The sequence below is a fragment of the Haliotis rufescens genome, unplaced genomic scaffold (genome assembly GCF_023055435.1).
Source record: "Haliotis rufescens isolate VD_foot unplaced genomic scaffold, xgHalRufe1.0.p SCAF_1, whole genome shotgun sequence".
Classification (NCBI taxonomy): Eukaryota; Metazoa; Mollusca; class Gastropoda; order Lepetellida; family Haliotidae; genus Haliotis; species Haliotis rufescens.
Window position 1 is genome coordinate 26,317,600 of NW_025963779.1, and position 142,658 is coordinate 26,460,257.

The 142,658-nt window shown below is 40.0% G+C and overlaps 2 protein-coding genes and 2 long non-coding RNA genes across 6 annotated transcripts in view; all 4 read left to right on the forward strand.

Moving 5' to 3' along the window:
• LOC124131727 (peptidylglycine alpha-hydroxylating monooxygenase-like) overlaps nucleotides 1-14,942 on the forward strand; it is a 24,440-nt gene extending 9,498 nt beyond the window's left edge. The window contains exons 2-12 of the mRNA XM_046495196.2: nucleotides 8,662-8,716; nucleotides 8,858-8,945; nucleotides 9,735-9,826; nucleotides 10,114-10,194; nucleotides 10,914-10,974; nucleotides 12,402-12,466; nucleotides 12,708-12,791; nucleotides 13,214-13,290; nucleotides 13,516-13,566; nucleotides 13,998-14,047; nucleotides 14,448-14,942. Of these exons, the coding sequence (XP_046351152.2) occupies nucleotides 8,662-8,716; nucleotides 8,858-8,945; nucleotides 9,735-9,826; nucleotides 10,114-10,194; nucleotides 10,914-10,974; nucleotides 12,402-12,466; nucleotides 12,708-12,791; nucleotides 13,214-13,290; nucleotides 13,516-13,566; nucleotides 13,998-14,047; nucleotides 14,448-14,637 (894 nt within the window). The 3' untranslated portion in view covers nucleotides 14,638-14,942. The remainder of the gene's footprint in view (nucleotides 1-8,661; nucleotides 8,717-8,857; nucleotides 8,946-9,734; nucleotides 9,827-10,113; nucleotides 10,195-10,913; nucleotides 10,975-12,401; nucleotides 12,467-12,707; nucleotides 12,792-13,213; nucleotides 13,291-13,515; nucleotides 13,567-13,997; nucleotides 14,048-14,447) is intronic.
• A 13,621-nt stretch (nucleotides 14,943-28,563) lies between these two features.
• LOC125378462 lies at nucleotides 28,564-38,643 on the forward strand. The gene is made up of 2 exons (XR_007220245.1): nucleotides 28,564-28,722; nucleotides 37,571-38,643. It is a non-coding gene; the product is annotated as an uncharacterized LOC125378462 (long non-coding RNA).
• A 467-nt stretch (nucleotides 38,644-39,110) lies between these two features.
• LOC124131699 (potassium channel subfamily T member 2-like) lies at nucleotides 39,111-106,927 on the forward strand. 3 transcript variants are annotated; one of them, XM_046495150.2, is made up of 29 exons: nucleotides 39,111-42,241; nucleotides 56,103-56,208; nucleotides 56,897-56,979; nucleotides 57,748-57,844; nucleotides 59,406-59,492; nucleotides 60,977-61,085; nucleotides 62,073-62,147; nucleotides 63,248-63,334; nucleotides 67,655-67,758; nucleotides 68,398-68,584; nucleotides 69,716-69,880; nucleotides 70,836-70,844; nucleotides 78,908-79,044; nucleotides 79,589-79,652; nucleotides 81,092-81,200; nucleotides 83,403-83,511; nucleotides 84,588-84,737; nucleotides 87,035-87,234; nucleotides 87,873-88,164; nucleotides 90,166-90,271; nucleotides 91,505-91,677; nucleotides 92,770-92,841; nucleotides 93,697-93,831; nucleotides 96,559-96,670; nucleotides 97,176-97,280; nucleotides 98,998-99,081; nucleotides 99,579-99,716; nucleotides 100,188-100,420; nucleotides 103,566-106,927. In XM_046495150.2, exons 1-29 carry the CDS (start codon nucleotides 41,062-41,064, stop codon nucleotides 103,981-103,983), a joined length of 4,926 nt encoding a protein of 1,641 aa, XP_046351106.2. In that variant the 5' UTR covers nucleotides 39,111-41,061; the 3' UTR covers nucleotides 103,984-106,927. The 3 variants fall into 3 exon arrangements, with proteins under 3 accessions (XP_046351106.2, XP_048249843.1, XP_046351109.2); XM_048393886.1 differs by lacking the exon at nucleotides 70,836-70,844 and adding an exon at nucleotides 76,282-76,308; XM_046495153.2 differs by lacking the exon at nucleotides 70,836-70,844 and having other exon boundaries at nucleotides 39,112-42,241.
• A 6,642-nt stretch (nucleotides 106,928-113,569) lies between these two features.
• LOC124131728 lies at nucleotides 113,570-117,246 on the forward strand. The gene is made up of 4 exons (XR_007218071.1): nucleotides 113,570-113,689; nucleotides 115,879-115,933; nucleotides 116,245-116,316; nucleotides 116,803-117,246. It is a non-coding gene; the product is annotated as an uncharacterized LOC124131728 (long non-coding RNA).
• The last annotated feature ends 25,412 nt before the right edge of the window (nucleotides 117,247-142,658 follow it).

Here is a 142,658-nt window from a genome sequence, read left to right on the forward strand (position 1 = left end):
TCTCTGGCATTGAGGGGCGGTGAGGCAGCCTAGTGATAAACGCGTGAGCGCGTCACGCCAAAGACCCGGGGTCGATTCCCGACATGGGTACAATGTGTGAAGCCAATTTCTGGTGTCCCCCGCCGTGATATTGCTGTGAAAAGCGGTGTAAAACCATACTCACTCACTCACTCACTCTGGCGTTGATGTTTTATATATTTGATCCACGCTTCTCAGATGTAGATGATACTCGTAAAGATCCGGGTTAGAATAGGCCTTCAGCAACCCAGGCTTGTTGTATGAGGCGACTCCCGGGATCGGGTGGTCAGGCTCGCTGATTTGGTTGATGCATGTCATCGTATCCCAATTGCGCGGATCGATGGTCATGATGTCAATCGCTGAATTGTCTTGCCGTCATATACAACCTTTCGCGAACTATGACCGACCAATGAAATGACTGACAGGAAGTCAACGTTAGCCACTTAGAAAGCACCTTTCTTAAGCTTTGCGGTACCAGTTTCAAACTTGTGACTTCCATTCCAGACTATGCCTTTTAAAGTATTTTGAATAAGTCATACAGTCCGTAACATTTGTTTTGTGTTGAGCTTTAGAGGTTGCATGATTAGAAAATATATTCCGCTAACAATGTAAAATAACAACATGAATATTTCATTTTAATTTTTTTATTACGTGTATTTATCGTTATCTATCGTGTAGTTGTCCGATTTTCGATCACGAATGTTGATACTACTTAATTTCGTTTATCCGACATACCCGTTAATCCGACATAATCATATGCAACCAACAATGTCGGATTAACGGGACTTCACTGTAGTTGGAATAGTGCTGAGTGCGGCATTAAACAACAAACAAAAGATGGAGATGAAGACATTATCAATGCATTCTGTAAATAAAACCATTTTTGGCACAGATTTGCTCTTGAAGATCGAGAAAAGGTTCGGTTTCGACAGAGTTAGTCATACATGACTTGATCGTGACACGAGTTGTTCGAAACTTATCCGATAACATACATCCATAACGATACTATTGTTAGCAAACCTACCTCATCATTTTGTCATGAATCCGGAATATACTTCAAGCCGTGTTCTGTATGTAAGGATACAACCACACTCTTCAGATTAAGTTTACAACGCAGCATAATAACGCAGAGTAATATGTTCGAAGAAATGAAAATTAGTTATGATTATGTGAAATCATAAACCTTTCATCCACGGGCCAACGGTTTACGAATGTCTTTAGTTCGTTCATTTATGCATTTTATATGATTTGGCCAAGTTTCAAACTTATTTTTGTATTCCTTCATAATCGGATAATGATATAAAAACATTTATAGAAATGGATTATTCCATCATAATAGAATATCCATAGCTCTTGTAAATACACAAAAAGATGGAGCCTTGGGCAAGTTGAGGTTTCATTTCCGTTTCCTGTGCAAGAAGAATCTTTTTCTGTCAATAATAGTAGGGTACTCCATACAGACGAGTCATAACTGTTCCAAACAGCCCGCGGATAGGATGCGATAGGGTAATTAACGAAATAGCGTTCAATCTTCTCTTTTTAAACTTCCATGTACAATTTATTGCAATTATCAGCTGAAAAGCCGCAAGTCATTATGTTGGTTAAGGCCTTTGAGATTAGCATCCTCCCCGAATAAGATACTGAAATTACCTGAATTTGATTCTCAAAGATTTTTATGATGATTGACGAACACAAATCGGAAAACACGTCAATTTTGTTTTTCTTGGTGTGTGTGTAATTTGCCAAAACCAGTTACCTTGGTATGACAGAAAAAAACAGAAGTCTGCTTCATTGCTAAGTCCAGTCGTATTACCACTGGGCATAACACTGCCAGATTTCATACATTGGCCTCATGTTGGGGAAAGAATATGGTACTTTTACAAAATGAACGCACTATCCACTGTGCTTGTCTCCTGCTGGATATTTTCAATCCACCCACCATTAAGATAAGAAACACAATAATGAGACAACATAATACACTTGAAGGTAAAATATCGAGGTTCTTTGCCATATCGATCATAGGGATTCGTTTCATGTAATCGACAGGTGGTATTTAATATCAAGAACTCATCACACTGCCCTTTTTGTAATGTGAGGAGTGCGTGGGTAAATCCACTTTTGTCTACATCTGGAACAGCGATTGATGTAATCATTGTATTCGGATGATGGATAAGCTTCTCCGAGCTAAAATGTTCCGCCTTTCATGTTGCATCAGGGACATGCTATATTAAAACAATGTCCCTAGATCATCGTTAAGTTAAAATTGTCACCCAGCATCTCCTATCTACACAAACACAAAACTTGCAAAGTCTCAGCGGGAGAGAGGCCTTCGTTTATGGACGAGGGGTTCGAAAATAGAATTTTATGTTGTTTTCTAAAATCAGTTCAGTTGATCCCTTTCGCGTCAGATCTCATTTGTAGATAATGGGATATCAGTAAAACAAAGAGAAATGGCATTCAGCTCCGTCAGTATCCAATTAATCCGGCGCTTCCCATTTTGAACCGCTGGCATCCTGTTTTTTTGGCATCAACAAGGAAATGCTTTTTTCTCTTAGCAAACCCTCGACAGATAGACGATGTGGGGCTTAAAAGGACATTTGTTTCGTCCGTCTACTCTGCTTCTATACATATGGTCTTTTGGACATTACATTAATGTTTCATCATTTTCATCTTACCGGATTCGACGTAATAAGCGCCCAGGGCGCTCTCAAAATTGGAAATAGGCGGTTCTTATTAGAATATTCTTTTTGTGAAAAAAACCAGAGTTGAAAGATCGTAAATTTCCAGGTTTATGTACCTGAAATGATACAAAAGAAAAGTCTGTGCGTATTATGCACGATAGATATATTTTTCCAGAATTTAATTGCCCATAATTAAGGGTGCATATAACACACGAGTGCGTATTATACACGAATAAATGTCTTGTGTACATTGATGTATCGGAAGAGGTGCTAATTGGGATTGTTCACTAGCAATTATATTAGCAAATATCACCGTGGGCGCTTATAAGAGTGGGGCGCTTATTACGTCGAATACGGTATCATGTCCGTCCATCCCATATATGTGTCCTCATCCTAAACCCAAATTACATAAGCTTTGTTTGTCTTTACGAAAATAGCCTACAGACAAACAACTGTGGTGTTTCTGGGCAAGAGAGGCGTTGTTTTTTTTGCGCTTTAATTCAGTTGAACATAGTTCTTTCTGCACAACATAAAAGGGGAAACAATACATCTGGAAACTGACTAACGTGACCTTCACCGGGACGTAAAGGTAGCGATTACCGTCTCCGCCAGTTCCTGTTATTGTCGTTAACGCCATGTCATGCTGAAGACCGATCACACTGTTTAGTGAAATCTATAACTGTGACTCCTCAGCAATGAGTACAGGATACACGATGATATATGAGTCAGTATTTTATAGTTATCAGTCAGCTATTATCAGCAATATGTCAGCAACACGTCCAGAAATAGATTACCACCATCGCTACACGTACAATGAACCTAAATTCGATGGTATTGTCGCGTCAAAATGACGTTTGGTGAAACTTTCATTTCGAGACAAGAGAAGGTTCGATGTGCAACCTGGAGTCAGTTCGGATTCTAACGTTAGCATAGAGTCTCTTCGTCTTGAATGGGTTGTTATAGTTCGAGGTTCGGATTCTAACGTTAGCATAGGGTCTCTTCGTCTTGAATGGGTTGTTATAGTTCGAGGTTCGGATTCTAACGTTAGCATAGGGTCTCTTCGTCTTGAATGGGTTGTTATAGTTCGAGGTTCGGATTCTAACGTTAGCATAGGGTCTCTTCGTCTTGAATCGGTTGTTATAGTTCGAGGTTCGGATTCTAACGTTAGCATAGGGTCTCTTCGTCTTGAATCGGTTGTTATAGTTCGAGCTAACGTGCCTTCATTTTACATATTACTACTAGAGATATTCGAGAGGTACACGACCCGTGCCGTTACTACACTAGACACACAACTACAGTATACCTTTGTTGTAAATCTGCAATTAGCCAAAAACTGATGTTTGCTAACATCGTTTGTATTTCCAAAGATATATGGATTAGTTGCTTTGCGTATAGTACTTAGGACATTCATCACAAGCTAGGAATACACGTGCCCCCCCCCCCCCCCCCCCTACACACACACACGCACACACGCGATTGCATGCTTTTAAACTGGCGAAGCAGGTGCTACCGACTAAAACACACACACACACACACACACACACACACACACACACACACACTTATATATATATATATATATATATATATATATATATATATATATATATATATAGTTTAATGTAATAAGCGTTGTTAAATTATACTTACTCACACAGCCAGAAACGTATACATGGCCAATATGACGTGCAAACAACAGGTGTTCATTTCAGATACTAGGTAATTTAATTATCGACTATAATATAGCATATCCAATTTGTGTCTTAACGATGCCCGTCTTCTGTATTCCCCTAACTGATTGCGTTGGCAGGCGAGGCTGATAAGCTTCATTTGAAACTCCCACATGCACATCTTTAAGCTTCCAGGCAGCCCCCCCCCCCCCCCCCCCTCTTTGTCATGAGATGTGTCGTGTGTCAGCTGTATCGTTATCTTGTCGTGCCTACTCTGGTCGTGATGGATGGTGGCCAGGAGAAGTCAACAGGAGTTGTAAAGCAGTATTTAAGCTTTAATGTGAACATTGGATTGCAGTATCATTTTCCGGTACATAGACATGTTTATAACACAATGAAAGTGTCATTTACATATACATGTTAATAACACAACAGTATCATTTACATATATATGATCTTTACACAATGACAGTATCCTTTACATATACATGTTCATAACACAATGACAATATTATTTACATATACATGTTCATAGCACAATGAAAGTGTCATTTACATATACATGTTCATAACACAATGACGATATTATTTACATATACATGTTCATAACACAATGACAGAAGCATTAATTTTACATATACATGTTCATAACACAATGACAATATCATTTACATATACATTTTCATAACAAAATGACAGTATCATTTACATATACATGTTCATAACAAAATGACAGTATCATTTAAATATATGTGTTCATAACACAATGACAGAAGCATTTACATATACATGTTCCTAACACAATGACAATATTATTTACATACACATGTTCATAGCACAATGACAGTATTATTTACATATACATGTTCATAACACAATGACGATATTATTTACATATACATGTTCATAACACAATGACAGAAGCATTAATTTTACATATACATGTTCATAACACAATGACAATATCATTTACATATACATGTTCATAACAAAATGACAGTATCATTTACATATACATGTTCACAACATAACAGTATCATTAAATGTACATGTTCACAACACAATTAAAGCACCAATTAGGTATACATGTTCATAACACAATGGCAATATTATTTACATATACATTTTCATAACACAACAGTATCATTAAATATACATGTTCATAACACAACAATATCATGTACATATACATGTTCATAGAACAATGAGGTCGGCCGGGTAGCCTAGTGGTTAAAGCGTCCGCTCGTCACGCCAAAGACCCGGGTTCGATTCCCGACATGGGTACAATGTGTGAAGCACATTTCTGGTGTCCCCCGCCGTGATATTACTTGAATATTGCTAAAAGCGGGGTTAAACCACACTCACTCATAAAACTATGAAATGGCAGAACTATACATGTATTACACAATAACATATTAAGCATTACATGCCTATACATGTACCACAAGGACAGTACATGTTGCATTTATACATATGTTACTGTATATAATCAATCTAGCCGGTCGTCTAAACCGATAACCACCATTTCCACCATACTCTGGAAGAGGTCCTGGGAGTTATGTTCAATAGAAGCCAGAGAAGATATATGGTTAACAATGACATATCCCCCACTTCCCGTGACACTTATTTCTAGCATCACTGTTCCTCCGTACTGCCAACATCCCGCGTTCACATACCAAGTATTGACGCGGATGCCTTGTGGACAAGCTTTAACGTCTTTATTGGAAATCAAAGCACTATGGACAGCATCCATGAACAGGAAGCCACCAGAGGATGATTGACAGTAGTATTAATCTCTTCCGTCCCCCACGGATCATTGTGGTAAACCTTGTCCAAAAATGATTCCCCGTTCTATTCTAGTTCTTGCTGTTGACACACGTTTTGTTTGTGAGTGATTGAGATGAACGGTTGTGGGCACCACTGCTAGTGTCCGCACTCTGACATGCAGTTTCAGAACTTTGGAGTTATTCCTGGAGTTCCAACCCAAAATAATCGGATTTGACTTTTTCCTTTACCGTGCAATTGTGGATATATGCGAAAAACGTGGATATCCTGATAACATGGTTCTTTCGTTAAACGGACAGAAGACGAGGACAGAAGGGCTATCGGGTTACAATAAAGATACACAGACCTTGATGTATCAAAATGCTTTGTGACGTAACACTTATAGTGTTTAAAACGGCCACAGCTCTATATATATTCTGTAATTGGGAAAATACCTTGGCAGTGTTACTTGGTTGTGCTTATTTATCCCGGTTTGTTCTTAGTTTGACATGAACGCCTCATTCCGTATTTGTTTGTTTGTTTGTTTGTTTGTCAGCAGGCCTGACCACCCGATCCCGTTTGTCGCTTCTTACGACAAGCATGGGTTGCTGAAGACCAATTCTAACCCGGAATCTTCACGGGGATTGTGTATTGGTTATTTGAGTCCCTGTGCTCATTCATATAGGACACCGCTCTTAGGACAGGGAAGGTGTTTCTTTACAGTGCATCACTTCATCACGTAGCACCCATCACAAACACTTGCAGGTCAAACTACGGGAACAGATGGTACAAGTCAAACTAGGGAAATCATCAGACATCATGTTTTATCACTGATGCGTCAAATTTGAAAATGTCTGAAACTTCAACTGTAACTGAAATACTGATCTCTGACGATTACATCATACCATCAGAAACAAATGAATCTAGTTGCGCTATGTAAACTGAAGAGGATCACTTATGATAAGAACTCAACTGGCCCCACTAGATCCAAGATAGTTGAGACGATTTCTGTCTTCGCAACAGGTGCATGTTTTGATCTTGCAACAAATCCGAGAAGAAATGGGGCGAACGAATGACTTAGTTGAGGTTTTTCATTAATTGTTTCTAATATTTGCGCATAAGCATAATGAAGGAAGAAACTAAACATTGAAAGTGGAAAAAAACATAGTTACTCATTTTATTCATACTTAATCATGTTATAAATTCAAAATAAAAACCGACAAGCGATATGATGAACATGTCTACTCTCTTATTTATGTTGACAGTAAAATGTTCCCTAACCATTTCCAGTAGGAAAGTCTTTTACAAACGGTTGAAATTATACACCGATAATTATTTCAGAACCTGAGAGAAAAAAAATGAAATGAACTTTTACGCTCAAGGTGACTTTGCTTGAGATCTCCAAGTGATTTAGTAAACTGATTTGACAAGCTTCTGTCAGTTACCTTCCGCGCATTATTTATCTGTGACAATCCACCTAGATGTCGCTGACATAATGAGACCTCCGGGAGAATCCTGACACTCCACAACATCCCAATTATAACACTCTCAGTAGACTACGCTCACCAGCAGACAGGTAATGTGTAGGTAGGAGACGCGATAGTAGGCTTTAACCGCATGTCTTCAGCCAATAAGTAACAGGTGTAGAATGCCTTCCTCTATTAGTCCTTTCTAAGGATCCTGTTTCGCTGATTTTGCCTTTGTTCTTGAAACTAACCACAATGACCTTTAATCGACCATGTTTTGTTCGTACACTTTGCCCGTGGCACAAACAAATGTAAAGAAAAGGAAAAGACAAAGGAAACGGAAGTCATATTGGTTATTGTACACTCATAGTCATTATCATATGCCAATGTTCGTTTTTACGTTTTACGACCCTGGATTGCCCGGTCCAGGCTCAATTACATACAGGTCGCTTCCATTTAGAGGAAATAATGCTGAGTGCGGTGTGAAGCAACAAGCAAACAAAAGTTCATGGAAATCAGTAATAGAAAAATATTCATGAACACATGAATGCCATTTAGAAAGTGGTCAAATGTAACTAATGTTTTATCTGGGATAACACTTTCTTAGTAGAGTACAGATTCTGGTACTTTTGGGGATGAGTCCCATCCGGCATTTGAACCCACACTGTCAGAGTGAGGCACCTAATCGCCAGCACACTCTGACAGTGTGGGTTTGAATCCCAGATGGGACTCAACCCCAAAAGTACCAGAATCTGTTCTTTACTGAGAAAGCGTTAACCCCAAAGAAAACATGTTACAAAATATAGTCACTTAAAGTTGTGAAAATAATAATAATAATGATGATGATGATGATGATGATGATGATGATGATGATGATGTGCACTCGAATTTCATTTTCAGCTCCCAAGTGTTTATATAACCCACGTAAGAAGGTTAACAGTCGCATTACCCTTTCATCCTATCGGTTACCACTTCACTGCTCGGTGAATCCGAGCAAAGTACCTTACTCATTCTGCCTGTCTTTTGAAATTATGATAATGTTTGACTATTGTTATTTTTTAGGAAGAACACACATGTACTGCACTACCACTCGACAAGGACAATGAAGAGTACATAGGTAAGAATCGTAAAAAGTAAAGAAATAATCTTACAGATTCTGGTACGGATTTCCCTTAAGTACATATGAGCTTAAGAACAACCTGTTTCAAACTTATTGCTATTGATAAGTCTATATTTATACATTCTATATTTATAACAGTAACATTTGACCCGAAGGCTGACCCGTCCCGCGTCCTTCACCTTAGCGTCCAAGTGTGCGATGATATTCCAAGTCATGAACTTTTGTGGTAAGGGGATTATATTTCACGCTATGCTTCTCTCGGGATAATGTACATCTTCCCGAGGCTAGGGCGTTAACTGACTATAAAAGTCAAGTTTCCACCCTTGCTGATCTGGGCGGAAAGTCCGGAGTTGCATAATAAAGGGATTATGCTGAAACAATATATTGCTTTATTTATCACGTTAATTATACTTATTATTTTTAAAATTTTATTTTTAAATTTTGTGTCATGATACGTGAAGGAATGCATCAAAATCTATTTGCGAAACAAACACATAAGTTTTGTATAATGGAAAATATTCTCGCCCATGGGCCAAACCTGTTTCTCGCCCATGGGCGAAATATTTCAATATCGCTATAAAATCGTTGAATTAAGTTAAAATGAGTTAAATTTTGTGTATGATACTTGATGGAATACAAGTTAAATATTTGCGAAACAAAAACATGAGTTTTGAGTAAAGGAAAATATTCTCGCCCAGGCCCATGGGCGAGATGGTGTAAATATTGAGTTTTTTTACTTCTTTTTTTTCCTTTTTTCTTCGTTAGTATGTTCCCATGAAAACAGCATGCTTATTTTTGTAAATACCTTTGACCGAGACTGGGAAAAGACCGTAGAGTTTCTGGACTTTTGTGTTTCCAGAATTAAAATGGGACGTGTTATAGTAACAGCTATTTGGTACTTGCTTTGCGCATCGTGGCATTACGTCATCCTTGCAATAAGAAATGTCATGCTATATTGAGATTTAAGTGTACTGTGCTTGATTTATATACAACTATACACGGTTGTCTCCCCTAGGTCATGCGGTGATGGCGTCCCCGGATGTATAGGAGACATTAGACCTGTCTATGTGTGGGGCTTGAACTCTACAACATGGCGGCTGCCACCAGGTACGTTCCAAAACAAAGTTAACCTATCACCAAAAGTACCAGATTGAATCACGTCTGTGTATATATAAATATTCAAATACCTTGACAACGATTAATTATACACAAAGGCACGTTTTAATGCATAATGTATTTATATTGATGCAACTTTTGTGGTATTAAAATTAAAGCGACCAACCCCTTTCCATAATCATAAGAAATATCTACTAAAAGCAGAGTCCTTTGTACGATACGACGTTGTTGTCTGCATTACCCTAATTCTAAGGTCGGCTTATTTCCATCCCTCACAGACACGGCAATTCCAGTGGGCGGGGCTTCTGGCGGACGCTTCATCGTGCTACAGGCACATATACATAAACAGCGTCATTCAGGTAAGTTCGCTTCACAGCAAAGAAGCTCCAATGGCACTGGCTCAAGCATATTGCTCAATCTATGATTAAACCGTGATTTTATTTTCACATGTGATATTCACAACTTAAACAGTATGTCTAAGTGAAATGTTAGAGGCATTGTATGGTTGATAGCGTCGTACCATCGATAGCTTTAAATGCATGTACATGTATGGAAGATGGGTTGTTCCACAACACGTATATGCGTAGTCTTAATTGTACTTACAATTGTATCTACAGTTATATTCAACTTGGTTAATAGAAATTCTAAAATTTGATGCTAGTAATTTCAGACAAAAATACCTCGACAACTTCTTAAGCTTATGTGTAAAAAAATACTTTTCATTCATAGTAACCCGTGAAGATAGGATAGAATGGGTCTTCAGCAATTCATGTTTGCCCTGTGTTTGTCGGGATCGGGAGATCAGGCTCGCTGACCTGGTTGATGCATGTCATCGTATCCTAACTGCAATGATGTTAGGCATTGGATTGCCTGGCCAGACTCGATTATTTACCGACCGCCGTCATATAGCTGGAATATTGCTGAGTACGGCATTTAACAACTAACAAACAAATCATTCCTGGTATGTTGTATGATTCATTACTGACTTCCATTGAAAGGCATATATAGTTTCGCCACCCCTTGCTGATAGCTGTTAGATGTATTGAGTATCGTGATAAGTTAGATGTATGTATTACAGATAGAATGATGTCGTCCCACCCACACTACGCTGAAGTCAAGCTCCATGTCACCACTCGCAGGTAAAGTCTCCATGTGAGATTCAAGAAATACGAGGGTTGATTGATAACTTCTGGGTCTCAAATGACGGATTTGCGAAGTTATATCATTTGTTGTGGATATTGTATGGTGCCAAAAACTTGATTCAATTAAACAAATTATTTCGCTATGAAAAGTTAGTAAAATTAGCAGGAAAATGGAAAATAATTGGATAATTGACAAACTTGAGGAATTTGCAGTGATCAAGTACTTGCATTAAAGGGGCTTAACACCAAAGGTAAACCATGCATATATTATTATGCCCCTTCCTATGCCACCGTAAAGCGCTGGGCAGCAGAGTGTTAGCGTGGCAATGAGAGCCTTGAAGAAATTAAAGCGGCAAAACCCTTTCCAATTGTAATCTCTGCATAAAGCAGAGTCGATTGTACAATTCCGACTAAACTCACGTCTTGGAAGGCCTGTGACGTCAGCAACACCAGAACTGATCCAGCGACTCTCCGACACGGAAATGGCCGACCGAAAAATGGCTGAGCGTCATATTGCTAGTTCAGTGGACATTATCCAGGAAAGAGTACATTTTATTATCACAGAACCATTGACGAAAGTATCAGTTCGTTGGGTTCCAAAGCGTCTGCGTCTGAACCACAATACACAACATGTTTCGTAATATTCTAGCTCTGTTTGAAGCTGATCCAAAAAGGTTCTTGCAACGATTTGTCACTGTGGATGGAAGCTGGGTTCAGCAGGTCTAAACAACAATGAAAACAGTGGTGGCATTTGACACCACCAACGCCAAAGAAGGCAAAGACGCTCCCATTAGTAGGAAAGATTAGATCATCCTTGTCCTGGGATGCCGAGTGTGTCATCATGTTTGTCTATCTTCAGAAAGGCCAGACAATAAATGGAGCATAGTATGCTGCATCTTTTTGCAAGTACGTGATGAAATTATGACAAAGAGATGTGGGAAGGTGAGAAAAGGTTTGCTGATCAGGACAATGCGGTAGCCATTGCCATGCATGTGGCTTCAATCTATCATTCATCCAGCATCATTCATTCAGCACCCACCTTAATTCTCCTGATGTCACACCATCAGACTACCAAATGAAGAAATCACAAGCCGGTAACCGATTCGACTCGAACAATGATGTCATAGCAGCTGTGGGGGACGTTTGGGACAACCAAGATAAAAACGAAACTGTGATAAAAATCCCTCTAACACAGTTGACGACAGTGTACGCATGTGGAACGGGAGTAAGTTGAAATGTTTATGTCTTCAGTTCAAGTCTATCAATGTGAGGCTCGGAAGATATCAATCGCCCCTCGTAACTAAACCACATAATGATTTACATGACATTATGAACACTGTTCTCGATTATGAAAGTAATATGGTTATGTACAAACGATTGACAATTCGAGGTAAAATTATCATATCCTGGTGTTTTACTTTCAGGCCTCGGTTTGAGGTTGGTCTGATGATTCTCGGTAACACAGGCTTCATCCCTCCACAGCAACCACGTGAGTCTGCCTCCCGTACGGCGAAAGCCTCTTCACCCAGAAGCTCGGTATCCATGATCCGTTAACGGAAATGTGTTAATCAGGACGCTTTCCTAAAGACCTGTTCAGTTCTGATCAACGGGGTTCCCTGTAATTGTTCGTGTATGCATTCTTTACTTTTGAAGTCATCTTAGTGTTGCAAAAACCACACTCTTCAATTTATGACATCAAGGAAGTTTTCATTTACTCAAATATATTTCAGGTTTTGTTTCTGAGAGTGCATGTCCATGGAATTCTGTCCAATCAGCGTTTGTCCTTGGTTACCGCCTCCACACCCACAGGCTAGGTGAGTACCAAAATGTCCAAATTAATCGTTCATCTTCTTAAAGTGGAACATCCATCTGTGCAAACATACATCAGTGGTCTGCATGTAATATATATGCATGTGATCTCAAACACCATAAACACCATGCAACACTGGGTGCACTGGGTCATCATATCAAATACGTACATGTGTGAACTTAACGTCTCGGCATTGTACTGAGACATTTACTGTTTGAGTCATTAATACAGCGAGCCTTTGGTTGCTGCAGACTAGCTCCGTGGTCACACGCACGTACGTCGATTTTAAAGTTAAATAATCTTGAACGCAACATTAAACCCCATTTCACCACACCACCATCGATGCGTATGACATAGGTGACAAATGAATGGTGTTCTTGAATAATGACGTTTCATGTTACCATCAAATCTTATTAAATTTTTCAGGCCGCTGGATAGAAGGTTTTGCAGTTTCTGAAGAAGGTTGGAAACTTATTGGGGAGGGGAGACCACTCTCTCCAGAGGTATGCTACATATGAAATGACGCTATGTTAATGGTGGTGTTGATGTCCCCAGAAATAATGCAAGGTTCATAATCATATTTGGTGAAACAGTTATCATCTTTACATTGGACAAATACACTGAAATCAATCTGAATATATTGATTTATATTATCATTTATATAAAAATCATTACCTACAGTGAATAATCCATCAGTTATTATTAATACTATTTTGTCACAATTTCAGAATGTCCATCGTAGTTTTACGAAACAACTTTTAAGGAATGGAGACTTTTTGGTGAGTCATATCTGTATTACTTGTTTATGTTGTGTGGGACAAGTTCAAATGGATGACAACAACCTTTACATTTTTCTTACATTTGAAACTTTTGACTTCTGGCATACTCAAGAACAATCGAGTGGGTTAAATGAGTGAAAAGGGCATGTTTTCCAACTTCAAGTGAAAATCTAACCAGAAGCCAGTCATTTACACAACTTGATTTTTTTTTTACTTTGTGTTCTACCTACAGCTCCAGCTCCTAAGACAATCTACTTGTAACGCACACTTATTCATAAACAAATATTTCAAAAATGCTTCCTGAAAACTTCTAAAGTAAGCCTTTTCAACACATTTCTGCCTTACCTACACATGTAGTGTTATCCAACATGTGCAAGCCTTGAAGTATTCTTGTTATCCCACGTCCGAAATTATTATGCTATCTGTTTCAGGCTTCGAGGTGTTACTATGAAAATCTTCAGTCAAAACCTGTGAACTTCGGGTGGGTATTTCATAGTTAGGTTCATGCAGCATATGTGATAAATACTGCATCAAATCACCACACTTCACTGAGTTGGCTCAGCTAGAACCGCTGATCGTGGGTTCGAATCCCTGGTTCTGATTCTTGGTTATCAGCACCATATCAGCGCTCATGGTTCACACTGCATACGTCTACAAACCGTGTCTCTGTTGGCTTTCCACAAACATTAAGCATGTATCTGGAATATTACCGAAGTACTGTTCAAATTTGCGTTAAACAATCTCGTTTCTCATATTGCCATATAACGTATACGGTTAAAAGTAGATAGTGTGTGTTTGTTGTAAATTATACATAAAAATATAAGCATAAATGACAATCGTGTTCTATTTCAACAATTATCATGTTTATAATCTCTTTTCAGATCTGATTTTCATGATGAAATGTGCAATTTCCACCTGCTGTACGTTTTCCCATATGGCTCTGCGCCCTCTCTACGCTTCCGAACATGCGCACAAGACGCCCAGGTTTTTCATCTAAAAGATGCGTTCTTCTCCGTTCCTGAAGGAAAAATGCATACGGGCGGAAAATCTGATACACAATATGGATATTAACAATATATGTGTCTCACGCGAGTTAGAATAATGTTATTTATCAGAAATGAGGGCCGCAATCAGCTGACAATTTTGACCTGCTATATAGATATGTTGTTGACACGTGCCAACTTTGTTAACTGACGGAAGCAAAAGACATGCTGAATATGTTAAGGTTGCAAAACGTCGTTCAGAAAACGTTTTATCAAATCTGTTGTCCTAGGACTGAATATCAATATTTCATCTCAGACATATCGAAAATTAATAACGAAAAATGTAACGTAATTTCACAATAAAGATTCACATTTTGCAAAAAAGATGTCCTTGCCTTTCTTGACTTGAACCCCATTACCCTATGTTTCTCGCAAGAGCCGACTAAGTGAGGATACGGGTACAGTGTCTCACCTGGCTGATTGAGCGTCATCCTACCTCGACAGTGCTCATAATTTCCCACTCACCATTGATTTGTGGATATTACAGGAAGCCCTGGTATAACCAACTCTGCCATTTTAGACGGCCACAGAAATCAGTACATACAAACATGCATGTCCATTACCTTCCAATCAGATACGTGTCTCACACAAGGTCCATCACAACCTTTTCAAATCGCGGGTATGTACCGAGTTTGAGTGACATACCGTAAATGATTATTGACTTCTCAGTTAAAGCTCTTAAAAAGCATACGATCCACGCCATCGACATAGCAACCAAGTCTGACCACCCGATCCGTTAAATCGCTTCTAACGACCAGTACAGGTTGCTGGGGGCATATATTCCAACCCGGAGTATCTTCAGGTGTACAAAATATACCAAAGTATTTCGAGTATATCATTATTACATAAAATATTAAAATATGATTATGTACGTAACATACCAATGGGACAATCAATCCCCGTGAAACAACCACGTTTTCATTTGTTCAGTCCTTATATTTCTAACATTGGCTATTGAGGCAAACAGTTTCGATACATAATATACATGAAAAAAACTGTCCAAGAGCAGGACCCGAAAGTGAGAGTGTCCAGAGTGTGATGCCTTGCCTGGTACATGAACGGTGTAATTGACGAACCTAATCAATAACCCTCGGCGTACTTCTAGAATGTGCAGAGTTGTGTCCCTTGAGCGTGCCATAAACCACTGTTCGTTGGCTGGAATCCCGGTTCACCCGTTTGTGTTTCAAGGTTTGTCAGCCATAGCCCTCGTCGGGCTCTCACCAAAGTGGTAAACGTCAATGACCTGCATTACAAAGGGCTTCCCATATGAAGCTGACACACCGTAACATAACTGAAATATTAAAGTCACGACAAACCAAACTCTCACACGCTAAACATGCCGGACATACGAGGGGTAGCTGGAACGTTCTTAAGCTAACTACCGAGGTTGTGAAGTACACCCTTAACAGTGTGCATGTATTAAGTAGAATACTTTCATTGCTTACAAGTTGCAGCTGAATCAAATACACAACCAGGCAGCATGTTTGTGGAGGCATCACACGACTACGAATTTTCTGTTGATGAAAATGGACACTGTTGACTACAGCTGTCATCAAGTATCTCCAACTGAAAGGGCTAACTCCAGCTGCCGTCCATGTGGACGTGGTGTCAACTTTGGGGGAAGACGCTTCTTCCTTTACCACTGTTACGAGAACAGAAGAGTTCAAGAAGGGAAGAGAGAGCTTCAAAACTTATCAAAGATCAGAAATACCTTCAACTGCTACCACTGAGGAAAATGTTGATAAAATACATGATATGATGATCGACCACACACCACACGCCACACAGCCAATGCAGATGGCATCTTTCATGAGAGAGTTGCGAACATTGTGAGGAATGAACAGGGCATGACAAGGGTTTGTCACGCTGGTTTCCGAGGCTTCTGACTCCTGATCAGAAACGCTCCAGGTTCGGCATCTCTCGTGGGAATTTGCGTCGTTTTGGGATGATTTTCTGAGCGATTAGTCATCATGGGTGAGTCTAGGGTTGACCACTATCAGCCAGAGACTAAATGACAGTCAAAGCAGTGGAAACGTCCCACGTCTCCTCCTCCAAATACGGCGAAGTGTGGTCTCATTGCAGATGTGTTGTTCCGCCATGACAAGTCTGTTGTCGACATGATTTCAATGCATGACTTTGTCTTTAAATTCATTGACCATCCTCCGTATTCACCAGATTTGGCGTCGTCAGACCTGTCTGGCAAGCACTAAGCAAATGATGATGAATGACATTTTTGTCCATGAAGGACCTTTTACATCACGAGGAGGAAGCCTTCCACACCAGTGGGATCCAGGACGAGCCACGTGCGTGGACCTCACAGAGTATTGTGTTGAAGCTAAAAATAGCAACATTCAGTTAACTTGTACATGTATTAATGCTTGCAACATACCCACTTTTCGATCATGGGTAAACGTCGCATTTGGTATCAGCAAAATATTTGTGTTTTCACTAAGGAAAAACATTACCTCTGAACATTTATAGTTAGATAACTCTGTTACAATCACAATGGAGAAGACGTCGCACCTTGCAGGTGGGGTTTACTTATTGGGATGGGGTTTGGTTGCAGGTGGGGTTTACTTATTGGGATTGGGAACCCCAGTAATTAACCGATCAGTTGTCATGCCCACGATAGGGGGTCGATTCTCAACATTATGTGAGACATAGTCTTCATGCATCTATATTCACTCAGTTTTTGTTGACGGTTGTATTATAATAATCCTATAGTTGGGAGTTTTTCGGAGTCATAGATACCCAATACTATATTTACAGCTTCTTTACTATTATTTCTGTTTGTAAACATGACATTGTAAGGATTTGCAAATTAGATAAAAGAGGCAATTGACCCCTTAACGGCTCTGCTCTCTGTAACTTACCACAAGTGTTCATAACTATCAGGGTGAATGTAGGGGATTCGAACCCACGACCAGTTGATCCTGGCGCGGAGCCCTTCCGGACGCAAGTTTTCACAAAATGCGGCGCCTTGCTCCACTCGGCCTCATGTGTTCGGGTATACCGATATAAAGATCATGCTGTCTTACTGAAGTCGGTTCGTGCTATGCTCTTGACAGACTTCGACTGTCTGAGTGCATGTGTTGGCCTTATCCAAAGAAGAGTGTGTTGTCACATACATAAGGTATAGGGTCCCATAAAAAGCACGTGTTGAACTAAATTTCTCCTTATGGTTGATAGAAAGGAGCTGTTGCCACCGGTGAGCTCATGGATCTGATTAACTTGTGTGTATGTGTGTGTGCGTGCGTGCGTGCGTGCGTGTGTTTAAAGTATGCAGGTATAGCCTTCAGGTATATTGTCCAGTTAAAGTACGTAGGTATAAGGTGTTGGCATAGCGTGTATGGGTATAGTGTCTGCAGGTACAGTTTGTGGGTAAAGTGTGTAGGTATAGCGTGATGGTTTTGTGTGTAGATATATATAGTGTGGGGGTATGGTGGCTGTAAGTACAGTCTGTAGGCATAGTGTGTGTAAGTACACCAGGGTAGTACATAAAGTGTTTGTATAGAGTGTATGTATAGTATGTAGGTATAATGTGAAGATAGATTGGTATCGATGATATTGTTTGTTGATGTTGGGTAAGAAGCAACAGCAAAAATAACTACCTGAGTGTATCAATGCTTCACAAATGTCACGCACTGTAGTAAGTCCTAGAACTTTTCATTAGACACATAAAACTGACGACATGTGTTTGTTTTTCAAATGCATAGACAAATATAGCAAATATTGACAGTACGTAAGAAATATGGAAGCGCCGGAACCGTTCAAATGAGAACCAAGTTGTACACGTCAAGCGATGTGTCAGTAACACCTCATTGTGTAGCCAGGAAACCAGTTATTGTGTCTTTCTTGTAGTAGTCTTAACTATCATGTTCAAGTAGTAAGTGATAGGCCCCCTGTTCCGCTCGACACGGGCTCCTAAAATAAATCACAATCAGGCAGGCTGTTATTTATTGCTATTCAATTTATGCCAGGAAGCAATGTGTCTTCTTGACTGTAATGACGTGCACAGAGATTGTAGGTACACGCATGAGTGAATGAGTTGTGTTTAACGTCGCTTTAAGCCACATTTAAGTTATACCAATGCATCAAGTGTTAGTTTTATTAGAGGAGGGGTTTGGGATCGGGGTGTTGGGGGAAAGGGGGAGGGGGGGGGGGGGTGAATTTCAAATGAGGCAGGTCGTAGACGTTTACTGTGTTTAAAACCCAACAGCACGGGTATGCTGCTGACATTCATGAGCTCATACTCCAGGCCAAAATGGTATTCGAAGCCCTAAACATCGGATCCTTGTGTGACTAAGGGGCGCAACTGTGCAACTGTCCAGACTTGACATTCGATGATGCTGTGTTGTACTTTTATGGCGCTTCATTTATATGTAACTAAATATACGTCAAAGCCAGAGTACCTGACAAGAACGTTTAAAAGTGAGAACTTATAATTTCGTTTTAATGTTTTGGCGTAATTCGATTGCAAAACTCCATGGAAAAGTTTGAAAAAAAGAAAGAAAAATAATATATTGATTGATTGAAAAGGGGAAATTCCGCGATTTTTCTGCAATTCTGCGGTAAGTCTGTGGTAAGATGTTTTCTTGCACTGTTGCATTTAGGTAACCAAGGATTATATTAACACCCTGTTCATAGAGATCACCATACATGTCTATGAGCTCGTATAGAGCGTCCCGATACACATAATGCAACACATCAGTCGACGGTAGGTGACATGCTATTAGATAAACATCGCTGAGTTAGTTTAACAGCTATCGTACAGTCTGTGTTTACAGTGAAAGAGTGAAATTTCCACCCACTGTTGACTGTGATTGCTAAGCCACCCGATCCCCGACATCATAGCGTCAGTAGAAAGGGGATTATACCAAGTATAGGTCATTAAACATGTTTAAAAGAAATATTCTTTTTGCCGGGAGCCAATACTCCAGTTATAACGCGCAAGAATCCACACCAAGCGCATGATTTCCCCCGCATTACATGCTCAACTCCCTCAGAGGTATTCAACCCAGGCAGCCTTTTAGGCGCCATAGAAACACGAATACATCTCAACATAGTCCTCGGAGACCTAACCATTGTCACGGTTGAGATTGCATACAGTAAACTACGGTTATAGCGAACACGCTTATAACGAACTGACGGATATAACGAACAAACTTACTTGGACCCGACTATTTACTGTAGTTATTCTGTATATATGCTTATAACGAACTACGGTTACAACGAACTTAAATTAGTAATCCCCATGAGTTCGTTATAACCGTAGTTTACTGTACTTGCAGCTGATATTTGAACCATGCGCTCTCCAAAATGACCACGTCACATCACATTCCTGGTAATACATTATGACTGGTTTGTTTGTTTGTTGTTTAACGCCGCACTCAGCAATATTCCAGCTATATGTCGATGCTCTGAAAATAATCAAGTCTGGACCGGACAATCCAGTGAGACCCATTTAGTAATAGCTTCGAGCCAAAATACAATCATTTGTATGATTATATATTTGCTGCGTGCTAATATACAATGCACATAATAATATCTATTTAGCTTGTCTCGCCACTTAAACTTTAGAAAGAAATAAGGTTATGTTAATTAATACTTCTTTTTCTTTGGTCTATAGCAGCTTTTTACATTTGTCCAGTGTTTGAGTTTCATAATCAAATTATGTGATATTTTTTGTTATGGAGCAGACTGTAGTCAAAAAGAATTTAAACATAAGTAATTTTATATTTATATAACACAGAAAACAAAGATTTCGTTTGTACATGTTTACTGGTGTTCTACATAAACTGTTTACAAGCAAGCTACTCTGCTACATTGAATTAACTGTTCGTTATCGTTAAGATTGTCTATGCAGCTAATGAATCCATGTAACGTGACACTAATTACTATAGCTAGACTTACGCTTTAAATACACATCAGCCTTAGAAACAAGACCTCCTTTATGCGGTGCTGATTGCATTCTAAAACTCCACTTGATTCGGTTTAACAAAAATAGGATTATTTTACTTTAATAGTACAATGTATGCGTCTACTGGTGGCAGATACAACAAAACAATCCGTGGTATTAACTCGTCAACAAGGCTCGCGTATCTCCAATTTGAGGCCATACAACAGACCCAATGGCGCTTGTAGGAAATCAGTCAACCTTGATTCAATCACGCTGGTCTGGTTCTCGGATTGTTGAGGTATTAGTGGCGGTATAGACCAGATCGTCACTGCATAGCGATTCACGTTGATTTGTTTACCGTTCAACTGAACTACGAAGCGTGTTGGATAACGGTATATATGTGTATAACGGTATACCGCTGATCTCTAAAGGTTCAGTGTATTGTGTTGTTATGCTCGCACATTGCTGGAATAGTTATTGTGGAATGAACGTTGTCAACAGGAATATGTGATAAATGTGAGTGGGCAATGACGACGGAGTACAATTGCAGTATTCAAAAGGGTAATTAAAAGCTATATATTATTCGAAGTCAGTACCTACTATAGAGTTATCACACAGTAACTGTTAACGAACGTAATATCAGACTGAAACGTACTGTGTTATAAACGTACAGCATAGCGTTTAAACATTTACATCCTCCTACCTTACACATGTAAACTATCGTATGCATAACAGTTTTTGCAACGATTACTCAAAGGCAAAATATATATCATAAATATGACACTGATATCATATATATTTCAACTAAAAACAGACAAGAATGTGAAAGAAAAATGTATGGATGTCAACTTCTTTATTATGAGGAACAAAACCACAAACCTGATGAAGGAGTAAGTATATACTCCGAAACGTTGTGTTCCTCATTATAAAGAAACTGAAATCCATAAATTTTCTTCCTTATGTGTATTACTTCTAAATGCCATTCAAGACCAGGGCTTTACAGACTGATCAATGTTAAATGTATACATGTTGTCATAATATTATCACAATCTCCTTCCCTTTCAGACCGCTAGACATTTCTAATGAGGAATATATTTTATTACCAGACAATTCACTGTAACTTTTGTGCCAGGCAGTATTCGAATGTATAATTAAACACCAGTACAGTTACATTTTTCAAAATTAAGAAGTTTGAGTTTGCTTTTAAAAATCAGAATATTGTAAATGAGAAACATGTCTACAGTATGACTTTGAGAATGTACTTTTGCCATTTATAACTACATGACGAAATAAGATAGTTTGTGTGTCACATTTGTCGATACACTTTAATTAAGCATGTTTTAATGCCCTTCTGTCGTACAGAAGCAGTCATTTTCAAATAAGCATATTTTGATGCCGGTGGCTATAAACACGTCGTGAAGTGTAACATAACTTACCTGCATGACATTGTGTCTACATGAGAGCTGTATGACTGAAAAATCAATACTTTATGGTATATCGATACTTTAAACTTCCATACTTTAACTGTTCACACGAGTGGAGAGCTTGCCTTTTAGCACACGACTGTGAGAATACCCAGACCCACATAGTGGTCGTTGGACATGTGTACACATGTTGGTGTTTTGAAATCTTTTGAATTCAGCTACTAGTATATATACCAGCCATCTACAAATGTGTATACACACACGTCTACTCCACAGCCACCTGTCGAAAACCGTTCTGTTGTGTGATCTGTGGATAATTTAAATGTCGTGGAAAATGTGTCTTTGATATTAAGGTAAAACGGACAATGGAATTTTACTACAGATCTGCGAATTCCCGTGTTCAGAGTGCAGGAAGAGGGGATACTTGTCACTATGAAATGAAGAAGGAATCTCCAACCCATAATCGAAGGAAGCGTTTGTACTCGTGTTCCCGGGACGAGGACAGCGAACAGGACAGTGACGCGGACAGTAGTTGTCATGTTGATGATGCAAATACTGAAATGGATGAGAGCCAAATTAAAAGAGTGTCTCGAAAGTTTCTTGAAGAATTTGATCGAAGGTTTCGAGGTAAATCAGAGGACTTTGACAACGGAGATTCTAGAGCTGCAAGTGGGAACTCATCCGATGAGGATGACGACAGTGATGTTGGTAAACGTGAACATGAGAACGATGAGGAAGACGGAAAGTCCCAGAAGAAAGGCGCCCGATCCAAGACAACCAGCGATGAAGGGAACACCTTAAGCAAGGAGGCGTGGTTGCTCCGGGAAAGGATGTGGAACGTTATAGAGAGGTAAGCACGTGCACAACTATTGCTCATATCAATGGCTAGCTAGAGTTATTATCAATGGCGACGGGTTAGCCCAGTGGGGTATTCGTTTAGTTACCATGCATATAGTCTATGTTCAATTTCTCACACACATGCAGCTGCGCAGAATGACTTGTTTGTTGTTTGACGCCGCACTCAGTAATAGTCCAGTTATACGATGGTCCTCTGTAAATAATCGAGTCTGGACCAGATAATCCAATGATTGATACCATGAGAATCGATCCACGCAACTGGGATACGATGACATGGATCAACCAAGTCAGCGAGCCTGACCACCCGATCCCGTTAGTCGTTTCTTACGACACGCATGGGTTGCTAAAAACCTGTTCTAATATAACCCGGATCTTCACGGGTGTTAAGAGAGAAGTTCGCAGTAATGGCCGGGCGATTGCCGGGCGATTGCCTGGCGATCAAAGCGTTCTCTCGTCTCGCCGTAGACCGGGGTTCTATTGTCTCCAGCATTAGTACTCACTCACTCACTCAAAAGAAACTATATACTTGAATTGGATTGGACCAAAACATTTCACACATGATCAAAACGTCATCAGCCCGAAAGGACCACCTCCGTGGTACAGCGTCCGCCCGGGGAGCGGAAGGTCCGGGGTTCGATCCCCGGCCGCGTCATACCAAAAGACGTTAAAAGATGGTACTTGTTGTTACCCAGTGCGGTGCTCGACATTAAGGGGCTAAAACAAGGACTGGTCGGCTCGGAGTCAGTAAACTGTGTCTGAGTGGGGTATTCATGTTGAACTGCGGCATGGTATCTCAGTGAGCTGGCACTATAAATCGGCATCAGTCCGGACGAGTGAAAGCACACACACACACACACACACACACACACACACACACACACACACACACACACACACACTGAAAACAGCGCCCGAAACTATGACACCCGTATCAAATACATCACCATCGAATTACCTCTTTTTGTTTGTGTCATTTTAGCCACCATCAAACGTGCGTGTATACTTTCTTTTGCCCCTCTGTTTATATCATTATTTTAGTTAGAAACCTAGCGCTCTTATCAGTACATCTCAATACATTATCACATATTTCCGATTGATTATATAACAGTATACCAAAAGGAAATTAGAGCATATCGACAAATGGTTGTATGGTGCATCGTTGCATACCTTATCCACTACAATCCTTGACCCCAAGTCAAATATGGGATATTATATGATATGATGACGTGATATTTTTAAGTAAGGAGTGGTTTAAGATTATCGAATTCTCTTTTAGAAACACAAAACGACACTAGCACAAATGTATATAAGGAGACTTGTCTTCGGGGAAGGTAACGTACAGTTCACTGTCGAGCAGATTACGGTATAGTGGGGTCTGGGGTCTCATATTAGAACACGACAACATGGCTGTCAGACTTGACTCTCAAATGAATTTCACTTTCTATTAGTATGTCCAAGACTAAATGACCTTCGAAAACAATACCTTCCGGCCCACCATACTAAATATCCCTCCACTCTAAAATACAATCAATTAATGAAATGTTCATACAAACCCATTCTAGTAAAACTGGCTCAGTTCTGTAAAAAAGGTTTAACATTATTTACATAATTAAATATCATAGGATCGTCGATCTATGGCTGGAAAATTGCCCTCGCGACGTTAAAATTTGTGAATTTCACTCTACAATATAATATATGTGTATATTTTATGTGTTCACGTGTGTAGTTATGCAGATCATATATGTATTATAGAAATGCATTATGGGTGCATGTATGTATATATTATTAGATATTATTGTTGGTGTGGTTGTGTATATATTCAACCTCATGTATGCTCTGTAATCACTCTGTGTGATTTTCTTACGAGCAATAAACTTCTGTCCTGTTCAAATGTCCTGAAATAGCCAAACAGACTCAGTGGAGCATGGTAGTGTGTGGATGACTATAAATCAACCCCCCCCCCCCCCCCCCCCCCTCGATCACAGACCTGTGTGGACTTAGATAAGACGCATTTGTACAAGCGCTCTTGTAATAAAGAACTCTGCGCCGATAGTTTATGCACTAGCACCGATTTAGATAGCTGGAATAGTATATGAGATTATGAAGCTCTCGTTCCGTTTAATCTCTGAAAGGGAAACAGCTTATGTGGGGTTATGACGTAGTATTTCCCAGCATGCAATAAGGCGAAAAGACAGGATCTGACAAGCAATTGAGAGGGGTTATCAAAACACGGACATTCACTGATGCAGTTATTTGTTTGTTTCAGCCGTTTGTCAATATGGCCGCGGCCTGTAAATAATCGAGTCTGGGCCAGACAATGCAGTGATAGATATCATTTGCAAAGCACCACGTCATCGGTGTATGGTGACACGTTATCATCCAAGGCCATCCGTAGCTATTAATTCATTCATTCAGGGCCATAACTATATAACGCAGGTTGAAAAAAACTAGCAGTCCCTCCACGCCAAAATAGCACTTGACTATTCGGTGCGTTGGTCTATCACAAAACCATATCTCCTGTTGCATCCGCTACGGGTTGATACGGTAATGGTAAAACGCGTGCGCTTAAACCCTGGGTTCGATTCCACACATGGTATAATTTGTGTAATAAGTTCTTGATGTCCCCACCGTGATATTGCAAAACGCAGGGTAAAGATTTGCTCTCTCACTAATATCTACCACACTGTAATATAGTTATCAGATGATTTGTATTAGATTTGATTTCCAGCGTCAGATTTTAAACTGGTATGGGTAATCTAGCCGCAAGACCCAATCCTCAATTGCACTGATGACACACGGGGGCACGGATGGCCCAGTCGTCTAAGGCGCCGCGATTTGCTGTGCAGAGTTGCGTCCCTTGGGCACGCCAGAAACCTATGATTGTGAATTCGAATCCTGGTTCGCCCCGATTATGTTTCTAGGTTTGTCAGCACCATACCCGTGCTCGTGGGTTTGACCGAAGCGGTAAACGTCTGAGACCTGCATCACTTTGGGCTTTCCTCCCACATTAAGCTGACACGCCGTGATATAACTGGAATACTGTTTAAAGCGGCGTTAAACCCAACTCACTCACTCACTCACTGATGACACACAAATAAGGTATAGATTAAGTCAGGAGGGCAATATCGCTTCATGACATGCAGTTATCTGTTAAAGTGCCTATAGGATAACAAGCCCGTCGCTGTCTTTAACCATATATATGCTGTGATGTGTTTCAGTTATAACTTAATTGGCAGTGTGACAATGAAGGACTTTTGTATGCTTGAACTTATAGGTATAAGGTTCTCACAAAGGCACATCGTGTTAATTTACTCGTACCATATTAGTTGTAAAACAAATTTGATATAAAGGAATATCAACAAAAGATAAAGAGTTAATCACTATCTAAAATGATTCGGATAGTTGTGTAATATCCTACCGCAACAAAATATGTCATCAAATGTCTAACTTTAAATATTGACGTCTCACTGTTTAACAATGGCGTGGGTATGGCGGTCTTCTCTGAAATCATTTGGACACAAACGGTAAGAAAACGATGGGGTGATACTGAATATCTCCTGAATTAGGTTTGGCTTGGTTTGTTTGTTGTTTAACGCCGCACTCAGCAATATTCCAGCTTTATGACGGTGGTCTGCAAATAATCGAGTCTGGACCAGACAATCCAGTGATTGACATCATGACCATCGATCCACACAATTATGATCGATGACATGCATCAACCAAGTCAGTGAGCCTGACCACCCGATCCCGTGAGTCGCCTCTTACGACAAGCATAGTCACCTTTTACAGCAAGCACGGGTTGCTGAAGACCTTTTCTATCCCGGATCTTCACGGGTCCCTGAATTGAGTAGGATGTGATAGTTTTTTTTATGCTAGATCGAACATTTTGTGTCATAGAAATTTGTAGTTGCATGATGACCATAACATGGACAAGTACGTTTTGTAATGTACACACGATATGTGCATCCATATGCATGTGCAGGTGCACTTGGTAAGGATAAGAATTTATGAAAGAAAAACTTCTTTATTACAATTAAGAGCGACGTTTTGGTGCAGGTTCTAACACCGTTATCAAGCAAGTGATGAGCGCCGTTTCGGTGCAGGTTCTAACACCGTTATCAAACAAGTGTTAGAACCTACACCAAAACGTCGCTCTTCATTGTTATAAAGAAGTTGTTCATCCATAAATTCTTACCCTTACTTAGTACTCAAACTTCTAAATGGCTGCACTTATTCTGTCTTTTTGTAGGGACCAGTTATCGCCATCGGAGACGGAGCGACTGTTGACGGGGTCCCGTACAAGCCTAAATGACGGGTAGGGACCTTACATTCAGTTCTACATTTTTTTCTTTTAATGTTTATGATAGAAGTACCTGTTACATAAAATGGGCTTTCCCCCAGGGTAGCAGAAAGCTCATGACTTATATCACAACTTACCAGTACATCTTAGATTTTTTTACCGAAAATAACATACGTCTTACTCACACATTCACTCTAGTATTACAAATGTACTGCATATATCCAGTATGCATAAATTATTAATGCTTATATATCATATCGCAGTGCAGGAAAGTACATGGGCTCAAACATTAAAGTCTTAAGTATAAAACTAAAATTTAAATGAAAGCTGCTACTCAGTTTCGAAAAGTTTATGATACAGCATCCAAGCCCCATCGAATTTCTCCTGATTACCTGTCTTGAAAAAAATATCACTTTTCAATTTTGTATCGTGAAAATGCTTCCTTTTTATAAACATGAAAATAAGGTTTTGTATTTTGGAATTTGCATCTAAAAATATAGAATTTTGCAATAAGTAAAAAAAGTAATAAAGTGTTTTTATGTTCTCTTTAACTCCAAAAAGTATCAATTCTGCACAAAATGCCATATTATAGACATGAACACACTATTCTATCCACACTGACACTTCCTCCCAAAATTGTTTCCTTTCTCCACAGTCCTAAAACAAGTGAGTACTTGTTTCCTTTTCATTGTGACAGAAGGGGCACGGGTCATTTTGAACATAATTCAGTATATACAGAAAAGAATAAGTGGTGAGGTTTCTGTGGGTAATTTTGTATTGAAACCAACGCAGTTTTACATCCTGTGTTGTATTGAATATTTTATTACTGATATTGTTCCAATTTAAGTTTTTAAATTGTAATTCAATCTTTTCCCGCCCTTTAGTTTTTAGCTTTGTATAAACCAATGAAAAGAAAGTTCCTGACTTGGAACTACGAATAGTATTAACCACACAGCGCTGGTCCTCCACGGAAACTGTACAGGAACCTTATAACCAAGAGATTTAAGGTGTTGTTTAATGTTTCTGATAACACCATAAAATTCTAGATAGGATGAACATATATTACATTTCATAAAATTCCTAAGATCAATTTCAGTATCTCAATGTATATATGTGCCACAATTCAATGAGGTACATGTAATTCCTACCTGTAGAATAAATGTGTATTTTTTTCCTATCATATTACCATTCTATTTTTAAATATGAGATATCTAAAGATCTGGCCAAAGACGTATATATATATATATACGTCCTTGATCTGGCAGATCTAGCAAAGAACAATGAAGAACGAGGCGTGGTATATGTAATGATAAACGACTCCCCTCGTCGTTTACTTCGTAAATAGAATAATTTCCCATCAAAACTTTTCTTTTTGAATATTTTCAAGTTTTGAGAGGAGCGTTGTTTTCTGATAATGTCTGCCTTTTCGCACATGATACAAAGAGTTACCTCCCTTATTACACTGAAGGCGGGCGAAATAAACATAAGACCACTTTGCGACGAGGTCAGGCCCGGGCACTCCCTTTGTTTCCGGACATTTTCAACAAATGACTAGTTCATCCGTCCGGTCGTATCAACACTTGATGAAGAACATGCAATCACATCGTCTGACATTTTGATAGATATTAAAAGGTAAGTCGTTTTCTTTCCGAGAAGAACAATATAAAGAGTTACAGGCCTATGTGACAAAAGGTCTTTGAGTTGACATTCAACAAGTCAACCACAAATGCTTTGTTGACATCGTTTATTTCGTTTTATTCACGGTTGGTCTATCGTGGATTCGTATATGATGCCTAGTCTACAAAATAAGACCCTGTTTGATGACGTAGATTGAGCCTATAAACCTCACAGTCACAAAGATCAACATCTGATCAAGTTTATTTGAATCAAATTCATCGTTTCATCTTCAGATGATCTTGAAATAATAATACAAAAATATGATTGAAACGTCTCCGAAGTGCTCATAAAAGAATTTGAAGTGTCATTCTAAGTCTTAAGGAGGAAATGAAGGGAGGGTCAAGTCAGCGAGCTCGACAATCTCTCTGAAGCCTATTGTAAATTTTAATGCAGCTGTCAAAGCAGTTGCCAAGACCCGCCGGGAAAGGGAGGGCGTGAAATTTGCTTACAGCAGGATATTCAAATTTGGTCGAGGTGTATAAGTGTAAATCCGACTCCACTCGGTAAATTTCAGACCCCATCAACAGTTTCATCCCGACTAATTTTGGGGTAATTCCGACCCCTTGTGCATCCAAGTGTTTTTAAAAAATAGTTATGCCACATGTAAAATGCACGTACAAACAGTTTTAATGTAATATTTTTGTGTTATTTGCTTTTCTCATATATATACCGTATTTGACGTAATAAGCGCCCAGGGCCCTCTCAAAATTAGAAATAGGGGGCTCTTATTAGAATATTATTTTGGAGTTGAAAGATAAATTTCGTGGTTTATGCTGACAGCCTGAAATGTTTATGTACGACAAATATATCTTTCCAGAATTTAATTGCCAATAATAAAGGGTGCATATAACACAGGAGTGTGTATTATAGGCGAATAGGGGAAGGAAGGAGTGCTAATTGGGATTGTTCACTAGCCAATATATTAGCAAATCTCAACGTAGGCACTTATTAGAGCGGGGCGCTTATTACGTCAAATACGGTATATATATATTATGGTTATACTGCTTTATCGAAAATACACTTGTTCAAAACTAATCAGACTAGTATAACTAGTAAAACTAGTATTCAGGATCCTCAGAAATAAATAATAACAATTCCCAAACATTACCATGATTACAGATGGAAGTTTTTGTGGACCATCATAATATCAACTGCATTAGTAGACACAATTTTATGAATAAGAACGTCTTTAATACTGTAAAAACTGAAACTATTAATTACTTTAGTTGCAAGTTGCATATTTAAATTTATTAAAAACTTTCTCCAGGAAAGACATCAGGATACATGAAATTAATCCGGTCGGAATTAAATTAAGTTCTGAAAAACGTCCGCAAAAATGTCAATAAGATCATAACTAGCAACAGCTTTTAATTCAAGTAAATAAAGTTTATTAGTTAATGGTGTCAAACAATGGTTTTCCAATGGGATTATGTGGGTGAGAAGTGGATAGGACCCAGATGTCTGATGTGGTCCTTACCTGAAAGTTTTTCATAGCAGACGTGTGAAGCAGAGGATGTGCTTAGACCACATGGTTGCCCTATCTGATTTGTTGTGAGTTCCATGCAATTTTATTGAAAGGGCTTTACCCTTCGGAACAAATAACATTCAGCAAGACAATTGGAGACAATATAACCCCCGGGGTCATTCCAATGCTAGTATTGGAATGACCCCGGGGGTTGGACTATCACCGACCTACCCTAAGTATTGTTTTGTTTTTCGGTAAGAGTCTCTTTTCTTCCCCCCACATGTTTTTTCTTTCATTATATTACCTATGCACTCACCAGTTTTATAATGAAAAAAAAAACATGTGGGGGAACACTTTCTCCTAAGTATTTACAAATTAACACCTAAAATATACAGGCCTATTTAGTAGCTGCTGCCCTTAACAGTGAATTCTCTAGGCTAGACCTGCCTTGATTCAGTCCCATGTGTGAGCAAATGTCAATATAATATTCCCAATTTGAAATTAATAAATCTAAATTCATGTTAATATATACATAATAATTACTTTTATGGCTTTGTAGAGGTAACCTGTATTTCACCGTAAACAGGGTTTGTACTTTACTAAGAAAATGTAATCCCAACTGTAACATTTGTTACATGAGACCACTTTCTAAAAGGTATTGTGTATTCGTTAACAGGAACAATAAAGAGGAAGAGGTATTAATTAATGCTTATAGTTTTTGTAAAGTTGAATACAACTATAACATGTTTTTCCCAATTTGCCTGACATGGGCACCTGGTTTAGAATCCACGTAAATTCCTTCTGTAGCTCACCAGGTTAACAGCATTTATGTTTACAATATGGATGTTTTCAGTTATTCTGGATTAAGTTCAAGGTTGATGATTGATTACCAAAAATTTACTGTTTTCAATGGTTTTTCTTTATTCACATGACAAGAAGTGAATTTGACTTACGGGATCACAAACGTTTGCCGACTTCACAAAAATTGTGGTTCGTCTCGTGATAAATAAATTGTCTTGAACCAATAACCTCTTATAACGTTTCTTCCTCTGAGTATATATTTATCAGTGGAGTAAGATATGGAGCTATATATTACACTGCACTGTACGCGGAGAGGTCGTTGTATTTTGTGATACCTGTGGTTGCGTGACTAAAAGGTTGAGAGGACATTGATAATATATTGTGGGTATGAAGTACAGATGGAAGCATGGTGTCACACTGGAATGTGTTTTCTTGTTGAATCCATCTTCCCGAGGCACGGGAGTTAACTGACTTAAAAAGTCCAGTTTCCACCCTTGCCGAACTAGGCTGGAATTACTGGGCTCGATCGTATTACAAGCTATGTCCTGTCTAAGCCTCTCCTGTCGACCAATTATATTCCACATCTCGTATCACTTGCATTTGTTTCAAACAAAATGGCGTCGCCCGGTCAAGACGATCCGATCGATAATCAAGATCTATATTATGATACAACTGGTCTTGCATCGCGAAGTGCATCAACCCAGGTGAGCACCTTAATTAAAAACATGAAAAGATTTGGAAAATATCTGTTGACAAAGAGTTGGCGGTGCACGTTTTGCAAATCCTGCAATAGACCAAAACCTGCATGACAGTTTACGAACCGGATTTCGATTTCGTTGTGAGATTTTGATTGGACTATGCATAGACTCGTTAGTCCAGCCAAAATAACTCCATTATACCCGCCTAGTTCCGCAAGGGTGGAAACTGGACTCAGTTAACTCTCTTGCCACGGGAAGATGTGTTGAATCATGCTGCACTCATCTCCAACACACTGTGACAGATTTTATGTTCGTACATGTCATTTACAGTCTGCTAGCAATGTCAACCAGTATTATGTTTCAGTACCGTAAATCCTTGAATAGACACCAAGTGGTTCATTTATGTCAGAGCTGTCTTTCATGCATCTATTCAAAGCAGGCATCTATTTTTTAATGATAGTAGTCATTATAATTTCCATGAAGATTGGATGTGCAATTTGAATAAAACGTGTGGTTTGAATTTTATATGATAGCGGTTTTCATTTCAGTGTCAATATATTGAGTACTTAAATGAATATCTATGTTTAGAGTAGGGTTAAATCCAGACTATTACAAGCAACCACACACATACATGCATACACATAGCTATAAAAGGGGCAATAATCTAGAGCATGACATTAAACCCCCCTTTCATCTCACCTTAATGTTCACTCAAAGCATGAGATTTAATCATTAATCACAACAAATACTATTCATTGCTTCACTAACAGTATCTGGCTTTGCTTCCATGTAAACACTGAATCACTAAACTGCAAAATGAAAAAAAGTGTATTTGATTTTGTTTCTTCTTTTACCAACCCTACTTGTTTGAAAACAAATAAAGATTAAACATAAAAACTGACACTTTCTCAAAACATATTTGTGCATTTAATACCAAAATTGGTGGATACCTTTTCCATGATATAACCTTGTTTTGGTCAAAATGGGTCAATATTTCAGCCATTTGGTCAAAGTCACTTTTCTGGTTCTCCTTGATTGTGTAGACCCGTGAAAATTCTTGGGTAGACTAGGTCTTCAGCAACCCATGCTTGCCGTAAAAGGTGACTATGCTTGTCGTAAAAGGCGACTAACAGGATCGGGTGGTCAGACTCGCTGACTTTGTTCATGCATGTCATCAATCCCAATTGCTTGGATCGATGCTCATAATATTAATCACTGGATTGTCTGGCCCAGACTCGATTATTTACAGACCGCCATCATATAGCTGGATTATTGCTGAGTGCGGCAACCAACCAACCAACCTTGTTAGTGTAAAACATGGTCAATCAGTGTCAGTTTGTAACGCTGTTCACTCCTTGTATATATGGACAAGTTTTACAACATCAAAGGACAAGCTTAGTCAGTGGCAAGGTCAAGGCTGCTGTAAGGGCTCTCGAGGAAAGAGGTTGCATCATTCATTGAAAGTTATTTGTCAGGATTATGCACTTTGTCTGAGTCTTAGTCATTTATGCTGTCTTAAGTTCTGCTGTGTCAAATGTCAAGGTCACAGCAAGATCTGGGTCACAGAAGCATTTATGTGAGGTCATAGATTAATCTTCATATACTTTTAGTGGTTAGATCTAATTAGCATCATGAAATGGGAAAGGCTTGCCATTCCTATGGATTTTTAGTGCTGACAAATTCTGCACACCGTTAGTAGTACACTGTATCATCTGTCCTATTTTTACATGATATTTGGGGTAAACTTATCACTGTATCAAAATATATATACCTAATTTCCTGAAACCAACACAATGGCATGATGACATTGCAAACCAAACCAAGACATGGCAAACCAAACCAAGACATGGCACCCCAGGGGTAGAAACTAACATGTTTAGTCTACCAGTCCTAACAATGATAACATTTAGCAAAACCCTTAAGAAGGGCAAATTTCTACTCAGCCTTATGATACCAAGATACAACATAACTATTGGGCAGTTTGGCAAGGACTACATGACTAGTGCCAATTTCTAATGCTGCACCCATGTTTGAAGGTGAAACTGTGACACGATGTCCTAAGTGTTGAATGTCAACACCTGATGTCCCCAGTGAATAAACTGTCAAAATGCTAGTGCAGTAACTGGGGATCATGCATGCAGGTATGCTCCATGACCCTGTCTGATGTGTTACCGTGGTTACGGGTGTTAAAGATCTGTGTCATTTCTGAAATGCTTTTGGCAGTCACACTGGTTTAAAGAATGTAACAAATTAAATGGAGGACAAGTAGCACCCCTTGATTCTGCACATTCTGCTCCTTGTTTGTTGTATAGAGGAGAAGTCATCATGAACTACAAGTACAACTTTAGAGTCAATGTACACAAAGGGAATAATGCTTCAGAGTACAATACACTCAAAGGGACTAATGCTTTAGAGTACAATGTAAACAAAGGGAATAATGCTTCAGAGTACAATACACTCAAAGGGACTAATGCTTTAGAGTACAATACACACAAAGGGAATAATGATTTAGAGTACAATACACACAAAGGGACTAATGCTTTAGAGTACAATACACACCAAGGGAATAATGCTTTAGAGTACAATACACACAAAGGAATAATGCTTCAGAGTACAATACACTCAAAGGGAATAATGTTTTAGAGTACAATATACACAAAGGGAATAATGCTTCAGAGTACAATACACACAAAGGGAATAATGCTTCAGAGTACAATACACTCAAAGGGACTAATGCTTTATAGCACAATACACAAAAAGGGAATAATGCTTTAGAGTACAATACACACAAAGGAATAATGCTTTAGAGAACAATACACACAAAGGCAATAATGCTTTATAGTACAATTCCCTCAAAGGGAATAATGCTTCATAGTACAATACACACAAAGGAATAATGCTTTAGAGTACAATGCACACAAAGGAATAATGCTTTAGAGTACAATACACACAAGGGGAATAATGCTTTAGAGTACAATGTACACAAAGGGAATAATGCTTAAGAGTACCGTATTTTCTTGAGTATAGTGCACACTTTTTTCCCACAGGTGTGTAGAAGGGGGTCTGCATTATACACGCCATAACAAGTTTTGATGTTTTTTCCCCCCAATGCAAAGACATTACCGTGAGCACGTAACACGGCAATACCATGTCAACAAATCCGTACTTGAGTACACAATGTAATCTTGTACTTACAGTGTCTGGTTATACAAAAAGTGTTCTTTGTGTATCTGGACTTGTGTTTGTAACTTATTTCATTAACTTCAAAATTCCTTTTAATATTGTTTTAATTAATTTTGGTGAAATCGAGTGTAAGCGATTGGAAGATTGAACAACTCAGAGAATGGATACTTATATCATAAATGCCATACTTTGACTCATTAAAAGTCATATTTGTTGTAGTTTGACGATTCTATATCAACATGTAGTTCTCGTGATCCCGTGCACGGGAGCCTCAACGGTGACTGGTCAAATTGTTCCATGTGAAAGAAAATAACCGACAATAGTAACGGGATCGGGTGGTCAGGCTCCCTGACTTGGTTGATACGTGTCATCGATCCCAATTGCGTGGATCGATGCTCATGATATTAATCACTTGATTCTATTATTTACAGACCGCCGTCATATAGCTGTAATATTGCTCAGCGCGGCTTTAAACAACAAACCAACCAACCAAGTAATTCAAAAGCCTTATGTACATTGTGTTGTATACATTTCAAAGTCATATCAAGGAGTTTTTTTATTATTAATCATACAGGAGTAACCTTGGACTTAGCAGATGAGTTTGACTTTGTCATTGATAAACGCTATGAGTGAGTGAGTAAGTTGGGTTTATCACCACTTTGAACAGTATTCCAGTCATATCACTGTGTATCAGCTTAATGTGGGAGGAAAACCCTCAGTGATACAGGTCCCTCAGTGATACATTTGCTGCTTTGGTGAAGCCCACGAGCAGGGCTAATGTGCTGACAAAACCTAGAAACTTAATCAGCGCCAACCAGGATTTGAACTAAATGCTATGATTGTAAGAGGTATTTGTCAAACTATCGCATGATTATTACCATTATCAGTGTTAGAAACTAACAGTTTTAGTCCACTAGTTCTTATAATGATGATATAGCAAAACCCTTAATAATGGCAATTTTCTACTAGTCCTTATAATACCTTAACTATTGGGCAGTTTGGCAAGTACTAAAGGACTAGTGCCAATTTCTATCGCTGCATTATTACAATTATATCACAATAGTGTTTTCAAATATTACAATTCAGTTGCAAAATATCGATACCTTCGATAATTGCTCTAGTATCTCCACAGGGGGCATGTAAGAGGTGCACTCTCAAAAGTCAAAAACGCTCTAACACCTTTGGTGTGGTTTAGAAACAGGACAGAACTCAAAATGATTAGTCAACTACTTTCTCAGAAGTAATCTTGAAAATAATTTATATGGGTATACTTGACAGGTTTCCTGTGAAGAAGGTGAACTGTATATATTATAATGATATTGCCGTAAGACACACGACCATAAAGCATGTCATGTCCCAATGTTTGTGGAACATGTTTGAGGTACTACAACTGTTTGTTTGTACTGGAAGGTTGAGCCGTTAATACAAACATGATGGAGTGATAGTTGACCTAGCACTTAACACTATAAACCCTACACCATATCCCACTGTAGGAGGGGTACATTATAAGGAACACTGTAATCCCCACACCATGTCACACTATAGGAGTGTAGATTAGGAACTAGATGTGAAACGATACGTCGGTGCACTGGTGCATAATGAGTGTTCCTGCGACGATATGATACATTATAAGTTTTTTTCTGTATCAATACAAGAGGATACACTTGCTTAAAGAAATTACCTACTACTTGTTTAATGACACCCTGCATTTTTATCTGTCAAATATCATGAAGTGTGATGTTATTAGGGTTTCAAGTTGCTGCTACGAACATGTCTACAGCTAGATTTACCTTTTGAACCCCTACTGAAATATTTCCAGTCAAGAAGTTTCCACGTGATTTGACGTAAATATGTGTATTACAATACGTATCGTGACCTATGTATCATGATACGTATCGTGTCATGACTTTGCTGTATCGTTTCACCCCTAATAGAAACACTGTAATCCCAACTCCATATCACACAATAGGAGGGAAGATACGGACACTATACTCCCCACACCATATCACACATAGGAGGGGTAGATAGGAACACTGTAATCCCCACACCATGCCACACTATAGGAGGGAAGATACAAACACTTTAATCCCCACACCATGTTACACTATAGGAGGGAAGATACGAACACTTTAATCCCCACACCATGCCACACTATAGGAGGGGTAGATACGAACAACTTAGTGGATTATGATTACATCTCAAGGCCTCACCTTCTCAAGAACCTTCTCTTAGGTACGGGGTATTTGAGAAGCGGAGGGTCTGAGAAGTGTTTTCAGTACTAGCTAATACATGTACTACTCAGATGTACTTGAAGTTAAAAGCATAGTTAGGCTCTGTGAAGGGACATTCTTGAAATGACATCTTAGTATTTTTAGAAGCTGTAGTTTGAATGAAAACAGAGTTAACTCATGGATTTCAACTTCTGTTCTTTAAATATGAAGTTGCATATTTACAGGTCATCCACAATGAAAGTAACTTTGGAGCTTTTGTGACAAAGTAGTGTCACCAGAAATTTGTTTGTCAGCAGTGATAAAATGTGGTTATGGTGATGTCATTTTACATTTACATCTGCGATGTCTGTATTACGTCATCCGTGTCATCAGTGTGGTGTGTAGGTCATTACTGAATAACATTGTCTGTATTGTGTGCATTGCAGCAGTAAATGATGTCAGCATGTCCACGATGACGTCAACAATGGTGTCTGCAGTGTTTTACAACAACAATGGTGTCTGCAATGTCAACAATGCCACAGAACGAGTGTGTCAGGTCTTATTACATGTGTGCCTCATATGTGCTTTTTCAGCTGGCTTATCTTTATATTGAAGTCTCTGCTGTATCACCCCATGGCTTGTTTGAAAAGAGGACTAAATTTGTCAAAAGTATTATTACAGTTAAATGGTCCTGGGGACAAATTTGCTTTGTCCCATTTATCCTGTTTCGACGATGAAAAATGAATGAAGCGATTTAGATGCCCTGTCAGTCACGAGTGCCTTGGTACACATTCTTGACACGATCACCAGCCATTATATACCATTTCCTACTTACGATCACTGAAGAGAGGTTTATCCCTGAGTTTGAATATGAATTTTGTTTTACACTGTAAGCAATTTGCCGCAATATCCTGACAATAAATAATCCAGTCAGGTCAAGCCAACTTGTAGTTGAAAGTGTGATCCATGCCATTGGGGAATGATGACATGTACCAGGTGGCACTTTGTAGCCATCCCATCCTCATTAGACAGTTCCTCACTAGACAAGCTACCCATGAAGATCCGGGGTAGAATAGGTCTTCAGCTTGCCGTAAAAGGCGACTATGCTTGTCCCTAAAGGCAACTAACAGGATCCAGCATGTAATCGTATCCCAACTGCGTTGATCAATGCTCATGATATCAATCACTGGACTGTCTGGTCCACACTCAAGAGATCAAGGCTACTACATCCCGCCTGCTTACCATCACCTTATTGCTAAATCCCTATGTCCAACCAATTAATCCACTGGCTTCAAATCTCTATCAGTCTGCTTGCTGACTCTGTGTCCATTAGAAAATTCACTGGCTTCCATTCACTGGCTTCCAATCATCCCATGTCAGCTTCCGTGGTTGTTTACCCTGTCCCATTAGTCATTCACTGGCTTCCAATCATCTTAATCAGCTCTCTGTGTCCATCAATCAATTTACTGTATAAACATTGATGTTAATAAGTATATATACCTATGTTGTTCAGCACTATCCTGAACCACTACAAACCACCCTCAATCTAAATAAGGCTCCTACTCTAGATGAAATACTAAACCCTCAAAATAAACTAGAAAACTTCAAGGCCCTAGGCGTATACCTAATCAAAACAGATCTAATTAAGCGCATCTAAAAACTTATTAATCTACCAATCCAAAATCCAATAAACATACAAACACCCACCTCACCCGGCTCCCTTAGTTCCCTCCTCCACCCACTTCGGCATTTATTCCAAATTTAAAATTCCAAAAATTCAATATAAGCAACCCCTAAAAGCCCCCTCTTGGGTTGCACACACCACTTTCACCCTTTTCGCAATACACTAAATGGCCCGTGTGCGAAATATGCTACAGTCGGAAAGCGCACGTTAAATCTCCTATATCAGTCAGTCAGTCAGCACTATCCATCACTTGCTTGATAAAGGTGTTAGGATCTGAAACATCGCACTAATTGTAATAAAGAAGTTGTTCATCCATAGAACTTGTCTTTATCATCACACCAACTTCTAAATGCCACTGAAAGAAGTTACTGTTTTGTCTGGTCCAGACTCAAATGTGTACAGTCCTCCATAATAAAGCTGAAATGTTACTCACTGAGGCCTTAAAGGGCATGAAAATTAATTCTGCAATTAAGGGGTCCTTGTCATGATCAGGTTACCCGAGTGTTTAGACTTCTAGAGTTACACGATCAGGGTTTTGTCTGGGAATTTAAACTAAGTGGGCAGGCAAACTAAGGGGGAAATTGTAACTTTGTTTTTTAAGTTTTATTGAATTAAGAGATATTTTATTATTATAATTTGTGATTGCATTCAATGCAATATTATAAAGCTAAACAATAAAATCTCTTACTATTTATTGTCCTGTTATCAGTGAAATATAAGTTAGAAGTATTATGAAAAGGATTTTTTTTTGGATTTTTTTGGTTATTCCAATTTTGGAATTCTTAATGATATTTGCTGTAGTCTTAGGGCTGAATATCAGCCTCTTAGCCGGTCTAGATAAATCTTTGGATGATTAAGGGGATCCCAGTTTCAAGCTCTGTTACTCCAGGACTAGGCTGACATTTAGTCCCAGAAATAAGTTACATCTACAAAATATATATATATTCAAAAGAATAAATAAACTCTTAATAGAGAGCAGAACAATGCTTAATTTAGAGCTGCTTCAATCTAGACTTGCCAGAGCATTCTAGACTTGAGTTTTCATTTTTGCCAAAGCTTTCTAGACTTGAGTATTTTATTTGAATTTATTCTCTTGGGTCTGAGCGACAGACTAAACCGGGCCTCTAGGACCCAATCGCAGGTTCTATTATAGTCTGTGCAAGTATTCACATCCGTGCATGCAAATATGTTTGTGTGTGCAACTACCGAATGTCCCTGACGTGGCAGAGTTGCTTTAACATGTTTAAGGTGTGCATCTTTTTAAGGAAATGCTACTATTGCCAGACAATTGCAGAATGCACAAGCTGACTATCCACCGTTACAGATAAGCAACATTAATAGTTCCTGGTGATTAGTATATTTTACCTTGCATGTCCTTCTTCCTTGACATAAACGATTATGTAACCACCACCTCACAGGTCACGCAACAGTCATGACCTTTCCTCACTATAACACCAAGTATGGGAGACACTCACAAATACATCATAGAAAACATATTATGATTATTATCTCAGGATGATTGTTTGAATTTGTTAAAGTGTATCATTATAGTTGGCCTAGATCGCTGGTCAGATGATAAACTCAAACATGCCTTATAATGAGGTCTTTTCTTTAACTGAGCGATGACAAGTGCTGCATAAGTTTCAGTTTAATGCTATTAAGTTGGATAACCGGTGAAAGTTATAAATCATATTGTGATGTTTACAATTGCAGTATGGTCATTGTTATGACCTCAGTTTTGTAGAAATGGTGTTGAGGTAGGCACACGAACATAGATAACAGCCACATTTGGTTTATTGTCTGTTGACGTGTTTTGGGGATTATTTGTTTTTTCTGATTTGGATATATGAGGTGAGAGCCGGTTCATGAAAGTCATTTGTTGACTTGACAGTGTGGGAGACAGGACAGTGTTATATTGGCAAGCATTGCTACTGGACACACCTGCATTGGTCAACAAGCTGCCCGATGTCCACTTGATTCCAGAGTAAGAGTACTAAGTACCAATGTGGTAAGCTGGTTCCTCTTGTAGAGAAAAGCCTGATTGTTGTCACACCAGCTGCACTGTTCCATTCACAAAACATGTTACAGTCTGCAGATTATTGTTGTTAGGTGACAGTGATTAAGGTAGACTTGACTTCAGCATCAGCACTTCCATCACAGCAGTGTAGAGTGTGGTGGCCATCCTTGATAGCAAGTCCAGCAGTGCAGTTACTGCAGTACCATACTCCATGTGTCCAGTGTGAATCCAGAGTGATGAGTGCATACAAAGTCAGTCATATTGGTCCTGATTTGTCCGAAGTTGAGGTCGTAATAAGTGAAATTGATGGAGAGAGTGTAGAAGATGAAGCGGGCACCTCTTCAGGAAACTGTATGACTGGATTATTTGGAAATAATTCCTGTGAAAACCTTTCCAGTTTTGGTGACCACATTTGTAGTGATTGTGGTGAAGGTGGTAGTGATATTGAACACTTCTCCATGCCCAGTGAAAACATGGCAAAAGATGATGAAAACCTTCATGAGGATGGTGAAAACATTCTGAAGACTGATGAAAACTTGCCAGAGGATGAGGAAGATAACTACAAGGATGGTGAAGACTTTCAAAATGATGGTGAAAATGTGCCAATAGATAGTGAAAATGTACTATTAGATGGTGCAATCGCTCCAATGGATTGTGAAAATGTACTAAATGATTGTAAAATTGATCCAGTAGATGGTGAAATGTGTCCAATGGGTGGTGAAAATGTACCTACGGATAGTGAAATTTGTCCAGTAGATGGTGAAATGTGTCCCATAGATGATGAAATCTGTCCAGTAGATGGTGAAATCTGTCCAGTTGATGGTGAAATCTGTCCAAAAGATGGTGAAGACTCTCCAATAGATGGTGAAATTTGTCCAATACATGGTGAAAATGTGCCAACAGATGGTGAAAACATTTCCAGTGAAGTTGAACATGTTTCCACAGATGTTGTGAACAATGAGTGTGAGGCAGACGATGAGTGTGAGGCAGACGATGAGTGTGAGACACATAAAGTTGGTGATGCCAGGCATGAAGATGAGCAGACACACCACTGTCATGACAACTGTACTTCAACATCAGCTGACAAGCAAGAACCTTCTTTGAAAAACTTCACAAATGAAAGCACTTCAGCCAATACATATTGTGAAAATATGACTAAGAAATCCACAGACATGGACGTAGAGAGTGCAAGCATCAAAATGAAAAGGAAATTTAAGGCCTGTGTCGACGACAGGCCTAATTCTGTCCAATGTGACGTTAGTAAGAAGAGGCGAATGGAGAATGTGGAAACTCCAGGAACTTGCACTCGCACCGGGAAGGAAAGTGGCAAAGATGTTAAAAGTTCTGAGAGAAAAACTAAAAAGATGAAAGTTCTGTTTGCATCTTTCAGGGGGAAGAACAAGATGTCCGATAACGGTAAGAAAGTTGTTCAGTACACTGTGGGTTGTAAACAGGATGAACATGTTCAGCCATGGTTTGCTTCTTTCATAAGATGTACTTGAAACTTGCAGCTATGTACAGGGATCAAAAGTCTGCTTTTCCCAGACCAGTAAAATTGCAGAAAGACTTTTAAAAGTGACCCTTCCTTGTGGAAAACAACTATTACTGTTAGGTTATGGTGGCAGCTCTGTAGCAAATTGTTTATGCAAACTAGTAGTCTGTCATACAGACCCTGATACAAATATATCCAATGCAGCCCATGCAAGTCTATAATGTTTGGCAAGTCTAGAATACTGCAGTATCAGGCTGAAAATGAAGAGAGTCTCTGGGCTCCTTTTTATTATATTTTTATTAAGATACTTTAACAACTGTTGTTTTTTGTAAGGTATGTTAATTTCAGAGACTAGATGTTAGTCTAGCAAACTAATGAACGTAATGAGTGAGTGATTGTTGTTTTACGTTGCCTTCAGCAATTAATTCCAGCAATATCATGGCAGTGGATGCCAGAAATGTACTTCACATATTGTTCCCATGTGGGGAGTCGAACCTGTGTCTCTGGCATGACGAGCAAACACTTTAACCACTAGGCTACAGTAAATATTAATTGCTAGCCGTGTGGTAAGGGGGTTCTTTAGTAACATATGGTAGTGCTGTTCAGTAAAACCAGCAAATTTCTGGAAACTGCTTCTGAAAACAAATAATTGAATCTGGGTGCAGCACGTTAAGAACACAGACACATCCTGCACATTATGTAACTGCTGTTTACAGAAGCAGTGATAGCTCACTTGTCAGATAAGCAAGGTTGGTTGGTTGGGTTGTTGTTTTACGCCGCACTCAGCAATATTCCAGCTATATGACAGCGGTCTGTAAATAATCCAGTCTGGACCAGACAATCCAGGGATTGATATCATCCGCATCAATCCACACATTTCGGATTGATGACATGCTTCAACCAAGTCAGCGAGCCTGACCACCCGATCCCGTTAGTCGCCTCTTACGACAAGCATAGTCGCCTTTTACGGCAAGCATGGGTTGCTGAAGACCTATTCTACCCTGGATCTTCATGGGTCCAGTTAAGCAAGGCCTAAACAGACACTGTTAAAGTCAAACAGCTGAACAAGTTGTTTACTGTTGTTTATCTGTCAGTTATATGTTACAACAAAAGCGAACTAACATAAACTGGACTGATCTTATATATACACCCCAGCATGTATTGGAAACAGAGGCTGCTCTTTACATCATTACTGGAACAAGTGACGAGTGATTAACAACACTCAGCTATATCTATGTGGTTTAAATATAGCATAAATTATAAGCGCAAAGTCTCACTTCAAGCTTAACTCACAGTAGAATACATTTCAAGATGCTTGAGTCATGATACAGTTGAGGTAATATAAGTCCCTCTTTAGCTTCATAATAGGTACCCGTGAAGATTCCGGGGTAGAATAGGTCTTCAGCAACCCATGCTTGCCGTAGAAGGTGACTACCATGATCGGGTGGTCAGGCTCGCTGACTTGGTTGATGCATGTCATCGATCCCAATTGCGTGGATCGATGCTCATGATATCAATCAATGGATTGTCTGGCCCAGACTCGATTATTTACAGACCGCCGTCATATAGCTGAAATATTGCTGAGTGTGGTGTTAAACAACAAACAAACATACAATCCTCCCTGATCAAACTGACAAGCCATGATCAAACTGAAATACTGTTCAAAGTGTTGATAAGAACAACTCACTCCATCACTATTGTTTTTTCGCCATAATCCGTGATCATCACATTATGATGTCCAATTTATCTGTTCCTTCGAGTAGCTGTAATATTTTCCTTCAGAAGTTTCTATTTCCAGCTTGAAAGCAATTACAATTTATAATCGGGGCTGGCTTATTGCAAACTTCATGAATATTACTTTTTGAATCATATTCATATCATGTTCTGTGCCAAAACGTTTGCATAGCCCAAACAAACTTGGCTTTTAGCATGATGTTTAGTACATTTTAGTGTTATCATATGAATATTATTAGCTGAGCTCACTAGACCGAACAGAATTTTACTAGACTCGGGCTTTGGACTAGTGTCTATAGTTGCAGACTGAAATCAATACAGATTAAGATGTGAATCTGTACTTGTTCATGATGTGTAGACGTGTTGGGTCATGTGTCATGCAATGTCTGAAATAACTGCCAGCCCGTGGCTAGGAACTTTTCTGTCGTGATGCTTGAAATTTTCCTGAACCTGCCCGACTGTCTTGCAGATAATTTTAAGACTGCTTACATATTTAGTTTTATTATGACTCATAGATTCCCAAGTAATTTTTGCAGTATTTCTTCTGAATCAAGACATAATTTGTCTCTTATTTTTCATGACTTTTAAACATTTATGGTGTCTGATAGGGAGAGGTATCTTTGAACATGTTGAAGATGGGCAGACGAAATTTATGGGTTTTAAAATTATTTCAAACACTGATGTCATCGTGTAATGTATCAAGTAAATTCATGACCAATACATTTGTGAATCATCAACACCCCATAAGTGAAAAGTACTTTTAGCCCTGTTGTCTTCTGTCATAACGACAGTTTTTATTTACTGCTGACAGTTTTTATTTACTGCTGTTACTCAGGTCCACTGGGGTCCCACTTGAAAACCTCCTCCGTCAACACTTATCAATGCAAGATGACAGTTTCTGCTGCATAGCCAGATAGCTTTGTGAATTACTTCTTTCGTAACTGTGTATCCAGGGTTTTACATTGACTTACAAAGCTGGGGGTCGAGGGAACTCCCACTAATTCATTTTGAGGGTTCTTGGAGGATATATGAGGATCTTTTAAAGTAATAAATTGGTGTAGTGTACTGTAAGATTTGATAATTACTTTAATTACAGGACCTGCATATTTCTTGTCAAGAATTAAGTGCAATAAATATGGATGTGCATCCCTCGGGGTATTTGTCAGCATCAATTCTAAACATTTCTGTGTACTGGACAGACTTTTCTGTGTCGTGTAAAACCCTCTATGTAAATGGCCTCTATGTAATCACTGCTGTGGGAGACATGGCCTCTATGTAATCAGTGCTGTGTGAGACATTGGCCTCTATGTAATCACTGCTGTGTGAGACATGGCCTCTATGTAATCAGTGCTGTGTGAGACATTGGCCTCTATGTTATCAGTGCTGTGTGAGACATTGGCCTCTATGTAATCACTGCTGTGTGAGACATGGCCTCTATGTAATCAGTGCTGTGTGAGACATTGGCCTCTATGTAATCACTGCTGTGTGAGACATGTCCTCTTTGTAATCACTGCTGCGTGAGACATTGGCCTCTATGTAATCACTGCTGTGTGAGACATGGCCTCTATGTAATCACTGCTGTGTGAGACATTGGCCTCTATGTAATCAGTGCTGTGTGAGACATTGGCCTCTATGTAATCAGTGCTGTGTGAGACATGGCCTCTTTGTAATCACTGCTGTGTGAGGCATTGGCCTCTATGTAATCACTGCTGTGTGAGACATGGCCTCTATGTAATCAGTGCTGTGTGAGACATTGGCCTCTATGTAATCACTGCTGTGTGAGACATGGCCTCTATGTAATCAGTGCTGTGTGAGACATGGTCTCCATGTAAACAGTGCTGTAAAAATTCTTTTTGTTCCGTAATTGTAAGCAAGTTGATTCTTTCTTATCAAAGTTCTTTGATATCTGTCATCATTTGATAAGAATCCACCTGCATTTGTGTATTTTTCAGAAACATGACAACCAAATTCAGAGGTTGTTATGAAAAGAATATAAATCTTCAAAAGGATGCATAACCAGTTTGGATGTTGTGATAAATGATGTGAAAGTATGATAATGCAGTGATAAGGTAATAACAGGCCTCCCAGATAATAGCATGGTGTGTCCTATTAGTTTAGCTGTGGCCATTACCTTGAATGGTAGGAGTAGGACATATGCAGCCAACATGAATTGATAACAGAGCACAGTCAGTATCCTGAAAAAAATACCCATTTGCTGTTACAGGGAGCAGTTAAAAAATATACTGAAAGATGAAATAGATTCAGTCTTAAACTTCATGTGCTATCAGTAATTTGATCTTGTCCCACAAAGATTTATCTGCTCAGAGGACCCCTGGTTATGCATGCAGCAATAACATTGAAGCGGTTAGATTTATGTCTGTGTCTGATGGAATTATTGCATGAACTTTCTGATTTAGTTGACAAATGCTGCTATCATTTGTGACTGTTTTTATGACTAGCATCCCATGACTCAGTGAGTATATATCATATATGCTGTTATGAATCTGCCAATAAAGAGGAGTTTATGGCTATTGCCTAGAGGCAGTTACTTAGCAGCCTTAGGATGTTTTTGTGATTTTTTATTTGGGATGGGTGTTGGAGGTTAAAAATGTATCACAATATTTTACAATGCACAAGGTCGTATTGTGATACATATCATGATATATTGTATATTTCTAAATTTTGAATTCAAAAGCAATTTGAAACACCAGTGTACGAATTTAAGGTCATAAATGGAACAAAAACAAATTGCACTATACACCATAATGAATTGTGATGTTTTTCCCCAGGCAAAGATATTACCGTGTGCACTTATCACCAGAAATACCATGTCAACAAATCTGTACTGAATCTTGTAATTACACTGTCTGGGCCAGGCTTTTTTTATTTTTAGGATTACAGATTTTTCAGCCCAAAAGTCCAGGGTTGGAGGAAAGAAAAAAAAAAAAAAAAAAAAAGCCAGATGCATTTTTTTTGTGGGGAGATTACAGATTTTTACAACCAAAGATGTAGGACAGGAGGGAAATATTTTTTGACTCCATGAAAAATTATTGTGTATTTTGCAGCACAGTCTCTCCTCAGCACAAACTTCACAAACTGAATGTCCAAATGATGATAGAGCCAACAGCATATTGAACATAATATTGCTACAAGTTCTGCTGCATTAGAGTGATTCACTTAAAATACTATAAGAGTGTTACAAAAATAAAACAAACATTAATATTAAAACTCAACCTGTTTTTTTCCTGATATCACAACACTGATAAGTGATTAATGTGTCAAAGCCACTGTCTTAAAGAAACTTCAAAGTAGCACCAAAGTAAAAATAATATCTTTCTTGACAAACAACTATCGAATTTTGGACAAATTTGTATACCTCCCCTGTGGAAGATGACAGTATTTTCTTGACATTGCCAGCTGAACATCGAACGCTGTCTTCGCTGGTTCCGTTTTGGGGTCTTCAACTGTTGCACTTGCAGACAGTTTACCGGTGGTTTTCGTTTTGACGTGAATATATCTGCGACTCCCAAAATCCACAAACGTATGAAAAGTTATTGTAAAAAGTTCAATCGACATGTCATCTTTCAAAGTTTCTTGAGTTGATGCATGTGCGGACATTACTTGCTCCTGTTCATCTACTAAGGTTAACATAACATCCCCAACACAGTTGTTCGTATCCTGAATGTTAATTAGATGTTTTCGAATGTTTGCAAGGGAATGCTGCGCAAATGCAGAATGCCTCTGGCATACTTTATGAACATATTCTGTGCTCAAAAGACCGCCATTTGTGACGATAAAGCCCCTTGTAACAAAACACCTGGCCCTGGTTATAAAAACCTTTTCATTGTATATCTGGACTTGTTATTGTAATCTATTTTATTCTAAATTTCATTCAATATTTTGGCGAAATCGTGTGTGATGTGATCGGTAAATCACACATCTCACCATTATTTACAGCAACCATGGTCCAATAACCGCTATTGATGCCTTGAACGAACTTTAGTTGACAGATAATGGATACATATATCATAAATGCCATATTTGTTGTAGTTTGACTATTATATGTCAACATAAAGTTTTTAAGAACGAGAGCGTGGGCGCCTTGGCGGTGACTGGTCAATTTGTTCCATTGTATGAAATATCCAGCGATAGCGATCAGCTGTTCCAAAGTGCAACGCTTATGGATATTATTATGTAAATATGTACAGTAAAAGCTGCAACTAAAATAACATGATATTGGAGTATATTATTCCTGATAAAATAAGTATTATTGGGTAGTTTTAACCGAATCGCAAGTAGATTGGGAGAAAACTTGTGAAAAGCTGACTGCTGTTTCCGGCTTAGCTTACGAGAAAATACACACGGTAAACTCAATCTCTGTATGTAACACATTATGCCTAACAGAACAGGAATTACAATTTAAACAGTAAATCAACATGTCCAGTGATGTTTTATAGTAAATTTGTACTGAACCAAGTTTGTTGTCACCCATTCACTGATACCTGAATTCGCTGAAGGGATACAATGTAATTTTTTTCTGCACATAAAACTCGAAAATAAATTATTATTTTTTTAAAATACTGAATACTCATTTAATAAATATGCACGGATGCACGCTCCCTGTATTTGGCAAGTGTATAACCTTCAACACATGATAAATTCGCATTTTTAAATCATCCAATATACTGAGCATTAAAAAATGATTGTGATGGGTATCGTGGAAAGAGTGAACCTCAGTATACTGATATACCAGTAATACCAAGCACCCTTGTTGCTTACTAGAGTACTGGTGTAAATCTTACTTTACTTGTCCTCCGATATTGTAGCTGGTCCTGTTTAAACAAGACAAAAGTGTTAACCGTTTTTTTTTTCTGTCAGTTTAAGAAAGATCCAATGTGTAGCAAATTGAAGCATTGGGAAATGGTTCAAAATTATAGCTCTCAAGGGCTACTCGTCACTGAGGATGACCATCACTTGATTTTTACTTGTCCCCAGCACAATTTAGTAGTCTCAGTTTAGTGGACTAGCATGAATTTTGAAGGTTGGTTTTCGAGGAAAGCAGTCAGTGAAACATGTCCTTGTTCAAGGTCAAGTCATAACCATATTGATCATGTTGATAAAATCAACAGTGCTGAATGTTTTAAGATTAATTTACACCTGGAAAATGGTTAAGTAACTCCTTTTTGGGGAGTTCATACCAGGAAATTATCTAGACCTGCTCAGAGGACGACAATCAGCCCCAAGTCTGCAGCAAATGTCAGTTATATTCCCAAATTGAAAATGTTAGTAGTAACTTATAAATGTTTTGGCTCTATAGAAGTGACTTATATTTCACTGAGCAATTTTGAGCAAAATAATGTTGTTGTTTTTTCCAAATTGTCTTCCAATAGGGCACTTAGTTTGGAATCCTGGGTAAACCCCCTGCCCCTATAATGCAATGAACTTTTAAAGGTTGGTGCTGATAGGCAACAGGCTCTGTTTTTTTTTTAAATAGTGAAATTGTGTGGGGTTTTTATAATGGAAAATTCTTTTTTTTTGTCCAAAACCAGTATTAAGTGGTGTCCCATGTGGATAATAGGACTATCACATTTTCCTCTTTTTCGTGTGTGGACATGAACTTTTAGATTTACAAGGGAACATGCATGTAGGTATTTAGTGTCGAGAAACTCAGCAGTTGTGTCAGTGTCCATGACAGATGACATCACTTTCGAGTTTCATTTCCCTTTGCTTGAAATTAACCTATATATAGAGAGTCAGCTTGTTTGTTGCTGATGGGGGTCGGGGGGGGGGTGACCCAACACAAGGACTGCTTGTGTTACAAGTGTTCCTGAACTGATTGCCACATTTTCCCATGCAATGTTCATGCTCCAACTGTTCCACCATCCTTATTACTCAGCTGTTATGAAATCTGGAGTCAGTTTGTGAATGGGGTTATTGTGGTCCAGCCACTCGTTTCACTGAAGCCCGTCCTCCATTAGCAACATGTGTGTTTCTTTCTCCCAGCCAAATGAGGGGGGGGGGGACTCCAGGATTTACATACTGTTATGCATCATGAATTGGGTCTGGATTGACTGAGTACAGGCCCACTGTTGACTGTGGATCTCAGGGTTTCTGAGTTACATGGATCTGACTAACAATGGGATGACAGTGATTGTTGATGATATTGCAAGGGGCAAATTTTGTGGCAGAATTTGTTGGACATTACCAGAATTTCTTTGTGTGATTTGGAATATTCAGCAATGACAATGAAAAAGCGTCTGTATTGGGGTATGTACAATGCTTTAGGAATGTAGATGCATGCTAATGTTAACTGTCCAGGGCCCCGTTCCACAAAGCGATCTTAGCGCTACGATTGTTGTAAGTCAGTGTTAAAGAATGGGAGTTACGATCAACTTAGAGTTAAGATCACTTTGTGGAACGGGGCCCTGGTGACAATTTGAAAGTTACCATGTCCTCGTCATTCAAAATGTTGCTACAATTTGTTTCATGAACAGAATAAATCAAACTTTAATTTTTGAAGGCAAGAAGGTGTATGTAATTTGATTTTGAGAGTTTTAATATCATGCTTTTGTTTTTCATACAAACGTGTTTGGAAGCTGTGGAATTATTTCTTGGACCAAGGGAGTATGACTTAGTCAACATCCTGCTCTCAAAACATACAAAATTTGTTACTGAGGATAATCCCTAGAACTATGATGATCATGATGATGTCTTCTAACGTACTGAAAATAATTAATCTCACCCAATGCATAATTTTGGGTGACCCTGACCCCATGGCCTTGTACATTTTATTGTTAACCCTCCCTGAAAAGACAAAATGCTAAAGCACTTTATATTTTATTATAAAATGTCCATTTCTTCATGACAATCCTCAAATACATGTATTTTTTTTATGATTCTCCCTTAGACTGTCATGTTTTTTGGTGACCCTCCCCTAAATCCCTCCGCCACCCATCTTAATAAATGGCCGGTCCCTAAAATGCAATCCAAAGAGCATGCTATGTTCAATTTCAAGTAGGGGAGGTCGGGTAGCCTTGTGATTAAAGCGTTCGCTCGTCACGCCGAAGACCCGGGTTCGATTCCCGACATGGGTACAATGTGTGAAGCCCATTTCTGGTATCCCCCGCCATGATATTTCTGGAATATTGCTAAAAGCGGCGTAAAATCATACTCACTCATTCACCCAACTTCAAGTGATGAGAAGAAGTGGTGATGACACCTGCAATTGTAGACTGCTTCTGTACGACCTTGGGCTGTACAATATACATGTCACAATGTAGTACGTATCTCAGTTACCTTGCTATGTGATACATGCTATTTGGAAAGTGACAAACATGAGTCAACTTTATCTGGCTTGATGAAAAGGGGGCGGTCGGGTAGCCTTGTGGTTAAAGCGTTCACTCGTCCTGGGTTCGATTCCCAACATGGGTACAATGTGTGAAGCACATTTCTGGTGTCCCCCGCCGTGATATTGCTGGAATATTGCTAAAAGCGGTGTAAAACCATACTCACTCACTCACTCACTTGATGAAAAGTCTTGATGTCCATACCATCAGGGTACTTTAGAATATATTTTCAAGCATTTCAACATGATTAATGTACCATGTCCTTCCATGTCCAAAATAACTTATATACATAATGTCTGGTTTTGTATCAAAAGGATACTCATTTCTTGTAGCGCAAATGTTTAAGCAGGATAGAAAAGTGGCCAAAGTAACACTGGGTAGCCTGCCAAAATATTTGCCGGGTATTAAGGGACTGTAAAGTCTGACCTTTTAGCCTGTGTTATTGGTATAACCATTGGCTAGAACTAGAAGACTTTACAGTTAATCTCTAGCTCTGTTCAGTGTTCAGTGAGTCGTTACAAACCAATAAGATTCATTGTGCTTGTTTTGAGAATCTGAAGTAACCCGTTGAGTTATGTCAGCCTGGAGAGGTGGTGTTTAATGTGTACCCATGCAGGATCACCTGTCCCCCTGCCCATTACTTCAGCGAACACAACCAGGGTGAATGGATTAGCTTGCACAACCCCAGGGCAGTGTAGCTCCAGGGCCCCTTGGTTATGCATGCAACAATAACATTGGAGTGGAAGAGGTTGGCTTTGTGTCTGTGTCATCAGCAGATGGAATTATTGCATGGACTTTCTGATAGTTGACAAATACTGCTATCACTTGTGTCTGTATTTATGACTATCGTCACCACTCATGATTTTGTGAGTATATATGCTGCTATGAATCTGCTAATAAAAAGGAGTTTATGGCTGTAGTTAAGAGGCAGTTACTTTGCAAGCATTTTTAATTTGTTGGTTTCTGGGTGGAGGGATTTGAGGACTTACAAGTATAAAATTTCGCAACTCATGATATTCAACCATTAAATGTTATGTCTTTGTAGAGGTGACTTGGAGTTCAATATAATGGTATTTGCTTTTGAACTTAATGTTATGCCTTGTTTAAAGGGGAAGTGTACACGCAAAAATCACTTTCTTTCTTTTTCTAAACAAAACGCAATTTTAGAATTAATTAGTATCTGTGTTTGAAAATATACCCTCATTTTTTTCACAGTGAACGTAGGAAGCTCACAATAGTGTGAAAATGATATGCCGTTATGAGGCCTTCGTTTTTCGAGCTAAACAGGCCTGAGTTATCCCCCTTAGATTATGACGTAATTGGTGCCAATTCAACTGGGTCCCTGTCTATTCTCAACGCAAAAGATATCAAGTACCAGTTTGCGGTAAAACAACATGGCCTACGACACATTCCGGCGCAGTGGTGACTCAGCATAACACTATGCTGGCTGGCATCTGAGACGCTAGAATCACACACCTGGACCTACACCACGTGAAGCGGCTCTAACAAAGCATGATGACGTCATAATGTTTATCAATTGGCACCAATGACGTCATATTGCAAGGGGCATAAGCCATGGTGTTTTTGTTGTGGAAATAGAACACTTGGTAAATGTGAAAAATATAAATCGATTTAATGCGAAAAATATGTTAATTAATTGTGATATTTTTATATTTTTGTCTATGACACTTCTATGTTAACACTTTTAATGTGGAAAAAGTACAAGAAAAATAGGTTCATTTCCGTGTGAACTTGCCCTTTAAAGCACTCTGAGTTTCAGCATGTTAAGAAGTTACAAATCTATTTATAAAATCACAATTTTCAACCTAATAATTAGTTTTTTCCCAGTTTACCTGCCAAGGTAGTTTGAAATTCTAGATAAAATCCTTGCATATATTCCAAACTTCCATGTACCCTTTGGAAGTATCTGCAAATGACTTGGTGATATTATGTGAAGGAGCAGATGACGTATTGCTGTGGATGATCTGATCTTGATGATGGAATAGTTTCAAATTGCATCAGGACATAAATGATTTAAGTTTATGTATTTCGGTATGAGGGTGGCACATTCTAAACATCCAACATTTTGAAAAAAGTGCTACTTTGCCATGTTTATTTGGAAATATTAGAAGTGATAAATTGATTTCCAGATGCGTAAAAACACTCTACACAGAGTAGAATAGGACGTTTCTTTGTTTTGAAAAATAATGATACTTCTTGGATATGATGGCTATTAACCAGTATGCTTACAGTCCATCAGCAGCTGTCAAAGCCAGGCTAATGCAAATATCAGACTCGAGACGTTTCACAGCTTGCTATGATTACATGCATGTACCAGTAGAGGTGTGTGATATTACCGGTATACCTCGATATGAATTACCAATGAATATGTACCACAATAGATTTGGAAAATACCGTTATATTGCATTTTTCAAAACCCTGCAAATAATCTTGTTTTAAGATTTTATACCAGAGACAACTCAAATGGAAATTTTCCTGTGGTTGAAACAGTGAAACTATTTGTGACAGTTTCCTGTATATGATGTGTTTATTTCATATGCTTTGTGACCATAGCAACATCCAACAAAATTTGAATTTGTCAAAAACATAGGGGAAGGGGGGTATTCAGGATGATAACAAATTACAGATGAAAGAAAGCATGCAATATATTGTGCTATGTCAGCAGTACATGAATCATTATCACAATAAATTGCAGTACAACATTCAGGCCAATAATGTAACCCACCACTATGCTCCAGCGTAAGGTAAACCAGAACAAGCTGGCAAATGACTGACTAAGACTTATGTTCTGATCCCTGATAAGCAACCCTTACTTGTGGTAAGAGGCAACTGATGGGATCAGAATCACCGACTTGGTTGATGCATGTCATCGTATCCCAAATGCGTAGATCGATGCTCATGGTGTCAACCACTTAATTGTCTGATGCAGACTTGATAATTTATAGACGGTGACTATATAGCAGGAATATTGCTCAATGTGGTGTTAAACAAACAAACAAACAATATATCCCCAATGAAACGATTGAACTGAGCTGTGTTCATAATTATACTTCTTTGAAACAAAGTAAAGAATGGCATTCTTGTTTCCAGGTTCTGGAGATATCCTGATATACTGATGTGTCAGTTAGTTGCAATACATTCTGTCCAATATGATACACATCGATACAATCTCCCTGATCTGTTTGTTAAACACTGCAATAAGTTGTCGGACAGTTCTTACCGAAACATGGCATTGGTGATACAAGTGGTGCTCTTTATCATCCCATATATGGATAGTCCCTTTGTGGAGATTGATCATGTATTAATCAAGATGATTCAATATACACTTTAAGCATTCCTTGGCTGTCAGTACTTCAGGGAATTATGTCTGTCTATTGGTAAGTCTTGCATATTCTTATCAATAATGTTTACGTCCTATGAATTATAATACGCGGCTTGCTTTCAATTTCAAAACCCTGGACATCCCTGGCGAAAATGTGTTGATCAGAGTTAACTATTGTTGACCAATGTTAGAACACGTTAACTGATTTACTTACGTCATACTTCAGTTAACCTAAGTTGCCCATACCTACTGAACCCTCTGGGGTGCAGTTCTCTGGTTCGCAGCCTCCAAGTGACGTCATCGGTGAAGTTAGTTTTCTTGATTGTATCAATCATGAATAAACACATTTTTATGCATATGATCAACTGGGCATAGTAAATATGTTTTCTGTTAGGTGTGAGGGAAATTTCACTTTTGTTTGTTGCTATAAATTCTTTAGAATCAATAATGAAACTTGGATGTTGAGTTTGTAAACTTTGCTTTCATTTAACATACATGATATGAAAAAGGTAAAATGGCGGCTTTGTTTGACAATAATACACTTGTAAACCTCTTATAATCTTGTTGTGTTATTTGAATTCACAAGGCTAAAGCATGTATCCTGCTGCCAGCCATTGGCTATTATGTATTCAGTTGCGTTTTGGTGTTCGATTAATTTTGGGTAACCAATCGACTCTTATTGCCAGAAATGTGGTAACCTCAGTTGACTCAAATTTTTATAATCAAACACACTTAGGGGCTCAGCTTTGGACTGATCGTACATTTGACTTGACTTCGCAAACTTTTGATGTTATGTCCTCGCTTTGAAGCCAATGGGGGCCACAGGTGGCCCTGTCGTCTAAGGCGCCGCGATTCGCTGTGCAGAGTTGCGTTGCTTGGGCACACCAGAAACCTATGATTGTGGGTTCGAATCCTGGTTATGTTTCTAGGTTTGTCAGCACCATACCCGTGCTTGTGGGTTTCACCGAAGTGGTAAATGTCTGAGACCTGCATCACTTCAGGCTTTCCTCCCACATTAAGCTGACACGCCGCGATATAACTGGAATACTGTTAAAAGCGGCATTAAACCCAACTCACTCACTCACTCACTAACTCTGAAGCTAATGCTTTTTTAAAAATAAAATTGTGAAGAAAACGGACATAGACAGTTATTTCTTGTCAGAAAATAAATGTCAGTTCAAGTCAATGTATATTATATGCTAGTTTTAAGGATGCAAATGCGATAATTTGCATTAATTCTCATGTTTGTGTGAATAAAGGGCACAATAATTTGCAGCCAGTTCATGCCTGGTCATTGTCTCGGCCAGGTCTCTCTGATGGATTGTGATTGGTTCTAGTTAAATGTGATTCTTTCTCTTACAGCAATGGACTTTGAACAGATTCCTGTCTGTGAAAGAATTGACCTTGGGTGGCAGTCTGAAAGTGACGATGAAGATGACCCAAACTTTGACCCTGATGACTGGCACAGGTTTGCTCTATTGAATAAAAGAGATGTGATCCTCATGTGTGGTGTTTGAAACATTGTGTCTTCTGTTAGAGGCTTCTTAGAAAGTTTGGTAGTCAGAGAAGAACAAACGTATACCATTTTCCCCATATTAAACACTCTGTGCCCCCTGAGTTCCCCCTGACTAATTTCTAAACCAATCTGTAGTAATCTTAATATGCACCCCCCTACAAAAGCATTATATTTACATGACAGTCCATATGTTCTTATGTATAATACAGATATTTTTACAGGAATCAGCAGCACTGGTGTAAATAACTGCCTTGTGACTATTATCTTAAATTATAGTTTCTCCGACATTTGAACTCGGAAAACAGATTTAACTTGTGTATGGTTTATATTAAGAGTCCCCTTTGTCAATTTTCTAAGCACCCAGAATGCTTGTTACGGTGAATATGGTATGGACATCAACACGATCACTGCCTTGGTGTATTGCCATTGTCAGCAAACAAAAAGCCAGTTTAACTGGCTCATATCACACATCTGATTGGTCCTTTATAATTGTATACAATATTCACCCAAATTTAGATGGTTATCTGGTATCAGGTGTTTGCAGGGTATATGGTATGAGATTTCTAAGTATCAATGTTCTGATTACAGGTAGAGATGAGCTAATGTCACCTGTGGTAACCGTGGGGATTGTTTATTTCAGGATCGCGCCAGTCAAGTTTTTTACCCACGAGTTGTCTATCAGAGGGAGGCTGCGGAGACTCCTGATACGGAACTCTTCATCACGTAGGTGTCACCTCACCCATCTGTTTTGTACTGAAAATATTGATATTCCATTTTGTTTAGGTCAGTCAAAATAGAAATAAAAATGAATGTCAAATATTTATTTATTTATTTATTTATTTATTTATTTATTTATTTATTTATTTATTTATTTATTTATTTATTTATTTATTTATCTATTGATTTATTGATTTATTTATTTATTTATTTATTTATAAAAAAGTGATTCTGCCAGGGAGTTAAAACTGCAATTTCTTGAATCACTGAGAGTGAAGTAGACATGAAATGTATTTATAACATTTTTTGTTGTATTTGAGGTTTACGGACTGAGGTCCCGTGAAACGAAAATGTGGGTTTTCTTAACAATCAAAATATAACACATCTCTTTCACTGAATGTAACCACGTTCACTGTATGTTGCTAGGGAATATTGTACCATACAGATTTCCAAATGATCAAATCCATGTTTATAACTGTAAGGCTATACATTTTTTTAAATTGTTGGTGTTTTTGTGTGCAAATTTGACCCAAGGTTAAAGTGTAAGAAGTCAGTTTGTTGTTAGATATATCCCAGTTTGTATTTTTAGATATTATAAGTTTTGATTTCATGTGAAGTCACTAATGCTAATGTTTCATTAGATGAAAGTTTTCTACACACATTATCACTTCTGAGTTTAGATTAGTTTTGCAGCTCTTCAAATAAGAAAAGGTTTGTATAAGTTTGACTAGATGATTTCGACGGCACCTACAGATATTTGTTGCTGTGTTTCAGGTCTAGCCAGTACATTCTTTGATCTGATCATCCGCTGTGTGATATGTCTGATCTACATAGCACGTGTTCACCTTGATGACACGTCGCTGTACGCATGGTAGGTAACTCTGCTATCTCACATCGTTCTTGAAGCCTTGTGGTGTTTGGACATCTCATGGATATTATATCTTGTATAGCTATTTTATAGCCCTGGAATGGTATTTTAACACATTGATACTAGAGCAGAGTATCGCCTGGTATCTTGTGATACGATACATATCATCAAACAGACTGACAATACCAGTGGTATGAAGGTACTCCGCAACAAATAGTATGAAATGATAAAATCTCTGAAATACAACCTCTTGCCTTATACATGCATTTATTATTATCTCAAAAACAAAAACTTCTTATCAAATAACAAGAACAAAACAGTTTTAAATGAAGTGATGGGTATTAAATGTAATAGTTAGTGAGTGCATCCTCTACCACCATGTCCTCGGGTTCAGCCGTGGTTACATGTGGCGTGGTGCTACTTCTGCCATTATGGCTGGTAACTCTATATCAATTCCTGTTCTATTTATAGTGTACTACGATCTCACAAACTGACAATTCAAGTATCATCTGTACCTAAGTGTTGATGATATCGTAGGTATCGGTGAATCATTACAACCCTAATCAATATGCCATGTCAAGGGTTAAGGTCATCCTCAAGGTTGCCTGAAACTGGAGAAAGACTTACTGTTGTTCATTGAAACTTGTACATATCGTCCTTGGGGTGGGGCCGAGATCGGAAAAGGTCATGAGAGACCTAAGCATAAGGCCAAGGTCAAAGTGATAGTTATTCATACGGCATGCATGCTATTTTCAAAAAAATGCTTTTTTCGACAGATATTCTTAAATCTTATGGTTGCAAGGGTCTGCTTTAGTTGCTGCAGGTATTTCAGGGTTTCAGATGGCTCTCGGGCTCCGGTCATAGACCAATAAAATTTTGGATTGACAGATGGTTTGTTTAAGTTGTCCTACTTTTGACTGATAGAAATGCTAAGCAAGGCATCACACATTTCATAATTTCATGATTAAAAGTAAATAGTAAAGATTATTCCTACTTATGGTATCGATTTTTATGACCAATGAAATGCTCTCATAAAGTTTTGTGTCATACTGAGAATGTACAGTACACATATTGTCCTGTTTTCGATCAGAGTTTTCAGCATGATGCCTGTATTCTTGTGCATGATACAATAATATTATTGTCGGATCATAGGCTTTCAAACATCATATGTTTTCTATCACGATTACTTGCACTATAACGAGGGGTGTCTGGGGGATGGGGGGCAAAGTTTATGACAGTTTTGCTCCCAGACCCAGCAGGTAACTTGAGGCGCGGATGTATACCAGATTTTTTAAAAGTACTGATTCATCTTCGAAATTTAACTACATAGCCCACTTTTGTTTATTTGACTTATTGACTTTGCCATTTACATTTCTTGGGTCCAAGTCATTGACCTATATAGAGCCTTTTGTGTCAAAATCACTGTATTTGCAAACACCTTTCTAGTTTTCCAAAGTAAATCTGAGAAAACTGTTCCTATTGAACGTCAGCTTACAGCATTATCCTCTGTAGTCATCTCTCTATTTATGACATACATGTAACTTGCCCCGTCATGTGTTTCCAGCAACGGCCGAGCAGCACCATGTAGCCGGAACAACACCACCAACGAGGAGCAGGGTGAAATGCTGTTCTCTTCCACAGACATCAACTGGTGGGTTTCCCCTTCTGGTGGTACATCACCCATCAGACCTGCATGAAATGAGTGATATACTCACCATGTCTGTGTGTGATAGGTGTGCTGTGATAGAATTGATAGCATGATAGGTGATAGAACACTAACAGGGGAACTTACTCATTCCTTTGGGGCGGTCGGGTAGCCTAGTGGTTAAAGCGTTCGCTCGTCACGCCGAAGACCCGGGTTCGATTCCCGACATGGGTACAATGTGTGAAGCCCATTTCTGGTGTCCCCCCCCCCCCCCCCCGTGATATTGCTGGAATATTGCTAAAAGCGGCGTAAAACCATACTCACTCACTCACTCACTACTCATTCCTTGGTTCTGTTTTCACAAAATATTCCCATAAGTCTATTACCGAATGTACTTATGTCAAATACAGTAAACTACGTATGTAACGAACATGATTATAACGAAGTGATGGCTATAACGAACATGATTATAACGAAGTGATGGCTATAACGAACGTGATTATAACGAAGTGATGGCTATAACGAACGTGATTATAACAAAGTGATGGCTATAACGAACATGATTATAACGAAGTGATGGCTATAACGAACGTGATTATAACGAAGTGATGGCTATAACGAACGTGATTATAACGAAGTGATGGCTATAACGAACTTGTTTTTGGTCCCATTTGCTGAATCCTTTAGTTGAAACGATTATAACGAACTACGGTTGTAACAAACAAAACATATTGGTCCCTTTGAGTTCGTTATAACCGTAGTTTACTGTGTTGGTAAATATAAGTTAATAGATATTGTAGTGTGATTATATGAACTATCATTAGCTGAGCTTCTATGCAGAACAGATTTTTACTAGACTCAGGCTTCGTACTATTGGCTGAAGTCACCGACTGCAACGCTGATGGACACTAGAACGGTTTCTTATTTCTGATACCACTGCCCAACATCTTTACAAGTCAGATGAGATATTTCATAACTGGTTCTTGTCCCCGTCCCACCGTCATGTCAAATCTACAAATATAGCTGTTGCTGCGATTTTGTTGTGAAACATGACCCTCGACCTTGACTGTGTGCAAGGGACTTGTAGTATGGCAGGTACTTCTCCCCGTCTCAGTAATATCAACTCTACAACTACTGCTGCGATTTAGTTGTGAAACCCGACCCTCGACCTGTCTGTGTGCAGGGGACTTGTAGTAGGGCAACTAATGTTATATTATGGGAAAAGGAAGTAATCTTTATCCATCTCATGCAATCAGTTTTTCACTTTGATAAGTTCTTCCAATAACGCACAAGAGATTTTTTTCAATAGAGCATGTTTACTATGTTATTGTGTGAATATTTGTTTTGTTTGGTTTTCGTTGTGAATTTGTTTGGTTTTCGTTCTGACAATATGTTTTCTGTGAAAACCCCATGATTTATCCCTATTGGCATGTTGACGTATCCGTGTTGTGTGTGACTCGCATGTACGTTGTTTGTTGTGCTGCATCTAGGTACGTGTTGTTGTGGGTGCGTCGGCCGCTGTGGCTGTGGATCATGCAAGTCTCCCTCTCAGCAGTCACCATCTTCAAGGCCTTAATTCTAGTCTACGTCACAACCAAGGTGAGACTTCTCACCGTTATCAGGCCTTAATTCTAGTCTACGTCACAACCAAGGTGAGACTTCTCACCGTTATCAGGCCCTAATTCTGATGTACATCCAAACCAAGGTGAGAGTTTACATCATCTTAAGGGCCTAATTCTGACACAATCGACTTCTGACACAATCGATTACTGATACAATCTAGGACTGACACAAACTGCATCACACACTATCTACGTCTGACACAATCTATGCCTGACAATATCTACTTCTGGCACAATCTACTTCTGACACAAACTACCTCAGACACAGTCAACTGCTGATACAATCTACTTCTGACACAATTCACTTCTGACACAATCTACTTCTAACAATACCCACTTCTGACACAATTCACTTCTGACACAATCTACCTTGACACAATCTACTTCTGACACAATCTACTTCTAACACTACCCACTTCTGACACAATTCACTTCTGACACAATTCACTTCTGACACAATCTACTTCTGACACAATTCACTTCTGACATGATCTACTTCTGACACTACCCACTTCTGACACAATTCACGTCTGATACAATCTACTTCTGACACAATTCACTTCTGACACAATCTACTTCTAACACTACCCACTTCTGACACAATTCACTTCTGACACAATCTACTTCTGACACAATTCACTTCTGACACAATCTACTTCTGACACAATTCACTTCTGACAATCTACTTCTAACACTACCCACTTCTGACACAATCTACTTCTGACACAATTCACTTCTGACACAATCTACTTCTAACACAATTCACTTCTGGCATAATCTACATCTGACACAATCTATGTCTGACACGATTTGTCTGACACAATCTACTTCTGACACAATTCACTTCTGACAATCTACTTCTAACACTACCCACTTCTAACACAATTCACTTCTGGCATAATCTACATCTGACACAATCTACGTCTGACACGATCTCGTCTGACACAACATACTTCTGTTCCAGGGTCACAGGATGGAGCAGATCCTCACGTCCAACTTCTTCCTGGAGGTGATCTGCAGCACGCCCTATCTCCTCACAGTAAGTACAGCTAATACACACATGGCAACCATTACAAGCTGGGAGGAATCATTACAATTATTTGACCAAAATCAGCCAACATGATAAAGTGAAACAACACACCTGTAATGTATGCTATGTGTTTAAAATCAGTCTCTGAAAATACAAGATTTGATACAACCATTTAAAAATTTCATACAGGCTTGAAAGGGCCATGAATTGTATAGTCCCTCTTGAAACGCCTTGGTTTTTAGTTGCCAACCTTGAAATGCCTTGAAAATCTCCCAAATAGCTTGAGAGGCCTTAAATTTGTCCAGCATCACATACACTTGTTAATATTGGTATTGAAATTCATGATAGACGTAATTTATTATGTTAGTTGGTTGTGAAAATACATCTTGGAAGATTTGTGATGTTCATACTGCTTTTAAAGTCTTACAGTTACCATATTATACGCTGTTTTTTTAAAGAAAATATTTACTGAAACTAAAAAGGCCTTGAAAATGACAGTTTAAAAGCCATGATTCTTAGTGTTCCATATCTGTATGAACCCTGAATTAGAAATCAGCTAATAATTATATGTTTTGGTTTGTGATGGGAAGGATTCATTCTCATCCAAACCAACTACCCAAGACAATTGCCTTCATGTGGGGTGGAATCTCTGCTCCTTGAGCGTGCTCCCACCCAGACCTTCAAGGGTGTGACAGCACCCCAGTACCTCATGCCTGGCTCCCCATGGAGATCCCGGGTTAGACTTGCACCCCAGCAACCTAGGCAGGTCGTGAGAGGCGACTTATTGGATCAGGTGCCGAGTCTTTGTGACTTGGTGCATTGCATCATTGATCAAAATATCAATCTCTGGATTGTCTGGTCCAGATTTAATTATTTATAGGCCGCTTCACATAGCTGGAATGATGCTGAGTGTGGCGTTAAACAAACAAACTTAGGTGCCTGGCTGCAGTGGTAATCATCCGGTTACAGTGTGTGACCTGACTGATTATATGCCATTAGACCCTGGTTGTATCATTGATGCTGATGCTATCAACCACTGATTTGTCTGGCCTAAACAACATAAAACAACACTCACTCTGTTATGTAATGTTGTCTGTTCGCAATTGCAGTTAGCCTACCCTCCTCTGATGCAGCATCTGTTTGTGCCGGGATTCCTCAACTGCTGGTTGGCAAAACTAGCACTGGAAAGAATATTTGTAAGTGTCTTAAACTACCCTACTGATGCCAGTCGTTTAGGTGATGTAGAACTGAAACGGTCAAGGACAACTTGTCATAACTTTAAGCTACAGAAAATATGTATTGATATTCATAGTTATCCACCCAATTGAGCATCTATATTTGATTTTTTTAATTCAGAGACATAAAACCATAATTCTTTGAAACAGCAGTATATTCTTGTATGTGCATTGCAAAATAGGTATAATTTTACCTTTTCCTGACTCATACTTATTGCTTGTGTCATCTTTTTTTCAAATGGTAGTGGAAATTTCCTGAACAGTGTTCACAGAGAACAGAAAAACTTCTCACCTGAATGCACCCCTGAGCCGCACATGTGCACAGGAAGCATGTTATGTGACCAAGCCGGTAGACTCATCACTCTCTCATTTTCGTGTCAACTGAGTAGTTGGACAAATTTTACCAGCAAGATCAGAAGAGAATCAAGTATTCGTCTCAGATCATATCAGCTCAGCTTCTGCAGGTCTTACTCAACTGCTTCGTCAAGGTCTAATAGCCAATTATCATCTCTTATTACATCAACCCCGGGAATCTACATCCATCTTTGATCTGGAATGTCAACAAAGAAATACAGGATTCAAAGGACCAGATGTTGATTCAATCTGTCCAGAACTTGAATTCAATGTACAAACAGTCCATGCAAAGGTTACAGTTCAAGAGCAGATTTTCTGGAATTCAGAAGGACAAGCAATCTAATTGCAAAGGAGGCAAGACGTCTGCATTTAGTAGACCACAAGCAAGACTACTCCATGTTGTTTACCCATCGAATGTTTAGTTCGTTACATGAATTTGGTTGGACTTTGCATCAACTCGTTAGTCCAGCCAAACTGTAGCTCCGGAATTCCAGCCTAGTTCGGCAAGGGTGGAAACTGGACTTTTATAGTCGGTTGCCTCAGGAGGATGGATGAAGGAGAGCTGATGAGCGAGTGGGACCTTCCATGTCCATGTACCGCAATCAAGAGTAGGTGGAAGGCTGGCAAGGAGAGCTGATGAACAAGTGGGACCTTCCGTGTCCATGTACAGCAATCAAGAGTAGGTTGAAGGCTGGCAAGGAGAGCTGATGAACGAGTGGGACCTTCCGTGTCCATGTACAGCAATCAAGAGTAGGTTGAAGGCTGGCAAGGAGAGCTGATGAACGAGTGGGACCTTCCGTGTCCATGTACAGCAATCAAGAGTAGGTGGAAGGCTGGCAAGGAGAGCTGATGAACGAGTGGGACCTTCCGTGTCCATGTACAGCAATCAAGAGTAGGTGGAAGGCTGGCAAGGAGAGCTGATGAACGAGTGGGACCTTCCATGTCCATGTACCGCAATCAAGAGTAGGTGGAAGGCTGGCAAGGAGAGCTGATGAACAAGTGGGACCTTCCATGTCCATGTACAGCAATCAAGAGTAGGTTGAAGGCTGACAAGGAGAGCTGATGAACGAGTGGGACCTTCCGTGTCCATGTACAGCAATCAAGAGTAGGTGGAAGGCTGGCAAGGAGAGCTGATGAACAAGTGGGACCTTCCGTGTCCATGTACAGCAATCAAGAGTAGGTGGAAGGCTGGAGAGCTGATGAACGAGTGGGACCTTCCATGTCCATGTACCGCAATCAAGAGTAGGTGGAAGGCTGGCAAGGAGAGCTGATGAACGAGTGGGACCTTCCATGTCCATGTACAGCAATCAAGAGTAGGTGGAAGGCTGGCAAGGAGAGCTGATGAACGAGTGGGACCTTCCATGTCCATGTACAGCAATCAAGAGTAGGTGGAAGGCTGGCAAGGAGAGCTGATGAACGAGTGGGACCTTCCGTGTCCATGTACCGCAATCAAGAGTAGGTGGAAGGCTGGCAAGGAGAGCTGATGAACGAGTGGGACCTTCCATGTCCATGTACCGCAATCAAGAGTAGGTGGAAGGCTGGCAAGGAGAGCTGATGAACGAGTGGGACCTTCCGTGTCCATGTACAGCAATCAAGAGTAGGTGGAAGGCTGGCAAGGAGAGCTGATGAACAAGTGGGACCTTCCGTGTCCATGTACAGCAATCAAGAGTAGGTGGAAGGCTGGCAAGGAGAGCTGATGAACGAGTGGGACCTTCCGTGTCCATGTACAGCAATCAAGAGTAGGTGGAAGGCTGGCAAGGAAGGCTGATGAACGAGTGGGACCTTCCGTGTCCATGTACAGCAATCAAGAGTAGGTGGAAGGCTGGCAAGGAGAGCTGATGAATGAGTGGGACCTCCTGTGTCCATGTACAGCAATCAAGAGTAGGTGGAAAGCTGGAGAGCTGATGAACAAGTGGGACCTTCCGTGTCCATGTACCGCAATCAAGAGTAGGTGGAAGGCTGGCAAGAAACTGGAAGAATTGGGACATTTGAACTACCCTTTTATCACAGATATTCTCAAAAAGAGTATCACCCGCTCTCCCTCAATCCTCCAATACTAAAATACCTGGATGTACTGCAATGTTAACAGAAGCAATCAACACACTTCTGGTCAAGGCAGCGGTAGAGAAAATACAGCCAGATGTCCCAACTTTCAGCTGGTTAATCAATTACCAGAAGTTGAATCTTCAGCCATCTCAAAATCTGAAGTTTCTCGGCATAAGGTTTCTAATAAAACAAACTCATTCAAGTACCAGAGGATCAGTTTAGCAAGATTGAAAGCTGTCTTAAAGGTGCCATCCACAAGCAGATACCATTCAACCAATGGTAAGTCATACTAGGTCTACTCACGTTCGCCCAAGCACTGACTGTAAGATGCAGACTACAACTTCTTCCCATTCAAAGATTCCTAAGACCCTTCCTTAATCATCAGGATCTCAGACTTCAACTACCACAACAGCTGAAGAAATATCTTCAATGGTGGACATCCAAGTCAAATGTCTGTGGAGCAACCTTTTTGAATGAGCCTGGATTACAACCGTCATCTGTTCGTCATCGGCACACTCAACTCAGAAGTAGCATCAGGGCTATGGTCAGCAGAAGAAAAGCTCTATCACATCAGCCACCTAGAGTCCGAGGCAGTAATCCAAGCAATAGCGCATTGGGCACCACAGTTGAGAAACAAGTTTCTTGTGATAAGAACAGACAACTCAACTGTCACATTCTACATAAATCTCCAAGGAATGACAAGATCAGCAACCCTTCTGAGACTAACATTCCAACTGTACAGTCACACAGCCTGAATCTCAGAATAAAGGCAACACACATTCAAAGAATCAAATGTATTAGCAGACGCCTTAGACAGGCCATCTTCCCGAGGCAAGGGAGTTAACTGACTTTAAAAGTCCAGTTTCCACCCTTGCCGAACTAGGCTGGAATTACTGGGCTCGATCGTTGCGCCACCAGTGGCTATTACCAATTATGTCCCTTCTAAACCTCTCCTGTGGACCAATCAGATTCCACCTCTCATATCACTTGCGTTTGCTTCACACAAAATGGTGGCGCCCAGTCAGGACAATCTGATCGATAATCAAGATCTTTATTGTGATAAAACGGGTCTTACATTGTGAAATGCATCAAATCACGTGAGCACCTTGATTAAAAACATAAAAAAAAGATTTGGAAAATATCTGCTGACAACGAGTTGGCCGTGCACATGCTTTGCAAATCCTGCAATCGATCGAAATCTGCACAACACTTTACGAACCGGATTTTGATTTCGATGCGCGATTTTGATTGAACTATGCATAGACTCGTTAGTCCAGACAAAATGTAACTCCATAATACCAGCCTAGTTCGGCAAGGGTGGAAACTGGACTTTTATAGACAGTTTACTCTCTTGCCTCGGGAAGATATAGACAGGCCATCCAAACCATCACCAACAGAATAGATGCTCTGTCCGGAACCATTCCAACTAGTGATAAAGCATGGATATATATTACTAAGAAGATTCAAGTACCCATGGGGTTGTATGAACAGATCACATTCTGAATCACACCTTATGGAACCCACCTCCTTCTCTAAGATTCAAACAATAAGTATGAGTCAGGATAAGGTAAAAATATGTATTTTTTAGAGTAAAAATATCTTTTTTACTTATCCTGACACATACGCTAATGAGAGAGTGAGGAGTCTACTGGCATGGTCACATGCATTTGGTGCCAACATGCAGCTCAGGGGTGCATTCAGGTGAACTGTTTTTCTGTTCTCTGGGAACATTGTTCAGGAGGTTTCCACTACCTTTCGTAAATGAGATGAGATAAGCAAGAAGTATGGGTCCAGATAAGAATAAATGATATTTTTCCTCTAAAAAATACATTATTACTATTTCCATGTAAAGTAAAGGTAGAAATTGTGTTGATCTTCTAGAATGACCTTCACTTGACCCGGACACGCTTCCAAACCATCTCAGTGACCTTGTCCCAGCAGATCCTGCTTCTGGTGGCCAGTCTCATCTGTATGGTGTTCACCACGTGAGTTGTGAAAGTGTTACTACAGCACACACAGCTGGAATATGTTTGATAAATCAGAGGTTTCAAATAGTCACAGCATACCTCTGATTCAAATACCACATCACTGCAAAAGTGAGTGAGTTGGGTTTAATGTCGCTTTGAACAGAACTCCAGGTGCTGACAAACCTAGAAACATAATTTGGGCAAACCAGGATTTGAACCCACAATCATAGGTTTCTGGCCTGCCCAAGGGATGCAACACTGCACAGGTATTGTAGCATCTTAGATGACTGGACCACCTGTGCCCAGGCAATAAGATCTGTTTTGAGAATGTACTTTCAAATACCAGCAAATGTAGGTGACAAAACGCTGTTTAGAAGTAAACGTTTAAAGGTAACTTCATTTTCTTTGGGGGTTTCTGCTTCATTGTCAGCTTACAAAGTATCTGGTATACAAATTTTGATTGCCTCTCATGCATGTGAATAAAGTGTTTTTATTAATGGCAACCTACTCAAAATGTTAGACTGAGCCTGTCTTTTGTGTTCACTTAGTTCCAAATTCAATCAAGAATCTTCAAATATACATGTGTCAGGTTAAAATGTGAACATATTTTGAGTTTATTTTCCCCATTTCTGATACTGATGTACCGTTTCTCCCCAGAATCTGCGGAATACAACATATCCAGAGAGGCAGCTCGGAGACACCGCTGACAATGTTCGAGTCATTATACTTTGTCATCGTGACATTCTCAACAGTCGGCTATGGGGACATTTCGCCGGACATCTGGCTGGGACAACTCTTCATGATCCTCATGATATGCATTGCTCTGGCCTTCATACCCAGACAGGTAACCATGGAAACAATCACCGAACTTACAGAAATATTCTCAATCCTCAAGTGTACTGCATCAGCAATATATTTACATGAAGTATCTATCACTGCTTTGAGATGAAAGATACTTTCCTGAAGTCACACTCAAGATTGCACACCACTCTACCCTCCAGGCTCCTAGTAGGGATATATGCATATGTCAGATCCTAGCTGACAGATAAAGTTGCCTCAAGTTTATGACTTTAACAGCCATTTACTTCCATTCATCAAGTACACATGAGTTATGTTACTTGAAAACAGACATGGGTATACATGTATTTGTAAATAATCTGGGCCACGTTAAGAGACACTATTGTTGAAATCTATATACCATGAAGTTCACCAACTGGTGACATAGATCTCAACCAGGTATTGTGTTGAAGATACAGTTTGTTTGTTAATGTGATTTTGATAATTATGCTGCATACTTGAATGTTTGTGTCAGTCGTCGGCAAACAGCAGATGAAGGGAAGCAGTGGTTTCATACATGGAGAGTTGAGCTTGCTATTCCTGCATGAGTTATGTCCCTTGGTTTCATTGTTTCAGATTCTTAGATGATTTGTTTTGTTTGTTGATTAATGCAGCACCCAGCAATTTTGTAGCTTTATGACGGCGGCTTGTACATAATCATGTGTGGACCAAACAATCCAGTGATTGCATTACATGACCGTCGAGCCAATGCGATACAATGATCTATATTTAACAAAGTCACTGAGCCTGTCCTCCTGATCCATGTAGTCAGTTTTTACAATAAAATGTTGCTGGGGACTTATATTTCTTGATATTTCTAAGATCAGGCATTTAGAAAGAAAATCACCCAACCTGATTTCACAGTAGTGGTTTTGCATAAGATTTGAATCCAGAAGCATAAGCTCTACCATCACTGAAGACGGGAGTCAGATATCTCAACGTGTTCAAGAAGTCATTGATTAAGATTTACAGTTTTCTTAGAATGACTGAGTTTTTCTTAACACTGATTTATCCACAAGCTATAGATATTATTATGTGTTAATACTTTTAGAACAAACTATAAGCCAAAGAGCTTCAGATCTGAATGAAAAAACTGAGCTTAAATTACTGCAATGTTTCATCTTTATTTCCTCATCAGATTGAAGTGATTGCCTCAACGTGGATCGAGCGGCAGAAGGCTGGGGGAGAGTACAGTCAGCGAGCAGCGTCCCGAAACAAACACGTGGTGGTCTGCTCCAGCGTCCTCAACGTCGAGGCCATCATGGATTTCCTCAACGAGTTCTATGCCCACCCAAAACTAGAGGTACGCATGTATTGCTTGTAGCTGTTCTCAGATGTGCCACTAGTCAACCACCAGTGGTTTCTGAAGCTGCCATTATCCTTCAAGTCAATCCCTTACTTCTTGCTGTTCTGTTCATTTAATGATAAAAATGTAACGAAGTGACAAATTATTAGATACATAAGCTTATGGTAAGTTGTGTCAGGAAGATGTTTGTTTGACGTTATCTTTCAAATATCTGGCAATAAGTAACACTTGACAAATAATTCATATTGGATTCAACACTTTCAGCATGGGTATGATCTGTTATTAACAAATTAATTCACTCTTGATACCTTATCTACTGTCTTTTCCCTTGACACTTTCATGCTCTTTGGGAGCTAACTAATGTTTTCTGTGGTTCCTGATGGGTTTACTATTTAGTGTAAAACAGCTGGAAAACACTGTTAGTATAAGACCAGTCCAATTGTAAGCTTCATGTGAAGTGACAAAGAAATACTGCTTAGCGCAAAATGGGAATTTACTCTGCATAAAAGCCCAAAAGTGACATGTGCCTGAAATAGACCTATTCTTGGTCCCAGTTGGATTTTACACAGCTGTTTGATTAAAAAGGCCTTACAATTTTTTCTTGGTTTACAAATCCACCGACTTAACAATAAAAAATTCAGAAAAAAATTAAGTTGGAATGACAACACCGATGGTAAAGATCTTTTTGACAATAAAACAAATCTCGAGGATTTTTGTATGGATGAACTTTTTCCAACACTAAATTGTCCTACTGTTCCAAATCAAACTTTAAGATGATTAGAAATTCATGTACAGTATTTTTGTATTTTTTTAATCAAACACTTTTTGGATGGGATAAAAAACAAAAGCAGACTACAGAATAAATACACTTGTGTTCAACCATTTTAATGTTTTGAATGCATAAATAGATAGTAATGATTAATAAAGTCTGCAATTTTCTCCTTTTTAACAGAAAACCAAAGTGAGGAAGTAATGGAGTTTTTATAATACTTTGCTTTTGGGAAGAATGGCTTGGGATGTACTCTCTATAGAAACAGGCCTAACGAGACCCACCTACCATGACAGATTTAACAAGCATTAGCATCTAGGCTTAAAATTTCCCATTTATTTGAACTGTTGGAACACATGGAATGTTTGCATCTTGTTGAAACCACTAAAATAGGATGGTATTTTTGGATGTGAAATTTTCTATTCTGTAAATAAGGGCCACACAAATTTGCCATGAATTCATTTTTTGGAATGAAATACTGTAATGTGGTACAGTCCTGGTTAGGGCCCGTTTCGGTGTTGTCTGTGGGGTCACGATGAGCCAAGTCATACACATCGCAGGATTCTAGGCGGATGGTTTTGAATCCAAATTGGCCTGATTATCTTGGTTTGTCTGCCCCGTACCTGTGCTTGTGGATTTCACTAAGGTGGTAAACCTCTTAGAAATGATCTCTAAGCTTGAATATGACACAGTGTGTGAAATACTGTTCACAACAGAGTTACACCCAATTCTCCCATTCTTTCCTCGGAGCCATTATTGTTTTGACATGTTTTTTAACAAGCATGAGGCAGCCTAAATCTGTTTCTCTGTAGCCAGTTTCCTTATTAGTCGTACACTATATTCTCCTACTATAGGGACACAGCTGGTCCAGTGATCTAAGGCTTCACGTTCACTTTAATAATGATCCTTCATGTAGCAACATACCTGTGCTTGCGGATTTCAACAAAATGCCTACAATATTGTAAGGCATTCTACCTACATTAAGCTGACACACCTTAGAACTGAATACAGTTCATCTCTTGCTACTTCCCCATTTAACAGACCACTACATTTACACAGTGTAAGATATCCACAACAACAACAAAACCCATCCATAAAATCAACATGTCTTTTGATTGCTTCAACCTTCAAAATCATCTAGGGGCCCTCGGGTAGTCTAGTGGTTAAAGCGTTTGCTTGTCACGCCGAGGACCCGGGTTCGATTCCCGATATGGGTACAATGTGTGAAGCCTATTCCTGGTGTACCCCGCCATGATATTGCTGGAATATAGCTAAAAGCGGCTGCAAACCAAACTCACTCACTCACTCACTCACTCACTCACTCACTCACTCACTCACTCACTCACTCACTCACTCACTCACTCACTCACTCACTCACTCACTCACTCACTCACTCACTCAAAATCATCTGCAAGATGTGTCTGGAATAAATCTAAACATTTCAGTTCTTCCTTTCCACAGTCTATTACCTCCTAAACATTGGAGGCTCAGATTTGGATGCCTTGTTCTTGTTTACACTGTGATGTTGAGTTTCTGTTACTAACACTCTTGTAACACCCTCGATTAGCCAGAGTATAGATTGTCCATTCTACAATAAGTACCCAGGAGCCATTCTCTTCCATAACTTGGTTTTGTGCACGATTAAAATAGAACAACGCTAAAAATAGCAGCCTAGTAAAGTAACTGGAACAAGAGAGTGAACTTCTGTGCTAAGTTTAGAGACAGGAGGGATGGTGATGTCACCTCCGAAGGGTTCTCTCTAGGAATTTTCTGAAATGGGCCCTTTATATGAAAATTTCAAATATTCCAGAGGTACGCCCATACAGCACAATGTTAAAATGCACCATTGTATTTGAAACTGTGGGCCTTTTTTTAAATTTAGGGGCTAAAAACACAAGGCACCACCCTAGAATTATCCTTGCTTCCGAAACCATAGCGAATAGGTCCAGGGAATTTATCTTAATAGAATGGAGATATATGCCCTGGACAGTCGAAGATGCTCTTGTGATGATGTCTGCTTCATTATGTGGTGTTCATGGAAGCGTTTGTTTCATGCAGCCATGAGTCCGGTATGTATGATGCACCTGTAGCGCCATCAGGTCATTGTTGTAGTTGATGATGGTCCCGGCTTGTGTGTATCACACTAAACAATACATTCAGAGTTGAGCAACTTTGATGTGTTGAAGTCATATTTGATTGAGGATTCAAAATTTATGGCAGGTATCTTATCCTGCAGATATTTACAATTCAACTGTGCTGACGTCATGACATCGTGATTGTGTGCTGCATGTTGTTGTCTTGTAGCTTCGTCTTCATTCTTGTGGTTTTACAGTCTTAGCCATTGGGCATCTTTGAATTTAAGTAACAGTTAAGTTTTCAGGATTTGCATTATGATATTGCAGTTAATGTCCATGCAGCTTTAATTGTTACGATATATGTCAGTCATTAGAAATAGTCCCCTTAGGAAATATGCCACAAATATGAGACACTGCTAGAATCATATAATGTTTCCAAGTATTACATATCTAACAGAGACCACATGAATGAAAATAGGCCATTTTCTCAGCTCTCATTAAATGTGTTTCTTGGAACAGAAAAATCCTGTGGTGATTCCAGGTTAGGCCAGGTCCCTAGCAGCATTTGCTGTTTGTAAGAGGCGGCCTAGAGACTGTGTGTCACCGTTCATATATACCGTATAATAATCCCTGGCTTGCCTGGGCCAGATTGAATATTTACAGTCAGCCATCATACAACTAAAATATTGCTGTGTCAGTGATTGACATGGCCACTTGTCCATTAGTCTATTCGTCCAGGACTACTGAAAATGTACAGGGACTACGCTATCTTAAAGAATCTAGTTATTCTCCATAAAACACCAGTCTGAAATCAATAATTAATGTTTAGGGTCCTTGCAGACAATATAAGGTCTTGTAAAGTAATGAAATGGTCTAGTGTACTGTACATTTTGATAAATTTAAGAGCCTCGAATAAATCAATGATCATGTGGACAGTGGTCATGTTGATGGATGAAATGACCGACACCCATAACTGCTCTTGATGGGCTGTAGGTACAATGAATGTTGTGGGTCCCTCGGGACGCAATATATTCTTTCTCTGAATCCAATCTCAACATTTGTGAGTACTGGACACACATTTGTGCGTCACATAAAACCCTGTGTGTGACCAATAGTGTGTACCCTTGTGAGTGTGCATCACATAAAACCCTGTGTGTGACCAATAGTGTGTACCCTTGTGACCCTTGTGAGTGAGGCATTAAGCAACCGGAACACTATATGTTGTCATCCACCCTGATGCCAGCATGGGATGGAGGAAGTGTGCGTGATGTTTGTCACCTGTTGCAGGAGCGCGCCTCTGCTATCCCTAGTTCAGAGGTCAGTGGGCACGATGATGTGTACACTAATCAGTGTAAGACCCCTCAAATATGTTGTAGTCATGACGCCTGTTTTATAAATGATATTTCCCATACATAAGAAAACTGCCTGATGCATGATCTCGTTGAGACACATGACAGGACAGTTCCCCTCAAATATGTTGTAGTCATGATGCCTGTTTGATAAATGATATTTCCCATACATAAGAAAACTGCCTGATGCATGATCTCGTTGAGACACATGACCATTAAGACAGGACAGTTCCCCTCAAATATTTTGTAGTCATGACGCCTGTTTCATAAATAATATTTCCCATACATAAGAAAACTGCCTGATGCATGATCTCGTTGAGACACATGACCATTAAGACAGGACAGTTCCCCTCAAATATTTTGTAGTCATGACGCCTGTTTCATAAATAATATTTCCCATACATAAGAAAACTGCCTGATGCATGATCTCGTTGAGACACGGGACCATTAAGACAGGACAGTTCTCCTAAAATATGTTGTAGTCATGACGCCTTTGAAGACAGAGAAAACCTTGCAAATATGTTTGTAGTTATGATGCCTTTTTTTATTAATGTTTATCATGTTGTTGATATTTATATCCCATGTGTATGAAAACTTGCATGATGCATGATTTTGTTTTTGCTGTTTTTTTGGATGATATGTCTTGTATGGGTGAATGCATGACATGTGCATGATGTTCATGGCCGCATCAGCTGTGATCCAGTCATTGAGGCTATCACCGTAAGCACCGTGGGGGAATCCGGGTTAGAATCGGTTACCAGCAGCATGTGCTGGTCTTAAAAGGTGTCTTACTAGAAGAGCAGGTGGTTAGACTCTGTGACTTGGTCGACAGCGTGTCAACGTACCGGACAGCATTGATCATTGCCCATCATATTAAACACTGGAAAGTCTGGTTTATTGAGGAGGTGGCATGGGTGGCCCAGTTGCTGCCAGGAAGCCATGTTTATTGTTCGAATCCCATATTCACCTATCTTCCCGAGGCAAGAGAGTTAACTCACTTTAAGAGTCCAGTTTCCACCCTTGCCGAACTAGGCTGGAATTCCTCGGCTCGATCGTAGTGCCACCAGTGGCTGCTACGAGTTAAGTCCCTTCTCTGCCTCTCCTATGGACCAATCAGATTCCACCTCTCGTATCACTTGCATTTGCTTCAAACAAAATGGCGGCACCCAGTCACAACAATCTGATCGACAATCAAGATCCTTATTGTGAGAAAACGGGTCATACATAGCGAAGTTCATCAAATCACGTGAGAACCTTCATTAAAAACGTGAAAAGATTTGGAAAATATCTGTGCAAATCCTGCAATCGACCGAAATCTGCATGACAGCAACTTTATTATGTTTTGTGTTTGTAATTACAAGATTGTAGATTCTTCAACCTCATTACTTTTAGGGAGGTCGGGTAGCCTAGTGGTTAAGGCATTTACTCGTCACGCCGAAGACCTGGGTTCAATTCTCAACATGGGTACAATGTGTGAAGCCCATTTCTGGTGTCCCCTGCCATGACATTGCTGGAATATTGCTAAAAGTGGGGTAAAACCATACTCATTCATTAACTCATAACTGTTAAACAGAAATCACTCAAAACTAACTGGGATTTTGAGTTAGGTCAGGTGACATTTACCCACTGCTTGTCATAGGGGCAACAGACCCATGAAGATCCAGGGTAGAATAGGTCCTCAGCAACCTGTTCTTGCCGTAAAAGGCGACTATGATTGTCGTAATAGGTGACTAACGGGATCAGATGGTCAGGCTCGCTGACATGGTTGATGCATGTCATTGTGTGGATCGATGCTCATGATATCAATCACTGGATTGTCTGGTCCAGACTCAATTATTTACAGACCGATGTCATATACCTGGGATATTGCTGAGTGCGGCGTTAAACAACAAACAAACATCATAGGGGCAACATGGGTGGATCAGCTTTTTAGAGACTGCCGCAGTGCTGCTTTAATATATGGCAGACTTGTTCTCATGCCAGGTAATAGTTCTGTTTGAAAAGGTGAAAAGTTATACATGAACATGATTAACCTTTCAACAGGACTCTCTTGAATTTATAAATGTAAAATTACACTTTTTGAATAATGAAGTAGATATAGTTTTAATAATGGTGTAGATAAAAACAGGAAGTAATTAATTTAGCACTTTGTTTGCTAGAATCTTTCCATGTTAAGGACATTTTTTCTAACATTTTGTTTGCTAGAGGATGCCTGGACACAAGCACCGCCAGGTGACAAGTCTGTCCTCCCTTGTGTTACAAAGTAATCCATACCCTACGACATACTCTGACCTTGTCACCTTTGACTTGTGCTTTACCTTTGACCTAGATGTGTTTTCAACAGTGTACATTGGCTTTAATGATGCATAGTCCTTTCCTTTGGTTAAAGTATGATGGTCTACGTCCTGCCTGGATTAAAGAACTGCAACCCTCCTCCATTCCACTCCACTCGGCCCCGCCAGCTCTACTCTGCTCCACTCCTCTCCACCCAGCCATGCCCACTCCACTCCACTCCACTCCACACCACTCCACACCGCTCCATTCCACTTCGCCCCACTTTACCTCACTCCGCCATACACCACTCCACTCCACTCCACTCCACTCCACTCCACTCCACTCCACTCCACTCCACTCCATCCAACACACCCATGTCTCACTGTAAAACATGTCAATTTGGGAAGTATTTGCAACATCTGTGATCAGTAATTGTGTGTTAGCTCTACAGCTCACCCACCCACATGTGCACTGCAGCATCAACCCCTATGTGTTCCCCTCACTCCCTCACTCCCTCACCCCCTCACAATTACATCACATTAACTGCACCAATTTAGGTTAAAGAAAGTGAAGATAATATCTGTCTTTTGTCGTTAAATGCATTAAGTCTCTCAATTGCAGTTTTCTGTTGGCAGCTGTCAGACATGTTTTTCCATATGTATGCACTTTCTCACAGTTCTTGTGCATGTTCATCCATATACTATATATATGCATGTAAATGTTGTACAGGGATTTATCTTGGATTCCAAACCAATTCCAAGCAAACTGTGCAAAACTGGATTTTTTAAAACTTATTGTTCTCAAATATAGAGATACTTTCACATTCAATATGTGTATTTACATTTAATTCAATAATGACTCTTCCTCTTTATTAGTCCTAGTATCAGTGAAATACAAGTCAACTCCACAAGGCCATATATCTGTTGTAACTATATTAACATGAATTAGGAATTTTAATGACAATTGCTGCAGAATATCAACCTCTTTGCAGTTCGAGATAGACCCCTGTAATGCTGTAGTTTTCATATGTAGAATAATTTGCAGTGATATTCAAACTTGAGTTATTATCTGGTTATATTACTGTTACTGCATATATATTAGACAGGCATGTACAGAGGACCTAGTGCTATGTAGGCTACATGCAATGTGGTGTTAGTTTTTGTGTTTTATTAATATTCTTCTCATGTGGTGAGATTCTCAATTTAAATGTTGAACAATATTGCTGCTTAAAATAAAACACTGTCTCATGACGTTTTTTCCATGAGTTATTAATTAATTTTAGTCAGTGAATGTATGTGGCAGATCAGATGCTCATATTGATGTCAACATGGATTTTAAGAGGAAATTAAAGGTATAATTTATTTAGTTTGGGCCGAGAAACCTGTTCCATGACACGATCTTAGTGCTGCAACTGTCTTTAGACTATGCTTAAACACAGACTTACAACAGTCTTAATGCTGAGAATGCTTTGTGGAATGAGACCCATCACAAATGAAAAAGCAAAAGCAATACATTGTTCAAACAGGAAGTCAGTCTTGTGTTTTGTCTTATATGTTATAGATTCAAAACCATAGAAAATCTCATGAAAATAAGCACACTTCATCAGACTTGAGGGGCAGTTTGGGTAGTCTAGAGGTTCGCTCATCACGCCAAAAACCCAAGTTTGATTCCCCACATGGGTACAACATGTGAAGCCCGATTTTGATGTCCCCTGCCGTGATATTGCTGGAATATTGCTCATAGCGGCGTACAACCATCCTCACTCACTCACTCACTCACTCACTCAGACTTGAACAAGGAATAGTGAACATCACATCACTTGCTTCATAACAGTGTTAGTACCTACACCGAAACGCCACATTCATTGTAATAAGGTTGTTGTACATCCATAGACCTATCTCCCTTGTTCATCATACCAACTGCTAAATGTCACTTAAAGACTTATTGCACTCTTGTTTGTGTACATCCAGTCTTAATAAGTAAGGTTTGTGGTCATTCACATTTGCACATCTGGCATGTCTCAGTATGTAGGTGCTACCAAGCAGAGAGTAGTATGAACTTGATGTGGCATGGTCGTTTATATGGACCTGAGCTGAGCATCTTCTGTAATATGAGAGATAAAAAGAAATTCAAATTTAGTGTATAATTAATGAAAGCAGATTTCCACATGTTAAAGGAAGTGCGTCATTTCTTTTCTTCAGAATATGTAATTACCGACTTGTTCCTCAAAACTGTAGCTTCTAAGTCTTAAATGGCATGTCAGAAATACTGTTACAGAAGTTCTGCAAATTTAATGTTCTTTCTTTTGGAGGATATCTGTAATATTAACCAGTTGATCTGCCAATAGGACCCTAGTGCCTGGGCACATCAAGGGAGGTAACTTTGTGTGACACTATGTAACATTAAAACTATGACACAGTGTTATGTATCTTCTGTCTTCAGCTGTTCTATTTGTGATGTTACGAATGAGGGGTGAAATCCCAACTATTTTGCTGTGTAAAGTTTGGTTTTAAATTCTTGAAGGAGTTGAACTAAGGGAGATAACTCTCTGCCACAGGAACATATGGTGATACTGCTGAGCCCTAGGGAGCTGGACAACAGCATGCAGGTTATACTGAAGGACCCCAAGTGGACCCACAGGGTCATCTACATGAGGGGCAGTCCACTCAAAGACTTGGATCTCAAGCGATGCCGGTAATGTTTTAGTCAGCAGGAACTGCATTGACAAACAGGACATATCATTTTGTTGGTAGTGATCCCACTGTTTCCCACAAAACTGATAACTAACTACAGAAGGCCCTGTTGGGATTCCGGGTTAGAACTGGTCCCCAGTAACCTATGCTGGTTGTAAGAGTGACTTAATGGATTGGGTGGTCGGACTCAGTGACTTGGTAGTTATTGTATCATATCTTGTATTATTTACAGGCCATCGGCATATAGCTGGAATTTTGTTGAGTGGAGTGTTATACAACAAACGCTCATAGGCTGAAATTTAAGGTCAAGACCTTGGATTATGAAATAAAAATATATAATAACATGTCATGGTGATCGTCGACATCTTGACCAGATTTTGAACATCATTCCCAGGATAAAGATTGCATTTGAACAAATTTTATTTACCTCAAGATGGAGAAATCACCGGAGCTCCTATCATAAACGTGCACAGTACTCAAGATGTATCAACTTTTTTAATTTGGAAATATTTCACATTTTTCTTGCTTTTGAAAACTCATTTTAGGATCCATCAAGCTGATGCCTGTTTTTTCCTGGCCCCAAGATCTGCCGTCAACAAAGCCAAAGCGGTATGTTCATAATTGTAGCAAAGAAATGATGATTGTACTTTAAATGGTAGTTTCATCAGATTTTGTACATTTCCTATGATAAATTAGAACAAAGAAGTTTCATCATCATCATCATCATCATCATCATCATCATCATCATCTGCAGCTGTCAGTATACATTCAATATAGTCACACCACTGAGAGAGACCGTTGTGACACTCTTTTAATTTGACTGTGCACACTATTATTATTAATACTTACTCAAATAGAGTTGAACTTAAGATGCATTGATTATATAAAACAATGTTAAATTGGAATTGTTTTGAACTGTGGCGTTACAACAAAGAGTTTTAACATCATTATCACATTAGATTATCAATAGTTTCAACAGAGATAATAGAAAGCTGATATTCAAAACCTTTTTGGCCATTACTAAAGGTGAAGCTACTTTCAGTATATATATAATATTGCGACAGAGTTGGATCATACACTATCAATACATATACAGTCAAGTCTCATTAATTCAACACTCGTTAATCCGACAATTGGCTTTATCCGACACAAATGATGGGAACCGATTAAATCAGTGCTATTTAGACCCCGTTAATCTGACAGTCTCGCACTCCGACTCCGACACCTCTAATTTGCAATGAATTGTTGAAATCACTCATTCATCAGTCTCGTTAATCCAACATAGTGATCAGCGTACTCCATGGTCATCTGCCCGTGAGTACACAGCTCCGTGTTTTGATGCGAGACGAGTTGACGAGCAGCTACATATTTCAACGGCTGCAGATAAACCTGCTTAACAATAAACAATTACTGCTTTAAATAAACAAAACAGGATTAATCACATGCCTAGATTACCTCAATCTCATTAAAATCAGATACAAGTTCTCACTACCACTGAGGACATCCCATTACAGGTCACGTCAGAACGACATTTCGCGAACTTTGACCAATTTCATCGACCAATGAAATTACTAACATCAAGTCGATATCAGCCACTACGAGAGCAGCTTTCTTAAGCATTGCAGCACTAGTTTCAAATTGGCGACTTCCATTCCAGACTATGCTTTAAATAGTATTTTGAATCAGTCATACAGTCCGTAACAGTACTTTTGTTTTAAACTTTAGAGGTTGCATAATTCCTAAACATATTCCGCTAACTATGTAACACAACAATAGGAATATTTCCTTTTTTATTACAACATGTTTGAGTTATCTATCGATCACGAATGTTGATACTACCTAATTTTGTTTATCCGACATACTCGCTAATCTGACATCATCATATGCAACCAACAATGTCGGATTGACGGGACTTGACTGTATAATATTGCAATAGAGTTGGATAATACACTACCCCTAGTTGTCCAACATGTTGCTTTATGTGGATGAATACATCTTGTACATGGACTACATGTTCCGTGTCTATGAAAGATTTTGTCAACTTTCAGGATCAACACACAATTCTCCGGTCGTGGGCAGTTAAAGACTTTGCACCCAACTGTAAGCAGTACATCCAGCTCTTCAAAGCCAAGAACAAGATGCATGTCAAGTTTGCTGGTGGGTTCATTCTAATATTAGTAGTAGAGGTGTGTAGATTTACTTGATCAACTTTGTACTGTCTCCGTGGTCTAATGGTAGAGCGTCCGCCCGGAGGTCCGGGGTTCGATCCCCAGCCCCGTCATACCAAAAGACGTTAAAAGATGGTACTTGTTGTTTCCCTGTCTGGCGCTCGGCATGAAGGGGCAAAAACAAGGACTGGTCGGCTCGGAGTCAGTATACTGTGTCTGAGTGGGGTATTCATGTTAAACTGCGGCATGGTATCTCACTGTGCTAGCACTATAAATCGACATCAGTCCGGACTAGTAAAAGCAGCCACACACACACACACACATACATGTGCATTCACGTCACTATATAAGTGCAATAATCTTGGACGCGATGTTAAACCCCATTTCACCTCACCTACTTGATCAACTTTGTACCGTGATACACAGTGAACCAAGTCACCGATCTTGATCACCCTATTCATGACCTCTTTTGACCAGCACAGGTTGTTGTGGACCTATTCTAGTCCAGAATCCCCTGGAATAGCTATGCTATATATAAGGGCTGGGACAAGTCCAAATTTACTACCCAGGTACCCACCCCTCTATTACCCAACCCTACCCAGGTACCCTCTGTATAGGTCTCAAGAGATAGGTACAAAATGTCCAATTGGGAAATGTTTGACCATACTCCTGCAAAAATGTATTTAGATACAGGCATAAAATGATCTGGTCATACATACACTGAAGTTGACAGAAGTTTTATCTTTATGCAAACATATAAAGTCAGATGGAATGTGTGCATAGTCGGAAACAAATGTGAACATTTGTCACTTTTAGTGTAACCATAGAGTTCTAGATAAATTTGCCATTAAACAATATAATCATGTGACTAACCACGGGTCCGGGTAGTCCTGTGGGCACCCAGATCCTACTCACTACCCACCCGACCCAAGTACCTGAGTTACCCGTCCCAGCCCTACTGTATATACTGTTAATCTTGAAATTAATGCGTCTCCAAATTAAAATGACTGCTGACCCCCTAGCCAAAAATTGCGACTCTCCCCAACCGGTTATCTCCCAAAACCCCTACATCCCATTTCCCCTACAACCCAGTTCCCCTACAATTAGTTAAAACAACACGCGGCATTTACCTGTCTGGCATTATGAACTCACCTAAAGGAGAGATTAAGGTCTGGAGTAGAGGTAGTAGAAATGAAAAGGGTAGAGCTTTAGGGGATTAGGGTACTTAAAGGAAAGTTAAGAAGAAAAAAAAATTAATGTAAGTGTAATGAAAGATGCCTGTATGATGAGAAGACATTTTTTAGAAATTACAAACAACAATAGGAAGAAACAATTATTACACTGAGAAACTGAGATGAGACGATTTACAGTTGAGATGAAAAATGAACATTTTGTTATAATGTATTATGAATTTTGAAAAATGAACATTTTATTATAATGTATTATGAATTTTGAAAAATGAACCTTTTATTATAATGTATTATGAATTTGAATAATATCGTAATCGTAATTAAATATTTATCTCAATCTATTCGAGTTTCTTGGGTTGTTCCATTGTATGAAATAGGTAACAGACTAGGGATTAGCAGTGCCATGGACCGTGAACTTTGTTGTCTTAAGCTGTAGGGGAAATGGGATGTAGGGGTTTTGGGAGGTTACCCCCCAACCCCATCCCCAGTGGAATGATACATATCCTTACCTTAATCCAATCAAACAGCAAATAGCACCACTTATTAGCACTGAGTAGAGCACTTCCATAAAAACAATAAACAGTTTATATGTTTACTCTGTTGACTGGCATTAAGGAAGTTCAAAGGCAATAAAATAATTGAATCAACAACAGTTCACTGATTGGTATGCGGAGAAGGTGTCAACAAGCTTGACACAAGTTGGTAGAACTCTTGACCCCAGCAGTGATAACTCACCGGATGCCCATTGTGTAATTCCTATTCTTTGAATAACATTGTTATATACTTGTTACAACTGATGCTCATTAAACAGTGTTTGTGTTTATATTCAAGTGGGTATTTCCGCTATCCAAAGTGTGCAGTGAGGCCGTCTTATTGTTGATAGTCATTTGGGGACATAAATGTGAAGTTATTAATGCGAGCAAAGACCGCTCACATTTTTCGAATTTATTTCATGCTCACGTTAATATCAAGATTTACAGTATACTGTTTGATTGTTTCAGAGCACTTAGTGTGTGAGGATGAGTTCAAGTACGCCCTCCTAGCCAACAACTGTCTGTACCCCGGCCTGTCCACCCTGGTCTCACTCCTGGTGCATACCTCCAGTGGCATGTGAGTCTACTACATACTCCCACGTCACACAGCAACAGGGGTTGCATTGTTTAGGAATGGTGCTGTCCCTCCGTCACATTTTGTTTCCGGAGCAGAACTCAAAAATCATATCTTAACCAAACTTGGCACATAGATAGGTCTAGTGGAGAACTGCTGCCTTTTGATAGTTCAGGATTTGTGAAAAAAATATTTTTTGAGTTTCCATGGCAATGTCTTTGACTGAAAATGGTGGAAGTGCTCATTTCTGGATCAGATCTTGAAAACCATACAATATTTCATCACCAAATTTGGCACATAGATAGGTCTAGTCATAAACTGGTGCCTTTTGATAGTTCAGGATTTGTAAAAGAATTACTATTTGAGTCACCATAACAATGACTGACTGAAAATGGCGGATGTGCTCATTTCTGGATCAGATCTTGAAAACTATACAATATTTCTTCACCAAATTTGGCACATAGATAGGTCTAGTCGTAAACTGGTGCCTTTTGATAGTTCAGGATTTGTAAAAGAATTACTATTTGAGTCACCATAACAATGACTGACTGAAAATGGCGGATGTGCTCAAATCCGGATCAGATCTTGAAAACTGACAATATTTCTTGCCTTGCACACCACCGGATATGCCATTGGCAGGGGATATGAGTATTTTGTGCTTGATATTTCAAGGGACTAACTAACTAGGATTCTAAACTAATTCATAATGCCCTTTGCAAGCAAATTGGCAAAATTATTATTTGTTTAAAATTGGATCAATATTGCTTTTTAATTAATTCCAAAGTATTTTAACATTTACTTTCGCACTGCATTCAGTGCAATAATGTAAGACTAAGCATTAAAGCCTCGTCCTCATTATTGCAGATCACCTCTACAAAGTCATAACATTAGGTATACTGTATTAACATGAACAGGGAAATGTTAAATTCCAATTTGGTTACTTTTATGGAAATGTTTTGGGCCAAATATCAACCCCTGAGTTAGTCTAGATTAATCCTTGATAGTATTTACAGGGTTAGAAAGATTTTGGATTACGTTGTGAGGAAGATGAGCAGTTGATGATGTTGCATGTGTTGCAGCGAGGGGGACATCGCCTCGGAGACGTGGCAGCAGGTGTACGGGCGTCATGCAGGTAACGAGATCTACCACATCCAGGTGCAGAAGAGCATCTTCTTCAGTCAGTACAGCGGGACGAAGTTCACTGAGGCCTCCGCTGATGCACACCAGAGGTCAGTTTCCTAATACAGAAATGAGAAAATGGATGGTCTGTTCATTTAAGCTGCTTCTAGCTATCGACCGGCAATATCATGGCAGGGGAAACCTAGAATGTGCTTCTCATACTGTACCCATGCCAGGAATCTAATCTAATTCAGAAACCACTTGGCTACCCAAAGCAACCAATTAAACAACATGGATACCTTTGACATTGGGACCGCCTCTGTGGTCTGGTGGTAGAGTGCCCTCCCAGAGAGCAGAAAGTCTGGGGTTCGATCCCAAGCCGCATCATACCGATAGACGTTAAAAGATGGTACTTGTTGTTACCCTGTTTAGCACTCGGCATTAAGGGGCAAAAACAAGGACTGGTCGGCTCGGAGTCAGTATGCTGTGTCTGAGTGGGGTATTCATGTTAAACTGTGGCATGGTATCTCAGTGGACTAGCACTTTAATTCGGCATCAGTCCGGACTAGTACCAGCAGCCGCACCCACGTGGTTATATATGTGAAATAATCTTGGCCACGATGTTAAACCACATTTCACTTCACTTCACTTTGACATTGGAGGGTACAGATTGATGGTGTCAACTTTAAAGTTAACTGTCCCAGATGACATGCCTATAACTAATTTACCCGTGAATATTCCGGGGTTGAATAGGTCTTCAGCAACCCATGCTTGCCGTAAAAGGTGACTATGCTTGTCGTAAAAGGCGACTAACGGGATCGGGTGGTCAGGCTCGCTGACTTGGTTGATGCATGGCATCGATCCCAATTGCGTGGCTCGATGCTCATGGTAATAATCACTGGTTTGTCTGGTCCAGACTCGATTATTTACAGACCGCCGTCATATAGCTGGAATATTGCTGAGTGCGGCGTTAAACAACAAACCAACCCCAAAAAATATAACTAATTTATTAACGAATATGAAAACAAGCAGTTCTACATCAGCACAAACTTTCAGCATGTGCTGCAACACATTGTTCAGTTATGTTTTATCACATAGTTTCAGGAATTTATTATTTTACCATATCCTGACTTATACTAATTTCCTTCTGCGTGTGATATTTCCCAACAGCTAAGGCATCAGTGTATCTGTTCACATAATGTATCGTAAGATTCAGAAATTCTGTGTATTTGATTCAAAATGGGGGAAAATTTAATGTGGAAATGATCTACGGAATTCTTGTTTTTTTAATATGTGAAATATCAACCTTATCCTGTAAATTGGTATTTGCCTTACTAAAGACTTGAGTGCCGTTGTTCAAAATGCTACGACTCTCGTAAGTCTATGTTAAGGTATGGGAGCTACGATCACCTTAACGCTAAGATCGCTTCGTACAACGACACCTTTGTAAATACCAGTTAACTGATACTAGGGTGATATTTCTCATATTATAAAACCCTCATGATGAAACCACTATAATCTGCTCAGTACTCTTGTTTAGTTTCAATCCAGTCTACTATAAGTTTAATTTAAGTCTGTTGATTTGATTATTAGAAGAAGAAAAAGTTTGTCATGAAGCCCTTATACAGAACCATATACACACAGCAAATAGATAATACAATACATGGATACACAAATACATAAATACAAACTCACAAGGACTCTGTCAGTTCATTACAACTGAGTGTCAAATTTTCATAAGCATATTCTAAGTAATGTGATAAATCTTTTAATGAATGTTTATTGTTAGTGCCCAAAGTTGACTGAAGGGTATTTAAGCTAGGGTATTTCCAGAATTTTTCTGGCAGATAAATTTCCTAAGATTTTCATAATATAACAAATCAATAGAAAGTGGAATTTGTCCTCTATACCGTATTTGCAAACTGGACATATTTTTTAGTGTTCTACCGGGGGCACGGGTGGCCCACTCGTCCAACTAGTAAGGCGCCACAATTCTCTGTGCAGAGTTGTGTCCCTTTGGCACTCCAGAAACCTATGATTGTAGGTTTGCCCCAACAATGTTTCTTGGTTTGTCAGCACCATACCTGTGCTCGTGGGTTTCACCGAAGTGGTAAATATCTTAGACCTGCCTCACTTCAGGCTTTCCTCCCACATTAAGCTGACATGCTGTGATATAACTGGAATATTGCTCAAAGTGGTGTTAAACACAACTCACTCACTCACTCTTAGTGTACTATCAATGGCCAAATATCTGATGAGCAGTACACCAGCAGTGGGACGATACTGAAACATGTTGGGAATAAAGCCCCCAGCAGCATGGTACCAACAGGGACATTAGACACTTGCCATTCAGTGTTTTTTAGAGATTACTTTTCATATTCTATATAAGTTCGCCTGTGTCTCTCAGGTTCGGTGTGGCTCTGCTGGCCGTCCTGGACCCGACAGAGAAGGAGCCCAAGCTGTTGCTGAACCCCGGCCCCAAGCACATCCTGAAGAAGACGGACTACTGCTTCTACATGAGCGTCACCAAGGAGGAGTACTCCCGTATCAATCCGGAGGCCGTGGAACAAGAGGTGCCCAAGTCAGAGAGAGTTGCCAAGAACCTGGGTACTTACATACAATTCTCAGATAGTCCTAGTCAGCTGTCCGTTTTCTGAACTCCAAAACTGTTAAATAAACTTTCTATATAGATCAGTCTAGTGGTGAACTGGTGCCTTTTGATGATTTGGGATTTTTATATATTTTTGTTTTATTTCTTTCATGATGACAAGTTTCCGGAGCAGTACTCCAAAACTGTTGAATTTTCTAGATGAAACTTGCTATACAGATCAGTCTAGGGGTGAACTGGTCTTGAAATTGTTCTTAGGTAGTACAGGTGGACCACTTGTCTAAGGCACCACAGTTCCCTGTGTAAAGTTGCATCCCTTAGGCAGGCTAAAATCCTAGAATCATGGGTTGGATTCCTGGAATTGCCTTGACTAAGATTCTTGGATTGTAAGCACCATTCTGATTGTTCTTAAGAATTCCTCCCTCATTAATCTGACATGCTGTGATAAATTATGATACTGTTACAAAGCAGCGTTAAACACAAATCTACTTTTCTTCCACATTAAGCTGCTGTGCCTGACATTACTGAGATTCTGTTAGTGACGTTCAATCCAGCTCACTCACTCACTCTCTGGGATTATGCCCCTGAATGAGGTAGATAATCTTGAATCTTGACAATTTCAATCCTCCTTCATCAGAACAAATAGCACTGGCCCTACAGAAGTACCAGAAGGAGGAGGAGGAGGATGACGATGGCGAGAGTGTGTTCGACACCATCACCAGCCTAATGGGCCAGGAGATAACAAAACTCATTCATAACAAGAAAGAGAACAAAAACAACAATGAAAGCAGTGATGACTTTATACATGTGGAGAAGACTCCTGATGTTATTAACATCAATGCAACACCACAGGATACACTGGATGGTGTGTCCCACCGGACAGGCTCCGGCAAGGTACTGCAGTTCTACAGTGACATGGGACAGGAGAGGTGAGCTTCAACACCAACAGACTTGGCAGAAGTGTCTTTTGATATCAAATATATCAACACAAGTTGATAAAACATTCTGAGGCTTGCCGAGGATTTTTGCCACTTATATCAACGAGTGTTAATATATTTCATATCAAAAGACACGAGGGTGAGATTTTATTTATCATCCAACATCATTCTTCCAACTTTTTTAATTTGTAGACAATAATTAGCAGTGTCTTCAGTGTAAAAAGTACTGCTTACAGCTTCAGTAGCAGAGCCATTAGTGTTGTCATTTGATTGTGACGTCATGGTTACCAGTGATGTCACAATGGTCTGCAAAGTATTGCGATGCAATTTCATTGCAGCGATATCTGCAGTGTAGTATCTACAGTGATGATATGGCTTGATCTCACCCAACAGATATCTCCTGTGGGAGCCAGTTTTGGATGTTAAAGAAAAATAACAATCATTTCAAGAAAGGTTAACTAATATCAGTTCAAGCTAGAAAGTTTTTTTATGTAAAAAGAAAACAATATGGTGATGACCTACAGAGCAAAGGATATGACATCAGCTGTAAAACTGCAAGGAATATGTTTGTAGTGATTATGTAATCAACAGTAAGTTGATCAGGTCAATATGCATCTGTCTGTTGAGTATGATGTTATATTGTTTGATAGGCATTGCTTAGAAGTTGATGGATGACAAAGTAGACACAATTTATGGATAACAACTTCTTTAATACCGTAGAGGCGACGTTTCGGTATAGATCCTTATACCGTTGTCAAGCAGGACTGATTAGGTTGAAGTTGTGATCCATTAATTGTGTCTACTTAATGATGTTGTTGTTTATGTATACTATTCACCTAAATTAATAAAAACATCAACATTGTACTCATTTGGTATTTAGCTTAAATTTGAAATCGACCAACTGAATTTACAAAGTCAAAAGTTTGTATGCTGATGATTGATACTGAACTTAGCTAGTGTCCAGACTGGAGCTTTAACAAACATTATGGATTTAGAACGATTGTCCTCACTAGTCCTCAGTCTGTAGCCAGTCCTGCTTGAACAAGACAAAAATGTTAACTATGTTTACATTTTACATCCACTTATTTTCAGTTTAATTTTGTTGCAAATTAATGCATTGAGAAAAGGTTCAGAATTAAAGCCTCAGATGCTGACTAGCATTACTGGATTTTTCCTTGTCCTCAGCACAGCTTAGTAGTTTCTGGCTACTGGACTAGTAGTTTCTGTCTAGTGGACTAGTAGTTTCTGGCTAGTGGACTAGTAGTTTCTGTCTAGTGGACTAGTAGTTTCTGGCTAGTGGACTAGTAGTTTCTGTCTAGTGGACTAGTAGTTTCAGTCTAGTGGACTAGTAGTTTCTGTCTAGTGGACTAGTAGTTTCTGTCTAGTGGACTAGTAGTTTCAGTCTAGTGGACTAGTAGTTTCTGGCTAGTGGACTAGTAGTTTCTGTCTAGTGGACTAGTAGTTTCTGTCTAGTGGACTAGTAGTTTTCAAAGGTTGTAGGGTTGTATGTAAACACAGACCAACCTATCAGCTCTTATAAGGGTGATCAACAGACACATGATGATGGCTGCAACACATACCACCAGTGTTCGAAATACCTGCCTGCCCGACCGTCCGAGACGGGTTGATTTCAACTCGGGCTGCCAGATTTTCAAATCCCCCTGCCCGACGGTCGGGTTATATTTCATATGTGAAAATATTCAAAATATTTCCCGATGATAAGCATTAATTCACATGTAAAGATGAATGATAAAATGTAACCAAAAAGAAACCCCGTTAGCTTATCCTGAGAAACATATGATTATAGTGGGCAGGCAGGTTTTGGTCAGGGCGGGCAAGTATTTCAGCTAGCCAGTCCTGTGGTCTGGCTGAAATTTTTGGGAGTTTCATACCCTGATACCACCAGTTGAGCACAAAATACAGGAGGATTTCTGGTAATCATTCCTTGCATATTTTGTTCGCATTATTCTGACTCAATAAAGTCTGTTTCAGGTTTACAATAGGTGTTCCTCCTATTACGATGTACGTTGGGTCTCGGCGAACACTGTGTCATATTGTCGAGGGGTCAAGGCCATTCTGCTGCCTTAAGTGGGGAACTGTGAGTTTCTTTCATTTGCTCCATAACATGATATAAAACCCATTCTTTAGCAAACCAACCTCTGTGTGGAGGCCACCCTTAAACAAACCCACCTCTATAACAACCCCATCCTTTAACAAACCCACCTCTATAACAACCCCATCCTTTAACAAAACCACCTCTATAACAACCCCATCTTTTAACAAACCCACCTCTATAACAACCCCATCCTTTAACAAAACCACCTCTATAACAACCCCATCCTTTAACAAAACCACCTCTATAACAACCCCATCCTTTAACAAAACCACCTCTATAACAACCCCATCCTTTAACAAAACCACCTTTATAACAACCCCATCCTTTAACAAAACCACCTCTATAACAACCCCATTCTTTAACAAACCCACCTCTATAACAACCCCATCCTTTAACAAACCCACCTCTATAACAACCCCACCCTTTAACCTCTATAACAACCCCATCCTTTAACAAACCCACCTCTATAACATCCCCATCCTTTAACCTCTATAACAACCCTATCCTTTAACAAACCCACCTCTACAACAACCCCACCCTTTAACCTCTATAACAACCCCATTCTTGAACAAACCCACCTCTATAACGACCCCATCCTTGAACCTCTATAACAACCCCATCGTTGAACAAACCAACCTCTATAACATCCCCATCCTTTAACCTCTATAACAACCCTATCCTTTAACAAACCCACCTCTATAACAACCCCATCCTTTAACCTCTATAACAACCACATCCTTTAACCTCTATAACAACCCCATCCTTGAACAAACCCAAAGACTGATCACTGATCCTCCAGCTGTATGTTCATGATTTCACTGTTCAGGCTCAGTTGTAACCCCATGACAGACAGTGTCCATCAGTATTTTTAAAGAGAGAATAGGTCCACATCAGACCCATGCTTGTTGTAAAGGAGACCTAATTTGAGGATCTGTTCTCACTGTGTGTCCTGGCAGAATATTTGTCATCGTATCCCATCATTGTGTGACTTATTGCTCACACTGTCAACCACTGGTTTGCCTGAGCAGGATGTTAACAATATTTGAATATTGCTAACTGTGGCTTAAGGCATCATTTCTTCCCACCTTCAGCTGCCACTTCCTAGTGTCCCCACACATTTCTGCTACAAGCCTCTGTTCTCTTCGCCACATGGGTACAAAATGTAATTATGTGACTGGAAATTGTAAATATTCCAACGCATCTGTGCTGTTTCAGTCGTGTGAGCACTGTAGCTACAAGACGGCCAATGACGATCGCTGGCACAATCAACTGATCATCCTGGCTGCAGAGCAGGCCAGTAGCGGCATCTACCACTTCATCGTCCCGCTGCGGTCCAACTTCATCAGCATGAATGGCCTTAGCCCGATCATCCTCCTTGTTGAAGAAGAGTAAGTAGATTGCACTCCAACTCTTAGTGAAATACAAGATACATGTACCTTACCTGAAAGAATCTGTACTTAAATGTAAAGAAAGAGTGAGTGAGTGAGTACGGTTTTACGCCGCTTTTAGCAATATTCCAGCAATATCACGGCGGGGGACACCAGAAATGGGCTTCACACATTGTACCCATGTCGGGAATCGAACCCGGGTCTTCGGCGTGACGAGCGAACGCTTTAACCACTAGGCTACCCGACCGCCCCTGTAAAGAAAGACCAGACCATTCTATTTACAGACAAGTCTATCCTGAGCACTTATTGTATATTTAGCTCACATGACTGAAAGTCAAATGAGCTTATGTCATGGCTGTAAACATATTCTCAGAACCCACTAGACCATTGAAACTGACACTGATACCAATGATGACACCTCAATTTGCTCACAAGCTTCAAATCCAATTTTCAATATGGCCACCATGGTATCTATATTTTTGGTCAATTTGTTACCATTACTCAGCCATTCTAAAATAAGTCGAACAGTATGGAATTTGGTGTATATGTTGTGTGTTTTATGCCATTGCAGCCAGATTATTGATTTAGCATTAAAATCATTTTATAATGCCAGTGATTTCAGACCTCCAATATAGTTGTTTTTGTACAAGCTACTGTCTGTCATTTGATTGTGTCAGTTTTTATTGTCGGTCATCCGATATGTGGGTTCAACCTTGACAGCTAAAAGCATTGGCTGTTGAGAAATAAATATTAGGGGACACAGGTGGCACAGTCGTCTAGGGAGAGTTGCGCTCCTTAGGTGTGCCAGAATCCTGTGTTTGTGGATTATGTTTCTAGGCTGTGTTTTGGTGGGTTCGTGTATTTACTGGTATGTTTCTTTGTACAACAAAAAGTGTCTGCACCTTACACATGCTTGTGGGTTTCACCAAATGCACATGTCTAAGACTTGCATCGCTTCATGCTTTCCACCCACAACAAACGTAGACGCTGTGATCTAATTTTTTTTTAATTTCAAAGTAGAGTTTAAACACAACTCACTCACTCAAATTAATATTGCCTTTGGCATAATGTATGTGATGATGTTTATTTCAGACCCAGCAAAATATTTCTTGAGACAATATCAAAATTTCCGTTAGTGTACTGGATGAAGGGACGGATTACAAGGTACGTATCGTTGTGCTGTTTGCCCTGATGTGATCAGAGTACCTCCCCAGTATATAAAGCCGGGTGCAGATAAAAACTATTGCAATATTTTGTGACAAATCTTTGCACAAAAAGTCAAACAAGGGAATCACTTGTACTCATCCCTTATTACAATATTTATATTTTCGTCATTTCCACGTAAACCAGTCTGAAAACCATTTGTAAATTTTGCCACAAAACAAACCACCTCTGTGGTTTAGTGGATAAAGCATCTGGCTGGAGAGCGGAAGGTCGGTGATTCCAATCCCAGCCACTGGTACTCAACATTATTAAAGGGTTAAAACAGGACTGGCTGGCTCAGAGCCAGTATGCTGTGCTTGAGGCATGGTATCTCAGCGTTTGTTTGGTTGTTTTTTGTTTAACGCCGCACTCAGCAATTTTCCAGCTTTATGACGGCGGTCTGTGTAAATAATCGAGTCTGGACCAGACAATCCAGTGATTGATATCATTGGGATCAATGACATGCATAAACCAAGTCAGCGAGCCTGACCACCCAGTCCCGTTAGTCGCCTCTTCAACAAGCATAGTCGCCTTTTACAGCAAGCATGGGTTGCTGAAGACCTATTCTACCCCGTATCTTCACAGGTCGGTATCTCTGTGGGTTAGGACTATCAAACCTGGTATAAGTCTGGACTACAAGTACCATAATCTTGAAAGTGACCTTAAACCCCATTTCACCTCACCTAACCTCCACAAGTCATCTGATAGCTGTTTCACATGTTTGAGCAATAGTCATAGAAATACATGTACAAGACATATTTGATTAATTCTTATTTATTTCCCACACCCTCACTTGTCTTTTCCAAATTGTTTCAGTGTTGATGACTTGCTGCAAGCTGGTATCAACAAAGCCAGCCACCTGGTGGTGGTGAACAGAACTCCCAACCAGAAGGAAGGGGAGGAAACTCTGTGTGACGCTCAGACCATTGTGGCTGTGCAGACCATATTCAGGTATGGAGACCGTCCACAAAAGTAAAACAGAGACATGGTCAAATAATGGCACTTTTATCAGTCTCTGTGTTTAATGTCTTGACTCTTAAGTATTTCATGCTGTTATGTCCGACTAGCATATGTGGATTATATCGCTTGTTATGGTGTGTTTTCCCGTTCGCACGTTCTTGTCGGGGCAGTGTTATAGAACCTATCTCACATTCTTTTTGCTCTATCAACTATCTCCGTAATACAGCTCCTCTAGACTGTTAGCTCTGTGATAGAGAATGATGTGGCAGGGGTAATCACGTGATCAGGTCGTGTTAGGGCTGGGACGATTCACCGATACATCGATGTATCACGATACATTACAGTTCGATACGACTATCGATTCGTGGGTCTATGTATCGATACAAAACGATACACAGCTGATATACTACGAGTATCAAAACGTATTTGCCGCTGTTTACATCGTCCGTTTTGTTCCAACGCAGTCAGTAAAGAAAATCAAGCGATGATACAAGGACAAATATGATTGGTTGATTTTCGTAGTACGACCAATCAAATGACTCGTATTAGTTTCAGCCTTCAAACATGGCGACTGGCTTTCCGGCCAAGAAGCATCGAGTCCCCAGACACCGTAGGCCGGTTTACCGGCCAAGTCGTAGTCACGTCAAAATAGTATATATTTTTATGGACCTACCTGTAATATCATTCATTTATTAAATCTATCACATTTCATAATGTCTGAAATACATATTCCAATTCAATTTATCATTTTTTATCGATAAATTAAAAAAATATTCACTAATATTCCTGCGATGTTATTGAAATACGGGTCCACATCGAACATGTCAAAGAGCAAAATAAAGACGTTTTAAACAAATCTTTAAATATATTATACAAAGTAATAAATGATATCAACAAAAATATATTACATCTAAGTTATTATTTCCATCTTTTCGTGCTATCGCGTGTAATGTAAGTCAAATGACATCTCGGCTTTCGTCGCCTTGAATTCTCGGCTCGGACACAATGTTGGATGCAAAAATATATGCATGAAAAATCTTTGTCACAGCTCGTAACCTAGCACGATACGTTCACGAAGTTCCATATTTTTAATATATATCGTGATTTCCTGCTTAAAACGTTCAGAATAGCACGATTTAACAAAACATCTTTCGCCAAATTCTGAAATCAAACACGAGCTTGGTATCACAGCTGTAATTTGATTGGCTGCCTTAGGTCAAGTGCTCAAAATTGTCAAATCACGAAACTTGTAGCAGATTTCGTCAAGAAAGCGTCATTAGAAACCAATTTTAATCCAACGAAATCGCTTGTTATAACTACGGAAAAAAACAGTCGATGTTACGAGAATTTAGATGAAGGAATAAGCTTTCCAGCGATGTGTCATATGCCATTCTTAGAAGAACGTTTTATTCATACGAAGCCTCGAAAACGGGGGTATTTCTTCATGTTACTGAGCGGACAGCCGCTGTTATCGGGAAATGGGTGATGACAGAAACTATTCATAATTCTTTTTTTAAAATGATTTTCCAATTACGTAAACAATGAAAATAAAACAGAAATAGGTAAGTGGATTTTATGAATTCTTATATTTGCCGAAAATCGTCAAGTTTTCCCTTCCTTGGTCCTTAATCTGGATGTTAACAACGTGTTAGCTTACATTTTTTATTTACAACCAACTTAATTAAGTTGTAAATGCATTATTTTAAATAATGTGAAAAACATAACTTTCATATTTATAAACCATAGGATCAGACCTTTCAAATGGTGTATAACATGTAGTGGCAAATATATTTTACAAGCAGATATTTTCTTTGATAAATGTTGGCTTCATCTATCACACAAGAGTCTCTGGGAACTTGGTGTCCCAGCAGTAAACACTTCTGGTTGACTGGTGTTGAAAGAGTTAATGTTCAGACATCAGTTAAACATGTCTGACTTTGTGATTTACTAATTAGTGTGATGTTGATTATTCAAGTTCAGAGTTTCAGGCAATTTGCCTTTCATTGATCATTGTGAGAAAATCACAAACCAGTGGTTGTTTTTACCAAATAGTTCTGCTGTTCAGATGACATTTAGAATGCATTTTTATTGCAGAAAATCCAGGTATTTAGTCAGGCGCCTTAACTCAGGTGTTTTGAGTCTTGCTATTGAGTGACATGTGCTGTGTTTGACACATGTTCTGAAGGAAAATTTGAGTTATTTGATGAGAACTATTTTACATTAAACTTTCATCATCTTCCACCAGCTTGTGACATTATTTTTTGTATCGTATCGTACGTATCGTATCGTGACCCCACTATCGTGATACGTATCGTATCGTGACCTTGTGTATCGTCCCAGCCCTAGGTCGTGTAGGTCGCTATGCATGGGATTACAGTACGTGACCTATTTGTTTGGGTCATGACCATGGTGATACTAGGAGGTGTTCGGGTGAACTGTTTTTTAGAAGCTGGAAACTTTGTTCAGGCACTTTTCCACATCGGATGGAAAGAAGAAATGCATAGTGTGAGATAGGATAAGTATATAAATATACAATTTATTGTAAAATTCACAATAACCACCTCTGATTGGAACACCTGATTTGACGGCCATAACATTGTTGTAAATTAGAGTGGTTAAATCTACACAAAACCAAGCTCTTCAGTGAAAACACAATATGTTTACCTCTTAATTAATTTGAGATTGTGATGACAACATATACTTTTTTCCCTTTTATAGGCTATTTCCAAATGCCAACATTATTACTGAGCTGAATCAAGCCAATAATATGAGGTTCATGCAGTTCCGTGCCCATGATATATACTCCCAGAGAGTCTCACGTCTTGAACAGGTAGGTGGTGTGGGAAATATTCCACTAGAGGTGGGGAAGTGATATAGACAATCTTGCTTATAATTACTGACCAGTTTCAGAAGTCATAGGCATTACAGCAAACAAGCAGATCAAGTCAATTTTCAATTGCTGTTTGAAGTTTGGTGAGGTCACTTGGATTGTATCCGTTGCATACATTGCCCAATATCCTTGGGATTGACTGAAGACGATGGACCAACAAATGTCCTGATGGGGGTCCATCGGGTAGCCTAGTGGTTAAAGTGTTCACTCGTCACGCCAAAGACCCGGGTTTGATTCCCGACATGGGTACAATGTGTGAAGCCTATTTCTGGTGTCCCCTGCTGTGATATTACTGGAATATTGCTAAAAGTGGCGTAAAACCATACTCACTCACTCACTATGTCCAGAGGGATCAGTTATGCAGCCAATGTGCATGCTGTTTGATTGACATGCCTGAGGATGCCGGACTATGACCACAGCTTGAAACCTGTTCTTGTTATTACAGAAGCTGAAGCAGACGATGGGGTCGAACATGAGCCACATCTTCCGACTTCCGTTTGCTGCTGGGCAGGTGTTCAGTGCCAGTATGTTGGACACATTGCTATACCAGGTATACCCAACTCCGGAGATAATGCCAGGCCTGAGACTGTGGGATGCATAACTTAATTATAATCACAAGTTGTGGGTGTAAAATCGCGAAGAAAAATAATCTAAGTCACATTTCACAGTGCACAATATTTTTATATACTGGAACTATACTCTGCAAAACAAGAAACACAAAAGTGATTTTAGATGTATATGTTATTCATCATATCAATAATCAACAGATGGTAATCAACTGTTGCTTAAGATGATTCTCCTGTTTGCAGTCATCTGATGGCATTGGACTTCCGTCAGTCGTTGCATGTTTTCGATGTTCACTTGATGTCAGATTGTAATAGCATAAAAAAAGAATACCCAAAGCTTTTATAGCCCCACAAATTATGTTGCACATGCATGTCATGTTAGTCTGTTTTGGCACCAGGCTCTCACGTGATTGTGTTATTTTGATTTTTCTGCCGTACCTAATTTCTGTTGTATTCTCATCAACACAAATCAATCCCAATCCATGCAGAAGTAACCAATTCGTTTTTGGTATCAATTTTGTAAGGATGTCGGCAACACTCTGTCAGATATTTACGATTTTACTACTTTTGCATTATGTTTTTTGCAGAGTATATTAGTACATGTAAATGAATCACAAAGTAGTTTGTCTTTAGTAAAGTAATTGTAATTAATAGTAATTTTTTTCACTACTAAAACAAAAGTGAATGATTTCAAGGAAATTCCTGCAATATATTTAGTAACATCAATCTGCTTATAACCAGAATCAATGTCAGTATGTATTGACAGTATTTTAAGAAAAACACATCTATGATCTTCGCTATGACTATGAATGGAAATCTCCCCTTCTAGAACTCAGAGTGGGGACCTCCTCTCATTTATACATTTCTGGCAAGATCTCTGCATCATGCACAAGGCACTCCTTGGGGTACAATTGGTTTTTAGTAAGAATTGACTAATATGAATGTGACTTGGCAGATGTCATGCCCTGATGGCAAGGATCGTTGCTGATGTTTTTGGTCATTGGTTAACATGGGCCAGAGTTATTTACAGGCTGTTGTGTTATAGCTGACTGATGGCACTCTCACCCACTCACTCACTCACTCACTCAGGTTAGAGCAATTGGAATTGGGTTAAGTAAAGTTTTGTGTCAGTTTTCTTTAGTTCTAGAACCACTTAGAACCCGGTCAATCCTTTCTTTTGACCGTTCTCCCTGGAAGTGACCTTCCCCTTCAGCTGTCAGTTATCTACCCTTATGTTCTCTTGCATTTGTATGACAAGTCGAATTACCGTATACAACGTAATAAGCGCCAACGGCGATATATACTAATATATTGGCTTGTGAACAATCCCAATTAGCACCCCTTCCAATTGATCAATGTACACAAAACTTATTTATTCGTGTATAATACGCACTTGTGTGTTATATGCACCCTTTATTATGGGCAATTAAATTCTGGAAAAATATATCTGTCGTGTATAATACGCACAAACTTTTCTTATGTATCATTTCAGGCTGTCAACATAAATCATGAAATTTACGATCTTTCAGCTCTCTTTTTTTTTTCACCCTATTTCTAATTTTGTGAGCGCCCTGGGCACTTATTACTTCGAATACGGTAAATTTGGTTTTAATATATATGACCATTACAGCCATGGTATAAAGGAATATGCCTACCTGTCTTTGTCCATAGGAAATGTAACCTTTTTTATTGCATTTTCAGACCTTCGTGAAAGGGTACCTGATCACATTTGTGAGATTGTTGCTGGGCATCGATGCAGAGGAGAACTCCGGACATCTCTCTAGCGTGAGTTTGGTATTGAATGTTTCATCTTTCTAAGAGGCTCATATCTCTCATATGATCAATATTCAAAAGCATTATTTCTGGATCATAAAGTATTTCTTTTTGGCTTAAACTCTACTTCTAGAATACAACAGCCTTTTTCCCCTGTTGAGGAGACTCCACAACAAAAAACAATTTTGAGTGTGGTACGTGAAACATGTCCTGCCATGATATTGCTGAAATATTGCCAAAAGTGGCGTAATACCATACTCACTCACACACTCACTCACTCACATGAATCTGTGGTTTGTTGATTTAGGCTCTCAAAATTTGTAGTTAAAACTTTATTCTTTTACTTGTTCAATGTCATAACTAACAAGCCTCAGTTTCCAAGGTGCCATTTATCATGAATAATACATATACATATTATTGTTGCTACAAATCCAGTTCTAATAGAAGTATTTTGATGAAAACCTTTCTCTAAATTTTGTATGTTACTGATAATGAACTGATAATTTCAGATTCGAGTTCGGCACACCACGGTGACACGGTTCCCAACATATGGAGAATTATACCAAGGCTTGTGTACAGCCACAGGGGAAATCCCCATTGCTATTTATAGAACAGAGAGACAGAAGACAAGGGATGACATTTCGGACGTAAGTTACATTGATACTGGAAGCCACATATCTTTTTACATTGATTAAATGATTGCACTTAATATTTTGCAGACTTATGATGGATAACTGTTGTTTGTTGTTTAACGCCACACTCAACAATATTCCCGCTATATGATTGCGGTCTGTAAATAATCAAGTCTGGACCAGACAATCCAGTGATTGATATCATGAGCATCAGTCCACGCAATTAGGAGACGATGACATGCATCAACCAAGTCAGCAAGCCTGACCACCCGATCCCATTAGTCGCATCTTACGACAAACATAGTCGCCTCTTACAGCAAGCATTGGTTGCTGAAGACCAATTCTAACCTGGATCTTCAAGGGTCGGCCCTGAGAAGAGAATAAGAACAAACCTATACACAAGTAGAAAAGGGAAGTGTATTTCAGTTGCTGTCATGTTTGATTCCTCCAAACTACATGTTAATCTGAAATTTTTCTGTCTTTCAGACTAGCTCAAACAGTTGCACAAGAAAGTTGAGTCATTCCAGCCACAAGAATCCCTTTGTTGGATTCCAACACTCAGACCACTTGAACCTTGCTGATGTCATCAGGAATCGGCTGAAGAGTCTTGACCTCAGTCAAGATGATTACTGTGAGAAAAGCATCAGATCCACCTCCATGATCTCCTACACCATCGCTAACCCCTCTCCTAAACGCCGACTCAAAGTAGGGGATATAGTGTGAGTATGACCTCCTACACCATCGCTAACCCCTCTCCTAAACGCAGACTTAAAGTAGGGGATATAGTGTGAGTATGACCTCCTACACCATCGCTAACACTTCCCCTAAACGCCGATTCAAAGTAGGGGATATAGTGTGAGTATGGCCTCCTACACCATCGCTAACACTTCCCCTAAACGCCGACTCAAAGTAGGGGATATAGTGTATGACCTCCTACACCATCGCTAACCCCTCCCCTAAACGCCGACTCAAAGTAGGGGATATAGTGTGAGTTTGACCTCCTGCACCATCGCTAACCCCTCCCCTAAACGCAGACTCAAAGTAGGGGATATAGTGTGAGTTTGACCTCCTGCACATCACTAACCCCTCCCCTAAACGCCAACTCAAAGTAGGGGATATAGTGTGAGTATGACCTCCTACACCATCGCCAACCCCTCCCCTAAACGCCGACTCAAAGTAGGGGATATAGTGTGAGTATGACCTCCTACACCATCGCCAACCCCTCCCCTAAATGCCGACTCAAAGTAGGGGATATAGTGTATGACCTCCTACACCATCGCCAACCCCTCCCCTAAACGCCGACTCAAAGTAGGGGATATAGTGTGAGTTTGACCTCCTGCACCATTGCTAACCCCTCCCCTAAACGCCAACTCAAAGTAGGGGATATAGTGTGAGTATGACCTCCTACAACATCGCCAACCCCTACCCTAAACGCCGACTCAAAGTAGGGGATATAGAGTGAGAATGACCTCCTACACCATTGCTAACCCCTCCCCTAAACGCCGACTCAAAGTAGGGGATATAGTGTGAGTTTGACCTCCTACACCATCGCTAACCCCTCCCTTAAACTCCGACTCAAAGTAGGGGATATAGTGTGAGTATGATCTCCTACACCATTGCTAACCCCTACCCTAAACGCCGACTCAAAGTAGGGGATATAGTGTAAGTATGACCTCCTGCAGCATAGCTAACCCTTCCCTTAAACACTGACTCAGAGTAGGGGATATAGTGTCAGTATGACCTCCTGCACTATCGCTAACCCCACCCCTAAACGCCAACTCAAAGTAGGGGATATAGTGTGAGTATGACCTCCTACAACATCGCCAACCCCTCCCCTAAACGCCGACTCAAAGTAGGGGATATAGTGTGAGTATGATCTCCTACACCATTGCTAACCCCTACCCTAAACGCCGACTCAAAGTAGGGGATATAGTGTCAGTATGACCTCCTACACCATCGCTAACACTTCCCCTAAACGCCGATTCAAAGTAGGGGATATAGTGTGAGTATGGCCTCCTACACCATCGCTAACACTTCCCCTAAACGCCGACTCAAAGTAGGGGATATAGTGTAAGTTTGACCTCCTGCACTATCGCTAACCCCACCCCTAAACGCCGACTCAAAGTAGAGGATATAGTGTGAGTATGACCTCCTATACCATTGCCAACCCCTCCCCTAAACGCCGACTCAAAGTAAGGGATATAGTGTGAGTATGGCCTCCTGCACCATTGCTAACCCCTCCCTTAAACTCCGACTCAAAGTAGGGGATATAGTGTGAGTATGATCTCCTACACCATTGCTAACCCCTACCCTAAACGCCGACTCAAAGTAGGGGATATAGTGTGAGTATGACCTCCTACACCATCGCTAACACTTCCCCTAAACGCCGATTCAAAGTAGGGGATATAGTGTGAGTATGGCCTCCTACACCATCGCTAACACTTCCCCTAAACGCCGACTCAAAGTAGGGGATATAGTGTATGACCTCCTACACCATCGCTAACCGCTCCCCTAAACGCCGACTCAAAGTAGAGGATATAGTGTGAGTATGACCTCCTATACCATTGCCAACCCCTCCCCTAAACGCCGACTCAAAGTAAGGGATATAGTGTGAGTATGGCCTCCTGCACCATTGCTAACCCCTCCCCTAAATGCCGACTCAAAGTAGGGGATATAGTGTGAGTATGACCTCCTACACCATCGCTAACACTTCCCCTAAACGCCTACTCAAAGTAGGGGATATAGTGTGAGTATGACCTCCTACACCATAGCCAACCCCTCCCCTAAACGCCGACTCAAAGTAGGGGATATAGTGTGAGTTTGACCTCCTGCACCATCACTAACCCCTCCCCTAAACGTCAACTCAAAGTAGGGGATATAGTGTGAGTTTGACCTCCTGCATCATCACTAACCCCTCCCCTAAACGTCAACTCAAAGTAGGGGATATAGTGTGAGTATGACCTCCTACTCTATAGCTAACCCCTCCCCTAAACGCCGACTCAAAGTAGGGGATAAAGTGTGAGTATGGCCTCCTGCACCATTGCTAACCCCTCCCCTAAATGCCGACTCAAAGTAGGGGATATAGTGTATGACCTCCTACACCATCGCTAACCCATCCCCTAAACGCCGACTCAAAGTAGGGGATATAGTGTGAGTATGACCTCCTACACCATCGTCAACCCCTCCCTTTAACGCCGACTCAAAGTAGGGGATATAGTGTGAGTATCACCTCCTAGACTATCGCTAACCCCTCCCCTAAACGCCGACTCAAAGTAGGGGATATAGTGTATGACCTCCTACACCATCGCTAACCCCTCCCCTAAATGCCGACTCAAAGTAGGGGATATAGTGTATGACCTTCTACACCATCGCTAACCCTTTTCCTAAAGGTTGCCAGTAGTGTTACACTTTATCCTTTGGTGTGATCGCATGTGTTGGTGTCCTATGGCAGGTGACTAGTCCACCTCCCATTCCGTTGACCGCCTCTGTGGTCAAGTTGATAGGGCTGAATCTTCTCAGAGAACGGGAAATTGTTTTTTTCGATCTACTGGCCACATTATACCAAACGACATAAAGAGATGGTACTAGTGGCTACCCTGCTTGGCACTCAGCACTACGGGATAAAACATGGACTGGTTGGTATGGAATCAGTATGCTGTGTCTGAGTAGTGTATCCATGTTAAACTGAGGCATGGTATCTCAGTGGACCAGCACCAAATAGTACAAGCAGCCACATATATACATGCATGGACGGCACTTTATAAGTGTGACAATCTTGAACATGACGTTAAACCCCATTCACCTCTTCTCTAATTCTGTTGTATTAAAATAAACTGGATCTTTCTTTTTTTCTGGCTTCCCCAGGTATGTGATACAGCCCAGTTCTATGGTAGCTATTCCCAACATTCAAAAGTGGCGACCGCGTGCTCACAGCTACAGTGGGCCCATGAGGCCTGCAGACAAGATGGCTGATGGGAGACGAGGCTCCTTCGGTACTCCGGCAGCCGAACCCCACTCTGCCAGCATCGTCCTAGACAAGCCAGTCATTACACCAATACTCAAGTCCTCTCTAGTCACACCAGTAACCGACCCCACCAAGCTGTACAGACCTACATGTAAGCCCTCATCACCACGGTTACCAACACGATTTGAACCTCTGAATCGAGGCGATGACACCCCTTCACCCAAACCAAAGAACCAAAATACAAATCCCATCATAACTGTAACAACGACTGGAAATCGGAAATATGAAGTGCAGAAAGTGTCAGATGAAGATGTGTAAGAGGACGAAGCAAGGGGAGATGACTCATGTTCTAGGATGCGCAGTGCGGTTTATTAAGAAGACGAATCTGATGTTTATGTGACCTTTTGAAACAGAAGTTTGGAGTCGCAAATAAATATCAGATCATGACATCGCCCTTAAAGACAATAAAATTGGCTTTTGACTGTTTATGTGCAGAATCAATACGTACAAGGATCAAAGGATCTCTGGATGAAGACTGAAACCACAAATAATACTCAACATGCGATTTAAGTCATGTCGGCCACACATACTGGTGTGAACTATCCCTTTTGGAGCTGGCCATTTTTGGCCATTCCAAGGACTTGGATATCATGTTGTTTGTATGCTGCTGAAGATTACGACCCTCTAAATTTATATTTTATACCATTCCATGAACATTCAGATGACATATGCATGCCAGTATTTGCTGTTACTTTCTGTTGTGTTTGTGTTTTTGTTCATTTGGAAAATGGTAAATGTTCCTAGTTTAGCTCTTGCTCAGAGAAGAGCCTGGAAAGTGACCGACAGTTGCCTATCTTGTCATGACTTGTGAAGCGTTGGTACTGGTGAATTCCATCGAAGAGTCAGCATGGTCAGGTTCAATCTCAGATCAGATCTTAGTTCTCAGTGCTGCTTAACAAAGATCTCAGGACATCCCAGTATGGGTCACCTCAGAACGACCTTTCATCCGGCCAAGCAGAGCTTGAGATCAGGAAAGTGACAGACGAAATGTGTTTTCTAATCATGTACCCTTGAAAAGTTTAGCACAGGGTACTCCTAACGACAGTTTTGGGCTTTATGACTCAATCTTTCAAAATCATTGTTGACCTCGCTTTAATGGTATAAACACTTGAATGGAAGAGACTTTGCATTGCCCGTGGGAAGTACTGCCTTACAATCTCGGACATTTATTAGACAAACCAGAATGTTCTTTTGTTCATTTTTCAAATTTTGCATAGAGAACTTCGTCAAAATATTTTCCATGCACACTTGCAAGTTTGAAACGAGTGCCATAGAGCTCGAAAAACTGCTTTCTGATTGGCTAATGGCGACTTCTTGTTGGTCATTTATGGGTTGGATCGAAGTTCTAAAGGTCGTTCTGACATGACCTATAATGTAATGTCCTTAGATCTTTGTTTAGTGGTAGCAAGAACTAATATATATCTGATTTTAATGAGATTATGTACATTTCACCTTCTATGAGGAAGCAGTCAACAGAAACCTAAACTACATTTTGTTGCTTTAAGATATGTTGTTGGAGTGTTGTCCTGTTCATGTTTCAGTGTAAAGAACGCCAATGTACTTACTTTTAGAGCCTTTTCTTGCATACAAACATTGTGATATTGCTCTATGTACGAATCCTAGAACAAGTACAACGAATGTTACTGGTGCGATATATGTTAACTCATGGTTGTATATCATTATTTGACAACCACATCTTCCTTATCAGGCTATATCTGTAATAACATTAGTCTGTTTGATGTTCTGTTTGAATCTCAGATATTAACTTAATAAGCTCCCAATCATTCCTAATTGTGTGAGTTGCAGGTGCTCTTCGTCAACACCAGTAGTCATCACTGATTTTCAGTGATCCATTTTGTCATCACTGATTTTCAGTGATCCATTTTGTCAACATTGATTTTCAGTGATCCATTTTGTCATCTTCAGTGATCCATTTTGTCATCACTGATTTTCAGTGATCCATTTTGTCAACATTGATTTTCAGTGATCCATTTTGTCATCTTCAGTGATCCATTTTGTCATCACTGATTTTCAGTGATCCATTTTGTCATCACTAATTTTAAATGATCCATTCATCTAATTTTCACCTGTATTTTACCTTATAAGTCCAATGGAATCGTTTTTCGAGGGATAATCAAGACTGTACATGTTATATATTTCTGCATTAAAACACAGGTACATGTTTCTGGTCAATGAGGGATCACCTTTCAGAGCACATTGGATGTATATCCTGGATATGCCTGTCGCGGCTGCTCATGCTACTGTTGACTATACACCTGTGTGTACTGCACACGCATTTCATGAACAAGATGGTGCTTGGTTCTGCTTTAAGGAAACACTTGGGGAAAGTACCTATTTTCTTGAGTTTAGTACACACTTTTTTTCCAAAATAAACAGCTTTATAGAGGGATGTGCATGCCATAGTGAGTCTCGATGGGTTTTTTACCCAAAGGCAAAGTGAGCATGTGACAATGGAAATACCATATCAACAAAGTGTTCATTGTATATCTGGACTTATGTATGTAATCTATTTTACTGATTTTATTCAAATTTTCCTGAACATTGTTTACAATAGTTTCAGTGAAATTGTGTGTGAACTGATTGATAGATTGCAGCAACTCACTGTTATTTACAGCAACCACATTCAGATTTCTGCTGTCATCAGAATGTAAAGTACTGATGCATGAATATATATCCTCAGCTTCAGGCTTTATGTGAAGGTAATGTCCTGCCCATTGCTCTGTGTAATTGCTAACAATTTCATTGTCGGAATGCCCTCCTCTGTTATGCAGTATCTTGTGTCTCAAGTTTCCCATGAAAATACCCTGGAACCATTTGTTGCCATGGAAAGCTTTGGTTTGTACAAGAGATAAGATCACTGGAGGCGGTGATGTCACTTCTGTCATGAGGCTATTGTGGTAAATGGACCCAGGTTGTTTATGAAGATAAAATAGAGATATGATGCACTGGATTATGCAGGATGAGGGAATGCTTTGGTGAACATACTTAGCTGCAATAATGGCAGGAAGAGCTCTGGTTCTTGTGTTATTAGTATTGGGATACATTCAGAGCAATCTATTTATTTCATTCATATATGGACTGCCTCTATGGTCTGGTGGTAGAGGGGCGGTTGGGTAGCCTAGTGGTTAAAGCGTTCGCTCATCATGCCGAAGACCCGGGTTCGATTCCCGACATGGGTACAATGTGTAAAACCCATTTCTGGTGTCCCCCGCTGTGTTATTGCTGGAATATTGCTAAAAGCGGCGTAAAACCATACTCACTCACTCACTCACTCACTCACTCACTCACTCACTCTAGTGGTAGAGCAGAAGGTCTGGGATTGGAAAACACGTAAATGATGGTACTTCTTGTTACCCTCCTGGCACTCGGCATTAAGTCAAGTGAACACTTGACTTGCCTTTTAGAAGAGATCTCGCACGAAAATAATTTTGTTTTTTTGCATTAAATAAGAAACAAATCAATTTACACTTTTAATAACAAATAATGAATCGAGGGGGTGGGGTAGCCTAATGGTTAAAGCGTTTGCTCCCCCACCCATCCCGGTGTCGATTCCCCACATGGGTACAATGTGTGAAGCCCATTTCTGGTGTCTCCCCTGCCTGATATTGCTGGAATATTGCTAAAAGCAGCATAAAACGAAACTCCCTCACAAATAATGAAGTGAGGCAGGTTCATCCAGAGAGGCACACGCTCCTATCTTCTTGGCCTATAGGGGGCGGTCGGGTAGCCTAGTGGTTAAAGCTTTCACTCGGAAGACTTGGTTCGATTCCCGACATGCGTACAATGTGTGAAGCCCGCGGTGATATTACTGGAATATTGCTAAAAGCGGCGTAAAACCATACTCACTCACTCACTTGGCCTATAGTTAATAAAGCAGTCATAATTTCCAAGAGTGCAAGACACAAGATAACAACCGATAACCAACTGGTCTATTAGGATGTCATGCAGAAACATCCATGCTGTATAAAATTGTGAAGCACAAATCCATGTACAAAACATCCATTGGTTTGGTCCAGCAGACTAGTCCTCTATACATCAGATCTACACTTTGTATGTAGCATCGTTATTATCATTACCACATAGGGTTAGAATAGGCCTTCAGCAACCCATGCTTACAATAGCAGGCGACTATGCTTGTTGTTAGAGGCGACTAACAGGTTCGGGTGGTCAGGCTCGCTGACTTGGTTGATGCACATCATCGTATCACAATTGGGGGGATCGATGCTTATGATATCAATCACTGGATTGCCTGGTCCAGACTCAATTACTTACAGACCACCGTTGGGGGCACGGGTGACGAAGTCGTCTAAGGCGCCGTGATTCGCCGTGCAGAGTTGCGTCACTTGGGCACGCCAGAAACCTATGATTGTGGGTTCGAATCCCGGTTCGCCCCGATTGTTTCTAGGTTTGTCAGCACCATACCCGTGCTCGTGGGTTTCACCGAAGTGGTAAACGTCTGAGACCTGCATCACTTCGGGCTTTCCTCCCACATTAAGCTGACCCGCTGCGATATAACTGGAATACTGTTAAAAGCGGCGTTAAACCCAACTCACTCACTACAGACCACCGTTGTATAGCTGTGATATTGCTGAGTGCTGCCTTAAACAACAAACAAACATTACCACAAACCATAAGATGGCACTGTTCATCCAGATATGTAACTCTTACAGCATTATGAACCAGATAATGAAATGTATCTATCATATAGAATCAAAGTGATGAATCTTGTCATTTGAGGGACACAGCTCAATACCTTGCCATTGCAACATGCATTGCCTGTATTTATATTTTTGTACCATGTGGTATTGCTTCGTCCAGTGTGGCATATATTTGTGTTTGTCAGACACAAAACGTTTTGCAACATGTTCATCAGTTGTATATAGCACAGGGCATGCCATCAGGGAGATGGAGATAAAAATATATTGCTTTATCGTTTCGTGTTGCTTTTGTTCATTATATCGTAAGTTCCGGGGTAGAATGGGTCTTCAGCAACCCATGCTTGCCGTAAATGGCGACTATGCTTGTCGTAAGAGGCGACTAACGGGATCGGGTAGTCCGGCTCGCTGACTTGGTTGATGCATGTCATCGTATCCCAGTTGTGTGGATTGATGATCATGATATCAATCACTGGATTGTCTGGTCCAGACTCGATTATTTACAGACCGCCGTCATATAGCTGGAATATTGTTGAGTGCGGCGTTAAACAACAAACAAAACATTATAACGTTAATGATTTACAAGATATTGTTATGTGAGATTGTCACGTGTCATCCGCCGTCTTTAGCATTTTCCTGTATACATTTAGACCATGTGTTCTCTGTGTGTCAAGATTAACCACTATTCCGTCATCTCAATGTCCTCGGACAGGAGGGGACACGAGTGGTCCTGTCGTCTGAGGCGCCTTAATGCGCTGTGCAAAGTTGCGTCCCTTGGGCACGCCAGAAACCTATGATTGTGGGTTCGAATCCCGGTTCGCCCCGATTGTTTCTAGGTTTGTCAGCACCATACCCGTGCTCGTGGGTTTCACCGAAGTGGTAAACGTCTGAGACCTGCATCACTTCGGGCTTTCCTCCCACATTAAGCTGACCCGCTGCGATATAACTGGAATACTGTTAAAAGCGGCGTTAAACCCAACTCACTCACTACAGACCACCGTTGTATAGCTGTGATATTGCTGAGTGCTGCCTTAAACAACAAACAAACATTACCACAAACCATAAGATGGCACTGTTCATCCAGATATGTAACTCTTACAGCATTATGAACCAGATAATGAAATGTATCTATCATATAGAATCAAAGTGATGAATCTTGTCATTTGAGGGACACAGCTCAATACCTTGCCATTGCAACATGCATTGCCTGTATTTATATTTTTGTACCATGTGGTATTGCTTCGTCCAGTGTGGCATATATTTGTGTTTGTCAGACACAAAACGTTTTGCAACATGTTCATCAGTTGTATATAGCACAGGGCATGCCATCAGGGAGATGGAGATAAAAATATATTGCTTTATCGTTTCGTGTTGCTTTTGTTCATTATATCGTAAGTTCCGGGGTAGAATGGGTCTTCAGCAACCCATGCTTGCCGTAAATGGCGACTATGCTTGTCGTAAGAGGCGACTAACGGGATCGGGTAGTCCGGCTCGCTGACTTGGTTGATGCATGTCATCGTATCCCAGTTGTGTGGATTGATGATCATGATATCAATCACTGGATTGTCTGGTCCAGACTCGATTATTTACAGACCGCCGTCATATAGCTGGAATATTGTTGAGTGCGGCGTTAAACAACAAACAAAACATTATAACGTTAATGATTTACAAGATATTGTTATGTGAGATTGTCACGTGTCATCCGCCGTCTTTAGCATTTTCCTGTATACATTTAGACCATGTGTTCTCTGTGTGTCAAGATTAACCACTATTCCGTCATCTCAATGTCCTCGGACAGGAGGGGACACGAGTGGTCCTGTCGTCTGAGGCGCCTTAATGCGCTGTGCAAAGTTGCGTCCCTTGGGCACGCTGGAAAACTATGATTCTGAGTTCGAATCCCGGTTCGCCCCTATTACGGCTCTAGGGTTGTCAGCACAAAACCTGTGCCCCTGGGTTTCCCCGAAGTGGTAAACGTCTAAGGCCTACATCACTTCGGGCTTTCCTTCCACATCAAGCTGACAGGTCATGACAAAACGGGAATACCAGCCTGTAAAAAGCCCAACCCAACTCCCTCATTCCTCGTACAGGACAGCAGCAACTAGGAAACCACCACCGAAGAATTGGCAATATAACATTTCCAAATCATAACGTGCATTATGTAGGTCATATAATCACATGTGACTGATCTTTTTTTGGAGCTAAAAAAACCCAAAACATTGGAATAAACCCATTCTGTCCCATACAGCTGTCACCCAAAGTCTGGCTGTCCTACATGAAAAGTTCGTAGTTGTTCAAGGCCGCAAATGACATTACCAATATATGTAAGCATCACTACATGATATATCACTGTTGAAGATCCGGGGTAGACTAGGTCTTCAGCAACCCATGCTTGCCATAAAAAGCGGCTATACTTGTAAGAGGCGACTAACCGGATCGGGTGGTCAGGCGCGCTGACTTGGTTGATGCATGTCACCGCATCCCAATTGCGTGGATCAATGCTCATGATGTCAATCACTGGATTGTCTGGTCCAGACTCGATTATTTACAGACCGCCGTCATTTAGCTGGAATATTGCTGAGTGAGGCGTTAAACAACAAACACAAACATGACATATCGAGTAATGCCGCATACAAGGCCAGTATGTTAACTGAGGAAGAAATCTGCCCATCAACGTTTGACTTAACCTAAAAACCTGTCCATTCCCCTTTTGTACTGGATTCCAAAGCCTCCATTAAATCCGTACAAAGATCGATATATTGCTGGGTCCAGCAAATGTACCACAAAATCCCTGCCCCAAAGATCAACCACAATCCGTGATACAACCCAGGAAGGACTTTCTTTTTATTAACAGACATTATTTGAGACAAGTGGAATTAATACCATGTGGATTCACAAACACCCAAAGTGGTTAGGGAAGTCCGCACTGAATTCCGATGAATATAATCACCTGCTCTACTGCAACGGCTTTGGTTATATTTGGGAACACCAATCTGTCTTTACATTCTCAGTCATTTAAGAATTTCTATTTCTATTAAAGTCTTCCTACAAACTACATTGGCATGACGCCTCTAAAATTTCAAAAACGTGTAGTTATTCTTTGTATCAATCTCATTAAAATAAGATCTTAGTTCTCGCTACCGCTAAACAAAGATCTGAGGACACCCCCATTACGGGTCACGTCAGACAGACCTTGCGAGAACTTTGACCGACCATTGAAATGGCTGACAAGAAGTCGACATTAGCCAATGAGAAGGGTGCTTTAGGGCACTAATTTCAATTTGGCGTGTACGCTTCGAAACATATTTTGACAATTCTCGATCAAAATTTGAAACCTGAACAAAAGAACATTCTGGAATGACTAATAGATAGTCTAGATTGAATGGATTCAGTCGTTAAGCCCGTAACTATCGTTCTGATAACCCGTCTTGAAGTTTTCGAGGTTGCATGATTAGAAATCACATTCTGACTGTCACTTTCATGATCTGGTAAGCCACGCTCTGATTGGTCTGATGTGAGGTCGTTCTGACGTGACCCAAAATGTGATGACCTCAGATCTTTGTTTAGCGGTAGCGAGAACTAAGATCTGATTTTATTGTTCTTTGTATAAAAAGTCATTTGGTTTAGAAATGTATCTGAATATAATAAATATATCTAAGAAATTGTCTTTCAAAACTTAGATGCAGTTCCCATCAGTCAAGAATTGAAACCGGAATATACTGCAAGACAGCCAAGAAGTGAGACAGTATGTTTACTGTGTAAGAAATTGTATCTTAAAGATGAGTACCATTATATCCTTGTTCCACCAGGCATTGTTATATACCTTCAACATTATGTGTCAATCCTTCTATAAATAAAATAAATACGCTCGTGTCCTGTAAAAATGAAGATATTTTAAAGAAGCATACAATGTATGTATATAAGTCAACACAACTAAGAAACTGCTGAAATAGGACAAAATAACTTTCTATTGTAACACTATGCGATATGGGAAGCTGGCCTACACACCTTTGTGAATATAACCGATCATTATACTTTCACAAAAACGGGCATAATTTCAGAACCGGAGAAGTGCAATAGCGAAAGACACAAGGAACATATTTCACGTGTATTGAGTGGAGACTCACACATTGTTCTTTTGAACATGTTCATGAATATCGTTCAAATAGGGTCATCAAAACAATGGTGTTTAAACATGTGAGGTGCCTTGCTACAATGAATATTGACCATGGTATAAGTAGGTAAGGGCACCCAAACTCCAATGGCGCATATCGGACTTCAAAGTGTCCATTTCAACAATTAGACTACAGATATTGCCAACTAACCTGAGCCTATTGACCCGAGGCGTTCTTTGACAATCACAACAATCAGCATCATTACATCACATTTACCATAGAGAAACAAATCAGATTGCTAGATTCCCTTCAGACACTACGCATGATAGAAATAGGCGACGTGAATATTATCTAGACCAGCACGTGTCCAACGTGACACGTATGTCAAGTCCACAGAGAAATTACTATAAGGTCTAAAATCAGCAGAACTTCAATATCACAACACTCAAATGAAACCAGCCCATGTCAAGAAGGTCATTTAACTCGCCGAGCATTAACATTAGAAGACACCCCACAACGCTGCATCTTGCCTCAAACAAACAACAACCGTTCATATTATACAACCTCCAGCGCCATCTGGCATCAACGTCAGGACAGCAGAAAGACATCGGATCATGATTCAACACACTCAGCAAGTACCGGGAATCAACTGTCAATATTCTAGACTTTAAGAATATATGTTAATCTTATGAATTAGTAGATATTTTGAAATACGACATCGTCATTTCCAGTTGTTCTAGCAATTAATGTAATTGTACACTGTCGTAATTTTATAAAACCGCCTGTCAAATCTGAATCATCAAACATAAGAAATAGGTAAATTTAAGAACTTTACTCCGTGATGGCAAGGTCTTGTCCAGTTTGCGAGTACTATATTGTTCATGTGTACATAATGTTATTTTGTGACGTCATTTCCTCGATCACGCCTTCCTAATATCTCGAACCAACGTGACACGACACTGAAGGATGAAAATAAAGCTATTTTTTTCATTTCAAATGAATTAAAAGCATATTATTTCAACCAAATCATCATGGTACTTTGTAGATGAAAAAGAGCATAGCTTCACGCTGAAGCTGTATGCATGCCTTTTGTGAATCGAGTGTCGCCATTTTGAGTGGACAATGGGCGCTCGTCACTTTCCTCTGTATCTGCTCCTGCTGCCATCACACATAATAGTAAGTCATATCTATGTCATGAACTCTCCCAAAGTAATACTAAATACGCTAATCAATACCTTTAGGATGACACTAAAATGGCTGAGAGCAACAGCTGCTATCAATGGTATAAAATGTACATGGGTGGATATCTGCTGCTGCTTCAATATTATTGAATTATATGCTAAGGGTGAACGAGTATTGTTATAAAACCCGCAAAGTGGTTGCCATTTCATAAAATCATTCCAATATCCTTGAGTCAACGAGAAATTATCCCACCTTTTAATCTATACACGACGAGCACTTTCGCTTTTACACATGATCGTGCATATAGATTGAAACTTGTAGTCGTCGCTATATGGCTGACATAATGTTGCGACGTTAAATTTTTACTCACTCAGTCACTAACTAACCACTTGTACAAAGATAAAAGTATGGTGGCGTCGCATGAGTCAGTCATGCCAGTAGGCAGTGTCAAAGAGACAAAACCATTTCGATTATCATAAGAATTCTGCATTGTACAATTCCGACTTTATCATGAGCATGTGTTTATGACTCATGATGACATGGTGATGATATAGGTGATCTTATCTATGTCCTCTCTATACAGATATTTCAAAAGGTTTAGATGATTGTTAGTTATTTTAACTGGACTGACAGTTAACACTTTGTAATTAACCAATTATGTTTTTCGCGAAAAAAGAGTTAAGAATTATATTTTTCATTAATGGATTAGATTAAAAATTAAGGTATATGTCACGATATATGACAGCGCTCGTGCAGACATTCGTATTGATGAAGTATATATGTATCACCTCGTTTCTAACAAACATTTTTACACATGCCAAATGGTACAACAAATAGCAAATTATCAACCATTCGTCGTTATTCATATGAATAGTATTACATATCCTATGTAGGGCTAAATGACACTAATTACTTACGGGATTACAAGGTGTATTGGTAAGGTGTGCCTATCCTTCACGCGTTCATAGTCTGTCCGTGATTGTCGGTCTCCGAACTATGTTTGATCTAAGTAAGGTCGTTAAAACGAAAACAAAGTAGGGTCACGAATAGATCAGTTGGCACATATCCAACAATTGTACAATATATTACGTCTATGTCAGGATCTTGTGATCTGATAGGTTCACGTGATCTGGATATATATTTATTCCGCCTGAAAGTGAAATAAATTTCTGAGTGGGAGAAGAAATCCCTCATACCCCACCGAAGCAAAGAAATCGTTCGTTATTTGCGAGTCAATGGCATCGCGTGACACAGCAAAAGTTAACTTCTGCTCAATCGAAGCGCGTTTTCCAATCAATTTTGAATCAGGTTAATTCTTTTACAATGGCAGATTGAAACATATCGGTAAAATAGATTCGCTGTATCATTATCACTCGGGGTATATGTGTTTTTTTGTGCAGCTACAACTTATAACAGCAATTTCCATAGACGTTCAATAACGATCTAATGTTATATGTCGTTAGTAAATATATAAAGGCGTATATCCATACGTACATATTACTTTTGCGAGGTAGCTGCGATAAACGTATCTCTGTCCTGCTCCCCATAAAATGTTTCGATATTGACTACACAGAACTTCGGAGTGTCCCGTAGTGTTTTCCTAACGGATACCCGATTCGGAACATGCCGCACTAACCCCACTGCCATAATATACATAAATAGTAATCCCACGAAATTGCAACACGATTCGCGTCTTAAATCACTTGCCATCAAATATGCGTACATATATTTTTGATCGTGCAATTTTTTATGTCCTTATCGGGCGAGAAAATTATTGCCGCCATCACCATAAATATTTTTTACCTGTCCCGCTTCAAAGTAAATATACTGCTGCACGATCTAAAATATAAGTATTCCTATTTCAAGCGACTGTCTCAGAAGGTGACTCTTGTTAACTTTGTCGATAGATCAGGACGCATGCCCTTTGCCAAGCAGAAAAAGCGTGAAGCAGATTTGGATCGGAAATCTATTAGGAAAACAGTATGGGACAGTCCCCAATTCTGTGTAGCGATAAGTCAACATCAAAATCGTTTATATTGAGCAGCACAGAGATACAGCAATACATACATCCTCAGTTTATACCTCACCATACATGTTTTGTGTGTTTAAATAACAAATACATACATGATGGTTAAGTCATAGATTAACACCTTTATCATTGATCATTGTTTTCTTCCAAAAAGGCTGACATAGGAGTAATGGCGTCCGTCCACGAACAGGCAGAGACTTGCACATGAGGTAGGCTTGAAACAGTTTGACGATACAGTAAACTACGGTTATAACGAACACGCTTACAACGAACTGACGGATATAACGAACTTACTTTTTGGTCCCGACTATTTACCGTAGTTATGCTTTATATATGCTTATAACGAACTACGGTTATAACGAACTAAAATTAGTAGTCCCTTTGAGTTCGTTATAACCGTAGTTTACTGTAGTACCCTCTTGGCTTCCCCGATGCAGACATTGGGTACCAAGTTCAGATTTTAAGTTCAAATTTTAAATCAAGTATTAGACAGTTTTTAATAGTTTGTTTCATGTTTCAGAAGGCCCTTCTTGCCAGAATACATTCATTTGGGCTCATTTGTCTGGACTAAAACGAGTGAATGAGAAGAAGGGTCTGTATAATATTGAAATTAGATTGCTCATTTTGACTTGCACCATTTGTCCCTGTCTGGTTCAGGTGCATAGTTGACTTGCCTCTGCATGTGTCCGTGACGGGCGCCACGTCCTGACAAAAAGGTGAACAATCGACTTTGCATGTGTTTGTGACAGGTGCCACCGATCGCGAACACTTGGTGACAACTCTATTTGATAGTTATTCATGAACACATGGTCATGATAAGGTTGGAATCGTACAATGGATATTCAGTAATTTAGTAATTTTATTTACAATCGATAGTTCTTATCTCTCAAGAGAACGTGTGACATTATGAGTCCACTTCTGGCCAGATTAGGTGTATTCCGACATTGAACTCTGCCACAAATTAATGTAACCGTGAAATAAATAAAAAACACCCGAACAGTGACAATAATGTAACAGACCATCAAAATAAAACAGTTTTCCTTTAAAGAGCAAACACAGAATGAGCCTTGTGTTTCAGAAAGTGGTCCTCGCACACTACGACACTGGGATGAAGACAGCAGCCTCACCTTCCTAGAGAACGTGGACTATGATGGTTCTGGGCATCTGGTAATCTCCAGCCCAGGTCGTTACCGCATCAGGAGTCACCTGGGCTACAGCATACCAAGGGTCAGTTCCGGAACCCAGGCTTCCCACCAGGTCGTCAGATACGACGCTACATCACAGACGGAGGCCATCCTGCAGTCAACTACTGTATCAGCCTCCCCTTGTCACGACTGGTCTTGTGATGGATACAGCGATCTTACAGTCCATGAGATACTGAACGCAGGAGACATGGTGTACATTAAGGTCTCCAACTCTCACATTCTTAATCCTAGGAAATTTAATTCGTATTTTGAATTAATTGCACTCTGACGTACCTTTTCATATCTTTTAAACGTCAAATAAAATGTGTCATGCCTTATATTTATTATTATTGTCATTCATCAGATGAAGGGACAAGAAGTGTCGCTGAAGCGTTGTACGTATATATGCATAACAAGGAAGTTGTTATCTATAGCACTCCTTGTCTTTATGAAGTAATTATGAATGTCAAAAAGTTCTCTAATCGGGATAGTTATCATATACTGAACCGCAAAAAACGTCACCCCAAGTAACATTGCATGAAAAATTGTCATTTAAATATCTGGGTATTTTTTGTGAAAGTTTCTAAAATTTAACATTACCTTGTCCGGAAAATGAAATTTGATGATTAAAAAAACCAAAACAGGTGACAATACAACCGATCGCCCAAACGCTTCACGATAACGGCCATGGTAACCCGATGCACGTGAGTTTCGTGCAAATTGAAATGCACATGCGTTCTCCCATTTCTTGCCCTATAAAAATCCACACAGATCGGATAACATTCATTCTTTATTGAATTGCTACCACATGCCAAGATTGACAAGATATCAGCGACACGAAGCCATTTGACGATTGCAAGTTGGACAAACCGCCCGGCAAGTATCCAATGCATTTCACGTCCACGAAAGGACCATATGCAGGCCCCAGCAACGGCACCAGACCACCAACACTACAGATGACCGACCACGTAGTGGAAGACCAAGGGTCACCACCCGACGTCAGGATCGTCAGATGGTTCGAGAGCATCTTCAAGATCGCTTTGTTACTGCTGCGGAAACTGCTCGACAGACCATGGGGACACACCAGCGACACATTAGTGCGGACACCGTGCGTCGACGATTGACGAGCAGACACCTCCACTGTAACAGGCCACACCGAGGACCCATTCTGACACCACGTCATCGCCGGGACCGTCTTCAGTCACAGCACCAGCATTAGCGCCACCAGCAGTGGAGAAGAGTCCTCTTCTCAGACGAGATCCGTTACTGTATCTCAACAGCAGATGGTAGAGAGAGAGTCTGGCGGCGCCGCGGGGAACGTTATTCGGATGATTGTGTTGTTGAGAGAGATTCATGGGGTGGTCCGAGCATCATGGTGTGGCGTGGAATTGGTCTTGCACAGAGGGTCGGCCTTGTGGTCTTCCAGAACATCGGTCCAGGGAGAGGCAGTGGTGTCACAGCAGCTCGGTATATTGATCAAGTCTTGGGACCACACGCCACCCCTCATTTGACGTCGCCGCAAGTTTCAGCATAATAACGCCCGTGCCAACACTGCGAGAGCAACAAGAGACTTCCTCCAGCAGAATGGCAGCTGAATGGCGTCGGACGTTTCTTTTGCGGTTCAGTATAGTATCCGTAACGTTGGCGAAGGCAAAATGCACGAGCCAAAAGAACTCTCAAACATTGATGAGTTTTAATCAAACAACGTTCCGTGCAAGTTTGCAAAGTTTAAAGTAACGGATATGATACATAACCAGACTATACTCAACAGAGCATACTGATTGCTGGTCATTCGTATCTTCACTGAATTCCAAGTGTCTAGACAGCATCGCATATTTGTGAAGTAATCGTACCGGTAGCTACTGCATTGCGTGGCTTACAAGTACTGATTATTGAGCTCATTCTCCCATGTGCTGCAAGGGTAAGGGTGGCCCGGTCATTCACGTTTGTCAACATCACACCCTTCATTGCGGGTTTTTACCAAAGTGATAAACGTCTGTGGCCTGAATCATTTCTCCCTTTTGCAGTAACCAGACATGCTGTGGTATACATGGAATAATGTTAAACCAAACTTACTCATTCACTCTTTCATGAGTGTAAAGTATGTTGCCGAGTACCAATATTCGTGCTATTGTTTTATCCATGGGGCTTTTGTTACAAAACGTGGGGACCACAAATACTGTTACGTTTCTCTCTTCAACGCTTCAGGACAATATGTCAAAAATTATTGCAAATGTCATCTGAAGTTTACTGAGAAAGCAATATTGATAACTTCTACGTCAAATTTTGGGGCAAGACATTAGGCAAGATGTAGGCACCAATTTATATCCCCTTCTGTAATACAAACAAGGAAGGACTTTCTTTATATTCACAGAAAGTATTTGAGACAAGTGGAATTAATACCATGTGGATTCTCTATAACTCAAAAGGTTTGCTTTGTAAACCACTATCCCACATGACAAACTTAAGGAAAAACTTCATCCCTTGATCAATGGGGCTTTTGGTACAAAACGTAATGACTACAGATACAGTTACGTATTTATATTCAGAGGTTCAGGACAATTTGTGAAAAATGAAAGCAAATGAAGTTTTTTGAATTAACAATATGTGAAATGCTGAAATTCCTCATGGATTACACCTATGTAAAATTTGGGGTTAAGACATTTAGGTGAGAAGAAGACATCCCCAAAGGCACCAGTTGTGTCCCCATTCTTGCGGATCTGTTTCCTTATGCATATAAATCGGAATTTCGGCTCGGATTAGCAAAGGCAAAACACGGTAATTGGCCAAGAAGTTTAACTTAAGCTTCAGGTATATCCTTGATCTGGTATCGTCCAATAACCATCAAATATCTAATTCCCTTCCACTGATTTACCCACCTGAACTAGAAATAAAAGAGATCAATGAGACCGCCTCATCTGTTTCATACTTAGATCTATACATGACAAAACACTCCCCACAAGGCTGTATGACAAGAGGGATAACTTTAACTTTCCAGTAGTCAACTATCCCTTCATGTCGAGCAGTATTCCAGCAGCTCCAGCCTTTGGTGTTTACACTTCAACTTTTGAGGTACAATCGAGCATGCTCTTTCTACCAAAATTTCCAAAACTTGTTTGATCAAGATTACAGCATTCATGGCCTCAGTAAAGCTTTCAAAAAGTGTTGGCGTTGATATGTGGAGGACATTACCAAATTTGACACATCAGTGACAAAAATGATGTCCGATGCAGTTCCCTATTTTTACATATATCATGCGTTCCTTTGTTGTTGTTTTCAGGTAGATAATTGACTCCCTTTTGCGTGTGTTTGTGATGGGTGCCACCAGTGGGGCAGGATACGCTCACCTTTTCGCGGACACATGGTATCATCACTATTTGATGGTGATTCATAAACACATGCTCATGACATACTCGGAATCGTACAATCGGGAGATATCTTATGAATATGGAAAGGGTTTTGTCGCTTCTATTCACAGGACGTTTGGTTCATTTCCACCGTATTTCTCATATGGTCTCAGAAATAAGATTATAGTCATGGTGATAGTGCCTTTTAAATATATTATGATTTATTGAAACACCCCATGCAAAGTAACCTACCTTGTCAAAGTTGACAAGGCAAGAGAACTAAGAAAGGCGTATGTTGGGTTCAAGGTCATAGGTGTGGCACGACTTGTGGGCTGCCCTAAGCTATTATTATAATGAGTTACTAGTATATTTGGCAACTTGAGTTACCAGCAAGCAGCAAGCAGTAGCAGCAGCAGCAAGGGGCAACTATGTTGCCAGCGGCAAAATACTAAGTTTCTGCTGAAAAGCAGACATGAATTAAGTTAGGCCACAATGTTCCCATCCGCTGAGAAACAGAGGGACTGAACAGATTCCCGCTGAAGAACAGGGTCCTGATAATGCTGATGATTACTTGGTGATTAAGTAAGTATTTACATTTGTAGCCAACAAGAAGCAACAGCACGCACGAAGACATTAGTGAGAAGCACTAAATGAAATTACATGTACATGTAATTAAAAAATGTTTATTTAGAAATTTATTTTAAAAATTGCCAATGGGGCAAACAATGTAAAACCTCATTTTATTTTTATCAGTTTTGAATTATCCAGAGTTAATAGTTTACTTCTTAAAAATGAAATATGTCTGTTCTGATACTAGTTGTCAATGCAGTATCACATATTCATAACAAAGAAAACACCTTATACATATGTAAATCACACCATTTCCATAGTCAGAAGAAATCTCTGCTGAAAGCAGAATCCATCGTACGATTCCTACCATATCACCATAATGTGTTTGTGTTACCAGATGTTCGCAAAATTTCGTGATCCTGATCAAACAACTTTTGAGCAAGAGTCATATGACGATCTTTGAAATCTTCGTATGCCCGATGGTACCTCAAAAGCACTGCCTGTAGACACAGCTGGAGCTGCTGGAATACCGTTCGACATAAAATGAAAGTTGACTTTTTGAAAGTTTAAGTCATCCCTCTTGTCATCAATCGTTATGCACAGGCTTTTTTAGCTGGTGTTTTTTATTTTTAGTTCAGGGGGATAAATCAGTGAAAGAGAATTGGTTATTTGACCATTATTGAAGGGTGTCAGATTATCGTTATAACTGAAATTTAAGTTAAACTTCATGGCGAAATTCCTATGTTTTAAGTTTGCCGATCCGAGCAGAAATTCCGATTCATATGCATAAATAAACAGATCAGCAATGGGGGAGTCTATAACAAGGAAGCCATACCTCTTGCTCAAATATTCTGTCCCCAAATGTTACAAGTATATTATCAATGAGGATGTCCAGCATTGCACCTAGTGTTTTCTCAGTAAACTTCAGATGACTAGTGTTTTCATTTTCCACAAATTGTTCTGAACCTTTGAAGATAAGGATGTAACTATCTCTATGGTCCCCACGTTTAGCTGCCTCTTGGACCAAAGAATGATCAAAGAAAGGTTTGAGTGAGCATTGGTAAAATAAAGACGTTTCTCAATTTTTCTTCTGTCAATCAATGTATAAATTGTAAATACATGCATACATGCAAATCTATAAGTTGTGACAACTTGTGCAGCTTTTCATGTGAATAAGTGTGTTCAGACACAAATTCAAAAGATAGGGTTTGTTTGCTGTAGATTTTGGCGCTTTCATTATCAAAGTATTCACATCTCGACGTTTCCCCTTCGACGTTCAGATCGCTGATGTACGGATGGTCGATTCTTTGCATTTCTTTGCAAATATATGATAGATACTTAAAACGACACGGTTGAGGATCATTCGCAAAGAAACCTGGACAGTACGATGTCTCCTATTACCCTGTGAAAAATATCCGATCTTAAAGACACCAGCATGAAGACACAAGTGTATAATAGGCCTCCTTGCTTGTGACCCTTCTGTGTGTCATCTTCCTCAGATGGCGTAGATCGGTGCTCATGTTATCGACCACTGGTTGTCCTGGCTAAGACAACAGTGCGTGAAGCATTATTCACTCACTCTCTAACATATACCACCAGCATAAACAAAGTGAACCGTGGTGATTAATAGTATTGATGTAACACAAATCAATGCCATTTGGCGGAAGGGGAATGAATGACCCACTCGACTAAGGGGCCGCTATTCGCTGTACATAGCTGCATATCTTAGGCGTTCCAAAATCCAGCATCGTGGTTTCGAACTCCGGTTCGCCCTGCTTATGTTTCGATGTTTGTCATCAAATTGGTGGACGTCGGAGACCATGCATCATTTCAGGCTTTTCCCTACATCAACCTGACACGCCGCGATATAACTGAAGTGGTGACGTTCAACAAAAGTCTTTGCTGCGGCGATAACTTTTAATGCCCAATTTTATTACCAGCAATTCTCAAAATGTACATGTGTCATGTTCAGTTATAACATGGATGATATGGACTTGCTTGTTTTACAGATTGATCCATCGTCTAAGTTAGGGTTAAGTTCCGAGAAACTGAGTCAATATCTATACAAGTTTATTATATACACATGCAAACACACGATACATGACCACAAGGAACACTATATCAGAATATTATAAACTTTGACTTTTCGGTCCAAGTATATTGTTCTAGCTTTTATTCGCAAAACTTGTATTTTTTCATATCTTCACGGCTGACGTCATTTCTGGTTTCCCCTGCCGGGATATTACACAAATATTGCCATCAGTGGCGTATGACCAAACTCACTCATTAATGGCTGATGTCGCGAAAAGTGATCATAAATGATATAAGATACATTCATCTTTAAGTCAAATACTGTATTTTCAAAGAGCAATACAGGTAAGGTCAAGGAGTACAATTTATCAATTAATTAACAATGTCTTCGTCAAAGTATTTTAGGTACATTATTCCAATGAAATCATCCCAAGAACAGAGGAAGATTATGTTTGTCTCCATTATCAACAGGAATACGTGTCAAAGTTGATGTTCTCTTTAACTTTGGCCTGAATGCTTTCTCCATGGGTAGCTCAAGGTTTAGGAGGGTATGAGATCGTGACATTGTTTTATGTTTCATGACAGTAGCCTTACGCTCAAACGTAGGACTTGTCCTTGCATAGGGTGTTCCATTCTCCTCCAGAAACCTGGATATAGAAGTAACGTCTTCTGGTGGCGCCGTTTTTGCATTGTAAGTTGACTTTAAGGCCATTATAACTCGTGCTAATGGTCGTATACTTTTGAACCCGTGATGCTTTTCTGAACGCTTCACATCAGGTTCATACAGGTTTTCGTCATTTATGTTTTGGGAAACATCAATGATACTAATGCCTTTGAAATTAGTTGAATCATTAATATCATGCATGCTGTCTGATGGAGATGTTGATATACGGAAACGTCTGAATCCTGTCTTTGGAGAACTTGGTGTCAAAAGTGTTTCTTCTCTGTTTTCAATATGGCAAGGGTGTCTTTCAGCAAAGGACACAGCCTGTCGAGGAGAACGGTCTATCAGCTGTTTGACTAACCCGCATGATGAAGACTGCCTCTGTAAATGATGGATTGTAGGGGTTCTTTTCAGAAGAGGCTTTGAAGACAATCGATGTTGCACTCTGTCCTCTGACAGTGTTCTTAACATTTCAGAACTTGTATGTCTCCGCTTCAGAATAGCATTCTCCAAACATTTCATCTTCCGCAGCCGCTTTGGTATTCCATGGACGTCTGTTATGGTAGCACTGTCACGCCTGAGGGGCAAGGATCCTGGTGGAGTGTCATCAAGCTGTGATTCAATGTCACCCTTGGTGTTCACAATCACACTAATTGTCTGACCAAACTCAGCTATATGCTCATCAAATTGTTCTGTTGTCTGCATTTGTTTATCAACCATGATGACAACTCCATTTCCATTTGAATGAGCGACGGGTGTTATACCACTTTCAGTATTTTCAGTGGTGCTGCTTCCGAACGAATCCTTTCTCTGAGACCCACCATTGTCTAGTTCAGGTAAAGGATACATGCTGAAAACTATAGGCCTTATACGACCATAATATGGACTCTTTTCACTATAACGCGTCGGTGGACATTCCTTCTTGACAGACACAACTGGAGCTTGGCAATGCTCTATATGTTGTATTGCCTCTTCTGTCACCTCCTCTCCAGGAACACACTGAGTTGGTAGCATGGTACGATTGTTGTCGTCTTTTCCCGTATTTTTCGAATATTCCTTTGTTATCGGCTGCTTTTCTAATGAGGCCATAAACGCTTCAGAACATCCACCAAAGAGTATGTTTATTCTGGTGCTCCCCAATTTAGCCTTCTGGTCGAGATCTGGATTATTGTTGTTTTGCGATTCTCTTTCCTCGGAGAAATGTTCTTCTGTGGGGGTCCCCTTGTCTTTCGTGACGACAGATGCCTTGCACATATCTGTCTTAATCTGACAATCCTTGTTATCATTATAGTTATGCAAATGCCTGTTGGTGTTAATACTTAGTGTGTCAACTAGGACCTCACCAGAGTCTCTTACAACACCCCTTTCGACATTCTTTACGTTGATGTGTTCAGTGCCTTCCTCTGTTTCCTTCTCATCCTCTGGCGTAGTGTCTTTGACGTATTCGTCTGTTGTTTTCTCATTGTCTGTCTTAGTGTCGTTAGTGCCTTTGTCTGTTGTCTGATGGTCATCCGAACTCACAAGGTTCTTCATCTGTGCAACAACGGACAGCTGTTTAGCAATCATGTTACCATATGTGAACAGACTCCTCCTCCTCTTGTGTTCAGGGGGCGGCTTATAGATGATAGGCGATGGAGCTAGAGGTTCTTCTTGTTCGGCGTTATCTGTGCTTTCCGGTTCTTCGCAAAGTTCTTCACTTGCCTTATCAGGGTCCTCCACACCAAGAATGAATTTCCTGAACTCTTGAAACAAATAAAGTATACTATTTTGAAAATAACCATTTTTTCTGGATATAGGCAAAAGTGGAGAACCGGTACGAGTCAGAAGCGAACCTGACAGGATTATAACGTTTATTTCATTCTCAAAATTTAAATATTCCTATTTTTGCATACACAATATTATCAAGGGCAAGCTAACCTTACACGTCACACGTTATTTATTAACATTTATAAGTTACATCAGGCGTTTGAGAGGCTCAAATATCGAAAGGATATTACCTTCAAATGTGATTCGTCCGTCTCCATCACTGTCAACCATCTTAAGCATTTGCCGGAGTTCCTCATCACTGATTACCTCCCCCATGTTCAACATCAACCGGTAGATGTCAGCAGCGGTAATGATTCCATCACCGTCCACATCTACGATACGGTAGGCATCTTCTATCGCCTTCTCTTCCTCCTCTTCATTCGTAATGATTCTTTCAAGAACAACCTTTTCAAAATCTTCTGTCTTAATTTCTCCTCCAGCTGAAGCAAGACCATAGATAGATCATGTACAGATTAGTTGGTAGGCATTGATGAAGTGTTGATTACTAAAATATTATTGCACAAGATGTGATTGCTAAATTGCTCCTAAAGACACTAAAATATTACGCCTGAAGACACACGCTTCATGCGAATGCATCTATGCCTAATGAAACACACAGGTAAGCTGACACATTTATACCTTAAGACACACACGGATAAACGTCATGCGATGCGGTCACATCTATGCCTGGGGAAACAAACAGATACGTTTCATGACAAGACATCAACACCTAAAGACACACACGTGTAAGCTTTATGCAGTCACAGGTAAGCTTCACGTGGGGACATCTACACCTAAAGACACAGGGGTAAGCTTCATGCGGGCACATCTATGCCTAAAGACACACAGGTGAGCTTCATGCGGACACATCTTTGCCTGAAGAAACCCACGGGTAAGCTTCATGCGGACATATCTATGCCTGAAGAAACCCACGGGTAAGCTTCATGCGGACACATCTTTGCCTGAAGAAACCCACGGGTAAGCTTCATGCGGACATATCTATGCCTGAAATACACAGGTAAGCTTCATGCGGGGACATCTACACCTAAAGACATAGGGTAAGCTTCATGCGGACACATCAATGCCTGAAGAGACCCACGGTTAAGCTACGTGCGGACATATCTATCCCTGAAGAAACCTACGGGTAAGCTTCATGCGGACATATATATGCCTGAAGAAACCCGCAGGTAAGCTGCATGCGGACATATCTATGCCTGAAACCCACGGGTAAACCTCATGCCGGGACATCTACACCTATAGACATAGGGGTAAGCTTCATGCGGACATATCTATGCCTGAAGAGGTGAGGTGAGGTGAAATGGTGTTTAACGTCACGTCCGAGATTATTGCACTTATATAGCGACTGCATGTGCGTGTGTGTGTTGGTGTGGCTGCTGGTACTAGTGCGGACTGATGCCGATTTTTCGTGCTAGCTCACTGAGATACCATGCCGCAGTTTAACATGAATACCCCACTCAGACACAGTATACTGACTCCGAGCCGACCAGTCCTTGTTTTCGCCCCTTAATGCCGAGCGCCAGACAGGGTAAAAACAAGTACCATCTTTTAACGTCTTTTTGGTATGACGCGGCCGGGGATATTCCTGAAGAAACCCACGGGTAAGCTTCATGCGGACATATCTATGCCTGAAGAAACCCACGGGTAAGCTTCATGCGGACATATCTATGCCTGAAGAAACCCACGGGTAAGCTTCATGCGGACATATCTATGCCTGAAGAAACCCACGGGTAAGCTTCATGCGGACATATCTATGCCTGAAGAAACCCACGGGTAAGCTTCATGCGGACATATCTATGCCTGAAGAAACCCACGGGTAAGCTTCATGCGGACATATCTATGCCTGAAGAAACCCACGGGTAAGCTTCATGCGGACATATCTATGCCTGAAGAAACCCACGGGTAAGCTTCATGCGGACATATCTACATGTATGCCTGAAGAAACCCACGGGTAACTTCATGCGGACATATCTATGCCTGAAGAAACCTACGGGTAAGCTTCATGCGGACATATCTATGCCCAAAGAAACCCACAGGTAAGCTTCATGCGGACATATCTATGCCTGAAGAAACCCACGGGTAAGCTTCATGCGGACATATCTATGCCCGAAGAAACCCACGGGTAAGCTTCATGCGGACATATCTATGCCTGAAGAAACCCACGGGTAAGCTTCATGCGGACATATCTATGCCTGAAGACACCCACGATTAAGCTTCATGCGGACATATCTTTGCCCGAAGAAACCCACGGGTAAGCTTCATGCGGACATATCTATGCCTGAAGACACACACGTGTAAGTTTATTCGTGGTGACGGACTACGGATAATAATCGGATAGAATCTCTGCAAATTAGCACATCCAACTTCAAGTCGCTAAGTGTTACATCTTACTGTCAATGAGAGCATCTCTGATGAGGTCAAGGACGTCTTCGTCACAGGTGTTGATGCTGAAAAGGCTGAGGAGAGGGGAGATGTTGTCGGCCGTGATGCGGATGTGGCCGTTGCGTACTGCCAGACACATCCCGGCCTTCACCTCTGAAACACACACACAGATATCCTTGAAAGCGAACTATCAACAATTATTTTCAGGGCAAATAATATTGATTATCTTCATATTCGAAACTAGTTACCAGTATATAACCCCTACTATTTACATTTCGATTGCACTTTGTTTGCTAATATGTTACTTTATTACGGATACTGCTCCAACCAATATCAGATGACATCTACTTACTGTCAATAACATACCGTCTGTACAATGCCTCAGGGTCCAGCTGAGGCTCCTAAAACACACAGAGATAGAAAGTGATGTATATAGGAAGTCTTAAACATTGGGACAAATGTTCTGTTTATTATTTACACGTCACAAGTATGAATACACCAAGAAAAGGGTGACGCACTCCACCTGTATCTCCATATATATCGCGAACTTCCGTGTATGTTTTGAAGTATCGACTTTTGATACTGTAAATCTTGAAATTAACGCGATCGTGAATTAAATGCGAAAAATGCATGTGGTCTTTGATCGCATTTTTAAACATCGCATTTATATCAACAATAAGACATTTTGGATATCAAAAAGACCAACTTAGACATACGCTGATGTATTCAACACCACTGTTTATTGAGCAGTATATAAAACATATTTCATTTTGGTAAATGTCTGATATTCCACTGGCATTACTGAAAAGTTGTCGAATGAACATTTTATGCTTCTCCATATTGTTGCGCACACTGTCATATACTTTTGGCGAAAGAATGAGAGGAAGCACTGGATTTGGGTAGTCAAGTCACCATTGCTTTGGAGCAGTCACAAAAAGACAGTACATTAGATTAAATACAAAGGAAAGTCACGTTATGACAATAATTCATGTAAGTTCCCATTGAAATATTAATGCTTTTATGCTTTAGGAGGATGCATGCTGGCCAGCCTCGCGATACACTACCGTCCCAAACACGGCTTTATTCTGTCACTCCATCCGCTCCCTGAAGTCTTAAGCGCCAGTAAACAGTATTAATATCGTACAACGGTTCCTTCTTTCAGCCGTAGGGTGACCATGCTTTAACTATTTACAAAACTAACTTAGTTTACCTTCCTATCAATCACATTATGATTAACTTGTCCAAGTGGTATTTACAAGTTTGTGTGATGGACAAGGGAGATAGTTCTATTAATATACAACTTCTTTATTGCAATAAATGCGACGTTATGGTGTAGATACTAACACGCTAACAAGCTACACCGAAACGTACTTCATTGTAATAAAAAATATATATCCATAGAACTATCTCCGTCGTTCACATTGTGCTTGTTCGACATATTTTGCAATGATCACAGCTTTTTTGCACCCGATCATACATTGAATGATAATTTGAAATACGTCATCATCATAGGTTAGCGCTGTTCACATATATTGTCCATTTTGTGTACTCCCCATGGAGCTGAGAATTAATTAGAGTGACTATTGATCCATTGACTGGAGGTAAAGATTCCGTGGGGCCATGATTAGGGCATGGACAAGGCGCAATATAAATATGCATGTATTAATTTATTTATTTATTTATAGTGTGTACTTATTATACCTCTCTTATCCTTACGACATCGCGGTCCATGTTGTCGTGGCGGCCCAGTTACTTGTGCTATGGTGTTCCTGTAAACAGCAAGTTGTATAATTAGGAGTGCACTAAAACAATGGCAGGTTAAAAATGCCTACACAAATCATAAGCGTAAATGTACCTACAATGAGACTATTCGGTACGTCGGACTGCCGCGGTACAGGGAGGTCAGCATTAACTGGACTTGACATCACTCATCCAGCAACTGACAATCGAGAATCTGAGCAACCAGCTAAGGCAGCGACACATCGGGTTTTAAACTTAATGCTGTGATATAGACAACAATATGAATAATATGTAACTTATAACGTGAATAGGGGCGGTCGGGTAGCCTAATGGTTAAAGCGTTCGCTCGTCACGCCAAAGACCCGGGTTCAATTCCCAACATAGGTACAATGTGTGAAGCCCATTTCTGGTATTCCCCACCGTGATGTTACTGGACTTTTGCTAAAAACGGCGTAAAACCATACTCACTCACTAACTATAACGTGAATAGGGGAGGACAATGCTCAAAGCCAATGGCACTTTCACTCAGGTCAACGAATCAGAGTGCATTTAAAATTAATTCTCTCTATACAAATTAATCAGCATACTACATGACTTCAAAGTTTTATTGATATGTTAGCTTAGTATTTGGGAATGATGACTGTCCATTATATTGAAAGAAAAACATTGACAATAAAGTCGACAAAAACATTTCCATAAATCAGAAGAATCTGTTTAACGACTCCAACTATATCATGAGCATGTGTTCACGAATCACCACCAGTTAGGTGAGTGTCGCCTGTTCCTTCTGTGGCACACGTCACAAATACAAGTCAAAATAGGGAATTGCATCTGATTCCATTGGGGTCACTGATGCGTTAAATTTGGAAATGCTCCCCACGTGTCCACCATAAAACGTTTTGAAATGCTTACTATGGCCTTGGATAATGAAACTGATCAAATAACTTTTGAGCATGAGTCGTATGACGCTGAACAATAAAAGCGACAAAACAATTTCCATATTTTACGAAATCTCTGAGTCGATTGTATGATTCCTACTATATCATGAGCAAGTGTTTATGAATCACTATCAAATAGTGATGATATCAGGTGTTCGCGAAAAGATGAGAGCATCTTGCCCCACTGGTGGCACCAGTCACAAACACATGCAAAGGCAAGTCAATTGTTCACCTGAAAACACGGGAACATTGGTACAAGTCAAAGTAGGGTATTCCATTGGACATCATGTTTGTCACTGATGTGTAAAATTTGGAAATGTCCTCCACATGTCTGCCATAAAACGTTTTGAAGCTTTACTGAAGTCATGAATGTTGTAAACTTGATCAAACATCTTCTGAGTAAGAGTTGCGTGACGCACTTTGAAATCTTGGTAGAAAGAGCATGCTCGATTGTACCTCAAATGTTGTGTAATGCAGACACCAAGGGTTGGAGCTACAGGAATATTGCTCGACATAAAGGGATAGTTGACTATTGGAAATGTTTAGAGTCATCCCCCTTGTCATACAATCGTGTGGAGAGTGTTTTGTCACTCTGAATCTTTATGCATAGATGATCTAAATAGGAAACAGATAAAGCAGTGTCACTGGTCCCCTTTATTTCTAGTTTCGGTGTCTATTTGATGGTTATTATTAGATCATCAATATACCTGAAGCTTAAGTTACACTTCTTGGCCAATAATCTTGTTTCTATTTTGCCAGTCGGATTAGAAAGTCTGATTCATATGCATAAAGACACAGATCAGCAAGAAGAAGAGCGCAATTGGTGTAATCATTGATGATCTTTAACTCCCAAAACGATGTCTACTTGATGACTATTTGGATGAAAAAGCAGAAACTAGATATTCTCACAATCAACTTGCCAGGATCTGTACCTTTATGTCATGTTTCTTCAGATTCAGTCTTCGAGGTTGCCATTGTATCTCTGCCTCCTCATTCACTGCCAAAGGGCCATGCACACGTTTAAAAGGTGAAACGTTTATCCGATATGAGTTTACTATGTCATGGATACTCAACAACAGTCTACTGTAGTCGATAGGCTTACGGCACTAATTGCCTGCGGTAGGCGATGTAGAGAAACAGTTAACTCTGCACGCCTCATTTTACAAGGATAAACCGTCTTAATAAATAATGCGCGTAGGTGTTAAGGATTATTCCCTCCTTCTAACCATGGTTATATCGGTTTAATACCAACACGTGTTCGTCACTCCTTTATTGATCGTTAAGGTTGTTACAGTGTCGTTCTCGTTTAAAATAGAAGCCTCATCATTTGATTGTCTCTGTCACCCTTATATCGGACACATTTTGTTTGTTGTAGGACGTCAGTTCAGCTAACGGCATTCCGCACCATGTTATGTTACACCGACTAATACCCGCGTGACGCCATGCCCATACATCTGTAGTAACACATACAAGCATCAGTAATAGCAACTGTTAGGGGCGATAAAGTAGCCTAGTGCTTCAAGCAATGACTCCTCACGCCGAAGACCACGGTTCGATTGCCCACATGGGTACAATGCCTAAAGCCAATTTCAAGTGCACCCACTCCCTCACACCACCCCATTCTCCGGCTATTATATGGCTTGAATATGTAGGTATCTGGTCTCTTATACACTCACTCACTCCAGTGACATAGCTGGAATGGTTGCAAGTGCGGCGTAAAACAACTTCCAATCACTCACTTACTCACTAGCTCCCATTGGCCACCGACATCACACGTATGGAGATGAGGTTGGAAAACATGGCTCGCATTATTCAGGCTATAGAACCTGATAATTTCAACAGTTGTATGTATGAAAAGGTCCTTTTGCCCATCCGAAACCATGTTCGCGAATCCCAACTTTACAGAAACGTTGTTTGTACAACAGCTTGTGCGAAGAACAGTTAAAGCTTCTTTTCGGATCAGGAATTTGTCAGATTAGATCTAGGAAAAACAGGTTGCCGAACGCTGCGTCACCTGGGTGCCAACAGCACGTAATATAATCAGCTAAGTCACAGAGCCGATCCCTGTTACGACCAACCTTTATACAAGTTGCTTGTACATGATACATATTAAGTCATACAAATCGTTACATCATCTCCAAATAAACCACACTCTATTAGCCCGGGCTGTGCACATTTTAACAGTAACCATCATCCAATCATATGGGCCGTGATCTGATTATTCTAACAGTATATGTACACACATGTAAGACACTGGCATATAGATATACATGTACATACCACACACATAAATACACCTATTTGCTGACATTTTAGCCGCAGTCATATCTTTTACTCTATATTTGGTTTTTGTGTCGGAATCATACAGTCTGAAACATCATCCATTCCAATAAACCTGTGAAATCTCCCGCACAATGTACATCAAAGCAATATATAGTATTCACATAGCCATCATTACTAAATCCAGTCATACGCACGTCAATGTCCTGCAGTACATCGTCCAATCATATGGACCGTAATCAGACTGTTCCTACAGCATACGTGCATGCAAGTAAGGCCATGCCACATATACATGTATATGCTACTTACATACACCTGCAGTCTTATCTTTCACTCAATATAAGGTTCCAGTATCAGCATCAAACACTTCAATTCACCATTCATTCAAGTAAACCACAATCTTGTTGCCTACTCATACAATCAGTAACCATACATTATCCAGTGAAGTGCGCCATATATGCGGAATATATAACATTCCATCACATGGACTACAGTCAGATTACTCATACAGTATATGTGCACACAAATAAGACAGGTAAGACTAGATATATATTAAACACTGCATACATACACTTACCTGTATACACATCAATTGCAGTCAAATCTCAGGTAGTGGTATCGAAGTCATACAGTTCAATACAGGGTTCGATTTTAGGAGCTTGATTTAACTTGCACCAGGCGCATGGTAATATGAAAACTTCGTTGCACCAGATTGTTGTGTGGAAAAGTAAGTATTTGAATTCCCTCGGCATGCACTTAGTGCATGTAGATATTATTATCAAGTTACACCTTTCAATAATAGATTGCACTGGTGCAAGGTATAAAAGTCAAATCGAGCACTGCAATGCACTATCCACTCAAATAGAGACGACAGTCTAATTGCCCGCACAGCGTACACATAGTCATCATTACATAATCCAGTCATATACACGCCAATGTCCAACAGTACACAGACCTGTAATCTCCCAATTGTCAGACGGACTTATACCGGGATTAGGTTTGGTTAAGTGCACTTGTGATCGTTAGCTGTTTACCTCAGTGTAAAGCGGAACATCCCTACACAAATGGCATAGAACCAAACTCATAGTGCTCAACCCAGCTTTAGCAAATGTCCAACCTCATCCAAATATTCCAGAAGTCTTCTGACCAGTGCATAACCTCTCCTTCAGACGCAGCAGTCTCCCCTCAGACTCTCTGTACACCTTCTTCCAGGGTGGGGGGTTTAGCAGATATTTCTTCTAATTATGGAAAACATTTTGTCGCTTTTATTTGCAGTTGACGATTCTGACATGGCTTCTAACAGATGTCCACATAGGCCATGTATATTTGGATAATAATAACAAATACTCGACACTCGCAATTCTGGATGATATGTCCCAAGTGAAACACACTATTTAACTTCATTGAGGATAATTATGTAATCCACAATTACTCGAACATGTAACACGCAATAATATGAGGGATGGTCAAAAAGTTCAAAGCCTGACTAACTTTCAACTATAGGCCATAACAAAGTGAACTAGTTGTTGTAGTTCATTGTTTGCGGTTTATTGCAAGTGTATTTGGTCTGTTCACAGGTTAGTGACAGCCAGCTGAACGTGATAGGGGTCCAAATGGACACAGAAAGGGAAAAGAACGAGAACCGAGCAGTCATCAAGTTTTTGACGTTAGAGAACTGTACTCCCCAAGAAATTCATGACCACATGTCACAGGTGTATGGGGATACGTGTCCTAGCTATTCCACTGATAAACGTTGGGCAGCTATGTTTAAGGCTGGGAGAACGTCCCTCAACCTCCATCAATGAAGATTAAATCAAAGAGTTAGAAAAAAACATATACTGTCAGATAAACGTATTACCATTGCTGAACTTGAGGGAGACACGGGCCTAAGCCATGGATTCATTGAAACTATTATTCATGAACATAAACAGATGAATAATATTACTGCTCGTTTGATGCCAAAGTTTCTAAATTCTGATCATAAGTGAAAAAAGACTGACATTGCTAGAGACAATTTAGAGTTAATTAAGGAGGATTTCGTCAAATTCAAAACGACATGAGCATCGGATAATGAAACATGGGTCTACCACTATGATCTCGAGTCAAAACGTCAATCTATGGGATGGCACCAGTCCCCTTCTCCGGCACCGAAGAAATTCAAGCCTTCAAGATCAGTGAAGACAGTTATGGCCACTGTATTCTGGGATGCAAAGGTTGTGATCCTTGTTGATAACATTGAAAGTCAAAAGACGATTTCCGGTGCACACTAAGCTGCTTTGGTTCATCGCCTGAGGGATTATATCAAAGTAAAAACGGCGAGGATTGCTGACTGCTAGAGTTCTACACATTCACGACAATGCCTCTTCTCACACCTCTCGACTTGCAAAGGTTTCTGTGCGACAATGTGGGTTTGAAGAGCTTCCTCACCCTCCATACTCGCCAGACCTGGCATCAAGTGATTTCCACCCGTTTCCTAAACTGAAAGAACACCTTCGTGGAAAGCGCTATGACGACAACGATGATCTCAAAGCTGTCGGGAATGGGTTTTTCAGGGTAGCCTCAGAAAACTTCTTCCTGACTGGAATTGAAAAGCTTCGCTATCGATATGAGAAGTGTATTGAAAAGCAGGGAGATAAAGTGACAACTAAAATTAAAAACACTATCACAATTGTTGGTTGTGTTTGTTTGGCTCAGAACGTTTTGACCAGCCCTCGTAGCTCCGATTATACGCTAAATTTAACATTTGAAACCTCACGCTGCGCGTTCGGTTCCAAATTCAATTTAACGCGGTTAAATCAACAGATATCCTAGCTCTACATTGATAACATAGTATGTTTATCTCCTAATTGTTTTAGGCTCTCATACATATTATAAAATCTCCGAAACCTCCATGCAAGTGTATTATGATTTAGATGTCTTTAGTTTATCTCCTAAATATATGTTTGCGCATATGGTATAAACGTAAAAACCGCTGGCACAGATTAATGCTGACTTCCAAGTCACAACACACTATTTCATTAATATTACAATTAATGTGTATTACGAATCCGCAGCAATCGTGACCTGAATAAGGTCAAACACACCATGCATGTACGCACACGGGTATATCAGCGTACTTACTAACTTAGTACCATCCATGTGCGCCGTTACTTGTTAATAGCCTACGGGCGTGAAGCTTATGAAAATCCCCTACTCATTCGTCCTTAACACCAAGAAGGTGTTTACTGTCCCTGATCCATGGGGCATAATGCTAAACTTTGGGAACAAAGAAAGTACACCGGGTTTTTTATGGAATTGATTATTGAAAGAACTATTGTTAAATTTGATGATGTTTATTTAACAATCTCACATTCCGCCAACAGTTTGTAAAATGAAATGGATTTAATGAAGACAAAAGTAAGATATGAACTTGCATTCACATGATCACCACAATGATTGAAATGTTGGAAATTTGTGCCGAAAAAAGCAAATTTATTGATTTTCAAAGATAAGATGTCCTGGATACCATCAGCAGTTGTGTATTGAAAGAAAAAATATTACTAAAATTTTTAAATCAAGATAAAAATATAACCATTTAGACGTATTTTTGAGTGCTGCCTAGTGCGCCAGTACGGTGTATTTTTGGATATAATACAGCTTACTTAAGTTTTTTTCAATTGAAAGTCAAGCGTATGATAAAATCAACAAGGTATAGTTTCTGTTGTTCCTCTGTTTTTGTTTCCCACGACAAACCTTGAGAAATCGAGCGACACCAACCGCCAATTCAAAAGATTACCTCGCTTTGCAAATGGACGAGTTCTACGCCAGAATGGGCGGTGGGGTAGTCTAATGGTTAAAGTGTTCGCACGTTACACCGATACCCGGGTTCGATTCCCCACAGGGATATAATGTGTGAAGCCCTTTTTTGGTGTCTTCCGACGTGATATTGCTACAGTCGTGGTAAAAGCGGCGTAAAACAAAACTCACTAACTCACTCACTCTTTGCCAGGTTAACATCATATGCATGGGTAGAGATAATGTACATGTAGATACCGAGATTCGCACTGTTTGACCAAATTGATACAATTCCCAATACATAAGTACATGTTCTGAGGGAAAAATATTTGCATGTATAAAACTACCTTAAATACATAAAAGACTGCTTAAATATTTAAATTTCACAATTCATGAAAAACGATATCGACTCTTTACACTTAACATAGAAACATTGACATATGTGTCTTCCCACGTGTCTGTTCTTGCACAGCAAAGTGCACGTGTGCCCGATGGGTACGATGGCCGAGAGGGACGGGTCAATAAACCGGTCAAACCGGAATTTAATTATAAGGTTAACCCGAGTCGAGGCTGCTCGACCATATATAGCAGATCACTTACAAGCCGCAAAGCCTACCCTTCAAGTACAGAATCTCACCCTCGTGTCTTTTGATTTCAAACAAATCAACACGAGTCGATTAAAGTTTAAGACTTTTCAATGCTTTACATTTGTAATGAAAAAATAATACACAAAAGGTATATAATAAAAAAGATATTCCATGTGTAGCGTGAAACATATTGGTGTGATTATCATATACTGGCAATACTGTTATAATCCTGTAATACTAATAAACATGTCACCCGTGAAGATCCGGGATAGAATAGGTCTTCAGCAACCCATGCTTGCCGTAAAAGGCGACTAACGGGATCTGGTGGTCAGACTCGCTGACTTGGTATTGAATCCCAATTGCTCGATGCTCATGATGTCAATCACTAGATTGTCTGGTCCATACTCTATTATTTACAGACCGCCGTCATATTGCTGGAATATAGCTGAGTGCGACGTTAAACAACAAACAAACAAACACATATAAACATGTAGGAACATGTGATCAGTGTACTAGACCTGCCCGTGTAGTCTATTTTTATATTATGTAAGTCTAAATACATTCAGGTCGCTTCATAAGTGCAATAATCTTGGACGCGACGTTAAGCCCAATTTCACCTCACCTCACCTAACATCTACATGACTATGCTAACAATGATGAAAGTCGTTGTCAAAAGCCGATAATGCTAAACCTGTATACGTGCGAAATAATATTATATATAATTATAGTACATTTCAGTGCTTGACCGTGTAAATCTGTGGAAATCCAATGTGGTGCAGTCTTTAGGTTGCTTTAACCTCAGTACACTTAAAAGATAACAAAGAAAAGCACTTATGTGATTCTGAAAATGCGGATATTATAACATTGCATAGTTTTAGTGAGTGAGTATTGCAGTACACCGCATCGGCAATATTGCAGCCGTTCACAGAGAAACATTGTGTGGTTGATTTCATGGTGTATATTTCATTGTGTAAAGAGTGGTGGGTTATTTCAAGATAATGCCAATCTAGAGCATACTAGATGAATAAATAACCAAAAGATTATGTAAAGTTAAGTGTGGAGTATGGCCACGGCTTTATTCAAGAAATTACAGGGGGATGATATTTTGCATAACCTGCAGGTTGGGCGAACCAAAATTACTGAATGCCGGCCCGAAGGCAATAGGACAAACAGAAAAGCGCGACTCGAGAGGATAAACACATAACGAGTCATCAAAACGCGAAATGACTTTGATCCCCCCAGGGTACACCAAAGGAGGTCAACCAGCGTGTCATTAAGCAAGCTAGGCCCTCGCGGGTAGCGCTCATCGAAGGCCTCCGGAAATTACTATGCCCAAGTATTACGCCACAGGACTGTGTCTATACACAGACCCTCCAATACTTAGCGCAGAAAAAGAACTTCATATTAATTCCCAGTAAACACCTTTGACCGGTCATCCAGAAGGAAATACTCCAAAGCCTCCTGATAGGTATTGACAAATATGGAAAGCCCTACTTCTGAAAGATGGACACCATCATGCCTGTATATCCCCAAATCCTGTGCCCGAATACCATGCTTTATGGCTCGCCTTCCAACCCTTAGCACTTCACTCATGCCTGCTCTATTCAAGCGCTTCCTGGCCTCCTCCACCGATTTGTAATTTGCGGCCCTATGCCAATACTGTCGTGGCAGTAACTCAGACCATACAAAGACTGTGAAGGGAAGTATCTTAGCAAAATATGTGACATCCTCTGTGACACTGCGAACCAAATTCCTAATAGGGGAGCTTACCAGATCATTTGAACCTAAGTGGAGAATCATGACACTTGGAGGAGGTTTCCTTTCAAGCTGGGTCAGCAATAGCTGTCTGAGCTCTCTCCAGTGCATTCCTTTCTTGCCAAACCAACTTAAGGTGAACCCCAATTTATGTAAGCCAAGATGCCTCCCTAATTTCAATCTGAAACTCTGCCGCTGAGCCCAATAGACAAATGATGAGCCTACAATCCAAACATCTGTAAAAAAAGACTTCATTAATGTATGAACAATTTTTCATACAACATACAATATCCAAACACATTGGTAAAGCAGGTAACATGATTAGAATAAAAACAGTTTGCCTGTAATGACCGCCGATAGCGAAAGGCAGAGGGGAATTCCTTCACATTAAAGGTTCACTTCAGTTATCTCCCTTTGCCATGCTACTAATGTATAACCTGAATAATCTCATGGGAGCCGGCCTGTAATGCAAAATTATAGCTTGTAGACCCGAGTAACCTCCCTTAGCCTGCAACACAACATAAATACTATAGTGCACAAATTAAATGATGCGTCACCTATCCCAGGATTGCCCAACTGAAATAAACCATTTTATCCTGTAAAGATAAAATCAATTAGTCTAGAGGATAAAGCCTTCGCTCGTCGCGACGAAGACCCGAGTTCGATTTCCCACACAGGTACAATGTGTTACGGTGTTCCTGTGCCCCTCCTTGCTGGAATATTGCTGGAATACTCATAAATGTTGCGTGAAACCATACTCACTCAGTCAATCATTCATTTTTAACTTTATATTTCTTTGTTTGTATGTCTTTGCGCTTTGATCGTGTATTGGCTCTAATCGTGAATATGTAAGAATTTTTAAAAGAAACATAAATTTGCTTAGACCCTAATAAATATCTAAAACACGATTTATGAGATTACTTCATTCCAAATCAAGAAAAGGCCGTGTCACCTCGCCTCCCTCCTGTATTCAACACGGAGAATAATCTTACGCTTGTCGACAAACCAATACTACATTAAAGGGGCACTGTTCTAACGCAATTCCCCGGACTGGTTGTTGCCTTTGTTATTGTTTTTTCCCCCGTGAGTACCCGGATGATACGCAACGCAACTGAGCGTGACCAGAGACTGGGCTACCGTCTGCAAGGACAGCTAAATAAATTTGGAGGCTGGAAGCAATATTTGCTTTACGCATTTTTGAACACTGGTTGGTTAACTGTAAAGATTTATAAAGATTTCGACAAAGGTCGCATGTTAATTAATTTCTTCAGCCTAAACAAACAGACAAAAAGAACGGCGGAGCTCATCGGATGTCGTCATTTGGAAATACCCCAGATGCTTATAGTTTAATATTTAAAAAAAGTATCCCTGTAGTGAAAGCATTTTCGGATTCCGGATTGCGTCGAACGGTGAATATACAATGCCCAAAAAGTAGGGGATAGTGGGAATCATCAAGACATATCTTCTGTATTGTATTGGCAAATGGAAATGATATGATCATATCTGCTGGGGAGTAGGCGATCAGATTCTGATGAGTTCTAATGGTAGGTGTGAAGAGATGGTGGCGCACTAGAGCGTTAATTAAAGAGGTCGGGGTCAAATTCGAAATTTGCATTTTGCAGCCAATATCAGGTAAAATCACCCCAGTTGACCAGACATGAACGAATTCTTCGAGGCATGCTTCTGATGAGTCGACCGATTTTAGCTTGACTCCACTCATCGGTTAGAGTGAGTGAGTTGGGTTTAACGCCGCTTTTAACATTATTCCAGTTATATTGCGGCGTGTCAGCTTAATGTGGGTGGAAAGCCCGAAGTGATGCAGGTCTCAGACGTTTAACACTTCGGTGAAACCCACGAGCACGGGTATGGTGCTGAAAAATCTAGAAACATAATCGGGGCGAACCGAGATTCGAACCCACATTTATAGGTTTCTGGCGTGCCCAAGGGACGCAACTCTGCACACCGAGTCGCGGCGCCTTAGACGACTTGGCCATTCGCGCCCCCTCATCGGTTAGACCAATACCAAGTTCATTGAGAGTGTTATGATTTTGGCGTTGACGTACACGTCTGCCAATGTGTTCAATAGGGAAAAGGTCAGGACTGGGTGAAGGTCATGGCATCTTGTAAGATGCCCAACATGTTGTCCAAATGGCACCACGAGGGATACAATGATGTTGTCTGGAAAGCATTAACCTGTAAACCTGCCATGGACAAGATAGAGCGCAGTTCGGCCATTCGTAGTTGTACCCAACCATATCATTATGAAACCACTCCCAACGACCACGCTGTACGACGTTAACGTTCATAAAACGCTCACTAGGAAGTCTCCAATCCCGATTCCTTCGATCATGGAAGTGGACCGCGATTCGTGAGAAAACATCACATTAGCCCAACTTCGATTATCCCAGTGCTGACTTTCCCCTTTTCCACTGCCGCTTCTGATTCAAATGACGTGTATAAGTTGTGGGATGACACGTGGACGCCGTGCACGCAAATGCCATCTGTACAGACCATTTCGCACCGAGTGGACATGTACTCTAACACCAGTTATCTGTTGCAACTGGTCCCTTGTCTGAGGGGCTGCTTGCAACCGAAATCATAATGCTTTCGTTCTGACTAATCCGTCCTGGGCTGGAGTTGTTGCCCTTGCACTTCCAGAGCGGCGTCGATCATCGACGTTATGCGTTACGTGTTTGTTGGTATGGGTCCGACAATCTGTTGATGACAGATTGAGAAACATGCAGCGTGTGGGCAACAATATTCTGAAGTGTGCCAACCCGCAAAGGTCGCATGATCAATACTGTTGCTTCATTAAGGATTAAATCTGTTTAATGATGTGTCTTTGCAATTGTCCTTCGCGTTCATGTTCAGGTCGGTAGTAAGTAACTGTTGCAAAGTTTAAACTCAGTAGGGACATGATACCACAGCCACTCACCCGTGAAGATCCGGGATAGAATAGGTCTTCGGCAAACCATGCTTGTCGGAAAAGGTGACTAACGGGATCGGGTGGTCAGGCTCGCTGACTTGGTTGATGCGCGTCATCGTATTCCAAATGCGTAGATCGATGCTCATGATGTCAATCACTGGTTGTCTAGTCAAGACTCGTTTATTTACAGACCGCCGTCATATATTTGGAATATTGCTGAACCTACTGAAACTGTTTAGACCGACACACCACACTTCAGACGTTAGAGCTGTCTACACAGAAGGAACACAAGTCGATAGATTCTAGAAACGGCCTAAACCAAGAGAACACATGACATCATACATGAGAAGCGTTTGGACCAAGGGAACACATGACATTAGACATTGGACTGCCTAAACCGAGAGAACATAAGACATCAGACATCAGAAATGTCTGGACCAAGAGAACACATGACATTAAACATTAGAACACCTGGACCAAGAGAACACATGACATTAGACATTAGAAATGTCTGGACCAAGAGAACACATGACAAAAGACATTAGAAATGTCTGGACCAAGAGAACACATGACATAAGACATTAGAAACACCTGGACCAAGAGAACACATGACATTAGACATTAGAAATGTCTGGACCAAGAGAACACATGACAAAAGACATTAGAAACGTCTGGACCAAGAGAACACATGACAAAAGACATTAGAAACGTCTGGACCAAGAGAACACATGACAAAAGACATTAGAAACGTCTGGACCAAGAGAACACATGACAAAAGACATTAGAAATGTCTGGACCGAGCGAACACATGACATAAGACATTAGAAACGTCTGGACCAAGAGAACACATGACATCAGACATTAGAAACGTCTGGACCAAGAGAACACACGACAAAAGACATTAGAAATGTCTGGACCAAGAGAACACATGA

Bases quoted from the DNA above. Each gene is read 5' to 3' on its own strand.
- LOC124131699 (XM_048393886.1), top strand. From the start codon at position 41,062: ATGAGTGCATACAAAGTCAGTCATATTGGTCCTGATTTGTCCGAAGTT. The intron at 83,512-84,587 runs GTGAGTCTACTA...CATGTGTTGCAG, and splicing joins GTGCATACCTCCAGTGGCAT to CGAGGGGGACATCGCCTCGG. The intron at 92,842-93,696 runs GTACGTATCGTT...AAATTGTTTCAG, and splicing joins ATGAAGGGACGGATTACAAG to TGTTGATGACTTGCTGCAAG.